This window comes from Tauraco erythrolophus, chromosome 5 (assembly GCF_009769465.1).
Source record: "Tauraco erythrolophus isolate bTauEry1 chromosome 5, bTauEry1.pri, whole genome shotgun sequence".
Lineage (NCBI taxonomy): Eukaryota > Metazoa > Chordata > Aves > Musophagiformes > Musophagidae > Tauraco > Tauraco erythrolophus.
The window spans coordinates 20,621,342-20,739,717 of NC_141469.1; the positions used below are offsets into that span (position 1 = coordinate 20,621,342).

Consider the following 118,376-nt stretch of genomic DNA (forward strand, 5'->3'; position numbering starts at 1 on the left):
CTGGGGGGGTCCAGTGTCTGGACATGGGCCCCTCCTGCACCCCCCCATCCCCATTCCTCAGCCATGTGCCAGCTCCTGGGCCCAGAGCGGGTGGCAGGTGCTGGGGTGCAGGGTCACACTGGGGGCCAGCCTCACGTTGGGAAGGGCAGGGGCCCACGCTGCACACCACCACCCCCCTCCGCATCCAGTCCAGGGCCACGCTACTCACCCCAGCCCCCGGGAAAAAGTCAAAATGCTCCTTCCCACAGCCTCCTACGCTGCCCCTCACCCCACTGTTCCTTGAGGTCCCCCCCACACTCCTCCCAGCTCAGACCCCCACCAGTGCCAAAGCCATGTGCCATGTGCCACCGGGCCACGGTGCTGCCTGAAACCCAAACCCAGTGCCCTGTCCCCCATCCTGGTCCCCCCCCAGCCCAGACACAGACCTCCGTCCCGTCTGTCTGCCCAGGGTGGGGTCTCCAGCCCAGCAGGGGCTTTCTGACAGCGAACAGCCCAGGAATGTGCAGGGCGGCTACAGCCTGGGCGGCCGTCCAGGCCTGTCGCCCATTGTCCCCAGCCCCATTCTTTCCTTTCAGAGGGGAAAAGAAAGGAGGAGAGGGTGGCCGATGGGGGAGACACCCTCCCCAGCTGGAGCAGGGGCAGGGGAGGGGGCAGCGCTCATAGATTCATAGATTCATAGATTTCTAGGTTGGAAAAGACCTTAGAGATCATCGAGTCCAACCATCCCTAATCCCCATTAAACCATATCCTCAAGTAGATCATCCACCCTATTCTTAAACACATCCAGGGATGGGGACTCAACCACCTCCCTGGGCAGCTCCCGACTGTCCCCACTGGCTCCTAAGACACCCCCGTAGTGGCCAGATCTTGCTGTCCCAGAGCCCATGCAAGGCGTTAGGCATTAGGTTTAGGGTTAGGGTTAGGGGTGTTAGGTTTAGGGTTAGGGGCCTTTAGGGTTAGGGTTAGGTTTAGGGGTTAGATTTATTGTTAGAGTATTAGTGTAGGGTAAGAGTTAGGCTTAGGCTTAGGCTTAGGGGCTGTCAGGTTTAGGATTAGGGTTAGGGGTCGTTAGGGTTAGGGTTAGGTTTAGTGTTAGGGTATTAGGGAAGGGTAAGGGTTAGGGTATTAGGGTTAGGAATAGGATTCGGGTATTAGGGTTTGTGGGTTAGGGTTAGGGTTGGCGGTAGGAGTTAAGGTTAGGGTTCTGGAAATTAGGGTTAGGGTTAGGGTTTGGGGTACTTAGGGACAGGGTTAGTGGTCGGGTTAGTTTTTGGGTCAGCCTTAGAATTATGATATTAGGGACAGAGTTAGGGTTAGGGCATTAGGGTTATGGTTTGTTTATTAGGTTTAGGGTTAGGTTTAGTGTGCAGGGTTTGTATCTCCCCCTGCCACAAATACCTTTTCTACATGTCACTGCTGTGCGTATTCATAACTCCGAAAAATATGTAAACAAGATTTGTCCGTTCTCTGGGATGTTTTCTTCAAGGAAAGTTCTGGATAACGCATCTCCCTTGTAATCTCTTTCGGCGGCTTCCAGGTTGCTCATCTCGTTATGTTTCTGAGTTACGTGTAAATCGCCTGCTAAATCCTTTATGAAATTCCTACACTAAAAATTTTACCTCCTTCCTAGTAGCCTGACAATTCTTCCCTTTACTTTGTCCTTGTGAATTCTTTCGCAAAAGTCCATATTGTTCAGATTTAAGAACTGTTGGTTGCACCCCAACGCTTCTAGTCAATTTGGTTAATTTTTACCAGAAGATAAGGTTTACAATTTTTAATACTTTTACTGCCACCAGTACTACAAGCAAAGTATATATTAATAAAGTTCAACACTTCAGTTGCCAATGATGAGTAATCTACACAAATATCCCACCAATGGTGTTCTCCTTCTTTCTTCAGTCTTTCCAGGATGCGGTGTATTTCTTCAGCGTCGTGATGGACAGTTATCAGAGTTTTTTGTCCATTTTCTCAGGCTTGCTTCAGCAATCGTCTTAAGTCTTCGTGTTGTACCAGTCTTTTCAGCAACGGTAAGTTCATTCCAGTAGGGGTAGGCAGCAGGTCATGATACAACGTATAGTTAGATTTTAGAAGTTGATACGACGTGATAAGAGCTAAATAAGTAAAATCACATCCTGTGATAGTTACAAAATTACAGATACAAAGGTTAGAGTGGTCATTCGTATTTCTGATAACTTCCCGTAATTCCATTTTAGTAGATAATGTTCTTATGCAAACACATCCATTACCTAGATATACAAGTACAGGTTTAGAGTTTTTGTCAGGATGTATCTCAAAATGACAAACGTTCTGTTCAGTGTCAAGACAAATGTTTTGAGCTCTGCTGGTGTTACTTTCACAAATGAATCCTTGTTGCCCTTGCACAACACGTGTGCTAGTGTCAATAGTTTGCCATTTATTCTCACTCTTTCGTGCCCACACTCTATGTTCTAGCAGGTATAGTATGGTTCCGTTGTGACTCAATCTTAAGGCAATGATTGGGTGAATAGTATAAGCACCAAAGCATTGTTTGTAGTTAACACAAAGGCTGTAACGTTATCATTTTTGGTGTCATAAGTAAAATTAACTAGCCACCAGCAAGACTGGAATTTTTTCCTTGTCCCAAATCACTTTCCAAATTTCGTTGGGTGAGGTGCATTCTTCACCTTCCTTTATAATCATGGTTGTTGAGGACTGGATCCACAATTGAGCTTGGATGCAACAGAGAGCTAAAGAGACATTCTTTTGGGCTGCACCAAGTACGTCTACAATGAATTGAAGCCACGTTTTTCTCAGTTTGAAATAAACTTTGGGCTATTATTTGCTTAGAGAGAGAATTGTGTAAAGCTTCTGTTTCCCAATGAGTTTTGCCATGCTCAACTCTTATGATAAATGTCCATAGTATTCTAAAGGGAATTTTTACTCGATTGTCCCCTACTGTTGCCCATCTTGGATTAACCATAGCTTTTAAAACTTCGATAAGCTTTTTATCTTTTTCATCATATTCTACTATTTCAGGTAGCAATAAAGATTTTTCAGGGATCCAACTTCATACCTCACCTTGTTCCGCTGCTTGCCTCGCCTTATAATCAGCCAATTCGTTACCCGCCTCCTTGTCAGTGTCACCTTTTTGATGTCCCCTACAATGCATGATGGCCACAGCTACCGGAAGTCGAACTGCTTCTAAAAATCGCAATATCATCTCTGCATGTTTAATACCTTTTCCTTGTGTGGTTAAAAGTCCTCATTTTTTCCACATCGCTCCGTGAGCATGTACTACACCAAAGGCATACTTGAATCTGTCCATAGATTTATTTGCCGTCCTTCAGTAAGTGCTCCAGTGCTCTCACCAATGCCATTATCTCCACCCTCTGTGCCGATGTACCTTTTGGGAGGGATTTTGACTGTTGTCAAGTGTACCTCATCTGTTGTTGTCACCGCGTACCTGGCCTTTCGGACTCCATTCTTCACAAAGCTGCTCCCATCCCTATACCAGGTATGGTCTGTTCCCTCTAAAGGTGAAAGGAAGCATCTTGTTCTGTCAGAACTCCTTCATACTTTAGGAATCTCGATGGGGAAAGCCAGTGTCCTCCTTTTTGTTCTGAAACAAAGGTTACAGTATGAGAAGTGTGCACGGTTATCTTTTGAATTTTCATGCTTCTTAGATGCCTTAGCAGCCACTGCCCAAAAGCATCCTGGCCATCCTTTGCTTAGTCCATCCAATGGCTTGGAGAAGTATGCCACAGCTTCTGACCCAGGGACCCAGGTTCTGAGCCAAAATTCCTAAAGCCACCCCTTGTCTCATAGGAGAACAGCCAAAAGGATTTTGTTACATCAGGCAGACCCAAAGCTGGTGCCCTCATCAGTTCCAGTTTCAGTTCTTGGAATGGCCTTTTGGCCTTACCAGTCCAAGTTATTTGTGTCTGACTAATTTTCAATAGTTCATGTAGAGGTTTAACTAAGAGTCCATAATTATAACTCCATAGACGACACCGACCTGTCATTCCCAAGAAGGTTCGACGTTATTTTACCGTAGTCGGCTCTGGAGTCCTGCAAATGGCTTTTCGGTCATTCCTGAGTTGTCTATCTTTTGGAAATCGTGAATCCTGGGTAGATCACTTCTTTTTTTCAGGATCTGGGCTTTGTGTAACTAAACTCAATAACCAGTTAGTCCTAGGAAATTTAGTGAACTCACAGTCCAATTTTTGCATTCTTCTTCTCTTTCTGCGGCTATCAAAATATCATCTACATATTGCAGAAGAGTTCCATTTCCTGTAGGTCCCTCCCAGGTCTCTAGCTCCTTAGCTAATTGTTTTCCAAAGGTAGTAGGACTATTCTTAAATCCTTGGGGTAACACTGTCCAAGTTCCTTGGGTTTTCCATCCTGAATCAGGGTTTTCCCATTCAAAAGCAAGTAACTTGTGGCTTTCAGGGGCCAAGGTGAGGCAAAAGAATGCATTTTTCAGATCTAATACTTGAAGACATTCATAGGTTTCTTTTAAACTAGTCAATAAAGTGTAGGGGTTTGCCACTATCGGATACAAATCCTCAGCTATCTGATTTTTCGTCCTGTACTCATCAATAGGTTTTGTCATTGGGCTTTCTGACAGGCAAAATATTCTGAGGAGCACTCAATCAGTAATCCAAATTTCATAAATTCTTCTACAATGTTTTCACTTCTTGCCTGTCTTCCAATTTCAAAGGACATTATTTATCCTAACGGGCCTCGCTCCTTCTTTAAGTTTAGCAGCTCCCAGTTCTGCATTTTTAGCCCTTCCAGCGATTCATCCTGATGGCTCTGGTTGCTCTTCTTTGTCTGGTTGTTCTGATGGCCTTGCTTGCTGTTCGTCACCTGGTTGCTTTGATGGCCCTGGCTCTCCGTCATCATCGTCTTCTCCATGTTTTAACTTTTTTATACATCTTCTTTTCCTTACGGGGGCAACTGATACTGTTGTAGTCTGAGTAGCTGTAGTGCTTGTCATGGCCGAGATGGCAAGCAAAACAACACGAGAAATAAATTGGTATACACCCCTAAATGGTCGATTGACTTTGAATATAAATATAATTAAACACGTATTCAGGAGACCTTGCAGCAAAATCAAACCGGTTAAATTATTCCAATGATGTTCAGCATTATCAAAATCGACATAAGATTTTGTAAATGAAAAGTCACCGGTATAGTTGTCAATGATATCCACCAGATGATGCTCAAAAATTAATAAACGAGCTCCACATCACCATCCCCCTCTGCATCACCGAACGCAGAGAAGGAGCCGGTCCCAGAACCGATGATCTTATCAGCGTTAACAGTGCAGTATAGCAAAACCCTTAATTACCGATAACATACTTTTCATGCCGGTCCAAGACCCAGAGCCAGAAAACCGCATAAACATTCCACCTGATAGCATATAAGGCAATAAATTATAAATGTCTGGTAATATGTATGAAAGCATAACAAACAATATTACGGCCAGCAACATGTGGGAAAAGCACAATGGCGAATCACAGCAATTTACTTTCGTTATCTCAACCCCTTTGAGTCCCACATTGGACGCCAATTAAGACTGTCGTGGGTTAGGCCACTCCGGCGACCAAACCCTACACAGTCACTCACTCACCCTCCCTCAGTCCTAGGGATGAGGGAGAGAATTAAAGGAGAAACGGGAAAACGCGCGGGTTGAGATAAAAACAATTTAATACAGATGATTTAATACACAGTGTAGATGCTCACCACCCCCTCTTATGCAAAGCCCGTCTCATCCCGGAGCTGCAATCCCAGACGAATGCGAGGCCCCGAAATAGAGAGGGGAGGAGAGAGAGAGATAGTACTCCGAGAGCGGGAGTACTGGAAGAGAGAGGGGGAAAAAACGGCAATAGAGCAATGTGTGATACTGTTATTGGTGTCTATTACAGACCACCAGATCAGGATAAGGAAGTTGATGAGGCCTTCTACAGGCAGCTGACAGCAGTCTCCCAAATGCACATGCTGGTTGTCATGGGGGACTTCAACTTTCCTGATACAGAATCATAGAATCATAGAATCATAGAATGGTTAGAGTTGGAAGGGACCTCAAAGATCACCTAGTTCCAACCCCCCTGCCATGTGCAGGGAAACTCTCCACTACACCAGGTTGCCCAAAGCCTCACCCAACCTGGCCTTGAACACTTCCAGGGATGGGGCATCCACAACTTCTCTGGGCAACCTGTTCCAGGGCCTCACTACCCTCTGAGTGAAAAATTTCTTCCTTATATCTAATCAAAATCTCCCCTCTTTCAGTTTAAATCCATTACCCCTTGTCCTATCACTACACGCCCTTGTAAAAAGTCCCTCTCCAGCTTTCCTGTAGGCCCTGCTGCTGGAAGGCCTACTCAGCCAGCCATCCACAGTCCAGGAGGTTCCTTCAGTGCATTGATGATAACTTCCTGATGCAAATGGTGGATGAGCCTACTAGGAGAGGAGTGCTGCTGGATCTTATTCTCACTAAGAAGGAGGGTCTGGTTGAAGCGCTGAAGGTCGAGGGTAGCCTTGGTTGTAGTGACCATGAAATGGTGGAGTTCAGGATCTCATGTGGCAGGAAGAGAATACCTAGCAGAACTAGAACCCTGGACTTCAGTAGGGCCAACTTTGATCTTTTCAAACAATTGCTAGGAGAAATCCCATGGGGCAGAGTACTAGAAGGTAAACGGGCCCAAGATAGTTGGTTAGCCTTCAAGGACCTCCTCTTCCGAGCTCAAGACCGGGGCATCCCAACAGGTAGGAAGTCAAGAAAGGGTACCAAGAGACCTGCATGGTTAAATGGGGAACTGTTGGGCAAACTCAAGTGGAAAAAGAGAGTGTACAGATCGTGGAAGGAGGGGCAGGCCACTTGGGAGGAATATAGGTCTGCTGACAGAAGATGTAGGGAGGAAACGAAGAAAGCTAAGACCTCCTTGGAATTAAACCTTGCAAGAAAGGTCAAAGACAACAGAAAGGGCTTCTTCAAATACACTGCAGATAAAACTAACACTAGAGGCAATGTAGGCCCACTGGTGAATGAGGAGGGTGCCCTGGTGACACAGGATAAGAAGAAGGCAGAGTTACTGAATGCCTTCTTTGCCTCAGTCTGTACTGCTGGAGGCTATCCTGATGAGCCCCGGAACCCTGAGGCTCCTGAGGAAGTCAGAATAGAGGAGTCGTCTACCCTGGTTGATGAGGTCTTGGTTAGGGACCAGTTAAGCAACCTGGCCACCCATAAATCCATGGGTCCTGATGGGATGCACCCACAGGTGCTGAGGGAGCTGGTGGATGTCATTGCCAGGCCACTCGTCATCATGTTTGCTAAATTGTGGGGAACGGGAGAGGTGCCTGAGGACTGGAGGAAAGCAAATGTCACGCCGGTCTTCAAAAAGGGCAAGAAGGAAGACCCAGGTAACTGTAGACCGGTCAGTCTCACCTCCATCCCTGGAAAGACAATGGAACAACTTATCCTTGGTGCTGTCTCTAGGCATATCAAGGATAAGAGGGTCATTAGGGGCAGTCGACATGGCTTCACTAAGGGGAAGTCGTGCTTGACAAACCTGATAGCCTTTTATGAGGACGTCACCCAGTGGGTGGATGATGGTAGAGCAGTGGATGTGGTCTATCTTGCCTTCAGTAAATCATTTGACACAGTCTCCCACGGCATCCTCGCAGCTAAACTGAGGAGGTGTGGTCTGGATGATCGGGTAGTGAGGTGGATTGTGAACTGGCCGAAGGATAGAAGCCAGAGAGTAGTGGTCAATGGGACAGAGTCCAGTTGGAGGCCTGTATCCAGTGGAGTCCCTCAGGGGTCAGTACTGGGACCAGTATTGTTCAACATATTCATCAATGACTTGGCTGAGGGAATAGAGTGCATGGTCAGCAAGTTTGCTGATGACACTAAACTGGAAGGAGTGGCTGACACACCTAAAGGCTGTGCTGCCAGTCAGAGAGACCTGGACAGGCTGGAGAGTTGGGCGGGGAGAAATTTAATGAAATACAACAAGGGCAAGCGTGGAGTCTTGCATCTGGGTAAGAACAACCCCATGTACCAGTACAAGTTGGGGACTGAACTGTTGGGGAACAGCACAGGGGAAAGGGACCTGGGGGTCCTGGTGGACAGCAGGATGACCCATGAGCCAGCAATGTGCCCTTGTGGCCAAGAAGGCCAATGGCGTCCTGGGGTGTATTAGAAGGGGTGTGGTTAGTAGGTCGAGAGAGGTTCTCCTTCCCCTCTGCTCTGCCCTGGTGAGGCCGCATCTGGAATATTGTGTCCAGTACTGGGCCCCTCAGTTCAAGAAGGACAAGGAACTGCTTGAGAGAGTCCAGCGCAGGGCCACAAAGATGATGAAGGGTGTGGAGCATCTCCCTTATGAGGAAAGGCTGAGGGAGCTGGGTCTCTTTAGCTTGGAGAAGAGGAGACTGAGGGGGGACCTCATTAATGTTTATAAATATGTAAAGGGTGATTGTCATGAGGATGGAGCCAGGCTCTTCTCAGTGGCATCCAATGATAGGACAAGGGGAAATGGATATAAGCCGGAACATAGGAGGTTCCGCTTAAACATGAGGAAGAACTTCTTCCCAGTAAGGGTAAAAGAACACTGGAACAGGCTGCCCAGAGAGGTTGTGGAGTCTCCTTCTCTGGAGATGTTTAAAACCCGCCTGGACACGTACTTGTGTGATCTGATCTAGGTGATCCTGCTCCAGCAGGCGGACTGGACTAGATGATCCTTTGAGGTCCCTTCCAATCCCTGACATTCTGTGATTCTGTGAATTCGGAGTCGGGATTTTGCGAGAATGAGAAAGTGAATGTTTCTTTAGATGACTAAGGAAAAAGCATAGGCCAGAGCCCCAGTTCTCTTGGTGCATTCACTAGATGGCAAAGGGCCAGTGAGAACCAGCCAAGATTTTCCCTCCTGGCACCTCTGGTGTGGAAGGAATCACTGGACGTTTAAGAATTCAGAGCCGAGCTCTTGCGCCAATGAGAAAGCGAATGTTGCTTTAGGTGACTAAGGAAAGGGCAGAGGCCAGAGTTCCAATTCTCTTGGTTCATTCACTATATGGCAAAGGGCTAGTGAGAACCAGCCAAGATTTTCCCTCCTAGCACCTTTGGTTTGGGAGGAATCACTGCATGTTTCAGAATTCAGAGCAGGGCCTTTACATGAATGAGAAAGTGAATGTTGCTTTAGATGACTAAGGAAAGGGCAGAGCCCAGAGTCCCCGTTTTCTTGCGTGTTCACTAGAGGGCCAAGGGCTAGTGAGAACTGTCCCCCCAGGGTGTCTTGCAGCGATAGCGGTTCGTCCTGGAGCTGGTGTAGTTTGGGGGAGGACGGGTGCCCCAAGGACGACTGAAGCAGCAGTCACTTGGATGCCACTCGCCTGGGAGAGAAAGGGGGGGGGACCCTCACGTTAAGACTTGTGGGGGGGACAGGGCTCGGCGGGACTCCTGGGGCCGTGGTCCTGCCGAGCCCTGTCCCCCAGCTCTGGGGGTCGCACGGAGCCCAGAGACCCCGCAGGAAAGGAGAAACCCACAGACAGGGAGTGTCAGCGCCCTCGGGGTCATGCAAAGCTCAGGACCCCCCGCCCCGCCCCCGAAACGGGGGTCTCATGTCTGTAGGGATCCCAGGGAGAAAGGAGGGGGCGCCACAACCCTGGGTGTCGTGGGGAGGGGGAGGGACTCACGGTCCTGGGGTCCCACCGGGCCCCAGTATCCCCAGGAAGGGGGCCCGTAGGGGGAGAGTTCCTGGCCACGGCCAGAAGCTGCTCTTTGCGGCAGAGGCACTGCCGGGCGGACCCCTCGGGGGCTGCGGGGTCCCGAACGTGCGCGCGTACAGCACGCAGCAGGGGGTGGCGTCCGGCGGTAAAAGGCGCGCGCCATGGCACCACCTCCGCGACCCCGGCCCGCCGCCCTGTCACATGGGGGGCGCGGGGGCGGAGTCGGCCCGCCCCTCCGCCGGTTGCCATTGGTCAGCAGAGCATGTCGAAGGCAGCGGCTGGTTGATGTGGAAAAGAGCGGTGGCGGGGATTGGTGAGCAACAGGAGAGGGCGGGGAGCTTGGCGCCCACCCACTGCGCTTGAGAGTACCGGGTCGTGATTGGTCAAAGCTACGTAGGCGGAGCACTGATTGGCGGACAGGGCTGGTAGGCGGGGCCCAGGAAGGAAGTGCGGGCTGGGAGGGGTAGCAGGGGGGATGTGGTGGCACAGGAAACAGAGCCTGGGGGGCGCAGGATCGCCCCGGGGGGTGGGGTAGAGGGCCCGGGGACGCAGGAGCACCCTGAGGCACCCCTCCAGCCCCATACCTCCTCCTGCCCTGTGTATGACCCCAGGGGTCCCAGCCATAACCCCCAGCCCCCTGTGTCCCCCCCCGGCCCTGCGGGCACCACCATGGCTGTGGGGTGGCCTTGCAGGAGTGGGGCAGCGCTGTCCCCCTCCCCACCATGCTGCCTGCTCAGGGTCCAGACCAGCCCCTGTCCCAGCTGGAGCCATTCTGCTGCCATCCCGCTGCACAGGGACAGCCTTAAACAGGTCAGCATTTGCCCCCAGCCAACCACCCTTCCCCAGGGGCAGCCTCCAGCCCCACCATCCCCTCTCCCCTGGAAGCAGCTGTTCCCCTCTCCCCAAGCCACCGCACCCCTCCAGCCCAGCCAGATCCAGTGCTATGCCAGGCAGGGGGGGCAGTGGCAGGTGGAGATCAGAGGGCACCCACCCCCCACAGCCCCCTTTGCTGTGCAGCGCAGTCACAGGCGAGGGCTACAGGTTTGTTCTCCCTCCTGAAGGGTTTATTAACCAGGAACATAGAAAAGACACAAAAACAAACAAGACACATACAGCCCGATAGCAGCAGCTCCCACCCAGGAACTGCTTCCCACCCTTCCCAGCTCACAGTGCTTTACCCATGGGCACCACAGCCCAACTCCTGACCAGCTCCAGGGTGGGAGTGAAACCCCTCCTGCCCCCTGAAGTTAACCACAGCTGGCTTAGAAGAAGATAATAAACTACCTTAAATAAGACGGGGGGGGGGGGGGCAAAAGACAAACCAACAACAAAAACCCCAACAAACCCAGGCAGTCAGTGACTATTACAACAAAGGGCACCCACAAGATGCCCACCCCCAGCCCAGGCACCTACCCCTCTCTGCCCCTGCCAGCAGAGAAGGACCAGGGCTGGGGTCAAGTAGCACCTGCCAGCTGCAAAGAAGGTTTAAGTGCTTTTCTGCAATAGTTCTGCCATTAAGCCCCACTGGGGGCTTGCAGCCCTACTGGGGGACTCCCAGCCCCAAAGAGGGCCTGGTCTGCCCAGCGAGGTGACTCCCCAGGGATTGGCAGGGGAAGTGCTGCAGGCCCATGGCTTTCCCAGGGCTGGCACAACCTCCCCTGGCCCAGGGTGCAAGGGGAAGGGGCTGGAGCAGTGGCCTGGGGGTCTGCCCCACACCCCCTGAGCCCCAGTCCCAGCAGGGGAGGGGAGAACTGGGGGTAGCAGCTGGCACCCACCACAGTTCTGCCCTCCTCACCCCTCCACCCCAGAGGAAGGTTGAACCTGGCAGTGACTTATGGGCCTGGTCTGAATGAAGAGGTCCCAGACATACCCTCCCCTGCTCCCACTTCGTTCCAACCCCCCACCCCCGCTAGAGCCCCCAGCCAGCATTTGGGGCAAAACCCTAAAAGCCTTGGGGGCAAAACCACAACCATTGTCCCCCACCCTGCTGCTGGGGTCAGCGATGCCATGCAGGGCACCCAGCAGAGGAGGGGGCTGGGGACGGCCAGGTTTTGGGCTGGGAGATATTGCCTGATGGCAGCCCCAGGAGGGGTGGACAGGGGGACTGCAGGGGTCCCCCAGAGCCATCAGAAGTCCTTGAGGCGGCTGTAGAGCTCTCTCTTGCTACGCTCGCCCGCCCAGGTGCGGCTCTTCAGGCGGAACTTGCGCAGGTCCTCCTTGAAGTCCTCATGGTGCATGGGGCGATAGTCCTGGGGCTCACAGTGTGTCTGGGCACCCACGGCCCCATCAGCACCCGCAGTGCAGCCCCCAGCCCCCCCACGGCCAAAGCCGGCAACCTCAGGATGCCATAGCATGGTCCCCTGCCCCTCCAGGTGCCATCCTCATGGAGGATGCTCAGAGCTAGACCCCTCCTTGCCCCCTGCGGGCAGTTTGGGGAGGGAAGACTGTGTTTCGCCCCCTATCCCCAACCCTTGCTCTCTTGCCAGGGACTCCCTGCCCACACAGAGGGCAAAGGCGGGGGCTCACCTGGTACTGAGGGAAGAACTCCCGGTACCCCCCCTTCAAAATGTAGAGCTCGGGGTAGTGGAGGTGGGGGTACTCATTACAGGCTCGGTCCTTCTCCCTGACGAACCGGCACCTGTGGGACAGAAGGTGATGAGAAGGGGCTGTCACAGGGATTGTCACCAAGCCAGTATCTGGCCATGCCCAGGGGTCCGGTGAACCCCAGTGCCCACCCACACCCCTCCACTCACATCCTGGGCCCTCTCTCAGAGGAGAACTCGCAGTGGAAGATGACAATCACCCTCTTGCTGGCATCGAAAGGTACGATGGGCTTCTTCAGCAGGTACTCCTCCACATCCTGCTCCATCGGCAGGTTGATGGCACCCTGGGAAGGAAGAGGAGGCACGTTCATCCCCCGCTGCCTCCCATTTAATCTGGGGGTCCTCAGTAGGCTGTCCCCAGCCTCCCCCACCAGCATCAACCCATCTACTGGGGCACCATCACCCTTCCTCCTTCCAGTGGGGCTCAGCACCTTTGGAGGGGCTCAGCCCCTCTGAGGTTTGATGGGTTTGAGTTTCCCCCACCATGCAGGAGGTCCCCACCCTGTCCCCAAGCCCCAAGGGGCACAGCAACAGTGCTCACCTTGATGTGGCCTCCCTCGTACTCATAGGGGTACCTGCAGTCCACAATCACGCAGCTCTCGATGAGGCTGCTGAACTGCCCCGTCAGCACTGCCACCATCTGTGGGGGGAGCCCGTCACCGAGGAGTGGGATGTGGTAGGTGGGGGGGGCAGGCAGGCAGCCCCATGGCAGGGTTCGAGGAGAGGCTGCTGCTCCCTTACCATTTCCGGGGAAATGTACTTCAGGTCCTGGTGCTTGCCCTGTACCGTCTGCAGGAGGTAAGCCTGGAGGAGAGGTGGGTACTGGGTCAGGATCCATCCCAGGGCCATCTCCCAGGGCAGGGGCTGTCACCCACTCCCCCCGACCCCAAGGGCTGCTCCCCCAAGGAAGCCATGGCCGTGGCACGGCACTGGCAGCAGAGGGGCACTGATCAGACTCTACATGTGCCACGAGGTCTGCAGGCTGGACAGTCCTGCCCCCAAGCCCTCTCACCCTCCCAAGCCCCTTCCCCCCCTCCCCCCAAGCCTGGGCCGCCAGCAGGGTTTGGGCTTCTGCCCTGGCACAGCACACCCAGGCCTCCAGCACCACCGTGGCCCCACCTTGGAGAAGTCCCCGATGAGGTCCTGGTCATCATTGTCCAGCAGGTTCTCGATGTCCTCGTGGCAGAAGGACTTGGAGCGCTGCAGACGCACTTTCTGTGGAGACAAACCAGAAGCACCTCCAAGGTGTTAGCGGCAGTCCCAGCAGAGCCAGGGCGGGGATGAGCTGGACCACAGCAAGGACACCTCACCCTGAAGACTTCCCCACCACTCACCGGCTCCGCCACCACCTCCTCGCCAGGGGTACCAGCCCCGCTCCTCCGCCGCTTGGTTTTGACAGGGGTGTCCTGGTCCAGGGGCCGGTCTATCCGCTTCAGGATGGGCCTGACGACGCTGCTGGGCATCGAGGGCGAGCGGAAGAGCTGCCGGCACTTGCTGCGCTTGGCGGCACACTGTGTGGCGGAGAGCCCGTGTTGTTGCCCAGGGGTCTGGCATCCCCCACCACCACGAGGGGACAAGGGTCCCGGTCTGGTGGCTGCACAATGCCCAGGGGCTGGGGCTGCTCACCAACCAGCCCCTTCACCAGGGACCCTCAACCCCAGACCCCCCCGGAGACCCCAGGGAGGAGCCTGGGGCTCCATCCACCCCCTAAGGCTCCGACGTACCAGCTCTGCCTCCTTCTTCCTCACCAGCGGCGCAGTCAGCAGGTTCTCCATCCCCTGCGGCATGTTGGTATCGCTCTGCTGCAACAGCAGCGGGAGGGAGATGGGGGAGAGGCAGAGGAGAGTGTGAAGGAGATAAGTCCCATTGGCTGCTTCCCACCCCCCTGGGCAGGGATGGGTCCACCCAACCCCGCAGGTGGAGGAACCATCCCTACCTTCATCTCCTCCTCATCCAGGATCTCCATAAAGCCATCATCCTCCTCCTCATACTGCACCAGTGCTCCTTGTTTGACAGGGCTCTCGCCCTCGGGGACATTTTCCTTCTCAGGGGTGTCAAACTGGGGAGGACATGGCCCACGGCTCAGCAGTGGAGCCAGCCTCAGGCCAGCCCCCTTCAGAGACAGAGTGTCCCCACACCCCCCCAGTTCCCACATCCACGGGTCTCCAGGGCAAACGCGGAATATAGAGCAGCAGGTCCCCGCCCAACAGCAGCAGCCGCCACCGCCCCCACCTCCAGTGCTCCCCCAGAGCTCCCCAGCCCCTCTCACCAGCAGGGCAGGCACAGAGCTGAGTCTCCGGGTGAAGGGCTCCCTCCGTGCAGCCCCATTGCCGGTGGGCAGCTGGCTGCGCTGGTCTGGCCTCTGCGGCTTCTTGAAGACAAACCCCTCCTGCCGTGATGGGGGCACAGCGTCAGCATCCCCCTGCCCCTTCCCCAGCTCCCCCGCAGCCTCACTGCCCCCCTCACCTTGTCCTTGGTCTCCCTGCAGCCATTGAACTCCCAGGAGTGGGAGATGCTCTTCAGGACCGGGCTGGCACCCAGGGTCTGCAGGGCAGGCCATGAAGTGAGCGGTGCTGCACAGCCCCTGCCCTCCTGACCTCCATCCTCCTCCTCCCAGCTCAGCAGGATGCAGCCTCCCTCCACTCAGCCCTGCGGAGCCCCTGGGACTTACCGACAGCGAGTGGATCCTCTGGGCAAGGAGCTTATTGCTGCAAGAAGCAGGGAAAGGATTGAATGAGAGAGGCTGCCCCTGGCCCAATGGCATCCCATGGGGGCTGGCACAGCCCCCCCAGTCCCCTCACACTGGGGTGAGACCTCCCTGGAGCTGTCGCAGCCCCCAAAGGACCCTGGGGAAGCAGCTCCTCCAGGCACAAAGCAACACTGATGGCCTGATCTGGACTGTGGGAGGGGCGCAGGGACAGAAGCCCGTTCACTTACTCTTTGGGAGCTCTCCCAGACTCCAGGATCACTTTCTCGAAGCTGCAGAGAGAGGTGAGCCAGGGTTAGGGGCGATCGAGCCCTGCACCCCAGCCCTGGCTGCCCAGGAGCCCTGGGTATGGGCAGCCCCAGCCCTTACAGTGCCCCCACCCCACGCAGGGGCCAGCAGCCCCCTGAGGTAGGAGCACCGAAGCAACCAGGGCTTTGAGCCCCACAACGGGTTCAAGCCCCATCTGGACACTGCTGGTTTTAGGCTGGGGACCCCAGTCCAGGGCTGGGGGGTGGGCAGCACACCGGGGTGGTCTGGGGCACCCGGCTGACCTCACTCTGCACCCAGACAAAGCCAGCAACAGCATCACCCGCTCTCCGCCTGTATGTAAATCTGCCCACGGCGGGGGTGCTGGGACTGCTGGCCAGCAGCCATATGGCCACACCGGCAGCACGCCATGGCGGGACGGGGACTGGCACATTCCACGCACATCTGGCTGCCCCAGCCCCACCATCTGCCCCCAGTTACTCATTCACCCAGCACATCTGGTGGGGCCAGGCTCAGCCAATGGCCAGGGCTGGGTATGGGGGTGGGCAACGCCACTGACACGGCACCAGCATAGTGGGGGCTCGGGTGCCATAATCCAGTGGCAGGGGGGCAGGCAGAGCCCCTCACCTCTGCACAGGGCCACGCTGCAGAGCTTTGCTCTCAGCTGAACCCTGCACCCTCCTCCATGGGCTGCTGCAACAGCACCCCAAGGCTCCCCAGGGAGGCAGGGGGTGCTCAGCACCGTTGCCCCACTGCATGGCAAGGCAGCGAGCCGGCAGCCAGTCAGCCCCGCCAGCGCAGCCCGGAAGAGGATTTGGCCCAACCGTGGCGCAGCAGCACCGTGCGGGCTTCCTGCCTGCACCCCGCTGCCAGACCCCCCCGCCCTCACGGGGACCATGCCAAGCACCAGCACCAACATCCCCACTTCTCCCCAGTGCAGGGTGGTTTCTCACCCCTCCCCAAAAATTAAATTGCGGGGGCCACAGCTGGAAGCACAAGCTGAGAGGGGGCACTGCAGGCAGTCCCCCACTGCCCATGGGAGGGTGAGGGGGGGACCCCCCAGGGGGAATACAGGGTACTCACACTTCCTCCAGCGCCGCAGGGTCCTCCTGCGTGGGGGATTCCAGCCCCACTCCTGCAGCAACAAGGGGCAGGAGTAGCACCGGGAGGGGGAAATCAGACCCCATTGGGGTCCAAGCCATGTCCTGCCAGCATTGCTCCCGCGGGGTGCTTTGCAGGATGGGGCCAGGCAGAGAAGCCCCCCGTGTCCCAGCTGTGCTTCCCCACTGCTCCAGGCAGCGCAGGGGAGGGGGCCACCGCCAGCAGTACCCACTGTGTGCTCATGGGGGGCCCTCATCCAGCCCCTCAACATGGCATGGGGGATAGCACTGACCCTGGCAGCACCCATCCCGGCCAGGATGCCCCATGTCACCCTGAGCCAGGAACCTGCTGGGGTGGTCCACAGCCAAGCCCCCTGGGGAGTGGGGCTGGGGGCTCTTGCCCATTGTCCCCCATAGGGAAGAGGCCGCAGTCAGAAGCACTGGGAAGAAAGTCCCAGTTTGAAGCAGGCATGGGCTGAGCACCCAGCAGGAGTGACTCAGAGCGGGGCCCAGCTCCCATGTGCACCCCACAAAGCCCCCAGCCCCCTCTCCGCCTCTCCAGCCACTCGCCCAGGCCCCCTCCCCAGATACCCTCCACCCGACTGCCATGAGAACCCCCTCCCCGCAATGTCACAGCTCCCTCCGCACGTCCCACTGGAGGCGGGGGGCAGGCACAGCAGCACCCATCACTCACCCACATCCGAGGATTCGGAGGAGACAGAGTCCCGGGAGGAGTCCGAGGCCACTGACTCTTGGGACAGCCGAGACCACTGGCTCTGGAAGGAGAGCCCAGCGACCCGCCGCTTCGGGGTGTCCCAGTGGCTGCAGGCAGGGCAAGGTGGGGAGTCAGCCCCAGGGGACCCCCCGGCACCCGGGATGCCATTCACCCCCTTCCTGAAGGAGGAAGGCAGGAGCAGCTGCAGGGGGGTCCCAAAACGTCTTAATCCCTCCATGGCAGAGTGCCACCACCGGGCTTAGTACTGGCTGCTCGGAGCCCCACATGGGGCTACCAGTGTGCCCCGTGCCCGGCAGCAAGAGCCATGCGCGGGACAGCCTCCAAACCCCCCCACCAGTCCTGCTCACCTGCCCAGCCCCGCCAGGTTGTCCATGTCCAGCGCCAGCGTGGTGACCGGGGACATCCCCCCCCACCCCGCCGCCAGCCCGGGCAGCCCCCGGCGGCCGAGGCCGCTCCGCACCGCCATGCGGGTGCGGCAAATCAGCTTAAAGACCAGCTAAAACCAATAAAATACAGAGCTGTCCGGATCTCTACGCGCGTTCCCTCCCCGAGCGGAGCGGCGCTGTGTCCGCCACCGGGGCCGCTCCGGTGTGCGGTTGGACGATCGCGCCCGGGCGCGCGCCTCCCACCGGCCCTATTTATATTCGAAAATAACAGGGGAGCGGCGCGGCGGGAGCCAATGGGGTGGCCCGGACCGGCCCGCGGGGCGGGGCCACCGGCCACGCGCGGCGGTGGGTGGGGCATGGCCGGGGGCGCGGCAGGGGGCGGGGGCGGGGCCGTGGCGGCGGCGTACGGCCCCCGAGTGGGGGGGCAAGGGGGGAGGCACGTCCGTGGGGGGGACATACAGGGGGAGGTGTGGCCGGGGGTGGGGGGGGACCTGGGGGAGAGACACATCTGGGAGGGGTCTTGGCTGGGCGGCACAGCCCAAAGTGGGGGCAAAGCACGGGGCGGGGGTGCACAGCTGGGGGGACAACATACGGAGTGAGGCATGGCCGGGGGGGTGGACGTGGAGGGAGACAGGTCCAAGTGCGGGGACATGGCTGGGGGTCACAGCCCAAAGTGGGGGCAAGGCACGGGGGGGAGGGGCACAGCCAGAGGGAGATGCACAGCCAGGTGGGGGCACATTACTCAAATTAGGTGAGGGGCATGAGCCGGAGTGTTAAATGTGGGGGGGGTGAGTGGCTGGGGGCATGGAGTGGACATGGCTGGGGGACGTGGAGAGGTGCATGGCCGGGGGGCACGAGAGTGGGGGTATGGCTGGAGGTGGGGAGCACAGAAGGGTGCCCGGCTGGGGGACATGGAGCGGTGCATGGCTGGGGGTGCACGTGGCTGGGAGGCTGCATGGTGGAGTGCACATCTAGGGAGGGTGCACGGTGAGTGTGCAAGGGCGGACATGGGTGTGTGGGTGACAGTGCGGCCCTGGGGGGGTCCCAGTGTCTGGACATGGGCCCCTCCTGCACCCCCCCATCCCCATTCCTCAGCCATGTGCCAGCTCCTGGGCCCAGAGCGGGTGGCAGGTGCTGGGGGTGCAGGGTCACACTGGGGGCCAGCCTCACGTTGGGAAGGGCAGGGGCCCACGCTGCACACCACCACCCCCTCCGCATCCAGTCCAGGGCCACGCTACTCACCCCAGCCCCCGGGAAAAAGTCAAAATGCTCCTTCCCACAGCCTCCTACGCTGCCCCTCACCCCACTGTTCCTTGAGGTCCCCCCCACACTCCTCCCAGCTCAGACCCCCACCAGTGCCAAAGCCATGTGCCATGTGCCACCGGGCCACGGTGCTGCCTGAAACCCAAACCCAGTGCCCTGTCCCCCATCCTGGTCCCCCCCCAGCCCAGACACAGACCTCCGTCCCGTCTGTCTGCCCAGGGTGGGGGTCTCCAGCCCAGCAGGGGCTTTCTGACAGCGAACAGCCCAGGAATGTGCAGGGCGGCTACAGCCTGGGCGGCCGTCCAGGCCTGTCGCCCATTGTCCCCAGCCCCATTCTTTCCTTTCAGAGGGGAAAAGAAAGGAGGAGAGGGTGGCCGATGGGGGAGACACCCTCCCCAGCTGGAGCAGGGGCAGGAGAGGGGGCAGCGCTCCCGACTGTCCCCACCGGCTCCTAAGACACCCCCATAGTGGCCAGATCCTGCTGTCCCAGAGCCCACGCAAGCCGTGGGGATCTTGTGTCCTCTCCCGGGAACGCCAGGCAGGTCCCAGTACACCCCAGCACAGCGGGGCTGGGTGCTGCTGTGGGTTGGGGGTCCCCGGGGAGTGGGGAGCAGGGCGGCAGCACCCTGGGTGCTCCAGGGAGGAGGACAGGCGGCCCTGGGGGGGGCTCCCCAGCCTCCGCAGCACTCCTGGGCAGCTGCAGGACACTCTCTGTGGCCACCAAGGGCGATAATTGCTTCCAGCCACACGAGGCTGGGCTGGCGGTCAGGGGCCAGGGGACGGCCCAGCTTCAGTGGCTGCCCTGAGCCCGTGCTGGGGGTCTTGAGGAGGGAAGGGGGCCAGCCCAGCTGCAACTGCACACGAGGAGGCTCATGGGGCCCTGCAGATTTGCTATCGCGGAAGGGGTCACACGCTCAGATTCCCTCCGCCCCAGCCCCCAAACAGGGGACTTTGGGGAGGGGCTGCAAACAGGAGAGGGGAATGGAGGCTCCTGGGGGGGCAGAGCCCCTGGCCCGCAGCAGGACCCACACAAGCCCCATCCACTCCTCTCCATGGTGGGATGCAGGGGAGGGCCCCCCCTGAGCTCCCCGCAGCCCCATGGCGTCCCACCCCACTGGGCAGCTGTGCGTGTCCCACTGCCTCCCCGAGCCCCTTGCCCAGCCCGGGCTGCCCCAGTGTGGGACCCCCATGTGGGGGGCGTGCCCCCCTCCCCCCTTCAGGAAATAACTCCACATATCCCCTTTCCCTCTGGCTTCCCTCCCAGCCGGCTGTCCTGGGCAGGAATTTGCACCAAAATCACCAACATCATCCATGGAAGCTTTTGCCCGGCCACAGAAATCGGTTTTCTTCCCCAAGAGTCTTTCCCGGCAGAGCACACCCAGACAGCGTGGTTTTTCCAAATTCCTTATAGTCGTGGCTGGTTACTCGTGGCGGGGCCACGCTGCCGTGCACGCAGCAGCCGCGGCAGGACCCCTCTGCTGGCACCAGCAATGGGATGGTGCAGGGAAGCGGGAAGCAGGAGCCTTGTGTCGGTGCTGGCTCCTCAGCACTGGCCCCAGGGGATTGGTGGGGCAGGGTTGGCCTCGGCCCCACGAGTGGCATGGCGTGGCGTGGCGCAGTGCGGCGTGACATGATGGCAGGGGATGTACGAGGAGGGTACCAGCGTCTGGCTCCCTCCCCAACGGTGCACTGTGCTTGAGGGATGGAGCGTCCTGGGGTCCGGCGCAGCAGCTGTGGGCAGTCCACACACTGACGTGGCTAGTGCTACCGCGGGCGTGGCGAAGCCACTGGCCACAGCTCAGAAATGTGGTGGGAACTGCAGCTGAACAACAGTGCTAGCGGCGATGAGGGGTCGCCCACCTCCTAGGCTACGGGGCGTGTGGGGTCTCCGGGGCACCTTAGTGCCAAAATATGAGATTTGAGAGATTTTCAAGGTTTTCGAGACTTCAGACATCGGTGAACTGGAGGAGCACGAGGGGAGGAGGAGGAGGATGGTGGCAGTGGTGGTGGCATGGGACGTGGCTCTGCCAGCACAGCTGGGCCCCGTGGCAGAGGCTTTGGGTGAGGCTGCAGTTTCGGAAGGGGCTCCTGGAGGGAACACCCCCACCCTGAAGCATCCTCGGTGGCAGCGGTGGGCGGAAGCTGCGGGGGGGCAAAGGGGCGTCTCCGTTCCCCCCTTCCTGTTTTGCTGCTTTCTGGGAGGCTGCGGCTGCCACCCGCTCCTGCAGCTCGGGGCCCAGGGACACCAGCTGCTGCCATGAACCCTGCCTCGTCCTGCTTCAACACACTGAATTTGGTCCTGGTTTGGTCAAAAATAAACCCTTTCAGAATGCTTTTATCTGCAGCAAGAAGCAAACTGGGAGTGAAACCCCATCGGCTGTGCCTTTCACAGCTGCTGTGGCCAGAAGAGGGACGGGGTGGGGAAACTGAGGAACGCATGCTACAGGGCTGCTGGCAGCAGAGCCATGGCTCCCGGGTCCGGCCCTGCTGTGGCAAGGGAGCAGCAGAGACCAAGCAGGCGGCAGGGGCAGATAAACCACCCCATCGGTGGGAGCCATCCCCACGCTGTCTCCATCCCATCTCACTGGGGACCGAGCCACGGACGGGGCTTATCAGTGTCCCCAGCAACTCGCTCAGCCCCAGTATCGCTGTCTGCAGCACTGTAATCTGCCCGTTCCCATGTGCCCAGGCAGTGGAGCAGCCCCGTGGGATGCTCGAGCCGCAGCACCAGCGCTGCACTTCCCGGCTGGGTTCGTGCCGTGCTTTCAGTCACCTCCTCTGCTCAGCTTCGCCCGGTGGGAGGCTGCAGCCCGGCTGCCTGGAAGGGAGCCAGGCTCATGGGTTACTGCCAGGGTGACCACAGAGCCAGCATCTCAGGGAGCCCTCGCCACACACCCACAAATGTGGCTGGTTCCCCTGGTACCCCTGTGCCAGGGAGAGATGGCTCTGCCAATGGAATTTGGGAGAAGTGTCTGTCCCAGCTAAGATGTCCATCCCAGCTGAGATGTCCATCTCAGCTATGGTGTCCATCCCAGATAAAATGTCAGTCCCAGCTGTGATGTCCATCCCAGCTAAGGTGTTAGTAAAAGGTCCTTCACCAAGCAGGTGGTTGGTCGTTGGAACGGGCTCCCCAGGGAAGTGCCTTGCTCCCACGGCACCGTCTGTCAGCGTTCAAGGAGTGTCCGGACAATGCTCTTAGTCATATGATTTAGTTTTAGTCATTAGTTTAGTTTTAGGTGGTCCTGCGAGGAGCGGGAGGTCAGACTTGATCTTTATGGGTCCCTCCCAACTCGAGATGTTCTGTGACTCTATGGTTCTATGTCCGTCCTAGCTAAGATGTCTGTCCCAGCTATGGTGTCCCCCCCTGGGAAGTGCCCCCCCAGCAGCTGCCCTCAGGAGGGAATGGCAGCCCTTGGGCACAGGCTCAGGGCGCCCATTGCCAACTGCAGAACCTTAAGCTGAGTCCAGGAGGACCCGGAGCTGGAGCTGCCCGCCACAGTGGGGTCCACCATGGGACCATCTTGGGACCCTCCTCACTGCACTTTCTGGAGCAGGGACCCCTGCCCTGCTCAGGGTCCTCCTTGACCTGGTCCTGCCCCCCAGAGCCACTTCCCTTGATCAGCGACCCCCTTTCTGCGATCTCAGCACCCCCAGGGCCTCCCCATTGCTCAGGACTCCCTTCACCGTGGTCCTGAGCCCCCCCACTGCCTGCAGGCTCCTCCACCCTGGTCTTCCACTCCCTAGACCCCGCCATGTTGCTCAGAACCCCCCAGATACTCCTTGCCCAGGACCCTAGCCCTTGTTCAGATCCCCTCCAGGTCCCCCCTGCTCAGGCCACCCAGACCCTCCCTCACCCAGGTCCTCCAGGTCCTCCTTCCCCAGGACTCCCCAGACCCTTAAGTTTATTCAGAGCCCCCCCAGCCCCCCATTGCCCAGGACCCCAGCCCTTGTTCAGAGCCCACCCAGGCCCTCATTCCTCAGGTCCTCCAGACCCCCGTCCCTCACCCAGGCCCTCCAGGTCCTCCTTCCCCAGGACCCCCCAGACCCCCCACCTTATTCAGAGCCCCCAGATCCCCACTGCTCAGGCCCCCCAGACCCCCCTCCCTCGCTCAGAGCCCCCATTCCCCTCCTTGACCCCCGCCGCCCGTTGCCAGACGCCGGCCCGGCGCACGCTCCCAGCATGCCCCGCGGTGGCGTTGCCATGGCGGCGGGACGCGGCGCGGCCCGGGGGAGGCTGCATGGCGGGCGGCGGGGCAGTGGTGGAGCTGCGGGCTCTTTACCACTGGCTGGACGCCGTGCCGCTTTCCCGGCCGCGCAGGAACGTCGCCCGAGACTTCAGCGATGGAGGTGGGCCGGGGGGCCCTGGCAGGCCGGGCTGGGGAGGGGGGACAGGCCCGGGGCCGGGCCTCGGGGGCCCAGGGTGGGGGGCCTGGAGTGCTCGCTGCCCCCAGCCCCTCTCCGCCTCTCCTCCTGCAGTGCTGGCGGCCGAGGTGGTGAAGTTCTTCTTCCCCGCCATGGTGCAGCTGCACAGCTATGTGCCTGCCAGCTCCACGCCACAGAAACTCGCCAACTGGGGCCATCTCAACAGGTAACAGGGTGGGCAACCCCCTCCTGCTCCCACTCGCTGGGAGCACTGCCCCACAGCATGTCCCTGCTCGGCCTGGCTGGGGACCGGGCCAGCTGGGACACAGCTAAGGGTGCACCCCTCCCCCCTGCCTCCCTGCCCTCCTGGGTGCTCATTTGGCTGCTCTTTTAGGAAGGTGCTGAGTAAGCTGGAATTCTCCATCCCAGACGACGTGATCCTGCAGGTCGTGCGGTGCCAGCCGGGCGCCGTGGAGCAGGTGCTGCTCCTGCTGCAGCAAAAGATCAAGGAGAAGCAGAAGCAGAGCAAGGTGGTGCCTGGCCCAGGCCAGGTCAGAGGGGCCTGGGGGAATGGGGGGCACCCGGTGCACTGGGTCCTGCTTGTGGGTGCCATGGCTAAGGGGCTGGAGGGCGGAGAAGGCGAGTAGCCACCCCATGGAGAGGTCAGCATCATCAGAACAGGACCAGGGGGCCCAGGCTGAGCTCCAGACATCCTTGTGGGCATCGCTGTCCCCCTGTGCACCTCTGGCTCCTCATTGTGAGGGTCCCACTGCCGTCTCCCCATCTGCAGCTCCATGGGGAAGTGCAGGGGTGTGCTTGGAGGCAGGGGAGCCCCCCATGTGGGCAGAGGGGCACCCCACTGGGGAGCCATGCAGGCGGTGGGGCAGCCTCGCTCGGCAGCTGCAGATGGCAGCTGTGCATCGTCACGGGAAGCACCACAGCCCTGCTTGCTCCGCAGCCCTGACTTGGCCCAGGCAGCCCTTGAGTAGCCGCTGTGAGCCAGGGAGGAGAGGGGATGCCATCTCCATTACCATCCTTCCCCACCACCCATTGCTGTATCTCCTGCTCATGTGACACCCCTGAAGAGGAGCAGGGAGGGTGTCGGGGCTGCATTGGGCTTGGCAGGGTGCGCTGAGCGCTCAGCTCCAGGACGGGGCTGGCAGCAGCAGCTGCCTCCTCTCCTGCCCTCAGCAAACCCTCAGCCTGACTGTCCCAGAGGATAAGGAAGGTGCGGGGCCAGGGCAGGCTGGGCTGTCTCTGCCAGTGATGCTGGTGCTCAGGTCAGAGTTGGAATTTGCTGTGGGAAGGGCTGGGGCCATGGAGCAGGCAGGAATTCAAGCAGATGGATCCCAGCCCTGCCTTTGGCTGGAGCAAACCCCCCACCCCAATGCTCCCCAGGTCCTCGAGCCCCAGCACCGCTCAGAGAGGGCGGGCACGAGCAGCCGGGTGGGCTGGGTACCCTCAGCCCCTTCTCTTGGCACTGGGGCCCAGCCAGGTGCCCTCCCTGCCACAGGGGCTGCTTATGGACTCACCCACAGGGCAACACACGTCTCGTGGCCAGGCATGACAGGTGTTTTCCTGCCTCTCCATGCAGGAGCCGGGTGAACAAGCAGTGCTGGAAGATGTCAGCTACCTGGAGACAGGTAGGGCCGGTGCACAGCGTGTCGGGAAGGAGGGTCCCATCCTGGCCATGCTATGGGCTCCCAGGTCCAAACCCTGAACCATGACCTTTCCGGTCCCTGGGGGGGGGGCATGCACAGTCCTGCCTTGTGCTGCGGCACCCCAATAACGAGCCTGTCCAGAGGGTGTCCCCGTGGGGCGGGGGGAAGAGCAGGTGGGGCAGGTCAGGCACTAATTGCTGTGTTTTCCAGGCTACTCAAACACAAGGAGTGGTGCTGGAGAAGGCTGTGCCCAGAGGTCTCCCAGGGCTGCCAAGTAAGGGCTGCTGATTGTGCCTGCGGGGGACATGCCCTTCCTGGGGGCTTCTCGAGGGATGGGGCTGTGGGGGTCCCTGCAGGGGTCAGGGGAGCCCTGTGCCGCAGGGTCAGTGGTGTGCGGAGCAGGACGCGGAGGAGCTGTGTGTGTGTGTGTGTGTGTGTGCGCGTGCCCCGTGGGCTGTGAGCAACACTGCAGGGGGGGTCAGTTATTGTCCCAGTGTCTCCTCTTCTGATCCAGGGTGATGAAAAGCCACCATGGCGGTGCCCAGCCTCCCCTGGGCGACGCCGCCATCCGCCAGCAGCTGGCAGAGAGGGAGGAGGCCCTGCTTCTGGCACAGGAGACCATCCAGGTGAGCCCACCCTGTCCCCGTGGCAGCACTGAGACAGGGACAGGCTCCCTCTTGCCTCCCCAACCCTCCTGCCACAGTGGTGTACACAACAGCCCTAACAGTGCCATCAACCTCCTGGGCTGCCCCTGTCTCTGTACCTGGCTCTGGTGGCACCCTCGGGCACGGGGCAGCCCGGCGGTGGCTTTGCCATGGTCCAGCTGGCTGACGTCTGGCTCGGGCGCTCCTCTGGCTGCTCCCAGGCAGTGCTGTGCTCCAAAAAGGTCTAGTCAGACCAGGCTAGAAATGTGGCCCAGAAATGCAGTTCGGCCCCCGCAGCCATCATCCCCTTCTGCAGAAGAAGGGGTTTTGCTGCCATTTATCTGGTAAAAGCCATTGTAAAGCCTCTGCCTGCAGATCCCCCCGGGATGAAGAGCTTTCTCTTCCAATCCTTCCCCCCTGGCCCTGCCCTCCATCTCTGCGGCACACACCCACGTCAGGCACATCAATCCATGACTCCCAAATGTTCCCGAATCCCGTTCTTTCTGGTCAGTCTTCCAGTAACAAGGGTGATGCAAAAGGGGCATCGCAGCTGCACAGACCCTCCGCATGTGGCCGGCCGTGGCCTTGGGACTGTCTCAGAGCTGCAGACCAGGCTCCAGCCATCCCTTCCAGCGTTTTCTGCTGGAAAACATTTCCCTTTGAAAGAAGGGAAGGAATGCTGTGGGGCATCTCAGATGGGAAGAGTTGTCTCCGTGTCCTGGCACAGAGCTGGGAATCCCAGGCCATGTTTTGGGGGAGTGTTTTCTTGATGTGGGTTGTGGGAGCAGGAATCAGGACCCCAAATCCGGCGCTGGTGCTCACCAGCCTGGCTGATGCTGCTCAGCGACTCCAGCAGCCACATCAGCCTGGCCCTGAGTTCCCCGTCCCCCCATGCCCCCCATCCTCACCGCTGGCTGTCAGGCTGGTCCCAGCCCCCCACGGAGACTGGGGTGGACGGATGTGCCTCCCACTCCCCAAAACCGAGCTGAGGGGCTGTGGGGGACTCTGCTCAGATCCTGCAGCTGAAGATGGGGAGGCTGGAGCAGCTGGTGCACCTCAAGAACGTGCGGATAGATGACCTCAGCCGGCGCCTGCAGGATGCCCAGCGCCAACAGCGGTGAGCGGACCCTCGCCTGGCATTGCTCCCCACCACCTGCTCCACCTATTCCGCCCATGGGAGCTTCTGCTGAGCTGGAAGAGCTGTCCCAGCACCTCTCAGTTGCCCCAATTCCCAGGGTGGACTCTCAAGGACAAAAGCCAGGAGCGGAAAACGCAGATGCAGAAGCAGGGACCCCACGTCCACCTCAGGGACCACCCCAGTGCTCACTGGCGGGCAGCGCAGCAGCAGCAGTGCCATGGCACGGGCTCCGTGCAGACCTCCAGCCAGTGCCCGCCAACAGCACCCATCCTTCCTTTGCCTCGCACATCGGTAATTAAAAAGGCGGCTCATCAATTCGACACCTCCCTGTGAGGCTGCAGGGGTCCCACCTGCCCCGGCCTGGGGACTGCGTTGGAGGGTGGTTGGCAGCATGGGGACACCATGGGCTTCCCCAGGCCGAGGAGCCATGTGCTGGCAGAGGCTGGTATTTAATCCCTTACCCAAAGCTGTTTGGTTTTGTAATCTTGGAGAAAATCTGTGTCTTGAAACACAGACCTGCTGGTGGGGAGCCCCCGGCCTGGCACTGCCATGCACTGTTACCGCCATGCACTGTCACCCTGGGAATGTCGCCAGCAATGGGGAGATGCCTCGGGGGTGGCCCTGGGTATGACCTTCCCTGCACCAGGGTCACCTGCAGCCTTTTTAGAGAATAAATCCGTTTTTTCCAACGCCTGGGTGCAGTATGTCTTGGCGGAGGGATGAGCTGGGCTCCACGTGTCCCTTCCCATGGGGCTGAGCCGTGTGCGGTGTCACACGTGCAGGGGGTGAGGACACAGCTGGGGCTCCGGCAGCTCCCTGGGAATGAAGTGCCGGTGTTTGAAGCGTTCCAGCATCTGGAGGCCGTGGTTGAAGTTGGGGCTGCCGGGGGGGGTCAGCTTAGCCCCCAGGCTGTGCCGTGTCCCCTGTCCCTGCCTGCTCCCCATGCCACATGCCCGGCAGGGCTGAGTGAGCCCTGAGCCTGCTCCCCCACGGGGATGGCTCGTCCCTGTGCAGGGGGGCCGCTGCCTTTACCCTCCTCATTCCCAGGCAGGCGGACATGCTCTTTGGAAGGGAACCAGCGGCGTTTTCCTGGCAGGGGCGTGTCCCAGCTGTCTTTCCCACTCTCAGTGCCCCTGACAGCCAGCTCCATCCATCCCTGTGGTGCTTTGCTGTCCCCTCGGCGAGACATGGCCCTTCCCTGTGTTCTGTCCCACTGGCCAAGGGACACTCAGGCTCGGATGGGGACAACCAGAGCCTGGGAAATCCACCGGGTCAGGTGTGATGGGCACTGGCTGTCCGGAGCCTCGGGGTTGTCTCCGGGAGATGGGGTGGAATGGGGTTGGGTGGGATGAGGTGAGCCAGCCCTGCCCAGCCACCATGCCTGGGCCCCAGCTCAGTGCCCAGCTGCGCTTCAGCTTTCCTCATGGCCCAGGATAACCAGGAATCTGCTGGGGGAGATGTTGGCAACACCAAGCCAGTGCCATGGAGGAGACTGAGCTCTGGGCAGAGTCCGGCCCCGGCACGCCAAGGCATCGCTGCTGCCGTGGCCAGCATGGGCATAGCCACGGCCCCGCTCCCAGGGGCCTGCCCTGCCCAAACCCCTTTTGGCCATAATTTTGGCTGGATTGTTGTGTTTTTTTAATAACCTGAACACGAGGTTTTTGTCACCGGGGGTTTCCCAGCTGTTCCCCCACTTTTCTGCCTCTCGACGCCAGCGGAGGCTCCAGCCCGGCCTGAGGTGCCATCGCGCTGTCACGACTCCGAGACCGGGGTCCGAGCAGCAAAAATGGTCAGGAAATCACAGGTTGCTATGGCAACCGCTTCGCCCGAGGCTGCGGGGGATCGGGAGGGTGCCCGCCCCCCCCCTCCGCGGCGCTGCGCACCCCGCCGCCCGCACGCAACGCTCCCCAGCTGTGCGCGCCCGTCCCTTATTGGCTGCTCCAGCCCTTCGCCACGCCCCCCAGCGACAGTCCCGCCCCTTGGAGACGACACTACCCCGCTGGGCCGCTCGGGAGCCGCAGCTGATGGGCGTGATGAGAAGGCGTGGTTGCCGGAGGGAAGGACCAATGGGAAGGGCGGAGGGTGTGTCGGGCCAATAGCAGGGAGGAGGGCGTGTCCCGGTAGTGGGAAGAGGGGAGCGCGCCGGCGTCCGGGAGGTACCGGACGGGGGTGAGCGAGGGAGCGACGGGGACAGCGGGGACGGGGAGGGTCCCCCCCAGGCTTCCTCCTCCCCGGGGCGGTGGGGCCCCCTCCCTGCATTGCCCCGTCCTGGCACAGCCGCCCAGGTGGGGTCCCCGGTCTGCCGGTACCGGCGGGCTGGGGCAGGATGCTCGCCCGGGCCGGTCGTTGGCCCGTTGCGCAGAGAGGAGCACGGAGGCTACGGGCGCGTCCCCGCATCCCCTCTTGCAGCACCGGGATTGAGCCGGCGGAGGGGGGTGGATGATACCCACACCCACGCGTGACAGGCACCGGGGCCACGCGGGTGATGGCGGAGGCAGATTGGGGCCGCCCGGCGGGGCGGCATGCGGCAGCGCTGCCGCCTCCTCACTGCTGCGCACCCCCGGGAAGGGGCTCAGTGTGGAGATCCACCGCCTGGGATGCTGGCGTGGGGCTGTCGGTGGGGTCGCGGGGCTGCAGCTGCGCGGTCTTGACCCCCTCAAGGGCACAGGGAGCCCGTGGGCCCCGCGTTGGCCCCCACTGCGAGCCCAGTGTGGTGCCCACCCTGGTCCCCGAGCCCCCCGCCACCAGCCCCCTGCTTTGCTGCTGCTCCGGGGCAGCTTGTCCCTGCCCCAACCCCCAAAAAGCACCTCCCGTGGAGCCATGTCCCGTCCCGGGTTCTCCTCCCACCCTGCACTGCCTGTGGAAACGTTTCCGTGTCCCTCGCACATCTCTCGAGACATCCCCAAATCCTTGGCTTTTCGCTCCTGGATTTTCTCCGGATGGATCATCCTGTCTTCAGGCAGCAGCACTGTGGGGGGCCGTGGTGAGGGTCTGTCCCCCCTGGCCCCTTTGGCCGCCGGAGAGGCTCCCTGCCCTTTCAGCTCTGCTTTTTTTTAATCGTATTTTTCTCCAACGCTGGCGCGATTGATGCTTTTTCCATGAATTTCCCTGCCCTCGGCAGGCCGAGTTGCTGACGGGGCTGCTTCGGCACCTGCCTCCTGCTGCTGGATTCCTGGGGTGCTGGCAGTGGGACCAGATGCCCGGCAGTGGGACCAACCATGTTTGGGCTCCCAAGAGGCAGCAGAGCTGTTGAAGCCCCCCAGGGTGGGTAGATTTGAGCCTCAGCTTCCATCAAAGCAGTCTTTGAGGTGTCTGATCTGGAATCCCCAGGCAGGAGGTGGGGGCTGCAAGCCCTGTCACCCCCAGCCCGGCTCCAGTGGTTGCCCCTGCCTTGGTGGGGGGGTCAACGGCCACCCTGGGGCTAGGGGTGCTGGCGGGGGCCCCCCATTATCCTTCAGGGTGGCACTGTGGAGGCAGCGTCAGCCAGGCTGGAGAGCAGCTTTTCCCATGGGAGCCATGCTGGCAGCACCTGGGGAAAGGGGTCTGGGGGGGTCCAGGTTTGGAGTCCACGCTGTTGCTGGCAGCCTGTGAGGCTTCCCCAGCTCAGGGCTCAGTGTGGCGGCTGCTGGAGCCTTCGCGGGGGTGGGAAATGGGGTTACTGAGGCACAGGGCACTCGCTGCTCAGCACTGATAGCTGGGAGACGTGGTGGTCGTGTCCTGGGTGCGAATCCTTCGTATCCCGGACAGGTGCTGGCTGCGTCCCAGAGGGCTGGTGGAGCCGGGGCCGGCCGGCAGCCATCCTGCCGCTGCTCCCACCTGTGACGCCTTGGCATAGAGCTGGATGCAGGCCCTGGCACGCTGCCTGCCACTGCCGAAAGCCGGGCTGCCTGACACCTCTGAGCTAAAGGCAGGCTCCTCCCCGGCCAGTCTGTGCCAGAGCAGCTCCAGAGTCACAGCCGTACGGTGCTGTTGCATCCCCGGTGCTCATCTGGCCTCAGGACCCTCTGCAGCTCTGCCTGACCCTGCCTGTTCCTTCTGCAGCTCCGGTGGTCCCACAGGATGCCCACCCGCCTGTGCCTCTGAAGTTTCACCCAAGGACGACAACTGCTGTGGGGACACATGGCTACGGCTGGCAAGGGTGAGTCCTCGGGGTCCCCTCTTGCCTGCACCTCATGCCCTCCTGGGCTGCCTGCCCTGATCTGGGGCCACTCTCCAAGTTTGATGCTCCTTCCCAGCAAAGCTCCTCTGCCCGTGGCTGTGCCAGGGGTCCCTCTGCCCGCGGCCGGTGATGCCAGGGCTGCCTGGAGCTGCCTGCTCCGTGCCTGGGGAGCAGCTAAGCAGGTTGGAGGCTGCGGGGGACGAGAGGTGATGTTGCTGGTGTTTTTCTGCCGGGGGGGGCTCTGGTGGGGCGCTACGAACAGCCACGGTCCCTCCTCTGGTGATCAGCACAACCGGCGGCACCCCCTGCCCCACGCGAGGCTGCGGTGGGAGGCAATAGGTGTTGGGTGTTCTTGGGTGCTCCCGGACCCCGGCTGCCTCCCCGAAAGGCTCTGGCAGTGCTGGGCTCGGGGAGCCGGGCGTTTGCTGATGCCGAGAGGGGACCCCGAAAGGTCCATGGTGCGAGCGCCTGGCTCTCCGCCGCACCAAGACAAAGACCGAAGAGGCTCTTTGTGCTGCTGCTGGGCGTGATTTCATCTCCCTTTGTGCTCCCTGTCGCGGCTCCAGCCTCTGCGGCTCCTTCCCCGCTGCAGGTGAGTGGGGCTGTGGGATGACTCTGTGCCGGGGGCTTTCCTCCTGCCAGCGGTGAAGCCTCCTCCGGCTTCCCGATGGGATGAGAGCCAGGCGAGCGGTCCAGCGGTGGCAATGCCAAAGGACGGGCAGTTGCCTGTTTTGGGTTGCCTTGTTCCCAGCAGTGGTGGGGGACAGGGGCTGCAGGGTCCTTGGGGTGGGGGAGCTGTGTTCCAGGGGATCCCAGACCCCCCTATGCTTCCTTGCTTCCAGCCCTGCCTCCCTGGGGATGCTGGGACCCAGACACCCTCATTTTGGGGGGACACACATGGTGACTCTGAAGGTGGCATCTGCTTCCAAGGCTTCCCCTGCCATTGCCTGCCCTCCCACCTCCCTCCCCACAGCAGCGCCAACATGCCGACAGTGTGGCATGTCCCGGTGACCCTCCGGCCGTGGCTGTGGTGGGATGTGTGGGGACTTGAGATAAAACATGCCAGCTCTGGGTGATTTTTCTGCCCGCACCTGTCCTCACTGCCAGCTGTGTGCCAGACACAAAATTGCATTTTGCCCCTAATGAGATTTCCACACTGGCTGACTCAGGCAGGTCCTGCTTGGGCGGATGGGTGCCCCTGCCCCTTCCACCCTGCCTCACGCACCCGGGGCTGTAGAGGTGCCACTGTCACTCATCCGGGCTCTGCCCAGGCTTCTCCCCTCCTGCCAGGGCGGCGACCATCCCTGTTGGCACATCCTGAGCTGGGACCGGGGCACTGTGCCATGCAGCCTCTCAAGGTCACCAGGATGCGTACCAATGTGTTTTCTGGTCCCCAGGACAGCCGCCTGCAGTGCCCGGCTGCCACCTTTGCCTTCCTCTGGCCTTCCTCTCTCCCAAGGGTCTTCCCTGGCTGCCCAGGTGGATGGTGGCTCGGTGCCCTGCAGAGACGCTCATCTCTGGGCTCTGTGCCGGGCATCGGCTGTGCTGCCTCCAAGCACCATGGGATGAAGATGCGTATTTGGGATTTTCCCTGCCAATGTCTCGACAGCCGTCATGGCTCAGCTCCTCCGAGCCCGGCACTGGCACCAGGATGCCCGGTGGCAACCGTGGGCTGAGACCTTGCCTGTTGCCACAGCTCCCGGCCGGCGTACGGGATCCATGCGGGTCCCTGGGCTCGTCCTGCCCCGTGGCACCCGTAAAGGCTGGGAGGGGCTGGGGGCTGCTGGCGTTTCAGCGGGGAGGGTCCCCGTCTGCATCCTCTTCCTCACTGCAGCCACGTGTGGCCGAGTCGCTTGTTTTCCCCTGCGTGCAGGGAAGGGATTTCTGCCGAACTGTTCCAGCTGAACAATGCCGAGTTATTAAATCTCTGGCATTTTGAGCTGACCACCACACAAAGAGCCTTTTCCTTAAGGAGGCGGCAATCTGCTCCCGGCTGCTGCCAGATGGATGCGATCGGTGGCTGGACCAGGGGTTTCTTGATGTTCTGGGGGGGAGGAGGAGGAGGAAGAGGGAGAGGAGAGGCTGTTTTTTCTTGGAACCTCGCAGAGAACGTATCGCAAAGATGCGAGCGAAAAGGCACTGAGTGTTTGTGCCTCTGTGGGGGCTCCAGCTGGGAGCCCTGGTGTCCTTGGGCACATGCCTGGCCTTGCAGGGCCGTCACCTTTTGGGGTTCCCTCAGGCTTTGCTCCCCAACACGCAGCCCTGTGGAGCCCTGCCCGGTGCCTAGGATGTGTGGGAGCCCTTCCCTGGGGAAGCTGTCCTCCCTTCTCCCTTGTCCTTGTCTCCCCCATGCCCCCTTCCTGGCACAACCTGTGCCCCTGCTTGTCCCACTCCTCTGCGCTGAGAGAATCATAGGATCAAGCAAAAATGCTGCTGAGTACGGAGGAGGGATGCAACCCTCGCAGCCCCTCAGTGTGGGCTGGTGGCAGGTCCGTGCACTCCCCCCTGCCTGAAGGGTGGGCTCGCTGTGGCTGCCCGTCACCGGTGCCAACGTGCCCCCTCCCCAGCCTGTGGCACAGGGCATTTCTGAAATGAGAGGGAGGAAAGTGGGGAAGCCCCTCTGTGTCCGACAATGCTCCGGCCTCAGTCCATCCCAGGAGGGCTGCAGGGGGACATGTTGTTGGGGACGGAGAGGCTGGGGGTGACGCTCGGCTCTGTTCCCCCCTCCCCATGCAGGCAACAAGGCGAAGGGAGGGGGCGTGCGCTTTGCCCCCAGCCAGCCCGCCGAAGGGGCCCACGGCCATGTCCACTTCGACGAGAAGCTCCACGACTCGGCGGTGATGGTGACGCAGGAGAAGGACGGCAGCTTCCTCGTCAAGGTGGGAACCGGGAACTAGTGGGATACCGGTGCCCCCCTGGCCTGTCTCTGTGCCCGGCAGCGGGGCTGGATCTGTCCGGGGGGCCCTGTGGGGCGGGGGGACCCCCCAGTGCTGCCTGTTGCAATCCCCTGAGCTGCGGGGCTCCTGCCGCCTACAGCTCTGCCTGCTCCACGGAGGTTTCTGTCACTGCGTCTTCATTATGGATCCCAGATTTTGGGGTGTTTCTGGCCCCACCAGCTCCCTGGTGTACCCGGGAGCACCCCGAGAACTGGGTCCTTCCCCACAGCCGCTGTGATGGTGCAGGTGTGAACGTGGCACTTTTGCTCTGGATTCGCTCATTTATCACCCGACTCCCGCAGCTGCATCCAGGTGGGATGCAGGGACCCTCTGGAAATCAGGGTCCGGTGAGTTCACACGAGCAGCGGAACCCAGTCCTGGCGGGGGAGCTGGGGGATGCGCTGACCCTGCTGCGTCCCAGGTAGGGAGACACACGTGGCACTGCCTCTGCCCCCATTTTGGGGGGAACGTGGGACGATGTTACCATGGGTTCAGGCTTGACAGCAGCTCCCAAATTGGGGAGCCGGTGCTGGCGGCGGGGACAATGACCTGTCTTTAATGACACCTCGGATTTCATTTGGCAGGTTTGCAGACCCGAGTGTGGGCTCCTCATCCCATCCCACAGCTCCCCGTCCCACGGCTCCTTGCCCCACGGCATGGTTGAGCGCCGGCAGCACAGGCTTTGGTGCTGGCGCCCCATGGGCTTCAAGTGGCAGCAGGGTCTGGATGTGAGATGGGCACATTGGCAGTGATTCGGAGGTGCAGGTCACTGGTCCTCTGCCTAGAGCTGCTTCACCTGGCATGAAGCTGGTCCCCATCCCAACCTCCCCTTTGGAGACCCTTTTCTCCCAAGAACCCCCTGCCCTGGTGAGCGGCCCCGCTCTGGCACAGCGTGCTGCAGAGCAAGCCAAAACTCCCATTCAGCTCTGAGTCAGTTATTTGTCTCGGATGGATGACGGGTTATTGCCCTAAAAACGGCACTGAATCACTTAGCAATTGCCAGTCTGTGGGTGGTGGTTGTTAATTTTCCCACCCGTGCTGTGCAGCATGCTGCTGGCGCCCCGGCACTGCATGTGCCTCTCCGGGAACAGGGATGGGGAGGCGGCAGCTGCTGGCACAGCGGAACCAGCCCGGCACTACCAGCGGCTGGCGCCCAGCTCGGCGTGCTGGTGCCGCGCTGCTGCCTTCCCAAAGTGGCTTTTTCTGTGCGGGATGGAGCCGGGCCGTGCGCTGGAGGCAGCTGGCTCCAAAAGGGCTCTGGTTTTCATCACCACGGTGGATAAATGAGGTTTGAAGGTGCGTTCCTGGAAGCGTCGCGGTGTTTAGAGACCAGAAGCAGCAGCCAGAGGTGCCCGACGTGCTGGGAACATTGGCCTCTGCCCCTGCAGCGCCACAGTTTGCCCGGAACTGGTTATTTTTGCCATTTGCTTTGTGCAGCCAAAATAGACGCGTTTGTTACATTTTCCCAATTATTTAGTGTCGTGGTTTTTGGACTGAGGGTCGAGACAAGAACCGAGAGAGAGCATCCACCAACCATGGTCCCAGGCAAAACATGACTCAGGCTTTCTTCTTAAAACAAAACAATTTATTAACAGTTACTTAACGAGAGACACAAGGGAAGGAAACTGGTTACTTGAGAGGAGAAAGAGAAAACAAGGTCAGATCTTAAAACAACACATCCCCACCCCTATTTCCTTTCGTTCCTGGCTCTACCTCCTCACTGGCGGCGCAGGGGGACAGGGAATGGGGGAGTGCAGGTCAGTTCATCCATGTTGTTCACTGCCGCTCCTTTCTTAAAGGAGGAGGAGTCTTTACACCATTTTTCCCTTGCTTCAGTGGATCCCCTACTCACGAGGAAAAATATCCCCAAACTTTTCCACCGTAAGTCCTGCCCACAGGATTGCAATTCTTCCCCATGGATTGCACCAGTTTGAGCTTTACCAGTCTTGGCCTCTTAGGGAGCTGCTGCCACTCGCGTCGGCGTGGGTCGTCCCACGGATTCCAGATGCCTCCACGACCTCGTCGTGCATTCCATGCCCCATTATCAACAGTACCTCATCGTGCATCCCCTGCTCCACGACCTCTCCTGGGCTCAGGCATCTCTTCCCCGACGTGGGTTTCTCCACGGGCTGCGAGTGGGTCTCTGCTCTGCCGAGTACACCCTGGCTGCAGGGGGGCCGCCTGCCATCTCACACCGATTTGCAAGGGAAACCTCAGCTCCAGTACACCTCCTCCTGCTCCATCTGGACTGACCTGGTCGTTGTGGTTGTCTTCTCTTAGCTCTTAATCCTCTCTGAGGGAGCTCGGCCTGGCGGGCACCTCGGGAGCGAGGCGCTTCCCGAGTCCCCCATGCAGCTCCCCCGGCGCCATCTTGAGCACGTGGCGCCGGCCCGGGCCCGAGCGGCCGCCCGGCTGGGAGCGAGGGCAGTGCCCTCTTCCCCTCTCCTCACTCCTGAGCAAAAAGACCTTTTCCCGTCCCTTTGTCTCAACTTAAATAGGGCAATTCGCAGAGGCGCCGATTTGGCTCAACGCCCCCCCCCCCCCCCCCCCCCCCAGGGGCATGGGACTCAGATCTGGTGGCACAGGGAGCAAATCCCCTCCCCTGCCACCAGAACACCCCCTCCCCCATCAAACTATCACATTTAGGAAACAGCCCCCCACAGCTGCTGCCCCCCACCTGCGCGGATGCCCAATGCATGGTGGATCCCTGTCCCCGGGGTGGGACGTGGAGCAGGGATGGGATGGGACAGTGGTGGTGCGGGACCGGTGCCCACCAGAGTCACGGTGTGACCCCCCCCTGTGTCTCCCCACCCCCCCTCTTGCAGGTGGGATTCCTGAAGATCCTCCACAAGTATGAGATCATGTTCCTCCTGCCCCCGGTGCAGAGGCTGGGGGAGGACATCTGTGCTGTGCCCCTCCCCAGCCTCAACCTCCGAGTCATCAGCATCACCCCCCTGCCAGAAGGTAAGGCTCCCCTGTTGTTCCCCCGTGTCCCTCCCCGTTATCCTCCTGCAGCTGCTGTGCTTGGTCCCAGATCCTGGGAAGCAAAGGCTGAGCAGTGAGGGGGGCACTGCCTGGTCCAGGGGTGCTGCCAGCCCCTGACATACCCCAAGCGCCTGTGGGGGTGGCAGGGAGGGTGTCTGGCTCCCGTGGGGAGCACAACCCAGGTGCTGCCATGGGGCAGGAGGCAGCTGGCAGCCCCCCGGCCCCGGGTGTAACCCTCTGGCCGTCCAGGTTGAGCCCTTGCTGGTTCCAGGGGACGATTCCTAAAGCTTGGGGTGCCCAGAGCCCTCCAAGGAGCCCGCGGGGATGGTTTTTATTGCCGGGTTGTTTGTTGGATTTGGCCCTGGCAGTGGTGGGGTGGCTGGATCAGGCTGTGTCCCAGTGCCCATCCCTGCGGTGCTGCGTCGGAGGGCTTCACGTCATGGAGAAGGAATCCGTGTTTCCACCATGGCTCCCAGGAGACACCCGATCCCAACCCGTGCACTCAGAGAGTGGCATTTGTGGCATTTTAATCCAGGAACCTGCTGAACGGACTCCAGACGTGCTGGTGTTTGTAGCACTTGCTCCGTCCGCCCTTTGCCTGCGCCAAGGGTCTTCCTGGAGGGGAGGCTGGAGCCCGGGAGGTCACCTCTCTGCCTGTTCCCGTCTTCTTTCCTGATTCTCCAGTCGTAGAGGGAAGGAGAATAGTGTCCTGAAATGTGACAGCTGTGCTGTGTCTGCAGCAGCTCAGCACCATCTGAGCCTGCGCCGAGGACCAGGCGCGTGGCAGCCCCTGGCATCAGAGCCATGGATCCTGCTCAGTCCATCCCATCCCCACGGGTTTGGTTGCAGCCCACACCGTCGCTCCGTCCCTTACAGACCCGTGGCTCCATGGTTTATCCTGTGCTATCAGGAGGTTACGGACTCTTCTTGCCCAGAGAAGCTGTGGCTGTCCCATCCCTGGAAGTGTTCAAGGCCAAGTTGGATGAGGCTTGGAGCAACCTGGTGTAGTGGAGGGTGTCCCTGCCTATGGCAGGGGTGTTGGAACCAGATGATCTTTGAGGTCCCTTCCAACCCAAACCATTCCATGATTCTATCCCAAGGGAGTGTCCGTTGGCTGCCATTTCTTATGGGTTCAGACCAGGCTGGGAGGCGATGAGCAGCCAAGGGTTTGCAGAGCAGATCCCATGGGCCGGTGGGGATGGGGACAAGATAGGGACAGAGTTTGCTCCAGGAGGCACCAGGGTTGTGCACCAGTCCAGCTGTGCTCTGGGGTTGGTTTGCCACCGGCACATCCATGGGAGGAGGGAGCAGGAATGTGCGTGGCGGCTTAGGCGTGGCAGCCGGGACAGCCGAGCATCACCCTGGGCTCAATGGCAGCCGTCTTGGGGACACGGCACCCACTCTGAGGGCACAGCGGGCTGCCTAGCGCCTTGGGGCACCTGGGCTGGTCCCGTGCCAGCAGCTCCAGTTGACAAGCAGCTGGTGGATGCTCCTTCCCGCATCCCCATCCCCTCCGGCTCCCTGAGGCTGCGGCTCACCACCTCTCCCCGTGCCACCTCCCAGCAGCTGAGGGTGCTGGAGCGGGACTGTGGCTCTTCCTGCGCTGGCACTGGCCCAGCAAAGCACTTAAGCTTTGTTTGCTTGAAGCTCCCACGTCGGGCTGGCATGCCTGGCACGGGCTCCCAGGCTTTGGGGAAAGGAGTCCTTCAGGGACGCCAAGCGGCTCCGGTGGCACCTGGAGTAGCCTGGTGCCTCGCGGTGGTTCAGTGGTGTCTGTCCCCAAGGTCCTGGTGACAGCTGGGGCTCCCCTCAATGCTCTGCTTCCTGCATCCTTGGTTGTGGGCAGGAATGGAGGGAGCTTGTTGAGTTTGCCTGGCCATGGGCCAAATCCAGTCCCGGGGCCACTGAGCCCGAGCAGAGCACAGTGCCTGGCTCCCAGCTGTGGTGACGGCTGCGGCGGTGCCCGGCTCCTGGCTGCGGTGTGGCACAGACACAGGGGCAAAGTGGCCCTGGGTGAGTGTGGGCTGGAGAGAAGGGGCTCCCAGCACTTTGCTCCCTGCACACAGCCGGTGTTTCTGAGGCCCTGGAGCTGAGTGTTGTGGAGTCGACGGCTGCGTCCGTGCTGGAGCCCGGGTCATGCTCAGTGTGTTTTTATTTGTTTTCTCGGTGCTGGCGCAGCATCGCACTGCGCCAGGCATGGCAGGTGCCTCCCGTGAGCTCTGCGGGGGCTGCCCGGCCATGTGCTCGTGCCCCCTGCGCCGGGGTTTGACTGATGCCTTTCTGCGGCACTTTTAATTTTCTGCCTCTTTTTATTTTTACATTGCACTTTTTTTCCTCCAGGTCAAACCCAATGGCCTGTCTCTGTGCTGGGGGGTTCCAGCCTCGCCCCCTCTGAGCTGGGGGGCTCCAAGGAGGGTTTCCATGTCCCCTCTGCTCTGCGAGGAGGAAGACGCGGTGATTTTGGCACAGGAGTGCCCAGCTCATGGGGAGTGGTGGTGTTTCCCCATCCGGGGCACCGAGGTGCACGCAGCACCGTTTGGTGCAGTGGGACCATGTGAAGGGCTGGAGGGTCCAGGATGAGTGGCTCAGGGCATTGGGGGGTGCTCAGCACCATCCTGGCACTGGGATGAGCAGCGTCCTGCATCCCTCCAGAGCTTTACGTGCTTCGCCATGGCTCAGCGTCCTTGTCGCTGCCTTACAGGTGGGGAAACTGAGGCACGGGGCACCCGCTGCCAGGGTCTCTCTCTGTCCCCAGGTTACAGCATGAAGTGTGAGTACACGGCGCACAGGGAGGGGGTCCAGAAGGAGGAGATGGTCCTGACCAGCGAGGCCGGCGAAGGTGCCTGCGTCAAGGTGGTGGTCCAGGCCCGTGTCATGGGTAAGGGTCTGCCAGTGCGGGGGGGTCTCACACTGTTCCTCCCCTACACGGCTGGTAATGGGGAGTGCTGGCGGGCCTGACTGGAGACACTGCTTTGTGTGGTCCCCCCCACATCCCCCTGCCCCAGCTCCATCCCTCAGTTCAGCCGCCGCAGACATTCCCCACCTGGTGGGCACATATGAGAAATTGTCTAAACGGGATGACTTTCACCCCAAAACCTCCCAGCCCAGCGGGATGGGGCTGTGGGGCCTCCCCAGCAAAGGGGCATGGAGCGAGGCTGTGGTGGGGGGGCTAGGGGCACCCCCTGCCCCCCTCTCCTCCAGCCGGGGCTCATTTTCAGGCAGCACAACCGGCTTCTAATTACATTTTCCCCCCTCTCTCCCCTTGCTGCCTAATTGGGCTTTGTTAGTTAGAGCACCAGCTGCACCCCAAGGGCAGCGGTGACCGGGGGATGGGGTGCAGCATCCCTGCGTCTCCCAGCCCCCTGGGAGGCAGGATGAGCACCCCTAAGCCCCAAAATGCCCCAAAAGGGCTCTCAGAAAGGTGAAGCAATGCCCCCACCCCCGGGCCACCCGTGGCTGTACCCCATCCCCACTGTCCCCCCATGTCCCGCAGACCGGCACCATGGCACGCCGATGCTCCTGGATGGGGTGCGCTGTGTCGGTGCCGAGCTGGAGTACGACTCAGAGCAGAGTGACTGGCACGGCTTCGACTAGCCCCCCACCCCGACCCATCCTTGCCCCGTGTGGCTCCTGAGGACGAAGTTTAAATTTAAAATCAGAAGAAACCGAGCTGTCCCCCACACACCCACCCCGGGGCTCCACGGCCACCGTGAAGCTAGGGAGCAGCAACTGCCTCTCCCTCCCCAGCTGCCACACATGGGGTGCACCTGCTCTGGCGTGGGGTGCCCCAGGCGCAGGGGAGATGGGGTGTCCAAAATGCTGGAGCCCAGGCAGGGACCACACTCGCTGCTGCCTCTTTCCCTTTGCTTTGCTCCCCCCTCGTCCCCCAGAGTGGTGGCGTTTAGGGGTGGCTGAGCACCTCCCCCTTCCCCCCACCGGGGGGGAAATTTTTGCAAAAGTTTTTGGAGCTGAGCTGGGCCCTGGGCAGCGGAAGGGAGGCTGGGGCCGGGTCCCCGGTGGCTATGCCCATCCCTATGCCCGTCCACCTCCTCATGTTGCAGCATTGCCTTAGTATCCTGCTTTTCCTTTTTTTTTTTTTTTTTTTTTCCTTTTTTCCCCCGGTATGGCCTGTGGTACCAGGACCGGGAGAAGTGGCTCGGTTCCAAAAGCAGCCATAGGCTCGATGTGCCTATATATATATAAAAATATATATAGAGAGATATATACACATGCCTGTGTGTATGTGGGGGGGTTTGTAAGTACAAAAATCTATAGAAGTAAGTAATAAATGTCAGCTGAGGGGGGGGCTGGAGCTCAGATCCCCACTGTTAAACCCCCCAGGAGCATTGGAGCTGGTGGCTGTAACCTGATTAAAACCCACAGAGGACAATGGGGGGGAACCAGACCTCCTGGGGGGCACAGGGGACACCCCGAGGGGTACAAGACCAGCCCTCCCCTGCAGCCCTGTGCTATTCCAGGGGCTCCCAGGGCTGGCATGGGGGGGGGAGGGTGTGTCTTGTCCATTTATTTGTGCCCCTCCCCAGGGTGCAGGGGGGCTGCGCGAGGTCGTCCCTGCAGGCACGGATAAACCCGGTCAGGCCCTTTGGGGTGAAGGGCCACGAATGGGGTGGGGGGCTTCGTGCTGCAAACTGCCCCGACCACCAGTTAGAAGGGGGTCTGGGAGAGGGTGGGGGGGGCTGCTGCCCCCCTCCTCCTGCGCCACAGGCCCTGTTCGGCTGTGTCGTGCGTGGGACACCAGCTGCGATGGTGACGTGGGATAGATGTGAAAAACAGAAATGTGGGGTGCAGAAGGTGTCTGCGGTGGTCTTCTGGGGGGCTGGGGACTGTAGGGGTGGTCCTCACCCCTGCCTGAGCCCCCAGCCCCCTCAGTCATGCTGAGAGGGGGGTCGTTCTCCCTCTCTTACCGTCAGACCCCGACCCCTTTCCCTGGGAGGTGCAGCACACTGGCCCCACGTTTGGGGTGTCCCATGAGGGAGAGGGCCACCAGTGTGATTGCAGTGGAGTCTGGTGGCAGCCGTGAGCCGCCAGTTGCCTCCAGCCAGCACAAAGCAGGTGCCGGTGGGGGTCCCGGTGTCCATCCCTGCCAGCCCAGGAGTCAGTTGGAGAGGAAGTCGATGGTGGCTCGGACTGTCTTGGCGGTGCAGACATCCACGGCAGTGACCTTGATCTCCGTGTCCCCGAACTGCATGCTGGCGCGGATCTCGCGGCAGGCGCAGGCCGAGCTGCTGGCATCGCCGCTGGCATCGCCCGACGCCTCCAGCTCCAGGCTGATGGTGCCGCATTTGCGCACGCCGGGGTCAGTGATGTAGACCACATCGTCGGTGGCGCAGCAGTAGATGTTGATGATGGTCTTGCGTTGGCCGGGGCGGGCCGGGCAGTAGCTGCGCTGGACCACCTCCCCCAGCGCCACGGACTGGTCCACGGAGACGAATTTCTCGAAGATGTCAGTGCACCAGTTCTTGCCCTCCTTCACCAGCAGCTTCTCCTGTGGGTGCTTCCCCTCCACGAACTTGTTGAGCACCCCTACACCATAGGTCAGAGGGGAGCGGCGGACACGGACGATGGTGGGGTCGAGGCCGAAGAGCACAGCGCCTTTGAGGATGGTCAGTCCCACGTCTTGGGGGACAATGACGCGGCAAGTGGGGCTGAAGGCCACCTGGACGGCACGCTGCAGCATGGGCGACTCGGCAAAGCCCCCCACCAGGAAGAGGAACTTGATGCCGTGGACCTCTGGCTTCTTCAGGAGGTCATCTGGGGAGGGCACAGGGGGCACAGGGCACGTTGGGCAAGGCTGGGGGCTGCCCATGATCCCCTACCCCTGCTCTGGCAAGGGCAGGCTCCGGGCATGGCTGGGGGTGCCACTGCGGGGTGCTGAGACCCTCCCACCCCCTCGCAGGGGAATACGGGGGCTCCGGGGGCCAAGCTGCCCTCGCCCCGGGACCTACCAATGTGTCGGATTATCTGGCTAATGGTGGGCTGGAAGAGCTCACTCATGGCCTCCGCCGACATCCGCAGCATCCCTTGGGACGACCACTTCACAAAGTTCACACTAGGGGGGGCAAAGAAGGGTCAGGGGCTGCCCTCCCCAAAGGCTCCCCCAGGGGGGCTCCCCCAGCCCCAGGAGCAGAGCATCCCACCTACCTGTGCCCCCACCCCTAATTTAGGTCCCTCCGGGGCCACGTGCTCCCCGGGGTTCCCCCAGACCCTGTCGCCCCCCACACACACACTGGGGTCTCACTTGCTCTTCTTGAGGGCCGTCTCCACATTCTGGCCCCGCTGCTTGCGGTAGAAGTCGATGAAGGAGAAGGGCAGGGAGATGTTGAGGGGGCCGGGGCGGGAGGGGGCTGCCGCCCGCTTGCGCGCCTCAAAGGCGATGGTGAGGTCCACCCAGGCTGCCGGGCGCTTTGCCTTGAACGTGGTGATGAAATCCTCCCCGAAAATGTGGCACAGCAGCTTCTCAAAGGCCAGGTCTACCCCCACTGCCCCGTAGGGACCCCCTGGGGGTGGGGGGGCCGTGTCAGCATCCCCATGGCACACACAGCCATGTGTGTGCCATCCCCATGTGTCCCCCATCCCCAGACCCCTCCACACACACCCAGCAAAGTCTGTGCCCCACCGCGGCTCTTCTGCATGGGGATGAGGGTGGGGGGACGTGGTGGGGAGATCCCCATTCAGGGCTGGACCCGGGGACAGGGACAGGTCCCACACTGGCAGGGGAGCATGGAAACATCCCCCCAGAGCAGGGGGAGGGCAGGCAGCGGGGCCACGGCGACAGCAGTCCCCTCCAAAAAGGGAATTCTGTCGGTCCCTGGGTGATGCTCGGGGGCTCGGTGCCCTGCCGCGGCGTGGCTCTGCCAGGCAGTGCCAAGGCTTCTCAGCCTTGTGCCCAGCTCCGCAGGGAGGCCCGTGGCTGGCGGCCGTCACTCACAGGTCACTATTTGGGGGTGCACAACCACCACAGTGCCAAAAATCTCAGCCCTGGGACGGGCTGAGGCCAGGGGCTCCGCGTGCCCCCCCCAAGCTGAGTGAGAAGCCGGTGGGCACGGGCCAGGACACATCCCACTGCCCAGGACCCGTTGCAACCCTGAGTCACCCTGTGCCTTCCCTGGGTGACACTGGGTGCCGCAATCCGCAGCACCTGGGGACAGTGAGGGGATTTTGCGTCCCACACCAGAGTGCCCTGGGCTTCAGCCTCTGCTCCTGCCCCACCCCAGCCACCCCGGTACCCCTGTCCCACCCTGCATCCCCCACATCCCTGCCCAGCTGGCACCCACCGACCCAGCACCCCTGTCCCACCAGACCCCCCCTCCCAGCCCAGCACCCCTGTCCCACTTGAGCCCCCTCCAGCCCAAAACTTGTGTCCCACTGGCACCCCTGTCCCACCTTGCCCCCCCCAGCCCAGCACCCCTCTCCTGGTGACACCAGGGGACAGGGAGGGGACTCCGGCCTGGTGCGGAGGGGGCAGGCTGGGTCGGGGGTGGCCACCTGAGGCTTTGTACAGCTCCTTCAGCGTCCCCTGCGGCTTCTCGATCTGGTGCACGGTGAGGTCCACCGTGCCACCACCGCAGTCCGCCACCACGTACCGGTCACCTGTGGGTGAGGGCAGCAGCCAAGTCGGGGGCCTGGGTCCCCCCTGGCCACTGTGGGCTGTCCCCCAGCCCCCCCCGCCCAGGGCTGACCCCTGGGACACCATCCCCGTGGACTTGGAGCAGCCCCTCAGGGGAAAAAACCACACTTTTAGCCAAAATATTGGGTTGGGGTTTTTTTTCCCCCAAAAAACCAAACAGCTGAAGGAGGTTTGGAGGGTGGGGGGGACATAGCAGTGTTTGGGACAGGACGGGACGGTGGTGGATGGACTCTCACTGGCATTGTCGGGGGGATCACGGCCAAGTGACAGACCAGAGCCATGTCACCACCATGGCGGGGCCAGGCTGGGGCTCCTGGGGAGGCTCTGCCATGGAGGGGGGGTCCAGCCCCCACTCCCCTTGCCCAGGGTGACGCCAGGGGCCAGGCAGCACCCACTGGGGCTCCTGCTCACCCCCCCTGCATTGAATCCTCCCCAAGGGGCTGGGGTCTGCTGGGGTGGGGTGTGGGGGGGACACACTGCCCGTCCCCCTCCCCCAATCCTACCTGCCTGCATTTCCGACCAGAGCTCCCCCACTCCTGACTCCACCAGGAACGTGCGGCTGTGGCGGGACCGTCGGAGCTGCTCTCGGGCTGCAGGACAGGGCGGAGGGGCCAGCATCAGGCTGGGGGGGCCCAGGACCACCAGCATCCCTGGGATCCCCCCCAGCAGGTGGGGAACGCTGTGGGAGGGGTCTGCTGGGGAGCACTGGGTGCCCGTTCCCTTCCAACTGGGACACCGAGATGGGATACCAGTAAGACACCAACTCTGCGTCCGGAGCGAAGTGGATGCTCCCCCCATGGATGGGAGCATCCCCCTCCAAGTGGAGGGATCCTCTCCCTGTCCCGGCATTATGGTTACAGCATCGACCGGGGATGGAGGGAGCAAAATTATAGGGAAGGGGATGGGAAAAGCGGAGAACAGCCGGGAGCAAAGGCCAGGGAAGGGGTCAGCCCCCCAGCAAGGGCCTGAGGTGCCGGTGGTGGACCCATGAGGAGGGCACAGGGGTCTCTGGGGAAAAGCACCCACACCGGGGAGCCCCAGGGGGTCTGCCAGTGTACCCCAGCCCCCCACTCCAGGGTCACCCACCGCAATGCCTCAAACCCCTTGCCCAATCATGGCTGCTGACAGACCCTCGAGACCCGGTTTGCAGGACTGAACCCCCACCTGCTCCACCTCCTGCTCCAGCAGCCCCCTCCCCATCTTGCCAGCACCCATGGCTCACCCTGCCGAAAGCTGGAGTCGATGGCGTGGTCAGGCACCCACCCGTGTGCCGGGGGTCTGCAGCTCAGCTCCAGCAGCTGGTGCAGCCGAAGTTTCCTGCAGTAAATGGAAGCGGCTTCGGGCTCCAGTGCGATCAGCAGCTGCTCTGGGTTCTCTGGGGACACCAGACCGGCCTGCCAGGAGGATGGGGTGTCAGGGCAGAGATGGTGCCGGTGCACCAGGGGCCCTCATTCTGCCCATATAGGCACTATGTGTTGCATGGAAACCCTACACATCACCGCCGTGCGCCCGGCATCACCAGTGCTGCAGAGGTGAGTTTGCTCCTGCCCATCCCACAGACACAGCGGCAGCACCCAAAGGACACCCCCCACCCCTGGACACATCCTCATCCTCAGTTCCCCCCCACCTTTGCCGTACACCCCGCTCTGAACCTCCCCACCCCAAGTTTCAAAGCCTGTGCCCAACAACAAGAGGTGTCCCCCTTTTCCTAGATAGCACAGCCTCCTGCGGGGGTCACCGCGTGGCACGGCCCCCCCAGGGGTCCCGTCACCTTGTAGGCAGCCTCCCGCATGAACTGCTTGGCTGGTTGCTTCCAGATGGCGGGCACAGTGATGACCCAGCGGATGGCATCGTGCTCGGGCAGGGACGGGCACTGGTCCTGCAGCTCCTGCCAGGTGAGACATGGCAGGTGACACCTCCCCTCACCAACCACCCCCAACCCCAGCTGGAGCATCATGGCCTGCAGTGAAGGGTGAGGAAGCGGTGAGGATGAGGGGCAGGACCTGTTCTCCATTTGGGGAGGAAGAGGATGGTCACGCTCACATGACAGCACGGGCAGAGCTGGCACAGGCATGGGGTGCGCTACCTGCACGGCATGCTGCTTAAAGAAGTGGAGTGCATGGGCGAACACCTGCAATGCTGCCATCTTCTTCCCGTTGATGGCTTCTAGCTCCGTTTTCATGGTGAGATCCTGCCGGGAAGAGCAGCGACAGCGAACGGATCATGCAGGGTGCTGGGATGTGGCCGGTGTCCCACCTGGCCCTGTTGGCGAGACTTGGGCAGGGCGCTCGTGTCCCCCCATGCCACCTGGGCATGGGTGCTCTCAGCACCACACTGCAGCCACATCCACCTGCCCTGAAGCAGCTCAGATGGAGGGAACCAAAAAACGCACCCCCCGTGCAAAGGACGAAAGCGTCACTATGTGCCAAGCATGCGGAAAGCAAACGGGGAGCCAGAGGTGCTGGTGGTCAGAGGTTGTGCTGGTAGCCCCTCACCAGCCCTCCCAGGTCCTCACCAGCCATCCTGGTTGCTTTCTGTGGAGAGGGGGGTACATCCCTGGCGCTGGTGCAGGTGACGTGCAGCCCAGCCGGGGTCCCCCCAGGGAGGTCAGGGCAGGGGGAGCAGGGACTTACGCTGGTGCTGTGAATCTTCATCTTAAACTTCTCAAAGTAGAGCCAGTCACGGGCTTCCTCGGGGTCCAGGTCATGGTAGTAGTCCCTGGCCGTGTAGCCAAAGCTGTGGAAGGCTCCCTCCGGAGTCAGCAGGAGGCTGGTGGGGGTCTTCTGGTTGGCCACCCCTGGGTCCCCCCCTTCCCATTTCCTGCAAACAGGAGCCGGCAGCGGCCCATGAAGTTCCAGGCTGGAGAATGGGTCATAGAATCATAGAACCATCGAATGGTTTGGGTTGGAAGGGACCTCAAAGATCATCTGGTTCCAACACCCCTGCCATAGGCAGGGCCACCCTCCACTACACCAGGTTGCTCCAAGCCCCATCCAACCTGGCCTTGAACACTTCCAGGGATGGGGGTCCTGTCCTGTTTCCTTTAGTTACACAGACACAACCTTAAGCAGCTTAAAAGGGGGACAAAGAAGGGATTGAGGTCCCAGGAAGGCCACACACCAAGGATGCTCTGCTCCCTGCAGGTTGTCAACACAAGTGAGTGCTAATGAAGGGACGCTCCCACCTCACCCGCCATGGCCAGGTGGCAGCCCTCGCCCACGACGGTGCACAGCCCAGATCTGTCCCTGCTCCCAGCATGCCGAATTCTGGCCGCTTTGGGCAAAAAGTCCTTCAAGAGCCCCGGCAGCAGCTCTGGGGCCGCCGGCTGCTCCTCACCTCATCATATGGATGGCCTCGGGGTCGCTGGAGAAGCTGAAGGCATAGCCACTGGATGTGGTGCCGAAGTCGATGGCCACTACCACAGCAAAGGAGGCAGTTTGGTGGGAGCGAGCCTCAGTCCTCTGAAACGCAAGGGCAGCCGTGAGGAATGGGCTCTGTCCTGGGGGTGAGCACCAAAACAGGGCCGGCTGCTTCCAGAAAAGGAGTGAAATAAAAAAAAAGCACCCATGAAGGGGTTAATTTTTCCTGCATCAGGCCCTCAGGCTCTGTCATTTCTGCCCAGGAAGGGCCACGGTGATGCCGACAATGTGGGGCAATTCTCCCACAGCTCCAAATCACTGAGAAGAGGGTTTGCCCACACCAAGGGTCTCTGCAGTGGTCCCAAAGACGGGCTCGGGGGCCAGGGGAATTTGGGCAACCCCAGACACCTGCAGCCACTGCCCACGGCGGTGGTGCTGAGCCCTCTGTGCTTGAACCCTGGCAAATTTCAGCTGAGATTCCCCCCAAACCTGCCCTGCTCTCCATCTCAGCCCAAGGAACCCCGTCCCAGGTGTCCCCACGGGGCACCCAACCAAAAATCTTCCCAGCCCCGGTGCCGAAGAGGGTTCCTGCTGCTGCCTCCTACGGCTGGTGCTTTTCCAGTCCTGCCTCTGGGTCCTCATCCCAGTGATGGCAGATGGAGCGGCGGTGCTGAGGGAGCTGCAAAGCCACGGTGAGGCCCGTGCTGGTGTCATGGAAAGCTAAAAGCCCTTGTTAACTTTTATCGTACTTGGGTTTGGTAAGAGCAGACGTCAAGTATCCACGAGAAAAGCCAGAAATGTACATGTTCATGGAGCTGGAAGGACCAGGGAGGAACCAGCTCCGGCACGCTCCTGTCTGCGTCCTTCCCCACCAGGCAGCCCCCCAACTTATGCTGGTGTTTCCTCCAGCTCCTGCGCCAGAAAAACCCCTCGGTCCCCTAAATCCCACAGCTAAGGGGGTGTTTGGGTCCCAGCGACAGACCGACCCATCCTTCGGCTGATACCAGGGAGTGAGGTGGGGATGGTGACAAAACCGGGAGGGGAGGCAGTGGGCAAGTGACTATCGACCAGGGAAGGACGGGAGGGAGCCCCAAAACAGCCTTACCGGTGACTGGGAGGGCGTCAGCGGGGCGATGCTGCAGCTGTCGCAGGGCATCCCGGGGGAGGTGGGAGGGGATGGCGTGGGGCACCGCTGGCTGCTGGCACCTGGAGACACAGCAGGGGGATGCTGGGATGGCGACAGGCCCCAGCATCTCCTGAGGACCATTCCCCGAGGTGGGGGCAACATGTGACGCCCTAACAACGGAGCCACTGCGGGTTTGGCAGCGGAGGGGTCAAAGCTGCTGCAGGGGCTGTTCCCGGTGGGCTGCACACAGGGTGACTCTGGGCTTGGGAGGCTTCCCACGCTTGTTTCAACCATGTGTAAGGGAGAATCTCAGCAGTGATTAAATTAGCAAATGAGGGGCCCCTTGGAGGTGTTGGGAGGAGGTGCAGGAAGTGGCTGCACCTGGTGCCAGCACTGGTGGGCTTGCAGGGACCCTTCCTTCCGGGTATGGGGCTTATGGAGAGAAAGTGGATGGTGGTCAGAGAAGAGCTACAGGACTGGGTGACCTTCTCCCCCGGGGCTGGGGGATGGCAGCTCTTGCTTGGTCATGGTGCTGCAGGGAGGAGTTCAGCTCTCCGGTGTGGGCAGGTTGCGGCAATGGGACATGGGCTCCTGTGATAGTTTGATGTGTGGGGGGGTGTTCTGGTGGCAGGAGAGGGGATTTGCTCCCTGTGCCACCAGATCTGAGTCCCATCCCCCCTCAGGGGGTTGAGCCAAATTGGCGCCTCTGCGAATAACCCTATTTAAGTTGAGACAAAGGGGCGGGAAAGGGTCTTTTTGCTCAGGAGCGAGGAGAGAGCAGGAGGGCGCTGCCCTTGCTCCCGGCTCCCGGGCCGGGCGGCTGCTCGGGCCCGGGCCGGCGCCACGTGCTCAAGATGGCGCCGGGGGGAGCCACATAGGGGACTCGGGAAGCACCTTGCTCCCGAGGTGCCCGCCGGGCCGAGCTTCCCCTGAGAGGATTAAGATCTAAGAGAAAACAACCACAACGACCGGGTCAGTTAAGGATGGAGCAGGAGGAGGTGTGCTGGAGCTGAGGTTTCCCTTGCAAATCGGTGTGAGATGGCAGGCGGCCCCCCTGCAGCCAGGGTGTACTCGGCGGAGCAGAGACCCACTCGTGGCCTGTGGAGAAGCCCACATCGGGGAAGAGATGCCTGAGCCCAGGAGAGGTCATGGAGCAGGGGATGCATGACGAGGTCGTGGAGGCATCTGGAGTCCGTGGGACGACCCACGCCGACGCGAGTGGCAGCAGCTCCCTAAGAGGCCGAGACTGGTAAAGCCCGAACTGGTGCAATCCATGGGGAAGGATTGCAATCCTGCGGGCAGGACTTACGGTGGAAAAGTTTGGGGACTTTTTTCCTCGTGAGTAGGGGATCCACTGAAGCAAGGGAAAAATGGGGTAAAGACTCCTCCTCCTTTAAGGAGGCAGTTAACAACATGGATGAACTGACCTGCACCCCCATTCCCTGTCCCCCTGCGCCGCCGGGGGGGGGGTTGAGCCAGGAACGAAAGGAAATAGGGGGTGGGGAGGTGTTGTTTTAAGATCTGGCCTTGTTTTCTCTTTCTCCTCTCAAGTAACCGGTTTCGTTCCCTTATGTCTCCTGTTAAGTAACTGTTAATAAATTGTTTTGTTTTATGAAGAAAGACTGAGTCATGTTTTGCCCGGGACCATAGTTGGTGGGTGCTCCCTTTCGGTTCTTGTCTCGACCCTCAGTCCAAAAACCACGACAGCTCCGTGTCCTCTCCATCACCGGAGAGGAACTGGCACGTGGAGATACTGGTGAACCTGGGAGCCCAGTTTCTCCCTGTTGACTCCACAGAGACCCGTGGGGGTGGCTGCAGATGGAGATGCTTCTCCTAGAGATGAGCGATCCGAGGTGGGATGGATCCTGCCCTGTACATCTGCAGGGGACCGCAGGAGCGGAGGCGCAGTGGTCTTTGGCCAGCAAAGGAGCAGCTGCATCTAATTCCTTGTAGCCAGCGACAGAAGAGCCAGGACTAAAAGCTTGTGCCGTGTTTGTAGCGGAAAGGGACACGGTGGCTCTCCAGAGCTGCCTATTTTAAATCAAGGCAGTCGTCGTCACGTAAATACATGCTTGGCAACGCCCAGCAGGGTTGGCTGCGAAGGTGCCAGAGCGGAAACACTCATATTCAGCAGGAATGGGGGGGGGAAAATCTTGGGAGAGTGATGCCATTGAGCTGCCGAGGTAGAGCAAGTGTCCGCAGCACGAGGCCATGGAGAGCCAGCGCCATGGTCCATGCAGAGGGGAGATGTGCCCAGGTCTGACCGCAGCCGTGCCACAGAACAACCCCTTTGGCAGAGCCAGTCACTCCTGCGTGAGCCTGCAACAACTCGGTCCCCTTGTCCTGGGGATTCTGGCTGATCCCACTGTGCCAGCCTGGCTGGGGGCTGCTCCGGAGGCCCCGGTGGGACGCTCAGCCCAACCAGTGCCGGGGCCGTGGGCTGCCCATGCTCCTCCTGCCACATGGCTCCAATTAGCGAGGGGATTAATCATCGGTCCTGCGAACGCATGAGCTGCTGGACGGGCTCCAGTTATCGGCAGGGAGCAGCCGGGAGGGGGTTGGCGCAGCAGGGACTGTCCACCCCATGGGCTCTGCTGGGACACGTGCTCTGGCCTTGCCGGGCAGTTCCATGCCAGGATCTGGAGCACAGGAGCAGGGATGAGCAGCACCAACTCCCAGCTGGACACTGGGAGGTTTGGAGCTGGAGGAGGCTCCTTGGTCTTTCCTCATGGAAGCATAAAACTCTGGCTCTCCCTCTGCCAGAGGGTGCTGGCAGCCGGCGTCTGTGTCCAGGCAGATCCATGCCAGCTGCTAGATGCCAAGGGGCAGCTCCCTAAATCCCTCTGGCAGCTCGGGAGCCCCAGAGCCTGGAGCAGGGGTGCCCTGGGACACCCCGACAGCAGCAGCCGTGGGCATCCCCCATCCCAGCAGCGGGGGTCCCAGCTGATCCCCCCCAGCTGCTTTGTGTCCTCGGCTGGCCCAGAGCCAAGCCTCTGGCACATTGCTCACCCCGAATTTGGTGCTGCGGTGTCAGGGCTGGCGCCTTGCTGCATGCCCCACGGGAGCTGTGCCAGTGGGCTTGGCCGCTCCCTGCCACGACTCGGCTCCCAGCCCTGCACAACTGCTCCCTAAGTGCGTTTTGCTGTATCCTGTGTCTGTGCCATGAATATTTGATCCCCAACAAATGGGAACGTCTCTCCAGGCACCTCCACATGCTGGCAGAGCCGCGCAGTGAGGGGAGGCCGGTGCCCCCTGCCCAAGGGGGAATGTGTTGCCCACGCTGGGCAGCTTGGTCAGGCTTCGAGCCGGAGGCTCTGGAGCCCCAGTGCAGGGCTGAGCACATAGAGCATCTTTCCTGCAGGTCCAGAGCTGGAGCTGGCACCCACCAGCATGTGGGCATTGGGGTCGCAGCAATCTGGAGGTGCTGGGGGGACCCCCAGGGGGTTAACTCTTGCATTCACTGGGGCTGCTCCGCAGTTGGCGTTGGCAGGGCTGGGTTCCATTGCCACAGCTGGTTCTGGTTACCCTGGCATGGGAGTGGCGTGGGGGGCTCCACCGCCAGATGATGATTGCGGAGGGGACAGACAGCCACTGACGGGGGGTGCTGCGGGGTGGGGGGATGCCCAGAAGTGGGGGGTGGGAGAGGAGCAGTGAGCATCACACTTTTAGGGAGCTTGTCCTTGCAGATGGGGGGACAGGGATGGGGACAGGGACCCCCCGGCCCACTGTCATCCTCGCTGGGCCCCCTCCCTGGAGATCAGCCTTACCCAGCCGGAGGCTCTGCATCCCAGGCTTCAGCAGCATCGCCATGGTGGCCTCGCTTCCCGGCTGTGCAAGACGGAGAAGGGACAGTGGGAAGAGTGTCCATGTGCCCAGAGGTGCTGAGCTTCATCAAAAAAGGAAACTGAGGATGGGTCATTCTTTACAGTTATTTTCCGAACCGAAGTGGTCACTGCCCAGGACCTAGATCCCCATGGCACAGTGACCATGTTAGCAGGAGCGGGACCAGGCAAAGGTGTCCCTGCCCGTCCTAGGGGCTGTGATCCAGCCCTTACCACCTCCGAAACCGCTTCCCCAGCTAATAAACCACATCCCCAGCTAATAAATCGCTCCTGGCTCTCTGCCTGATGCAAGAGCATCCCATCGCCTCTGCAGCCACCTGCTCCTGGCTTAAAAATGGCAGGTGATGAGGGGCTGAGCGAGGAGGGGCCGCAGCCGACGAAGGCTGTGGGTCAAAGCGCAGCGAGGATGGCGGTGCTGGTGGTGCCGGGACTGTGCAGGGAGGGGAGGTATGGGCAGGCCGGGGCTGTCAGAGGGGTTTCTCCATCAAAACGGCTTTCCATGGGGTTACACGGGTGCTCAGGGGATCGCCCCTCTCGCACTGGGAATTCTGCTTCAGGACCCGGGGGAGGGGAACCCCGGCTGTGTCACCCCACAGCCCAGTTGGGCAGGACTGTCAGGGACATCCTTTGGGTCCCCATCCCCAGGGTCTGAGTCCCCCCCACGTGGCCACCCACATCGCAATGATACCCGGAGCAGTCAGCCTGAACAAGATGGAGCAGCGAGGCCCCGGGCTCCAGGAACTCAACAGCTCCATTCCCTGCCCTGCCGTGGCCGTGGGACGGTGCAGGCGGGTGGTCCGGAGCCTGTGCAGACCCCCAGGGTCCGGGTGGCTGAAATCCTCCTTCTCAGCAAACCAAAGCAACTGCCGGTCTCGTCATGGTGGGGATTGTTGGCTGATGGTCGCCCCCGTCCCCGAGCGGCTGAGCCCCTGCCTGGCGTCCCGGTGAGGAAGGTGGGTCCCAGTGGCTCCTGGTGCTTGCTCCGGCAGCTCGTGCAAGAGCAGTGTTTTTGGAGGAGTTTCCACCATTTCCGCCTCCACAGGGGCTCACGGAAATGGGGAAAGGAAACAAGTTTGGGAGGGCTGTGAGGCGGGCGGGCAGGACACCGGAGCCTCGCTGGTGGCGCAGGGACGCCAGCTCTGCTGGGCATGGTGTCGCCGTGGCTCGGGCTGCCCCAACGCGGGGATCCTCGGGGCAGCTGGGAGGCTGGGCTCCAGATGTGCAGGGAGTGGGAGGAGGCCACAAGCCCCCTGTGCCAGTGGCGAGCGCGTCTGCGGGGCTGGGGATCCCCCCAATATCCCGGGCAAAGCTGTCGGGTTTACATGGCCCTTTGTCGGAGCCCTCCCCTCCCACTGCCATCGCTCGGCCACGGCTGGGACATGGGAGCTGGTGCGATGTCCCTGGAACGGTTTGGCCCCAGCACAGGCCTCCCCAGCCCCTGCACGGCGCTGGCATGTCACAGCACTGTCCCCGTGGTTCGCAGTGGTACCCCCGGCAGTCTCAGCAGCATCCGCCAAGGATAGGGTGGATGGGGCCATGGAAGCCCAGGAGGGGCTCAATGCGGTGATCCCCACTCCCACCCTGCCCACACCCTCGCTGAGGAGAAGTCTCCGGAGTCCTGACACCCCTCCCGCCCTGATGCCAGTATGTCCGCTCACCGGTGCCCCCAAAATGGGGAGACACCCCAGATGTCCTGGCTGCAGAGGCGACACCCTTGCCCTGACCAAGGCAAGAGCCAGGTGACGCCAGGTCCCCGCCATCCCCGTGCCCCAGGGGGTGCCTCTGCTGGCCCCCAGCTTCCACGAGACCCCCCCGGCCACTTACCTCTTGGGAGGGGGGACACAGAAGTTGGGGGCCCCCGTGTCTAGCCACTGCCTTCTGGCTCCGGCTGCGCCGGCCGGGGTGCCAGCTCCCACCGCTCTGGCGATGCACTCCTGCTCGCAGCCACCGGCGATGGCCAGCAGCTCCAGCCCCGGCCCTGCTGCACAGCCCCCCGCGCTCTGGCTTCCTCTGGCTTCTCCCAGCGCCTTCCTCCCGTTCCTGCTCCCGGCCAGCGCCCAGCCCAGACAGCGCCTCAAATTGCAATTCCAGCTGCAGATGTGGGAGCGGGAGGAGGAGGAGGAGGAGGCAGGGCCAACGCCTCCCAGAATGAAACCTAAACTCCGAAACTCGTTGCTCAGCCCAGGGACTCGCCACGGCCTCTCCACGCTCGGGGCCCCCAGACTGTGGAGGGGAATGGATCCCCGAGGCGGGTTGAGGCTCCCGAAACAGCCCGGGATGGGGATTTTGAGGGCGGGAGGGAGACATTGACGATCCTCCACCTCTGCCAGCACCGTCACCCTGTTAATTTGTCTTTTCCCTGTCCTCGTGCACATTTCTCCCCCAGCTTTTGTCACTCTCTTCATCCCGGCTGACACGTGGGATATAGCCCCGCGTCTCTCCATTTCTCCCAGCCCTGCAGACCCCTCCAGGCCATGCTGCTCTCCAGATGGGGCTCCCGGCTCTGGCTGTGCCGGGGAAGTGGTGCCAGGGAAGCAGTGCTGGGGTGTCCCGAGAGCGGGAGGCAGATGAGGGCTCCGTCCTGCGGCTCCCAAAGGTCTGAGAGCCAAGAAAAATCAATTTGTGGAGGACTCAAAAACATAGGCAGATCATTGAGATTGTGGGGATCATCAGGGTCATTGGGATCATTGAGTTCATTGGGATCATTGAGTTCCTTGAGATCATCGGGATCACTGAGATCATTGAGATCCTTGAGATCACTGGGGTCTTTGAGATCATAGGGGTCATTGGGAACACGGGGATCATTAGGGTCATGCCTCAGATCGCTGCAGGCTGAAGAATTGGTCTTATTAAAAACCTGCACAGATATATAAAATTCAGGTATATAAAATTAACACGGTACACGCAAATTGTATCTCAAAGGGATCATTTAGTAGGTCCTAAACCGTCATGGGGAGCGGAGCAGGTGTCCAGATGTACTGGGGCCGTACCGCAGCTGTACCAGGGATGGCGGGGGTTGTGGTGACAGGCTGGGTGGCAGGAGCAGGGAGGTCTCAGCCTCCCGAGCCCTGCCCTGCATCGCTGCCAGGGACCGGGGAAGCTTCTGGAGGGAGCGGAGGAGGAGGGGAAGAGAGGGGTGGAGGGGGCTACGCCTCTGTTTGCTTCCCTGGCGCCTCGTCAAGAGCTGAGGTAGCGCTTTCCGGTAATTGAGGTGAGGCCCATGGCAATGCCGGTGAGACAGGAAGCCCGGGAGGAGAGAGAGCCAGAGCCGGGAAACGAGCACCGGTCCCCAACCAGGAGCAAAGCCTGCGCTCTGCTGGGGGGGAAAACAACCCAGGGGCCAGGCCAGGCTGGGGTGTCCCCCATGCCAGCATCGGTGCCCGCAAGCCAGTGCAGCCACCAGTGGGCACAGCCCTGCCCAGTTCACCCAGTTTGCACCCCAAAGGCAGACGGCACCTCCCGGCGTGAGCAGAGCAGAGAGCTGGTCCTGCCTGTGCCTGTGCATCATCACCATCACCATCATCATCATCTCCCATCACCAGGCACCCTGGCGTGAGGCAGAGGGGCAGGCAAACAGGGATGAAGGAAAGTGCCTCAAACAGACCGAGATCAACACTACCTTGTTGCCGAGGGGTTCCCATGGCGAAGTGGGTGCTGCTGCCCGTGGTCCCCCCAACTTGCCATGCTGGCACACTGGGAGCGGCTTCGACTGAGGGCAGAGCGGCCGGTGGTGCCGGCACCAGCGAAGACGACATACCAGCCAATTTAGGAATTTTCCTGTTCTTGGCCATCTCATCCAGGCCCGCTGTTCCTTGCAGAGCCACAGCCCTCTCAAGCTGTTTCGGGTCCCTCCGAGGTCCCATCTCACCATGCTGCGGTGGCCAGGCGCTGCCTCGGTTTGGCAGCCCCTGCTCCGACTTCCCACGGAAACCTCGGGGAGACGGAAAGCACCGGAGTGCAGGGGCCATCTGCGGTTGTTGTGCTTGTGGTTTGGGACCAGCTGTCAGCAAACAGCCTGTGCCTCAGTTTCCCCATCATCATCCTTGTGCTGGAGGCGTCGGGGAGGGCTACACTGATCAGGGGGGTGCCAAGACCTGGCTCTCATCAGCTGAACCCCGCAGAGACCAGACCCCCAGTGGGGACCCGGACGGACCCCCGGATCTTCGTCCCAGCACCAGGGTCCCTGCTGTGATGGAGGAGGAGGATGGTGTTGGCGCAGCAGGCACGATGGTTTCTTACAGACTGTACCAGCACCCAGCCCTCACTGGCTGGGGTCTGGAAAACACTAGCCAGGGTGGCGCGGCAGCCACTAACGAGGAGAGGCTGCAAGTCCCACTCGGGGTGGGGGACAGGCACACGGCGCTAGCCCAGCACCCCCACCCGTTGGCAGATATTTCCTGACCCAGGTCAGTGGGAGTTCTCCAGGAAAGAAAAACAAACCCAGCGAGAGAGGCCAAAAGGGGGGACGGGGCTGAAAAGGACCCTGTGCTGCAGCTCTGCCTTGGGAAACCCTGCGGCATCCCAGCAGGGGGGAGTGGGACTCTTGCTTTCTCTCCCAGTGCCCAGCTGTGCCCTTGCCTCTGCCTCCAGCACTATCCAGCGACAGTCCTCATCTGGATGGCCTTAGTTCTTCATGGATTGTGTGTTCCGTCCCCTGATATCTGTGCTGGGACCCCAGGGACCCCCATCCCACACCCCCTTTCCTCCTTGGGCACTGGGAGCTGGTGACACAGGCACATGGGGACGAAGGAGCAGGACGGCAGCCGGGCAGGGAGGCTGCAGCAGGGAGCTGCCATTTCCTTGGGATTTTTGCCACCCCTTGGGGCTCTGGGGGGGGTTAAACTCTGAAAAATATCATCATAGAGTGTGTGTACGGGAAACATTTCTCACTTCCCATCTCTGGCATCATGGCATCGCCCCACCACGGCATCACCCCCCGCCATGGGCATTGCCCCTCTGCAGCACCACCCCACCATGGCATCACTCCACCATGGGCATCACCCCAGCACGGCATCTCCCCACCAGGGCATCACTCCACCCTGGGCATTGTCCCACCATGGCATCACCCCACCATGGCATCACCCCACCATGGGCGTCACCCCACCAGGGCATCACTCCACCATGGCATCACCACTCCCTGGAAAGGAAAATGATGGATTCAAACCAAAAATGGGTCTTTCCACCCTCCCACGGCCAGGGGACCCCACAACCCTGCCCTGCTCGGCACAGCCCCGGCAGCCCTGGCAGCGCAGTGGGAAGGTGGGGCTGCCGCGCACCTCCAGTGCCCGCCAGTGATGTTTCAGGTCTTGATAACCATAAGCCATAAGAAGAGGATGAGCAAGATGCAAAGTGATGTAGCAAAGCAGGAACAAGGGAGCGGAGCAGCGTGGGGCGGATCTTTACCCCGTCCCCACCGTCTCAGCTGCCACGCAGGCGAGAGCCGTGTTGGGGACATCGTCCTGACAGTGGCTGTCCCTGAGGGCTCTTAAACAGGTCCTTCACTTCTCACTCAGCGGCCACCTCGTACCCCCTACCGCAGCTGAGCGTGGCCTCAACAGTTCGGCTTCAAGCGCCGGGGCTGGAGGGGGCTTTGGGGGGAGGGGAAAGGTGCCTGGGTGGGGGGTCCCCATCTGCCAGGCGGTGATGGCCATGGAGTGTCCTCAGTCAGCCCCCGGGTGCCCTAGGGATGGGGGCACCTGTCACGGGAATGTCGTGTGGTGGAAGGATGCCTTAAAAATTCCTCCAAACTCCCATCTCGAGCATTCGGATTTCCGAGCCAATGTTCCAGCAGTTTTGGCAGAAACTGCTTTTTCCCCCGCCAGGAAACCATTGAGAAACCCTGAATCTAAGTATTTCCACCCAAAAACTGCTGTCATCGTTCTTGGCAAAACCTCTCACGAATGGGAAAGCCATTTCTCACCCCGAGCTGCGCCGGCATCGCCAGCAGCTGGATTTCCCAGTACCAATGGGCTCATCCCGCGCAGTGTGTCCTCACAGCTGGCTCTGCCCTCAGCCACTCTCCATGACTTTTGTGGAGACACAGAGTTGGTTTGGCTCTACATCTGGGATGAGGAAAGCATCCCGGCTGGTTCTGGCCCAGCACCTCTGTGGCTTTGCACTGTCCTGGGGGATGCTGGAGCATCTGTGTGCTCCTGTCACATCATGCTGGAACATGGGCGTGGGGCTGCAGCGGGCCAACCCAGGTCACCGTCCTCCCCATGCAGCTGATGGATCATCCGAGTCAGGACAGGGCTGTCACAGCTTTGGACATGGGGGTCTGTGGTCGTTCAGGGGAAGGGGGACACACAGGCACTGCCTCCAGGAAAAGCAAACCCTGGGATCTAGGCTGAGCCAGGCTTTGTGTCCGGTCTCATCCGGACCACTCCGGTGGGCTGCAGCAGCGAGCGGGTGGGAGTGATGCCGCAGGTGACCACAGTCCCCAGGGCGCTCCTCACCTGGCCTTGAGGCTGCAGGGGCTGGTGGCCCATCAGGGTGGGCTCCACCACTGCCTGGCAGCAGCACAGGGACCAGGGATGGCCACGGGCGCAGGGCTCCGGCAGCACTGCCATGTCGTATCACATTGCATTGTACTTTATCGCTCTTTGTGTCACAGGAATAATTTAAGTGGCTTTTTCTCGGCTGGGGCTGTGGGAAGCCCTGTCGGGCTCTTGAGCTAATGGAGCATCTGGGATCAGTGACTCGGAATGCTTAAAACACTTTGGTCCAGCTTTTTCTAAATTCAAAAGTCAGGTTTGTGCATTTGAGATGGATTTTTCACTTGGAAGCTCACAGTGCTTCTACATATGTGGATGTTACAATCTCCCAGAGATGTTGAATCCAACCAGGATGTTTCCTTCAAGTCAAGTAGCAACTCAGCCTGAAACTTCTCTCACGAGCACAGGAACCAGTGGAGCCTTCCAGGGCCATGCCCAGCCGATCCCTGTGCCCAGCTAGGCTTCCCTGGGGCCATCCAGGCAGGTGCTGCTCTGTCATAGGCACAAGCAAAGGTTTGTGCATCCTCTCGCCTCAGCAGGTCTCTCCTGCCCTTCCGGCACTGCCCTTCCAACTGCTGCCCCCCACCTCTGCCTGAGCCCCACAGTCCCTTATCCCCAGCTCTGCACCCTGCCAGCAGCCTCCATCCCATCCCACCCCATCTCATCTCATCCCATCTCATCTCATCTCATCTCATCTCATCTCATCTCATCTCATCTCATCTCATCTCATCTCATCTCATCTCATCTCATCTCACCCTAAACCAACCCATGCCATGTCATGCCAGGCCAGGCCAGGACATCTCATCCCATTCCATCTCAACTCAACACATCTCATCCTATCCCGTCTCATCTCATCCTATCCCATCTCATCCCATCCTATCCTATCTCATCCTATCTCAACCCATTCCATCTCAACCCATCCCATCACCTTCCATCCCATCCCATCCCATCCCATCCCATCCCATCCCATCCCATCCCATCCCATCCCATCCCATCCATCTCAACCCACCTCATGTCGTCTCGTCTCGTCTCGTCTCATCTCATCTCATCCCATCCTATCTCATTCCATTTCACCCCATCTCAACACACTCCATCCTATCCCACCTCACTCTATCCCTTCTAATCTTATCTCAATCCATCCCATCCCATGCCATTCCACTGCACCCATCCCAGGAGCCCCTGACCCATCCCTGGGTGAGGACTCCCGCCCCGCTGTGCTCCCTCCTCTCTTCTCACGCTTTTGGCGTGAGGACCAGCCACTCCAGATCCAGGGGGGACAGACACCAGTGGGGCTGGGGCAACCATAACACGGGACAGGCTGCCATAATACTGACCCTCTCACTGGCCCACACCCCCTCTCAGCCCCCACCACCACCCCAGCTCTGCAGAGCTCGAAGGGGGCCTGGGGGCCTCTCACCGACCCCACTGCCAAAGACAACATTTTCCCGGTGCTGGAGCCAGCTGGGCTGGGTTCCCAGGGCTGGAGGGCCCTCGGTGACTGCTGGCGTTGGGGACTTCAGGGGGGGACGGCGTGCAGCCGGTTCTCACCATGAGCCTGAACCGGCTCCATGGGGCCAGAGGGGGAGAGTTAAATACGTGCCACCCCCCGCGCATTCCAGGCAGAGGGGATCCATATGTGCCTGACTCTGGGATCTGCCTGCGCTCCATGCGACGTGGGGGGGCTGAGAGGGGTGGGGGGGTGGGAGAGGTGCAGGGGATGCGCCCAGACCACCGTGCTGGGGGTCCCCAACGTCCGTCTGACTCCCAGCCCCCGGAGCAGCCCCCCAGGATTCCTTCCTGGCCGGGACAGTGCTGCGCTGCCCCACCTCCCCCTTCCCAGCCTCCCTCCCAAAGAAAAATAATCTGTGTTGACTCAGGTGCCAGCGCTGAGTGCGGTGACACCACAGTTTTACGGCCTGTCCGCCAGCAGGGCAGTTATTTATTTTATTTGTTCTTCTTTTTCAGCCTTTTCCCCCAGGAATGTTCAGGTGAGGCTTTTGGGGGGGCGCTACAGGAAGATCCAACCCCCCCTCCAGCACCACCCTCCCACCTGCTCCCAGCGACGTCCGCTGCCAGAAACCCAAAAGACACATTTTTTTGCCAGTTTTGCCCCAGTTCTCATGGTGGTGCTGCCTTTGGAGTCCCCCCACCCAGCCAGACTGCCACGAATGGCGGTGGGAGGTCCCTGGGATGGGGCGCCTGGCACATCCATGCCAGCTGGGATGGGCCACCTGGTTTGGACTCAGCTCTTCCCATGGATGTTTTCCCTCCTCTCTCTCCCTGGGCACAGGGCGTGGGTGACGTCGGCACATCACACACTTTCACCGGTTTCCCTGATCTTTGGCTTCTCCAGAAGGTTCCCCTTCTCGGATGGCCACCACCCCATGGGAATGTGGCTCCATACCTGGAAAGAGGAATCTGTTGGGGCTGTGCACCGGCTGCTGCCCACCGCCCACCCACCGGCCAGAGACCGGAGAGGTTGCCCTCCTCCTCCGCGTGCCCAGCATGCCACAGGCGCCTGATGCGGCATGGACAGAACCTCCGCTGCCGCTCGCATCACCGACCTGGGGGAGTCCGGGGGTCCCGGCAGCTCAGCTGGCTGTGGGGCAGGGGGGTGCAAGCTGTCAGCCGGGGAGAGGGAGGTGACGCCAAGTGGGAACCCCTAGCTGACGCCTCACTCCAGTCGTGGCTGCCAGGCTCTGGCGAGGCTTGAGGAGCCAGGGGCCAGTCGACCACAGGGTGGGATGAGGGTCCGTGGGGTGGGATGAGGGTCTGCCAGGGCCAACCCAGTCTGGTTGTCACATCCAGCCCCATGCAGCACCCAAAGCACATGTGGGGATGGCAGCACCCAGTGTCATACCACACAAGGAGACAGCATCAGCAGCGTCTACTCCGGCACAAGCAGTGCAGGGGGATCAAAAGGGAAGCGGAGGCTCAGGAAGCTGCTGCAGAACAAGGGCTGGATCTGGGTCGAGCTGCCTCAGGCTTTCCTGCCCCAGGGCCAGATGGCCACACTGGCCCCTTGCCAAAGCCCCGGCACCAGCCGGCCTGAGCCCAGTTGCCATATGGCCGCGTTTGCCTAAGTCAGAGTTTCTTCTCTCGGTGCTGTGTCAGGAAACGCAGCTCAGCTCTGTCCCAAACTGAGCCAGCACCGCGTGGTGCCCGCGCCGTGGTGGGTGCCAGACTTGACACAGCCTCCCCGCACTGGCAGCCGGGGATCACCGGTGGTATGTGGGACCGCTTCTCCATTGGCGCTGCTCGGTGGCGGGCAGCACAGCCTGATGGGCTCGCCAGGGCCGTGGGCAGCTGCTGGTGCTGGCTCAGCACTTGGACCCACTGAGTCAGGCGTGGCAGGGGCACAGAGTGGCTGAGGGGGGATGATGGGCGCTGGAGGAGGCACGAGGTCCTGGAGAGCAGTTTCCCATGCTCCTGGTCCTCTTACACAAGGCCGAGCATTGGCCCTGAGCCATCAAACTGGGACATCGGCTTGACCCGGCGCAGACGGGGTCTGTGTCCCTTTGCTGCAGGTACAGGCACCTGCAGCAGAGACTGGATACAGATCCTGTCCCAACCCAGCCCCCACTGCAGGTCCCGGTGCAGCGCTGGGCTCAGGGCAGCCATGCTACTGGGATGATTTTGCTCCTGCTCACCCCTCGTGCAGGTTCCCCAGGCCCTTCTGGAGCCTCATCCTAAATTCTTGAGCAGACGGTGCCCTGGCGTCAGTGCCAACCTCTCAGGCTCAGCCTCGGCAGCCACTGCATTGCCTAGTGCCGTCTCAGCCGCAGTGCCAAGCTGGGACCCACTCTGGGGAGGGCTGGCAGAGTCCTCACCTCGCTCTGGCCACGCTGCACCAAAACCCCATGAATTAACAGCAAAAATAAAGTCTCCGGGTGACCGATCGCCCCAGGGAGGACCCAGGCAGATGGCACACCAGCTGTAGTGGCATCACCATCCCCGCAGGCACCTGCCCCAGCACTGTGGGCTCTGGCCACTGCGGGCTCAGCAGCCCTAGGAGAGGGGATCCCAGCAGGACCCCAAACCCCTGGTTGTGCGGGGTGTGTGTGGGGGGGGTGCCCCTGGAGTTGGGGTATCACCCTGCCCTGGCTCTGGCCCAGCTGGGAGCCAAGGATGCCCAAGGGGCTTTGGGCGTGCCGAGGGAGCGACAGTGCAAAGAAAATATGTGTCCCTCATAACCACGGTGCTGCAAAACCTCCTGTGAGGACCACCACGGCCCCTGCCCCAAACCAGCCCTGGACCAGTAAAAGGCAAGAAATAGCTGACGATGGCACCCACTTCCCAAAAGCAGCAGCAGGGACGAGCCCCCAAATGGGGAAGTGATGCGCTCTTGGACTCCTCACCCCTCTGCGCCAGATAAATAGCTCTCCCTGCGTGGCGAGGGGCCCATGCAGCTGCGGACGCTGTGGCTCAGGACCTGCTCTCAGGTAATGCTGCTGCTCTACGAGGAGGTGCTGGGATGGGGAACACCCAGCGTGGAGCCTGGTCTTGGGATTCACAAGGTGTCGGTGTGATGCTTGGCAAGGTGGCACGGGCTGCTCGCGGGCGGGCGCGGAGATGAAGGCAGCTGGTGGTGAGAGCATCCCCATGGGATTGAGCCTCGTCCGCCTTCTGCTGGGGCCAGGAGAGTCACTCAGACCCCTCTTGGCACTGGGTCCGGGCTCGGGGCTGGGTTCGGATGCCCTTGGCTGTCCTGGCCCCTGGCACCAGGCAGGATGGGTGTTGGAGTGGGTGCAGAGTGGGCAGCGGCAGAGCCAGGGTCCCCAACACTGCCACTCTCTGCGGTGGGACATGGTGGAGACCCAAGGGACCAGCGCCAGATGTTTCCCCTCTCCATGCTCAGCCCCAGCTGCTGCGTTTCCACGCCGACAGGTGATTTTTTTACCAAAACCTGCAAAAGTGACACTTGTCCCCAGCGTGCAAGGGAGCCATGGCAGTGAGTTTGCCTGCTGCCCTGCGGATGGGCTGCTGGCAACTCAGACTGAGCCTGCTGGCAATGCAGAGGAGAAGAGGGAATCACTACGGAATTGCCTTTTTTCTCCCCATTTTCCAGTGCCTGACACCTAGATATCCTCACTGAGGCGGTATTAGGTGATAACACACGTCGCACTACGCTCCAGCGCGTGCCACGTTGCTGGCCCAGGCGCCCGCACAGGTCGTTACAGGTGGTTTTGACAAGAAATCTTTACAAACAGTTCTAATATCATCGAGCTCAGGAGCAGCAGGGCACCCCCCGGCCGCAGCACGGGGCGGGTGGGTGGCAAGGAGGGGTCCCCATCCTGCACCCAGAAACTGAAACCAGGAAAAACACGGCAGAAGAAACGAAACTGCGTGACCCTGGTGCTGCGCCCGTGCTTCCTTCCTCTTTCACCCCACAGATCCCACAGCTATTTCTGGCCCCTGGCTTCCCCCCGGCCCCTGGGCAGCCCCTGAACCCCACAGTGCCAGAGGGGCCGGGGTGATGGGACCCCCTCACCAGGTGCTGCTGGGGCCGTTTCAGTCACTCTTGGTGCTTCCAGGTTGGCCAGAAAAATTCCTGGGGAAAGGTAAAAGGTCTCACAAGTGTTTGGGAGTCTAAAATATCTCCCTAAACCGAATTAGCAGTAAGGAAATCTAAGTGTGTGTTGGAAAAAAAGGTGTTGGCAAAACAGGAATTCGTGGAATGAGAAAAGGCTGGTTCAGGGAGCAAATTGCTGCCTCGTTCCATATAGAGACACTGCTGAGTTCTTTGATAAAGGACCAAACTGAAACAAACCAATTAACTGCATTTTATGACAATCAAAAAAATTTCAGAAAAAAAAATCTGGTTTATCATAGAATCGTTTTTCTAAATTTGAAAATAAGTTCACTGGTTTGCTTAGTTCTAGATCAGCAAAAAGCTGTTAAACCCACCAGAAATTGATAAATCCCCAGTTAAAACCGTCCTGCCTGAATGTCTGACATCAAAATGCAGCAGCCAAGCCCAGAGCGTTCTCCGGCTGCGCCAGGCTCAGCTGGGCGTGCTGAAACCAAAACTGCCGTATCTGAAAATCTGCGTCCTTTGGTCCCGCTCCCCAGACCCGATCCTCAGCCTTCAGCTGCTCCTGTGGTTTGGCAGCCAGGACGTGGTGTGCCTGGTGGGGCGGCGATCCTGGCGTGGCTTTACCATGAACCCGACGTGAGGAGAGGCCGGCACTGCTGCAAGCCGAATCTATCCCGCGTGGCTCAATGACGTGTCCACATGCGATGTATTTCCAGACCTTTGGCCACCAAGAGTGGCCCCCTCACATCCCCGCGGTGTCAAGCCTGCTGTGCCTCTGCCCCCCAGGATCCCCGGCAGCACCCGTGGTGCTGCCATGCGCCCACCCTGGTGGCTCATCCTCCTGGCCAACCTCATTCCGGCAGGTACGGTGCCACTGAGAGATCCGCTGTCTCCTGCCCCGACAGCATGGTCCGGTCCCCGGTGGGGGCTGGTCACCTGGATTCACAGTGGGATGGGTGGGAGTGGGAGAACTGATGCCCTGGTCCTGCCAGGAGCCATGTACGGTGCCCGAGGGAGAGGAGGGACAGGGTCTGGAAACCCCGCGGCTGGTCCTGGCAATCCAGAAGGCCGCGGTATGGCAGATTCTCCAGGGAGATTTGCCGCCATGTGCCGCGTGGTGCCACGCTCCTGGGACGGGCATGGGCTGGATTCTGGATGGGGTGGGCATGGAATCAGCCAGGACAGGAGGGAAAGGGCAAGGGGGGCGAGGAAAAAAGATTTTGGGAGAGCCAGGAGGGCAAATTTTTCTTTTTTCTAGTTATTTAAGCATTTGCTTTTCCAACCCGGCTGGTGCCATGTGCTGTCCAGAAGCACTGCCCGCAGATTTGGCTTTTCCCCACCGTCTCCCTCTTTTCCTCCTCAAAATTTTCTCCCCACCTCCCCTCTGCCGCAGCCCTCAGCTCGTGGGGGGTCTCCTACCCCGTGTCCGTGCGGGGTCTCAGAGGCTCCTGCGTGGTAGTCCCCTGCACCCTGAGCTATCCCACCACCGTGGCGGCTGACGACGGCATCGTGGCCATCTGGTACAAGGACTACGAGGAGCAGAAGACGCTGGTGTACCATTCAGCAGCCCGGGAGGTGGAGGTGGACCCCCGCTTCAGGGGCCGTGCCCAGCTCCTGGGGGACTCTGGCACCCACAACTGTACCCTGCTGCTGCGAGGGGTGACAGCAGGTGACAGTGGGCCCTACAGGTTCCGCTTTGAGATCGTCAACGGCGACCGCTGATCAGCGACGCGGGACGTGGTGCTGAGCGTTTCAGGTGAGTATGGCCATGAGACCACCCCTCAGCCCAGCTCCCCACCTGTCCCGCCCTGTGCGGACATCCCACACTCTGCTCTCTCTCCCCAGATGACCTCGAGCGTCCGAGCACCACTGCCAGCGAGGAGTACACCGAGGGGCAAACATCCACCTTGGAGTGCTCCACACCCTATGCCTGCCCACCTGGTGCCGTGGCCCTGCGCTGGGAGGGCTATGACCCCCGTGTCTCCACGGTGTCCAGGCAGGTGCAGCTGGACACGAGCGGGGTCGGCCACCGCTTGACCCTCACCACCTCCTTCTCCTGGAAGGACCACTCCAAAAAGCTGCTCTGCCAACTTTCCTATGGCTCCAGGACAGCGACCATGGAGGTTGTCCTGCGCGTGAGACGTACGTGGGGCGGCTCCGTGGGGGAGGGCTGGCTGAGCAGGGCAGGAAGGGGGGATGGGGTTGACTCTGCCCAGGTCCCACTCCTGTCACCCCCTCCGTGCCACTCCCTGGTGTCTTTTGCAATAACCCGGAGCAGTTTCCTCCTGCTTCCTCCTCCCGTTCCTCCACGGCCAAGGCCAGCGGCGGTCCAATAAACGCCCCTTGAGTACCAGCTCTGGCTCCGTGGCACATCCCAGCACGCACCGCACCAGACCCTTACGTATCAACAGCAGAATGGGCTACGTCAGCGCCCCGCAAGTCCTGCCCGACCTCACTGCAGCCGTCTGTCCTCCTCACAGATGCCCCGAAGGACACTCGAGTGTTGGTCGGCCCCTCGGCGCGCAACATCCGGGTGGGCGACACAGCATCCCTCACCTGCGAGGTGGGCAGCAGCTACCCCCAGGTCTCGGCGTACCGCTGGTACAAGGATGGGGTGGCGGTGGGCAGCAAGCGGGTCCTGACCCTCCAGAACGTTCACCACAAGGACCATGGGCAGTACCGCTGCGAAGCCGAGAACGCCGTTGGCATTGGTGCAGCACCTGCCGTGACGCTCTACATCTTCTGTAAGTGCCAGGAGGCAGGGCAGGCATTGCCGGAAAGAAAACTGGGACACGGGAGTGGGAGGGAGATCATCCAGCAAGTCCAGAGTGTGGCAGACAGCAGCTGGCACTGGGGTGGCCGACACTGGATGGAGGTCCAGTGGCTGGGGGAGGTCTGTGGGGGCAGCTGTGATGCTGCCATTCCTGCATTCTTCATCCATGGGGCTGTGGTGATTCCCACAGCCAGGGCAGGAGGGTGTTTCCAGGGAGCTGGAGCTGGGGGTTTTGGAGCCAGGGTGGTCAGTGGGGAGGGGAATTTTGGAGCCAGGGTGGTTGGTGGGGAGGGGGATTTTGGAGCCAGGGTGGTCAGTAGGGAGGGGAATTTTGGAGCCAGGGTGGTTGGTGGGGAGGGGGAGCCGGGATCCCCTGTCGGATCCTGCAGCAGAGGGTCACCCGGGAGCCTGCCCATGCTGGAGCGCCCCAGCCTGGAGCACATGGGACCAACCTGCTTCCCCCAGACCCCCGTGCCATGACTGCGGGGGCTGCCACGCCCACCACCGGTTTTTCCCCGCGGGCTTTGCATTAAAGGTGGAAGTTGATGCCCGGCTGGCCACGTGCTGGTGGCAGGGGATAAATCCCAATCCGCCTCCATCGTCATCCTCGGGGTGCCTGTCCCCGTGCTCCATCCCACACTGCAGGGCTGGAGGTCTCCATGGCAGTGGGAGGGGGCTGCTCTTCTGCCTCCAAGCCTGTGCTGAACGTGCTCCCACCTCCTGCAGCAGCAGAGATCTCAGTGAGTCCCGCAGCTGAGGTGCGGGAGGGGACGACCACCACCTTGTCCTGCGATGTCCCAGGCAGGGAGGGTCAGGACCTCAACTACACGTGGGCCAAGAACGGCGCATGGCTGCAGGAGGGTCCAGTGCACACCCTGCTCTTCCAACACATCGCCGCCACCGACGCTGGCTTTTACTCCTGCAAGGTGACCAGCGAGCGGGGCAGTGTCACAGCCCCTGCCGTCAGCCTCAGCGTGACATGTGAGTGCCCACCACCACTGCTGGGGCACGGGGATGGGGCGGGCAGGGGTCCCTTGGCGCCAGGGGGCTGGGCAAACCCCCACACATTAAACAAAGCATCTGCTCCAAACACCTTGAGAGCCTCTGAAATGGGGGGATCAGCCCTCCTGGGTAGAAGCCACTATACATACAATGGTTTCTGGTCACGAGCCGTGTTTGAAGGTGCCGTTAAGTGGCATTTGCCATCCGTGGCATCCCGTTAATCCGTTACTCACCCACAACTGCTGGGAGGTTCCACACGGAGGAGCCAGCTCTGATAAAACAGCTTTAGCAAGTTGAGAAAAATAAAATAAACCAGCCCTGAGCTTGGCTTCGACATTTCTGTGGGTAAATTCGCCTCTTAGGTAGGGGGGAGGCAGCTTGGGGGAGCAGCGGTGCAGGTCGGGGTGGGGGACGTGCCCCCACGCAGGCGACGGCCATGCCACCGAGACCTCCACAGCTGCAGTGTCCTCTCCTGTCCCGCAGACCCCCCCCGGTCCCTCACCATCACGCTCTTCCAGGAGACACAGGGCGGCAGGTTGGCCATCGTCCGCTGTGCCGTGGACAGCCGCCCGCTGGCCACCATGGCCCTGTACCGCAATGGCACCTTGTTGGCCACCAGTGGGTCGCCGGTGGCTCCGCACCCACGGTTCAGCATCACTGCCTCCCGCAACACCCTGCAGCTGGAGATCCGCAGTGCGGGGCCACAGGACAGCGGGGAGTACTGCTGCACCGCCGACAATGCCTACAGCAACGCCAGCGCCACCAAGGTCTTTGTGGCCCACAGTGAGTCATGGTGCCAGGGGGCTGCCCAGCTCAGGCACTGGTGATGCCCGCGGGGCTGTCAGGATTGATTCTGCAGCTCTGGGGTGGGTCACACAGCCTGGAGAGCTGGAGGGGTCCACGTGGCACCGGTGGACACTAGTGTCTGCGGTGGTGGTGCCCTCCCTGCAGCCCTCCCCCAGTTTGGGGGATCAGAGGTGCCAGCAGAGCTGGAGATGCTCCTCAGCATTGTTTTCCAAAATTCAGAAAAATCTATAGCAAAGTTTTTCCCAAGTGTTTGTCCGTGCACGTGGCATCTGGGCACACAGTGGGAACCCACTCCGGCTTCCCCCAGACCCCACTGCATCCTGCAGCGCCCCCAGCCTGGGTGGTTTGGGGTGACAGAGGCAGCAGCCACAGAAAAAGAGAAGGAGAGGAAAGCCCCCCAAACCCTGTCTGAGAGGAGCCTGCCTTAGGACACCAAAAGAAACCAAAAGTGTCCAATCCCAGAGAAAATAAACCCAAATTCTGGTGCGGAGGTGATTTGCTGGGGGCGGACAAGGCACCTCCAGCCCAGGTCAGCCAGCAGCGGGCAGAGGGGACTGAGCTTGTCCTGGGGGCACTGCACCCACTGAGTACGGGGACTTGGAGAGGGCTGGTGAAGGCTCAGGAATGACACCACTCGGCTGAGCTGGGGCCAACAGCACGGGGGCGGATGCCCCAGTGTCCCCAGGGAACAGCACCCACGGAGGATGCACCCACGGGCTCCTGCGAGGGAGGGGGCTGCCTTAGGGGGAGGCTGAGGGGTGGCTTTGGTCGGACAGAGGAAGAGAAAGGATGAAGGTCGGCAGCAGAGGTTTCCCCTCTGTCCTTGACATCCCTCTCCCGTCCCTCCTCCAGCCGCAGAGGTCCTGATCCAGCCTTCGGCGGAGGTGCAGGAAGGGGCGGCTGTAACCCTGAGCTGCCTGGGGGCTGGGGGGTCGCCGGAAGGGACCCTCTATGCCTGGTACCAGAACGGCCAGCAGCTGCAGGAGAGCTTGGCCCCCACTCTGCTCTTCCCTGCCATCCGCCCCGAGGATGCGGGAGCCTTCCAGTGCCGGGTCCGGAGCGGCAACAGCAGTGACATGTCGGCGGCCGTCCCGCTCCGCGTGCTCTGTGAGTGCTGCCAGGGCATCTGCCCTCTGCTAACGCCTGGGCCAGTGAGGGGCGTCCTGGGACTGGGGTGCTTGGAAGCTCCTCTGCCACTTCCACCCTGAGGGAGCTAGTGGGCGGAAATGCAGAGAGGGCAGAAAATTCCCTTTTGCAGGTAAATCCGTGGATTTGAGGGAGGAGAAATTCAGAAAATCCCCAAACTCCCAAGGACCAAAGAGTTTTCAAATGTCCCGTGAAATTAAATTCGATTTCTCAGGACAATAAATGATCCCTGTGAAAAATTATATTCCAGTTGGATTTTGCCTTCCAAATGCTTTCTGTGCTGGGAAATAAAAATCTTCCCTGACACCAGACCAGAAAATACACCATTAGGAAGTGCCAGTGCTGACAAAATGGCATTTTTCCATGGTTGCAGTCGGAACTGCAGATCACAACTGGCCCCCAGATTCCTGGGACACTGGGGTCTGTACACATCTGCCCCGGGATTCGGTGCAGATCCTGCACCTGGACCTGGAGCTCAAGGCAGGTGCCATCGGAGGTGGTGGGATGCCCAGGAGCTGTGCCAGTGGCACTGGGAAGCAGCAATCCCCAGGCTCCTTGGGCTTCTCCCATCAGGAATGTTTCCACCCCACAGACCCACCAAGGCGGCCAGTGATGAGCTCCTTCCTGGAGACCCAGGGTGGGCACCTGGGCATCATCCAGTGCACAGTGGAGAGCGATCCCGAGGCCGAGCTGACCCTCTGGAGAGGAGGAGGAGGAGAAGCGATTGCCTGCACACGGGGCTGCCCTGTGGCCGCCCCCTCCAGGCTCCGGGCCACTGCCTCCTACAACAGCCTCAAGGTGGAGATCCGGGACGTGGTGCTGGAGGACGAGGGCACCTATGTGTGCCAGGCTGGCAACACGCAGGGCAACGCCAGTGCAGCCGTGGCCTTCTGGGCTGACAGTGAGTGTGATGCTGTGGGGGGCAATGGCATCCTGCGACATCCGGGGAAATCCTGGGAGAGGGGAGGGAAATGCAGCTCAGGAGAGTGGGGAGGATGGCAGCAGAAGGGCAGAATGAGCAGAACAGAATAGCCGCAAAGTCACTCACCAGCTGGCTGGTCTTGGTACGGGTCATTCACCGTAACGCGGCTGCCGTGGCCGAGGCTGTGCCGCAGCCCGTTCACCTCCCACCTCTACCCCTGCCTGCAGCTGCCAGCATCACCATGGCTCCGTCCTCCCGCGTGCTGGAAGGTGACGCCGTCAACCTGACCTGTCAGCTCCGCAGTGACTCCCCAGCTCTGCCCAATGTCACCTGGTACCGGAACGAGCAGCCGCTCGCCGAGGGTTCCGCCACCTCCTTAGTCTTTCGGCGAGTGGCCAGTACGGACGCGGGTTTATACCGCTGCAGAGCTGCCGTGGCAGGCAGCAGCCGGAGCTCCCCCGCGGTCTCCCTGGAGGTGCTGTGTACGTACGGGCTGCTGGGGGATGTTGAGATGATTCTCCTGATGAGGTTCGGAGCCCGTGTCCGTGCACACGTGCCCACCTCTGCTCACGCACATGTAGCTGCACCTGGGGTCTGGGCAGAGCTGATGGGGGCACACGGGTGGACCTTTTGGTACATACAGAGGTCCTGGGGTTTCCTCCCATGGGTGTCCGACCCTCCATGCCACTGTCAGCAGTGTTTTTAGTTTCCTATTGAGCAATCACGTACTTAATGTGTCTTTTCCCTTCTCTTGCCATGCCTTGCCATGTCATGTCTTGCCATGCCTTGCCTTGCCTTCCCTTCTCTTCCCTTTGGGAAGGCCGTACAGCTTTTCCCTCTCTTCCTGGCATTCCAGGTCATTACCTGGGAGGCTGCTTCTTCCCCAGAGCTCTCGTGCTGGGAAACAACAGTCGCCCAACTGTCACTCTCTGCCCTGCACAGACCCCCCCCAGGAACCCCAGCTCACAGCGTTCCTGGAGATGGAGCGAGGCCACCTGGCTGTCTTCCAGTGCTTGGTGGCTAGCAACCCTCCAGCCTGGCTAGCCCTGCGCCGGGGCGAGGAGCTGGTGGCCACTGGTGATGGAGGGACCAGTCCACGGGTCAGTGCCTCGGCCGCCCCCAACATCCTCAGGGTGGAGATGCGGGAGGTGACGGCGGCAGATGAAGGCACCTACCGCTGCACTGCCACCAACATGCACGGCACCGCCGCCACCCGGCTCTACTTCCGTGTGCCAGGTGAGTCCTGCATGCCGGCCGGCTCACGCCCATGCCACGCTCTGGCAAGGGGTGTCAAGTGGGGAAACGAAACGTGCCATTTTCCACACGGTTCCTGCCCACGGGGACAGCGGGGCTGAGAGATGCCGTCGAGCGTCTCGGGCTACAGCTGGAGCACCCAAAGCGACTGCGCTGCACCCGGACCCTGGAGTGCGGCAGCACCTGAGTTCCCAGCGGGATCAGCAGGAATCGAACAAAATCCATTTTTTGGGGTGGGATCTGGCCCTTGGATAGATCCAAACGTGGCTCTGTGAAGGTGTCCACATGGGAGCCGGTGTCTGCGCTCTCACCCAGTGCCGCTGGATCCCCCCCAGGCTCTGGCTGCTGCTCTGTAGGCACCAGCTTGCGCCCCTCACGCTATGCCGAGCTCAGCCCCAGGCACCCCAAGTGATGGAGTGGGGGCTGCCACAGCAACATCTCTTGGAAATAACCACCCAGTGTGAGGGTCCGCGGCCTCCCCAGTGACAATCAGAGCACCATGACACATGCTACGGACGTGACGAGGGCCATGTTCCTGTCCCACGCCATGTCGGGGCTGCTCATGCACTAGCAGTGCTGAGCTTTTGGCCGCGGCGCTCTCTGAGTCGGTGTCAGAGTGTCTCCACGCTCCAGCTGCCCAGGTCCTGGTCTCGCCATCGGCAGAGGTGCGGGAAGGGGACGACGTCTCCCTGACATGCCAAGTGGCCAGGGAGCCACGGGATGACACCGTCTACTCCTGGTACAAGAACAGCCAATGGCTCCAGGATGGCCCCGACCACCTCCTGGCACTGCCCCATGTCACCAGTGCTGCCGCCGGCTCCTACCACTGCCGAGCCCGCGGCCCCGAGGGGATCAGCGTCTCCCCGGCTGTCACCCTGCACGTCTCCTGTGAGTGGAACCCCCGCGGGAATTGAGGTGGGGAGGAGCAGGGTGCTGGGGGTGGGATGGGGATGGAGATGGGATGGTGCTGGGGATGGGATAGTGCCAGGGGTGGGCTGGGCTGGGGCTTCAGAAAGGATGATGCTGGAGAAGGGATGGTGCTGGAGATAGGATGGTGCCAGGAGTGGGATGGGCTGGGGTGGGATGGTGATGGGAGGGGAATGATGCAGGGGAAAGGATGGTGGCGGGAATGAGATGGTGCCAGAGAAAGAATGGTGATGGAGAAGGGATGGTGCTGGGGTGGGGTGGGATGGTGCCGGAGAAGGGATGGTGCCAGGGATGGGATGCTGAGCAAGGCTGCTCTGTGGCGCAGGGCTATGGCTTGCACATAGTGAGCACCTTGCACAGCTCTCGCTGCTAGCACTGTCCTCAAACGCTGTGCCCCCGCGCACCGGGCTGGAACTGGAGCCCTGCAGCCTCTGTGACTAAACATCCTCCGCCCTTAGAAATTGCCAAAGTGTTGAAAGTGGACAGTTTGTAGGAGCATTACTCCTCAAGAAACCCCTGGTTGGAACAAAACCCACCCAGGTCAATCTCATCCCCTTCCAAGCAGAACTTTCTGATGAGAAGCGGCGCAGGCTGCTGTGTCCCATCAAAAGGGGGGGAAAATGCAATAGCAAATATTTTGGGTCTCTTAAAACAACGTATTTTGATCAACCTGAAACCACTCAAGTTTTTCAAGACTTTCAAATAAGGAGAAACTTTCTTTGTGTGGGATGGAGGGGAAAATCCTGGGAAGAGAAAGTCCGGCTTCGGCTTTGTTGCAAGCGCAGGCTGCTGCCACCCCGGTGCTGACTCAGCGGTGCCGAGAGCTGCCAGTGGCACCGCAGGGTGCCTGAGGAGCCTGGGGAGGATGATACCATGGGGGAACATGGGAACTGGGGGCAGGGGGCTCCAGACTCAGTGTCCGCTCACCCTCCGTATAACGTCTGGCCTGGGCAGACCCTCCACGGACACCAGTGCTGAGCTCCTTTGTGGAGATTCCCGCGGGGCAGCAGGGGGTCCTGCAGTGCACGGTGGACAGCAGCCCGCAGGCGCAGCTGGCTCTCCTCAAGGACGGGGTGCTGGTGGCCTCCACGGTGCTGCCACAGGCCCCCGTCCCACCACGGCTCACCGTCACCTCGGCCCTCAACACGCTGCGGCTCAGCATCCGCCCCGTGCTGCTGCAGGATGAGGGGCCATACATCTGCTGGGCCGGCAATGCTTATGGCAATGCCAGCACCACTGCCAACCTCACAATGAGTGGTGAGTGCAGGACCTAGCCCACGGGGAATAGGGCAGGGAACCGGGAATGGGAACTGGAGGTGGGAACCAGGGATGGGATGGAAGTGGGCAAGCAGCAGTGGGAACGATGGAGGAGGGGTGTTATGTCAAAGGGGGGGAAGACAAGTGCTGCTGGAGTTTGCTGGTGGGGAAGAGACGGGCTGGAATAGGGTGGGCAGCACAGGAACAGAAAAGAAACACAGGGAGACGCGTGTTTTTGGGGAGCTGCACATATTCCCCCGCACATGGTGGAGAACCGCAGCTCCTCTCTGGGGCGATGCAAAGGGTTTTGCTGTATCCATCCATGATACCGTCCCAGCCCAGGGTGTCCCATGGACACCACAGGGACAGAAGGGGAGGGGGCTGCAGCATCTCCCTCACTTCTTGCCTGGAACAATGGGAAAAGAGCCCCAAGCTCAAGTCCCCTTCCACTGCAGCTGCTAGGGTCTGGATCTCGCCCTCGCCGGACGTCCAGGAAGGTGATGCCGTTAACCTGACCTGTGTGGTGGAGAGCAGCGGTGAGGAAGCACTGAGCTACACCTGGTACAAGAACAAGGTCTGGTTCCACAGCGGCTCGGCCCCAGCCCTTGTCTTCCCCAGTGTCGCCACCACCGATGCGGCCTCCTACCACTGCACCGTGCAGACCCCGGCACAGACCCGCAGCTCGGCACCCACCACACTCAACGTCCTCTGTGAGTCCTCACCCAGGGTAGGGACCCAGCCATGGTGTAGGGAGGTCTCTTGGGTGTCACCTGGCCCTTGGCCAGTCCCCTTGGCCAGGAACGCTCCTGGGGAGAAGGTCTGGAGCGGGTGGGGGTAGCAGGACCTGTCTTAATTTTGGAGTCTCAAAAGAAGATCAGCTTTTCTCCCACTAAGCTGAGCTTTAGACCCCAGCCCCATAGCCAGCCCTGGCATGCAGACCTGCCCAAACAGCTCCACGGCGACTGCGGGGGATTTCAGTGAAGCTTCTCCAAGCACCCCAAATTTGTCCTTATGCTTTGTACCAAACTGAAACAGAAAAATCTTTGGCTTTCAGGTAACATTGCAGGATTTTTTCTTTTCCTGATCCAGAGAATGAAAACCAGACTTTGTTTGAAAAAAAGGACGACATGGCGAAAAAAATGTAGTTGCAAGTCAGAACGCAAGATTTTTTATTAGAAAAAGACAACTTTAACTTATAAATCTGCTGTGAGGAGTGAGTGGGAGGAGAACTCCTGGAAAAGTCCTCCAGGGAGCCTGAGAGCCTGGCAACAAATCCATGCCCCAATCCCTCCGCCTGGTTTCAGATGGAGAATGCTGGAGGGATGCTGCTAAAATGCTGCCTTTGCACGAGCCTCATTGCCAGGCTTTACCGTGCAAAGGGGATTTTTTTTCTGAGTTTGGGGTGCGAGTGGAGCATCGAACTGGGCCGGCCACATGCCGAGCCACGCACCAGGCCACACGCCAGCACCTTGCTGGCACAGCTGGAGCTGTGAGGCAGGAATGAGCTCAGGGAAAGGCCCTATGCTCTGTTTTTGGTGATGGTTCTATTCCAGGAGCCTGCGGATGCTGAGAAAAGAGGCAGCACTGCTGGAGCCAGTGCAGATGCTCCGACTCGCCAAGATGCTGCTCATCCTACAGTTCCCTCCTGCCCCCTCCCCTTTCCTTCCCGCAGACCCCCCCAGGAACCTGCAGATGAAGGACTTTGTGGAGAGCAGCCAGGGGTCCGCAGTCATCCTCCTCTGCACCGTGGAGAGCAACCCCCCTGCCGAGATCACCCTGCGCAAGGGGGGTGAGCTGGTAGCCTCCAGCCCCCCCGCAGGAGGTGACTACCCCAGGCAGAGGGTCCACGTCTCCCCCGCTCCCAACGCACTGAGGCTGGAGATCCGCGAGGCCTCTGAAGAAGACGAGGGCGAGTATGAGTGCTGGGCTTGGAGCTCCCTTGGCAGCACCCACGCGTCCTTGCCCCTCCGTGTGTGGGGTGAGTCCAGCTGGCGGGGACAAGGGCTTGGGGACCCCCAAGTGGGTCGGTGCAGTGCTGAGGGGTATGGCCCAAATAAGCATTGTCATTAGGCGGCAAAGCATCAGGGGGTCAGGATCAGTGACGGGCTGGTGGTAGGGCAGGGGTTGCCACTGCCCAGTTGGGTGGGCACCCATGCACCCCATTGAAGGGGGACGGGGGTTTGGGAGGCGGGAAGGGCTTTTCCCAGCTCTGCCGTCCACAGGTGTCAGGGTGGTCGTGCAACCCTCTGCCGAGGTGCCCGAGGGGACCAGGGTGACCTTGACCTGCCGGGACACGGGTGCCCACCCGGGCACCGTCTACACCTGGTACAAGGACGGGCGGTGGGTGGCGGAGGGCCCCGCCGCCTCCCTCCCCCTCCCCGCCGCCCACCGCACGGACGCGGGGGTCTACGGCTGCGAGGCGCGGGGGAGAGGAAGCGCCCGCCGGGCCCCCCCCGCCGCCCTACGGGTGCTCTGTGAGTGAGGGGCAGCTGTATTGGAGGGGGGGGGGGGGAGCATATGACATCCCCCACACCCGCCCCGGGTCCTGCGGTAAAGGGGCTCAGGGATGTCGAGGGGGGGGATGTCGGAGTTGCAGCGCAGCGGTGGGGAGCACGGTCTATGTCGCCACCTGGTGACATCCCGCGACAGGCCCGCGATAGCCCAAGGCCGGGCGGGCAGCCCAGCCCCGGAGGGGGCGGGGGGTGAGGGGGGTTGTCCCAAATGCTTCCGGGCTCGGCATCGCGCCCCTTCCGCATCAGCGAACGTGTCATCCCCCGACCTCGTCGGCTGGTCCCCTGTCCCCAGAGCTGGGGGCGGGTGGGGTGGGAAATGCTGTCCCTGTCCTTGCAGATGCACCCCAGGAGCCATCGTTCGTCGCGCTGGTGGAGCCCCGGGGCGGGAGACATGCCATCCTGCTCTGCACCGTTGACAGCTTCCCGCCCTCTGACATCACCCTGCACCGGGGGTCCAGCCACCCACCCCTGGCCTCCACACGGAGCCTGGCCAAACCACGATTCACCATCCAGGCGACCCCCAACTCACTGCGGGTGGGGATGGAGGGGCTGGAGCCGCGAGACGCAGGGCTCTACGTCTGCTCGGCCAACAACAGCTACGGCACTGCGGCCTCGTCCCTGCGCCTCGACGTCGGAGGTGAGGTAGGCCCCAGGCCACAGTCACGGTGAGCCCCTGTGGTGGTGTCCCGGTGGGAGCCTTTCGCGGGGGTCATGGGGGTGGTGGTGTCCTGGGCAAGGTGCTCGCCCCCATGGCTCCCCTGGCTTCCCTCCTCCCCCTCAGGGGTCACGGTCACGGTTGAGCCCTCGCCAGAAGTCCCTGAGGGCACCACAGCCACCATCACCTGCTCAGCCATCCCATGGGTGGGCACAGAGGCCAACTATACCTGGTACAAGAATGGCCGGTGGCTGCAGAACGGACCGGCCGCCTCCATCGTCCTCACCCGTGTCTCCAGTGCCGACACCGGCTCCTACCACTGCCGGGCAAGCGGAACACGGGGCAGTGCCGCCTCGGCCCCGCTCAGCCTCAGCGTGCTCTGTGAGTGTCCCCAGGGACAGGCCACCGGGCAGAGCCCCCAGCTCACTGGTGCATCCAGCCCAGCATCACATGCATCCCATCGGTGTGGTCTTGCGGCAGTTTGGGGACCATCCTCCTCTTTTTCCTCCTCTCCAAGCCTTGTTCCTCTCCCTTTGGACCCAGGGAAGAGGGTGGTGGGGTTTTTATTTCTAGATTTGGAGCGGATGTGGCTAGGAGCTGGGGGGATGCTCCAGCAAAGCAGGGGAAAGGGTGCGGAACTGCCAGCTGGGTGGGCTGCAACCCCTCTAGCCTGGAGGAGGGCTGTGTTATGCACCCCTCAGCAAGCATCCCAGCTCACATGGGAGGGGGTCCTGTGCCACGGCCCACCGCCAGCCCCATCTCCCCCACGCAGACCGCCCCCGGGATGTGTCCATCAGCACCTTCCTGGAGAATCGCAGCGGGCGGGTGGGCATTGTGCTGTGCATGGCCGACAGCCACCCCGTGGCCACCATTGCCCTATACCGCCATGGCAACCTCCTGGCCTCCAGCCTGGCCCCAGCCACCACCCCGGGGGTCCACGCCTCCCCCTCCCACAACACACTCCGGGTGGAACTCGAGGTCATGGGGCCAGAGGACTCCGGGGAATACACCTGCGTGGCTGGGAACCCCCTGGGCAACGCCACAGCCGGAGCCTACTTCGACGTGCGCAGTGAGTAGGGCTGTGTCCCCTCCCTGGGGTGCTGTGCTGGGAGTGGCGGGGGGAGGGGGGGCCTGTGGGCAGTGGTCTCCTTCACCCCCAAGTCCTGAGGGTCCGACAAACGCTGACCCCACACCAGGGCTGTGCTGTGGCTGCAGCCATGGGGAAAAGGGCCAGGGGAGACCACCCCCCTGCAGGGCTCCCTGAACCCCCTCCAGTCTTGCCGAGCTGGCAGCCCCGGTGCCGGTGGGGGTCTGCCCAGGTTCCCCTCTGCCCACAGCTCTCACCCACCTCCTGGCCTTCACCATCGTGGCCGGGCTGCTCGCGGCCACCATCTGCATGGCCGCCCTGGCCCTCCTGGCTGTGAAGCTGTGGCCCAGGTAATGTCCCGGGCTGGGACAGGGAGGGGGGACAGGGACCCCAGGCTGAGCCAGGGGTGACAGCTCCCTCTGCTCCCTTCCAGGATGAGGAACTTTTGGCACTGGTCGGGTGCTGAGGACAGCTTTGAGCTGAGGAGCGAACGGGAGCAGGCACAGGTGGGACCATCAATGGGACCATCTTTGGGGACCCCCCCACCCTGAGCTCCTGGGGGATCTGGGGAGCTCACACCAGCCAGGATCTGGCCTAGGCAGGCTGTTCTGTGGTGCCACTGCAGCCTTGGTTCTCATTGCTGGAGCTGATGAAAGGGCAGGAGGGGTAGAACCTCAGGAGAGACAGAATTGCCCTCATAGGCGCATCCGTCCCACGTGAGAACAGGCTGCCCAGGGTCATGGTGGAGTCACCATCCCTGGAGGGATGTGAAAGACACGTAGTTGTGATGCTGAGGGACATGGTTTGGTGTGGACTTGTCAGCGCTGGGTTGACGGTTGGACTCGATGGTCTTCAAGGTCTCTTCCAACCTCAGTGCTTCTATGATTCTATCCCAGAGGGGCTTCGCAACACACATGGGTGCTGACCCCTCTGGGCGATGTTCTGGGTGCTCCTCCAGCCCCACAGGCTCTGCGGTGGGGCAGAGTTTCCCCAACCAGTCCCTGACCTTTTCCAGGTGGATGGAGCTTCCTAAGCCATCAGCTCTTCGGCTCAGGAGCAGGTGGAGCAGTTGGCGCTGGAAGCGCACAGCTCTGGCCTGGCTGGATCCACGGGACAACCCAGCCCCGTCCCCATCCCTTCCAGTCCCCTCTGCCCCTCTCCTGTCCCACCGTGCCCCTTGGCTCTCCCCACCGGGGATGTTGTTCTCACACCGCTGGGCATGGTCTGTGCTCACCACCGCACCTGGTGCACCATGCATGCCAGGCACCAGCGAGCCGTGACAGCTCAAAGCTGCTCTCTGGCAGCAAAAACTCAGGAAAAAGAAAAACAAACAAAAAACACCCACACAATTTCCCGGTGGTGTTGCAAGCCTGGGGACAGTGTCTTCGTCACCATTGTCCTCCTGTCCCCCCCCAAAGCCACCACCCCAGGGTGCTACACCACGGTGTCCCCATGTGCTGATCCTGTTTGGAAATAAAACCCGGAGCAACGCGCAGCCAGTGTCTGTTGGGATGAGTTGGGGAGAGTTTCATGTGGAGAGCCTGAGGGAACGGGGCGGCCACGGGGCCGGGAGGGGCTGGTTCACCCAGCGATTCCGTCATTTGGTGGGTGATTCCTTCCCCGCTTCCTTCTCCGTGTCATCCCCTAAAGCCGGTCTGCGGCCGCCGCGATGGCGTGGGGCTGCAGGGTGGGGGGGACATCGGGGATGTGATGCTCGGGGGCAGCCCATGGTCACAGCACCCCACAGTCCTGGTGTCTGCCTGTGGGACCAAACGTGCCCCCTCGGTGCCCGGGAAGAGGAGGGGGACAAGGACAGGCCATGTCCTGCCGAAGGGGAGCTGCAGCTGGGGGCCGGGGGGGGGCTCCCTGGCAGAAGTCGCGGCCCCCCGCGCTGAGGGCGGCTGCCAGGCCGTGCCCCCTCTGGACCCGCTGCCGTTAGATGTCACTCTGCGGCCGCCGGCGGACACGGGCTCGGCCGGGAGTGTGCGGTCGGACGCTGCTTCGGAGCACAAAGCTGGAGCTTCCCGAGCACGCTCGGGGGCCTCGGGGGTGATGCCCCCTACCCACCCGCCCGGTTTGCAGGTTTGCGATGTCTCTATTCGTGCACCGGCGCGGCACGCTGCTGTTGCTGCGGGCTGGGGGGGACAGCCGGCCCCCGCACCCCAACGTCCTCCTGCATTTGCCGGTGTCCCCCACCCCCCAGCTGCCTGCGCTCAGACTGATCTACCAGCCATATTTATCGCTAATCTCCCTCTTGCCCAGCTCGCAGGCTCACACAGATCCTCATCCTCCTCGGGTTCCCCCTCCTGGGGCCACGTCTCACGGTGGGTGCAGTCTCATCCCCTGCGTGAGCAGGGCTGGCCAGGCAGGATGGTCCCAGGGGTGGGGGGCTGAGGGGGACAGCACAGGAGGAGATGTGCAATGTCCCCCTGTGCCTGTGCCCAGAGCAAGAGCAGGGCCCCACCGAGTTGGTAGGGGGGTTGTAGGTGGAGAGGATGTCCCTGTCCCCATCCCTGTCCCCATCCCCATCCCTATTGCTGTCCCCATCCTCTTCCTCATCTCTGTCCCTATTCCTGTCCCCAACCCTGTCCCCATCCTTGTCCCTATCCCCATCCCTGTCCCCGTCCCCATCCCCATCCCTCCCAAAGTCCCCAGGCGGGGCAGCAGGGCCAGGGCTGGTGGCAGCCAGACATGGTGCAGCGGGGAGGGGGTCAGGGACCCCCCCAGCATCTCACCAGTTTGGGGGGGAAGGAAGAGGCCAGATGCCCCATACCATGCTTCTCCCTGCCCCACACTGGGGCCAGCCCCACGGATCCCTGTCTCAGTGGGTGCTCCCAGCCCTTGAGAGCCGCCCCCAAAGTGGGGCAAGGTGGCAGAGGGGCTGGGAGAGGGGGGCTGAGCAGCCATGGGATATCCCAAACCTGATAAGGCCCTGAGCAAGCGGTTTGTCCTCAGAGCGGAGGGTGGGAGCCAAGACCTTGGCAGGCCCCCAGCCCACCGCAAGACCAGCTGATTTGGGTGGGGAAACACCAATGGTGGGGGGAGCGGGACTGGGGGCCTCAGACATGGTGTGGGAAAGGGGTAACTCCAGCAGAGCTGCTCCTGCTCGCAGCACTGGGATGGTGCTGAGGGACCGGTGCTGGCTGGGAACCCCGCTGCGGGTGCAGGGAGTGATGCTGGGGATCCAGCCGGTCCCCAGCTTTGGAGCAGCCATTTGGACTTACTGTGGAAGCATTTAGCCCAAGTTTTCCAAAAGTAATTCCTGACCGCAGGTACCTGCTCCCCAATTTACACCGGTCAGGGGCTCATGCAGCCAATTTCCTGCACTGGGAGATGGAGACACGAGTCTGGGGGGGGTACATCAGGATAGCCCCACAGAGTGACCCCTGGGTGCACTCCCCTGAGCACTCCGCAAGGCCCTGCCCTCTGAGCAAGGGGCTGGCTTTGCTCCCGGCTTGTGTCGTGGTGCTCAGGGATGGGGTGGGATGGGATGAGACCGGTGCTGAGCTCACGGATGGGGGACAAGGTGACAGGCAGGATGGTGGGCAGGATGGTGGGCAGGGAGGCAGCAGGTATCCCCCTCCCCAGCTGGTTGCAGGAGTCACTACCTCCTCACTGACATCCCTCAGAGCATCTGGCAGCAGTGAGGTCAAACCTCCACCATCTGCCAAACCGCGAGCACAGACAGCTGAGTTCAGATGGAGCCGCGGTGACCCGGGCAGGTCCATCCCTCCGGCTGGAAATCACCTTTTCAAGGTACCTCCATGGCAAAGCCTTCCAACCCTGCTGCCCACGAACCCGCCTCCTCCTCCACCACCTGCACCCACGCTGCTCGCTGCCGAGCCCCCAGGCTTCACAGGGGGTCCCGGTACACATCTGTCCCCTCTCTCCCTCGTCTTCCCGGCCTGAAGTTCATTAGTTCTCACCCCAATCCCCCCAGGTGGCCGGGCTGCTCCAGCTGACACCTCCTGCCCGCCATGCCCAGCCGCTCACTGCGAAGGCCGGGGCAGATGTTGCCAGCTGTCATGCACACGTCAGGCCCCGTGAGCTGCCGCCGGCTGGCTGTGCCAGATGCCTTCTCTTCCTGATGTCACAACTGGTGCAGCCTGGTTCTGGGGACGCAGAGATGAGGGCACAGGGAAGGTCCTGACAGTTACAGCACCTCCATCCAAGTCGGAGCCAGGGCAGCACAGAGGCTGGCTGCAGGCAGGACCAGGATGGCACTGGGCAGCAAGGAAGGTGGGAGAGCCGAGGGATTGCTCCCGAAACGCTAAACCTATGCAAACTGCCTGCCTGGAACTCCATGGAGGAACACGGGGATGTGGGGTGCCACAAACAGCAGGGCCTGGGGAGGGGAGCAGGTTGGGCACCCGCCGTAATCTAGCCCCACGGCTGCAGGAACAGCCCCATGCCATGGGCAGGGAGCCAGTAATTACCTCCCAGCCCTCTGAGCTCCTTCTCCTCCTTTCCTTCTGGAACGACACACGTTAAGCCAAATCCTCCCGTCACATGGTTTAAAGGCAGAGCTGGCGAGTAAGGGCAGGTCGAAAGGTGAACTGGAGGCCACGGATTTGCCGTGGGGCAGAGGACCCAGCAGAAACGTGCCAGGCATTTCTCCGTGGATAAATTAGTGCTCGCTTTGATTTGCTGCTTGCAGTAATCCCGATGATGGCTGAAACACGCCGGTGCTGGTGGAGAGGGCGATCCTGGGGCACGTGCAGGGCCGGGCTCACTGCCTTCCCTTGAGCAGTGCTGCTGGCTCTTGCCATGGTGATCGCTGCCCTGCCAGGCAGGCAGGGCCCCGTCTGGACAGGAAACGAGCCCACACGCTCCATGCGAGCCCTGGTGGCATGTCCCCATGCAGATGTGACCCTCATCCCCACCCTGGGCCATGGTCCCTGTCGGCTCCATGATGGGATCAGCTCTGTGGCAGGATGGGCTCCAAGCAACACCAGCCCAGTGGGGCGGAACGAGGGGCTGCCACTGCTATTTCCAGACAAGAGGTGGGGGATGACACCATGCCACCCACCTGCCCAATTTTCCAGGATTTACCCCAACCCCAAACCATTAGCAGCCAAACCCCCACACACTCCGAGGGTGTCCCCAGCCAGGGCCACCTCTCCTCCATCCCAGCACTGACATTCCTCACGTCCTCCCTCCACGAGGTTTAGTGCTCTCTGTGGCATCTGTTAACTCCATCCCACTTCTTCCTTGCCATCGTGATCATTGATTATGTGTATGTCACCACCAGCTGCGGACGGGGTGACAGCAAGGCTTGATCGCTGCAGTGAGACACCTCACCCACCCCAGCCCCACAATGTCCCACGGACCCTCTGCGGTTCCCCTGACCCACACCAACAGCCACGTGCTGTGGAAACCAGGAGGAAGGGCCAGTGGCCACGAGGGTCAGCCAGGTCCTGCCCAGCCCCCCAAGACCCCCCCATTTTTCTTCTCCACATCGCCCCAGGGGATGTGTGTGTCCCATGGGGGCTGTGGGACCATTCCCAGCCCCAGTGCAGAGCCCCAGCACCACCTGCACACTGCCGGGACCCTGCTGCTCCTCCGGACAGCAGCGGAGGTTTACCGGGGTCCCTGGGGTCCCCCTTGTCTGCTAGGATCGTTGGCTCAGCCAGGGCCTCTGCGGGAACCCACACCCCCAGGAGCACCTGGGGCTCCACGGATAAGGCACGGCAAGGCCCTCAACTATTTTAATTTGATGCTCATTAACTGAAATTGCCTGTGTGCGGTGGCGATGTGTGTCTGGGGGATGAAACGTGGATTGGAGCCAATTCCCCACTCCCGGGAAGCAGCCAGACATGATAGCTATTGGAGCTGAGAGCAGCCCTGTACCGCTGGAGAGAGCTGTGGGCACTGGGACTCACAGGAGTGTCCTGGGGGACCCACGGTGAGTGTCCTGAGGGACTGTGGGGGTCTGGAGGGAGAGAGGTTTCCAGCAGAGCCGGAGCTGGGGAAACTGGGAAGGTCAAGGTTATCAAAATGTGGTAGCAGGTCCCCAGGGCTGTGATCACACCCTCTGCGCAGCTGGTGGCACATGGCATGCCAACAGCACTGATACCTTGTCACCCACGTGTCCCCACAGCCTTGCTTGCCCTTGCTGTGTGCCAGCCTTGGCCGGGCTGGGAGCAGCCAGAGGACAGCAAGCAATGGGCACAGGGGCACACGGCCCAGAAACTGCAATGTGGCACTGAGCAGCTGGGCAGAACAGTGCAGAATAACCTGCGGCTGCACTTTGGAGACACCAAGCCCCGGGCTCTGTTCATCCTCCTCCTCCTCACCTCCCCTTGCGGGTGCCGTCCCAGCACCCCACGGCCTCTCCACACCTTGTGGCTCTGTGCCCCTTGTTGCTCCGGGCTCCGCTGTGAATGTTTCCAGTGAAGACACTGATCTGTTGGCACCCATGTGCCTCCAGCCTTGGCTGTGGCACTGGCACCAGCTGTGCCAGGGTCCCCAGCAGCAGGACACAGCTAGAACTAGGGGTGTGTGGCCACCTGCTGCCATGCCACCTTCCCCACGAGTCCTGTGCTCACCTGGAGAAGGTAAACTGAAGCATCGATAACGCAGCTTCTGCATGTGGTGGAGCTGGGGGTGCTGGGGGACACAACCAAGGCATCACACCCCGTCCCCTAAGCCATGGTCCAGGAGTCCACCCTGCCTCGTGGGGGCCTGGGGACCGTAGGGACGTGGGCTGGGGGGCTGTGCTAACACTATTTTTTTCATCTCCCCACTCTGCCCCGTGTCCCTCTGAGCTCTTCACTTTGCCCCCACCCCTCCATGATTAGTTTTTTAAATTATCTGGAGCTGGCAGGATGCTGGGGGCTGGGGCTGGGCTGGGGGGCTCTCCGGGGCCAGAACCACCGCACTGCCGTGCCAAGGCAGCGGGAGCAGGGCTGGCCGGAGCAGGGATCCTGGGGCAGTGTCCCTGGAGCAGAGATCCCCGCAGTGGGCACCTCAGGAGATGGGATGGCAGAGATGAGGGGGACAGGGGGTCCCAGAAATGAGGCTGCTGGGGGAGAGGATGCCAGGAGCGGGGTCCCAGGAGCGGGGAAGGATCTGGGGTCCCCGGACCCCGCCGCTCCACGTGCCGAGGTGGCCCCGCCACCGTGGACTCGTTTTGGAGGGGGAGCCCCGGGGCAGGAGGTGGCCCTGGTCGGGCAGGGGCTCTGCGGGACGACCCTGCGGGCTCGGCCGCTGGCGGGATGTCGGAGAAGCCGTAGCGGGGGGGCTGCGCTATCGGTCGCCCTGATTTCGTTTGATTTGTTTCGATTTCGTTTTATCCGAGCGGGCGCGGCGGGGCCGGGCGGGCCGGGCCCGGGGGAGCGCACTTACCCGCGGGGGGAGCCCGGCAGGGCGTGGGGGCTGTCGCGGCCCGCGGAGGGGTGTCCCCCACCCGAGAGGGGTGTCCCTCACACGGGAGGAGTGTCCCCCGCCCGCCCGCTCCCGGGGCTGCCCTGGGCTCCCCGGGAAAACCGGCTCCGCTAACGAAATCAGCGCTACCGGGGGACCGGGGGTGACCACGCCGGGACTGGGCCCTCCTCAAAGGTCTCTGAAACGGGGGAGGCCACGACTGGACCCCCGGCTTGCCTCCTCCTCCTCTACTCTCGGCGGGATCCCCGCAGCAGCGGCTGGACCTCGGGACGAGTGGGGCCGCCGAGGTCGCCCTGGCCCCGCCTGTCCCGGTGAACAGCCCCGATGCCCGGCCCGGGTGGACGGGGGTAGCCCCAGAGGGGGTCCCGGGGGTGGCCCCAGGGCAGCGACCCACGCCTGGCCGTGGCAAACTGCACGGCTATTTGCTGGCGGTGACACCGCAGCCGTGCACACCCACGCGTATCCGTGCTTGGCTACTTTGTACCCATCCCCGCGTGCACCCTGCGTGGCGACAATATGCCCGTGTCCTTCCTCCCACCCCTCCAACTGTGCCCGTGCACCCCGACTCGTGTCTGTGCATGGTTGGGCTGCAGCCCTGCCCATGGCTGGGCACAGTTGCGTGGCACCCGTGGGCACACGCACCAGCAGTGAATAAATAAACCTGTGCACGGGTACGGTGCATCCCTGCACACCCACCCGCAATCTGTGCATGAGTACAACGAGCACGGTCACGCTCACCCGTGTCTGTGCACGGTTATCATGCGCCCACGCACACTCGCCGTGTCTGTGCACCGTTACCGCGTGTCTGCGCACACTCACCATGTCTGTGCACAGTTGCAATGAGTCCACGCACGCTCACCCGTGTCTGTGCACCGTTCCGGTGTGCCCATGCACGCTCACCCGTGTCTGTGCGCAGCTGTATCGGATGATTGGATACAGCCACCCTGATTGCTCTAAAAACAAACAAACAAACAAACAAACAAACAAACAACCCCCCACCCCACACGAGCACGGAGATCGGTACCCTGTGCCCACGCACGGCTGCCCCGTGTCCGTGCACAGTCATGCCGAGCCGCTGCAGCTCCCCGAGTCCCTGCTGTACCCCCGAGTCCCTGTGCAGCCGGGCACACTCATACTGTGTCCAGGCACACTCACACCGGGGCCGGGCACACCGACACTGTATCCACGCGCATGCACAGTGTACATGCACAGTTACTGTCTCCGTGCGTGGTTCCCCCGTGTCCGTGCACCATTCCCTCGTGTCCGTGCACAGTTCCCCCGTGTCTATCCACGTTTCCCCGTGTCCTTGCACGGTTCCCCCGTGTCCCTGCACGGTTTCCCCGTGTCCCTGCACACTTATCCGTGTCCGTGCACGGCTCCCTCACGTCCGTGGATGTTTACTCCATGTGTGTGCACAGTCCCCCCCGTGTTTTCTCTGTTCCCCCGTGTCCGTGCACAGTCCGCCCGTCTCTTCGCACGGTTCCCCCGTGAACTTACCGTGCTCCGCCACGCTGTCCCGGCCTGGGCCCGGTTCCCCCCGGGGAACCCTCGGCGGTGCCCGAGGCTTCCCGCAGCCCCCGGTTGAGACCGCCGGGATGGGGCCGGGGTTCTTCCCGGAAAAGACCGGGCCAGTAAAGCCGTGCTTGGCGTGAGCCCGGCGGGCCAGGACTACCCGGGGGCGGTGGATTTGGTGCCCGAGGAAGCCCCGGCTCCGCTGCCGGCAGACACTCCCCGCCTGCAGCCCGGGCCCGGGGCCCGCAGGCCGCCAGTGTGAGCCGTGGGCCCGGGGAAACAGGGCTGCACCGAGCCATGCCCAGCCGAGCCGAACTGAACCGAACTGGGCGGGCCTTGCGTTACCTTCGTGTCCAGCGAGCCGGGCGTGCCGTGCCCGGGGAGCTCTGGGCGGCAGATCGGGCTCCTTCGCCGATGTCTAAACCGGGAAAACGAAGGACTATTGGGGATTTTCGCCCCTTCACCGCCCCCGGCGCGGTGGAAGGGGAGCGGGGCGGCGGCTCGGGAAGGCGCCGAGGGGGTCGGCGGGGCTGGCAGCGGGCGAGCGTCGGTGTCGGGAACCAGCGAGGGGCCGCTAGAAACGGAGCTGGTCCCGGCGAGCGAGGCCCACCCCAGGGTAGGGTTTCCCAGGGTAGGGCTTCCCAATGCTGGTTTCTGCTCCGAACGGCCCGAGCGAGAGAGAAAAAATACTACTACTACTAACTTATAATAATAACAAAAACAACAACGGTAAAACAAAATCAACAGCAATATTAATGATATCATCAAAATAAGCATTATTATTATTATTATTATTATTATTATTGTTATTGTTATCATTATTACTATTATTATTACTATGATTATTTACGGTGACAAGACCGGCCAGACCGAGGCAGCCGCGGCTCTGCTCCACCCTGCGCAGCCCGCGGAGGAGCGCGGATCCTCCGGCCTCCGCTTCTCGGGAGCGGCGGAGCGGCGACGGCTCGGACCCGGGTATTTCCCTTTCTCTGCTCCCTCGTAAGCTCAGAGCCACTCGGAGCAGATCTCTTATCGCTGTTATTAACGATAGTAATAGCGATAACGAGAAAAAGAGCAGTTAGAGAGCAGGAGCGGGCGGGACGCGGCGGGGTCTGGGGGCTGACCGGGCTCCGGGGCCGCTTCTCGCCCGGTTGTACCGTGGCCCGGGGCTGGGGCTCGGTGGAGAGAGGGTATTTCGTTAAGCAGCTCCCGGGCAGCGGCTGCCGTCCGCCTTCCCCACTGGAGAGCAGCCCGAAGCCCTTCCCCATGGTGGACCGTGGGCGGAAAGTGGTTTTGGATCGTGGTTGTTTTTCCTGGTTTTCATTATAAATCGTTCGCCAATGTCACGATATAAACTACCCTCCATCCAGGCCCGGCGGCGGCGGAGAGCGGAGACCGGCTGCCCGGCCTCGGCCTTGCCGCAGCTCCGGGAGCTGGGAGAAGGGGAACCGGGAGCGGGAAACCGGTTGTCGCCGCCAGCGCCCACCCCGGACCAGCAGCTCCATCCCTCCGCCGCGCCCCGCTCGCCCCTCCCTGCCCCGCAGAGCCGAAGGTGCGGGCCGGAGGTACCGGCCCTCCGCGGAGCCTGCTCGGCCCTCGCTCTGCACCCGCCTGGCTGCGTCCCGGCTCCCCGCTCTCCGTTTTTCGTTTGCTTTATTTTCTTTTTTTTTTTATTATTATTTTTAATTTTATTTTATTTTTCTCCTTTTGTTTGTCTCCTTTTATTTTATTTCTTTCCTTAATCTATATTTATTTGCTCCGCGCTGTCTCGGTTATTCGAGGGACGGGCACAAGCTGCCGCAGACACGGACACTCGGGGCCCACCCCAGCCCAAGGGCAAGTTTGGAGGCCTTGCACTCCGGGTTCCTGGCAAAACTCCGTGCCGGGCTCCTCGTGCCTCGGCCGGGCTCTCCCTCCGGGAAACCGGGCCGGCCCGAGACCCCTCTGGGACACCCGAGCTCCGGCCGAGCCCGCCGCAGCACCGGATGGAGCTCGGCATCTGGCTGCGGGAGCGGCGGAGCCCGGGGCCGGTGTCGGGGGTTTGGAGCCCCTGCGTGTCCTTCGCCAGGTCCCGGTCGCTGGGGATTGAGCTCTCGGGGGTGCTGGGCTTTCGGCAATTGGATTAACAGCTAATTTATTTAATCCACCCTCATTACAACCGCTTCGATTTGAGGGGATTCAGCGCGAGACGAAGAGGGATGTCGCTCCCCCCCGCCCTCTCCCCCGAGCTGGAGCATCGCCGTCGCTTTTCCGCCGGGTTTCGTCCCGTTGCAGAGAGCGGCGGAACGGAGCCTACCGGGGTGGGGGGAGCTGCCCGGCACCCCCGGCTTGGGAGGCCGCCTGGGGACCCGTCGGTCCCGCTGCCGGTCCGCAGGAGCCGCGGCTGCTGGGAGCGGCTGTGCCGGTGCAGGCGGGTTTCGGGGCTCCCCCACTGTCCGATCTCGGCAGCAGCGGAGACCCTCGGACTACCGGTCTGCGGGGCACCGTGGGGAAGCGGGGTCGGAGCCCCCGCGACCCCCCGGAGGGGCACGGGCAGCCGGGGAGAGACGGGCAGAGCCGGCCCGGGGCCAGGTTATTTCTTTATTCGTTTCCATCTCGGCTGGCCCTTCTCTGCCGAGGCGGGGATCCTCGCAGGGGAGCCCCTAAAAAGAGGGCACTCCCGCCGCGCGAGCAGGAGCCGGCTTCGCCGGCCCCGGCCCTGCCGCTGCGCTGCCCGCACTCCCGGGACCGGGCAGCGGCCGCCGAGGGACTCTTTGTTTACCAATCGGTGTCATGGACCGGGAGAGCAGGAAATTGCGTCTGTGCCGAGCTGTTAATTTAAAATCGGCTCCTTTCCTCCCCACCGCCTCCCCCCGAGCCGTTCCCCGCCGCGGCGGGGGCTCGGCCGCCCGCTCCCGGCTCCGGCAGCGGCCGGGGGATGCGCAGAGGAACGCGGCGGCGCAGGGGAGGGCCGGGCCGGAGGAATAAGGGCTCCGTCTTCTTCCCCGGTCCCACCCCCGGCCGCTTCCTCCGCAGCTCCCTCCCCTCGGCCTCCCCTTCCCCTTCGCCCTCCCCGCTCTAAAATCACCCCCCCACCACCCCCCCCCCGCCCCCTTCTCCCCATCTCCCGGTATTGATTTCCCCGCACGCGAATCCCAGCGCAGCGCGGCGAGACCGGGCACCGGCAGCTCCCTCGCCCGCTCCCGCGCCGCCCTGCCACCGCCGCCCGCCTTCCCGCCGGGACCGGGACCGGCGCTCCATGGAAGGGCAGTGGCTGCCGTCGGAGCGCCTGAAGTTTGCCCGGAGCGAGGTGCCGCGGGAGGTGGAGCTGGGGAGGGCGAGGGGGGTGTGTGTGGGGGGTGGTTCAGCCGCCTGTCAAAGTTTTAAACTCCTTTTTACTCCCCCCCCCCGCACGCTCTCGGGACGCCCCGACGGGTGCCCCCCCACCCTCGGCACCACCCCGGCCGGTGGAGCGGGAGGGGTGGAGGTGAGGGTGTGCGCTTTAAATGCCACCCCCCCGGGTGGGAGAGGGCCGGCTGCGCCGCGGAGAGGCGGGAGGGCGACGGCCCCCGGCGGTCTCCGGCCATGGGGGTGAGCTGGGGCGCGGTGCCCCCGGCTCTGCCAGGGCGCTGAGCCCCGGGGGGGGGGGCCGGGAAGGGGCGGGGAGGGAAGGGGTCTGGGGAAGGTGGGGGGGCTGCTCCCCCCCCCGCCTAGTCTTGCCTCCTCTCTTCCTCTCTCTCTCTGTCTCCCTCCTGATGTTTGATCCCGCCGCGGCGCCCGCAGGGATGAGCGATGGAGGGGCCGAGGCTGGCAGGAGCCCCGTGCTGTCGGCGGAGCCCGCAGCCACCGGGCGGGCCCGGGAGAAGGCGCCGACCCGGGCGGAGCTGGAGAGCGCTCTGCGCGGCGGAGGAGGCGGCGGCTTCAAGGACATCCCGGGAACGTCGGCGGTCAGCCCCGGCTCCTCCAAGGAGTGCGCCCCGGACAGCGAGAGCCCGTCGGGAGCCGGCGAAGCGGACTACTGCCGCCGCATCCTGGTGCGAGGTACGGGCAGTGATCCCGCCCCCGCTCTCCGCTTCCCTCACCGGGGCACTTCGCGGCTGCCCTCGCCCCCGCCGGCCGGGTCCCCGCTCCTTGCCCCGGGGCCGGGAAGCAGCGGAATGGGGCACGCTTCCCACCCCCGGCACCGCTTCCAGCGCATCCCCGGGCGCTCCCGGGCGCTGGCCGGCTACGAGCTCCGGTTTCCCGGCCCCGCCGCCGCGGCGGCTGCCTCCGGCTCCGCTCCGTACGGCAGGGACCGGGCCCGCTCCCCCAGCCCCGCTCTGCCGTGCGGCTCCCGGGAGCGGGGCCGGGAGCGCAGCCGGGCTCGCCGTGCGTGCCCGCCTCGGTCTGCGGCCAAAGGGCCGGGCTCGGCCGGGCTCAGCGGGCCGAATGGGCGTCCGGGAGAGCAGCCGCGGGGCCATGCAGCCCCCGGGCCGGCAGAGCCCCGCCGGGGGGACGCGCAGGCGGCTGGAGAGGGGTGAAAACATCAGCTTTGCATTTAAAGCGTTGTCGCAGGAGAAAAGCGTCACGGAGCGGCGGCGAGTTAGGGGCTATTTTTTTTTTCCTCTCTTTATAATATCACTCGCGCGGTCGGGGCTGGGGGAAAGCGGCGGGCTCGGCCCAGGATCGGGGCACGGCGGGACCCGGGGCGGGCGCATCCCGCCTCGCCGCTCGCGCTCAACCCACCGCCGGCCCGGGGCTCACCGGGACCAGCCTGCTTTGTGGCGAACCCCGAAAGTCTGGGGCGCCTCGGTGGGGATGCGGCAGGCAGGCAGGTGCCGAGCGCTCCCCGGCTCCCGGGGCGGCAGCGCGGCTGCGTCCCGGGGCCGCGCTGGGGATGCTCAGCGTCCCCGTCCTTCTGCCCTCCATCCCTCAAACCGGAGCCCGGAGAAGCTCCGCGGCCGCTCGGTGAGCAGGGCCGAGGCCTCCCGGCCTTTGCCCCAGCTCCAAGCCCAGCGCTCGGGCAGGGCGACGGGAACCGGAGCCGCGGCTCTGCCGTGTCCTCGCTCCCTCCCTCCTGCCGCCCCGGGGGTGGCGAGGCCTGAGCCGGGTCCCTGCTCGTTCGCCATAAGCGAGGCCTGGCACGGCACGGCACGGCTCGATTCGGGCATCCCGGCCCGCCTGGAGGCTGCGGAGCAGTTGGCGGCCGGGTTGCAAACAGCCTCGCCGCCCAACGAAGCCTCTTTCCCGGCTGTCGCGATAGGTGCCTGTCGCCGACAGCCTGGCTGTCGCAGTCCCAGCCTTCCCCCGGCCGCTTCAGGGACCTGGGCAGGGAAGCAGGCAGTGCGCCTTAGCCGGTACCGGGGTCTCGCCAGAGGTGTTCCCCGGTCCTCGGTGGTCGCCGAGGCCAAGCTCGGCTGCCACAGCCCGGGCCGGGGTCAGGCCAGGGTCAGGCCTCTCCTCCACCCGGTCTCGGCCCTACCGGGGACTCCTCGATGGGCCGGGGGCTGGGAGCGGGCGGGGGGTTGGTGCCCAACCCCGGGCAGGGTCCCTGCTTCTCCTGGCCCCGGGTCTCACCATCTTGCTGCAGCCGCCATGGCACGGACAAAATGGTGGCGGGGAGCAACAGCGCGATGGAACGGGAGCGGAGCTGGAATGAAAGCAGGGGGACGTGGCGGGGAGCCCTGGACTGAGGGGCCACGGGCCTGGCTGCCAGGGAAGAGGTCAGTGCCAGGCATCGGCCAGTGCCAGTGCCAGGGAAGCCCTTCCAAGCTGATTTTTCCACAAGGGGTGTGTTTGTGGGTGGTTTAATATTTTTATTTTTTAAAATGTATTTTAAAATATTTTTAATTTTCCCCCAGGCCCGGGGTGAGCCGGCAGCGGGTGCTGCAGGGACCCCACCTTGCTGCCCACTCCAACTCGTGTCCCCAGGCCCGAGTGGGTATTTCCAGCCGTGCTCCAGCATCTTCGGCCGCTCTCCGCAGCGGGGCCGAGAGGGGCTGTGCCGGCCCGGGGGCGGGGGCCGCATCTCCCGGCTGCCCTCTCCAGCCGCGGCTCCGCCACAGCGCTGCCCGGTGCGGAGCGGCTGCCCCAGGGCTGCCCTCCCGCTCCGGCCCGTCCCCCGCTTTGGTGCGGACAGGGCTCTCGGAGGAGCCTTCTCCGTCGGCGGGAGCCGGTTGGGAAGCGGCGGGGTCCCCTGTGCACTGGGACGGCCGGGAGCGGAGGGGTGGTTCCCGGACTCGGCGCTCTCCCGGGAGCTCGGTCCGCTCACCGGTGCGGCACAGTACCGGGGACCGGCCGTGCGGGACGGAGCCTGCAGCCGCCGTGACGGGACGGCTTTGCCGGCGGAGGCGGCCTTGACCGCCCGGCCATCCCCGTCGTCTCGGGAGGGCAGGGCTGGCGGGTGCCGCTGGCCGCGGGCATGGCCGGGGGGTGCAGGCCGGGGGGTGCAGGCCGGCGGCGGGTCTGTCCTCGGTGGGGATTAACGGGACAAGGACTCGGCGGTGGCGGCCGAAGGAGCCGGGCTGCTCCGGGGCCAGTCGCACTGGCAGTGTGGGGGGCTGCAGCCCCAAGGGCGGCTGGAAGGGGAGGGGGGGGACACCCGGGGTGCCCACTTCCCTCCTCCCAGTCACCTACTGGGGGCTGCCCCAGCGCTGTCCCTGGGACGTAAAGGTGGGACATGGGGACCCCAGTGCTGTTTGGGGTGCACTGAGAAGGGCCACGGGCTCCTGTGCCCCCCAAATGGCTCCATGGCCACACCAGCCCCGGCACGGGGAGTGGTGGGTGTACATGTTCGGGGCTGGCAGGGTGGGTGTGTGCCCTAGAAATGTCCCAGCAGCCGTGTCGGTGCAAAAACTCCCTGCACACGAGGGTGTGCAGTGTGACCCTGTGCCAGGGAGGGGCTGTCTCTCGTGTACACGGGGGTGCATGGTGTGTCCCTGTGCCAGGGACGGGGTGTCTCTTATGCACATGGGCGTGCGTGGTGTGTCCCCAGGTGTACAGAGGCATCTCCACATGCCTGACTCCGCTGCGGGTGTTGGTGTGCAGGATGCGTCCCGGCTGTGTCGTGCTGCAGAGGGTGCCTGGGCTGGGAAATGACTGTTTACCATCTCAGGGAGGGGTCAGTGCCCCAAAGCTGCTCCCCAGCCTCGTCCCCCCATCCTGCCCTGTCGTATTTAGCTGCTCAGGCAGAGGAGAGATCCATCCCCTTGGCACCAGGCATCTTTTGGGGGATTTCAGCCCCAGACCTTGTCCTGGATGTGGTGCCATCGGGTGTAGCCGGGTCCCCAAGGGCAGAACGTGTCACCACGGCCCCACCGCTGAGGCCGAAGGCTGCTGGAAAACACTGGCCAGCCATGGCAGGACCTGGTGGGTGGGTGTTGGGGGTCTGGGATCCAGCGGCTGATGGGGGAAGGCTCTCGGGAGGGTGTCATGCCCTTCCCGGCATGGGGTGGTGGCTCTGAGCCCCCCAAAACCTGCATGGACAGGCAGCAGGGAAGTCTGTGGAGTGCGATGGGACTGCGGCCGGGGTCTGTGGGGGGCTTGAGCGAGGGGCTTTGCCTCTCCTGTGCTGAGCTGGTACCATGGGCTGTGCCTCCTTCTCTGCAGCTGTGCCCAGGCTGCTCTCCCTACTCTGTGCCCTAGCTGCCGGGTGGGAAATAACAATAAATAATACCCGCAATAATGCCGGCAGCACCGTACGGAGCGGTGAGGGCAGGGGGGCAGATGCTCGCAGCTAGCGAGTGGCTAGCACGAGTGGCTCTGTTAGCTGTTGTAGCGGGGGGCTGTGGCGTGGACGTGGGCACGCGGACGTGGTCTGAGCATCATCTCTGCAAATGCTCTTCCTCTTGCAAAATGGTTCCTAGGCTGGCGTCCCGATCCCATCGGAGATCCCTCCGATCTACCTCCAACGCTTTGCCTTTCCCACCGCCCCGTGCCTACCAGTGGAGTGTGGGGCTGCACATCAGACCCCATGCTCCCGGGCTCCCCAGACCCTCTCCCACCCTGGCCATCCCCAGGCCCTCTGCAGTGCCACGGTCCAGCCATGTACGGCAACACAGCAGTGGGAAACCGGCTTCGGGACTGGGGTCTCTCTCCCAAGTCAGTGCTTGCTCCCCACTCCTGCCATCCCTGCACCAGCTCCGCCATCCCTGTGCCAGCTCCATCACCGCTTCCCAGGCCGCTCCTCACTATTTTCCTCCTTCCTGCCCCAGCAATTTTAGGATTCTTTCGTGCCTGGGTCAGCCAGAAAGAGAGAAAGGAACTGACCTCCAGCTAGGGCTGGGGAGGCCTTGGGACCCCCCAGGCTCAGGGCCGCTTGCCTGGTGTGGCTTCTGTGGCTGGTTTCGAAGCTGGGGGAAAGCCACTGGACAGAAACAGGGAACTCACCAGATCTGGGCTCTCTGCTGGCGTTGCTGGTGCTTAAGGAAAGGCAGCACAAGGACCAAGGAGCACCGGGGGTTTGAGGTCTGGCAGGACCCCAGAGGGTGATTTCCCAGGCTCGTTTTTAATACCTGGTGCCACATATGGCACACAGAGCCTGTTGCTCCGTGTCCCAGCCGATGGAGCTGGGAAAGGCTTCCTGGCACCTCGGGGCTCCGTGGGTTTTTCTGGGAGAGCTCATGCTTTGTCAGTGGCAAGTAAAGTCGTAGCTCCTTCAGAGGAGCCTCCTGCGGCCTCCTGCTCCCGGTTCCCCTCATCCAGCCGTGGGCAGTGATGGTCCCGGCCTCCTGCAATCCGCTGCTGTGAGCCGCTCGGGGTGTGCGGTGCTGCCGAAACTTGTCCTTTCCTAGAGAACTGCCCCGAAGTAGGAGCTGCTGCTTTCTGGGAGAATATTCCTTCGGTGAGAATAATTCTGGAAAGGAGGGAGTTGTGATAGACGTAATGTTTTCCGGGTATTCCCAAGGAAGGAAAGAAACAAAAAAAATTATAATTTTTAGTTAAAAATCTATTTAATTTGAACTCGGTATAGAACTGTTTTATAGGGCTTTCAGGCACTGTTATTTTGGTGATTAAACACTATGGTTTTGGATTTCTAAAAATCCCTATTTTTACGAAGGCTTTTTCCTGTTTCCGGAAGGTTTATAAACTTGCGGCGTTTGGGGCCAGAGGGAACAACCGAACTATGGGATGTTGCCTCTTTTAGCCATGTCTCGGGGGGGTTTTCACACTTGCTCCGATGGGGAGCCCCGTCACTCACCCCCCAGGCTGATGGTGCAGCCGGTGTTTAATTCAGCTTTTCCTCCCCTAGTAACAGCTATTTTGGACCAGTTCGCCCAATTCCTTTCCTCCTCTGCCCAGTTTTTGTGGGTTTTTTTTTGTTTTTTTCTTTCCTGAAGACTTTTTTTTTTTTCCTGACGGCCCTTCTCCCCGCTCCCCTCCCAGATGCCAAAGGGACGATCCGGGAGATTGTGCTCCCCAAGGGCCTGGACCTGGACCGACCCAAGCGGACGCGGACGTCCTTCACGGCGGAGCAGCTCTATCGCCTGGAGCTGGAGTTCCAGCGCTGCCAGTACGTGGTGGGCCGGGAGAGGACGGAGCTAGCGCGGCAGCTCAACCTCTCCGAAACCCAGGTAAAGGTCGTGGTGGCTCCTCCGTGGCCGGCATATCCCAGTGGGGTGTCCACACACCCCCAGCGCGATGAGGGAAGCAGGGGCAGGCAGAAAGCAGGGCTGTGGTGGGCGAGAGCTGTCCTGGGGGGCAGCTGGGGCTGAGCTGAGCCCGCGGTCCCAAAGCAGGGTGTAGGGGCTTAGTGTGTGCCAGGGCTCGGGGCACTGCTTGGTGTTTTGGTGGGAGCCAGCGGGGCGGAAGCGTGTGTGATGCTACGGGCAATTGTCCTGCACCTCGTTCCTTGGAGCCAGAAGAGCGGTTGGTTTAGGGTTGGGGGCGAGGGCAGTGCTCAGCGGGGTTCACAGGGATTCCCCTCCGGCCAGTGGGCAGCATCCCCCGCTCCCCTGGGAGTATCTGGCAAATTGGGGAAGAGAAAAGAGCAGGAGGGCGTCAGTACAGTGGGGAGCCCAAGTCCCCATGGCAGCAGCCGCAGCGTGGGTGGGCGAGGGGGGTCGTGGGTGCCACCGGCATCGGGCGCTCGGCTGCGTGCACGATCCTGCGCGGATCCTGCACCCTGGCTCCGTGGCTTCACTCTCCTGCTCCCAACAAGGTGGGGACACCACTGGGGACTGTCCCTGTGGACCGGGGGACCCCCGAGCTGCGGCATGGCCTCAGCCGTCTCTTCTCCATCACCCGCCGCATGCCCAGCCCCGTGGAGCTTCGCTGGTGGGGAGGGATTTTCCCGGTTCTGCTGCGCTGAGCTTTGCCAGGCGTGGAGGGAGCTGGGCCGAGTGGCACAGCCCGGGCGAGCTGGGGGTGGAGAGGGTGCGCTGGGCTCTGGAATTGATGGCTGCTACCCAAAATGTGCTGGAGTCGCCATGGTTTTGGCTTGAAAATTAATACAGAAACAGTTATAATAGTAAGAATATTATTATTATTAATAATAATGATGATAATAATAATGATAATGATAATAATGATGATGATAATATTACTGAAGCTGCAGTGCAGAACAGCACAGCTGGGAGCTACAGAAAACGCCTGTCAGCCCAGTCCGCCCCTTCTCAGCGGAGCTCGTTGCTATGTGGTTTCATCGGTTCCAACGGGAAATAATTTCAATTTTTCCAAACCTGTTGCTGGACAAGCCTGTCCCAGCTGTCAGCAGCCAGGCGCCAGGCTCCCAACTCCCCCCGCGTGCACAGGGATGGTCTGATTTTTGGGGAGACCCTGTTGCTCTGTGGTGTTTCGATGTTCACTGGGCGGCCGCTGCCAGGTCCTGCAAGGGGGAGCAGAGCCTCAGTGCCCCCAAAACGGTACCAATCGGCTCTTTCGGTGGCAGAGAGGGTGGTTTTTTGGTAAGGAGCAGGTTTCTGTGCCGGTGATATGTACAGAGAGGCGCTGATGGCTGGCACGGCCGTGCCGCGGTGAGGACCACGGTGAGCTGGGTGCTGCGCGGAGGTCCCTCGTGCCAGGGTCTTGGTCCCAGTGTCACCTCCATGGAGCTGGGAGGGACATAGGTGGACTCGGTCGGCCAGGCTGGAGGAAGAGCTTCGGCTCTTGGGATGGGCGTCCAGTGCGGCCGGTGGCGGCGCGGGGCAGAGGGCTGTGCTGAGCAGGGTGCCAGCTGCTGTCGCCTGGGGCCAACTGGGCACGGCCTCTCTGTAGGGACTAACGCTGGCTCGTTACTGGCGCCTCATTGCCACCTTCATCACTTGGTGAGAAAACTCACACCCTGTAGGCCATGGCTGTCTCTTCTCCTCTCCTCCCCTCCTTCCCCCATCTTCTTTTTCCCATCCCTCTCCTTCACCTCTGTCTTTTTTAATCCCTTTCTGTGCTTTTCACAGTGTTTCCTTCTCTGCAGCAAACTCCCAGTCGTACCTTCCCAGCTCCCCCCTGCGCTGCCTTTCCCCCCCAGCCACCCCCGTGCCCAGGGACAGCCGTGCCAAGCTCCATGCCCGCCTTCCTCCTCTTGTTAGCGGGGTGTGGGCCCCCTTGGGACATTTTTTCAGGCTCTCCGCACACTCAGGCACCACCCCCCTGCCCTGGCTCCCCGACGTTTGTGGCTACAAGGTTTCCCCAGTTGTTGCAAGGGCTGGGTGACTGCAGGGTTCTACAGGACCCCTTGGGTTGGGGGGGTGTTCCATGTGCTGATTCCATCTAGATGTGACCTGGAGTTGAGATGGTCGCCTCCGGCCACTCCTGTCCCATGGGGATCCTCTGTGTCTGTCAGCTCAGCCAGGGACAAATCCAACGTTTGCAACAATCAGAGCGTTTTGGGTACTTTCGGTGGTTTTCCTCCCAATCCAAGAGCAGCTCCCAGGACTTGGGGCAGTTGATGGTCTGACTGCTCCATCTCATGTTCTCTTGGTGGGTTCCCAGCCAGCAGCGTCTCGTGGCTCCTTCTTGGTTGACGTTTGCATGGTGCTGGTGGTTGGGACAGTGGGACGAATCCTTTCCATCCCCTTATTCAATGCTGTCCTGGTTTCAGGATTAGGAAACCTCCCACCCACCCTGAGCTGGTTCTGGCTTTGCTGTCTGCAATGGGACCCCACCACAGGACAGGGCATGGAGGAAGAGGCCACGGAGGAGGGGGTTTTGTGCCTGTGAATGTTCAAGGCAGGGGAAGAATGATTCATCTCCGCTCCTCTATGAGACGAGAGTGGTGCAAACGGCGTGATGAGATAGGAAGAGACACGATGTCATCGCAGCTGGAGAGCTGCAGCCGAGCGTCCCTGTAAATGGGTCTGCAGATCAGGCTGCGCCCCTGAGAAACCCTGCTGGAGAGCCAAAAAAAAAAAAACCCAAGACCTCTTTTGGGCTCTTATTCCACTTCCCTGGCATCTGATCCTGCCGGGATACAGGGTGGGGTCACTCAGGGGAGGGGTGTTTGTGCTTTTGCTAATTAACCCATGAACATAGTGTGAAGCAAGTTTAGTTACCCAGTAGAATATTGTCACCAACTTGCCAAGCAGCAGCTTGGAGATGCGGATGTGCCAGCTTCTCCATCCCAGGTGAGCTGCCACATCCCCGTCCACGGTGCAGAGCTGTGGAGGGGCTCCTGCCCAGCACAACCCCCCCCGAATCTGGCTCCGTGTCCCGGGCAGGGACCATCCTGTACCCGCGCGCAAGATGTTCTCCAGGCAACGCATCCCATTCTCGCATCCCAACGCATCCGTTCTCGGTGTCGTTACAAGATGGAAAATGCGAGGCAGAGGAGGGTGCAAGGCAAAAGGCCCACAGCGGAGGGAGAATAATTCCCACAAATCCCCCAGCCAGAGGAGAGGTTGGGTGGGCTGACCGAGGGGATTTGCCTGGACCCGGAGGCTTTGCTTTCTGGGTCAGGAGTTCAATGCCAGGCTCAGGTTGGAGTCACCCGGCGTGTGTGCTGGCTCTGCCTGCCCTTGCTGGAGCAAGGATGGAGAGGTGGCGCTCCCCTCCGTGGGTGAAGAACAGGCACCCAGCAGGTCAGGACAGGGCTGGTTGTATCCGATGCTCTCCGCGCATCTCCCAGCCTTGTCCCTCCACCGAGAGGTAGCTCACCCCCTCCCAAGGGCAGGGGCTTTAGGGGACGGGGGTGTCCTCAGGCGAGGAGGCTATGCCCCAGAGCCTGTGTACCTCCGGGAACATGCTAGTGAGCTGGTGGGTCCCTCAGCTCCTTGTATATGGCTTTAAACTGAAAGAAGAGAGATTTTGATTAGATCTAAGGAATTCTTCCCTCTGAGGATGGTGAGGCACTGGCACAGGTTGCCCAGAGAAGCTGTGGCTGCCCCATCCCTGGAAATGTTCAAGGCCAGGTTGGATGAGGCTTTGGGCAACCTGGTGTAGTGGAAGGTGTCCCTGCCCATGGCAGGGGGGTTGGAACTGAATGATCTTGAAGGTCCCTTCCAACCTTAACCATTCCATGATTCTGTGATTGTAGCATCTGAAGACCCTTTGCAGAGGGATGGTGGGGTACAGAGTGGAGAGAGGTCTTAGCATCGTGCTCCTCACCTGCCCATCTGCCAGAAGGTCCATGGGACCCCGGTGGATCCCTTGGTGTTCCCTGGCCTGCGGTGGGCTCTGTCACAGCCACTCCGACAGCCCCTTGTTGGGACAAACTCCTGAGCACCCTTGGCAGAGGCTGAGCTCCTACGGCTCATCGCTGCCCATGTCCCGCTCCCCCCGGGCATCCTCCGCAGCGTGGGGAGGGTACAGGCAGCACAGGGCTTTGGGGGCCGCGATCCCCCTGTTGTGGAGAGGAACAGATGTGAGGAAGCAGCTGAGCCAGAGGAGGGGTGGGAAGGTCTATTTATAGCCCAGCAATTAAGATGATGCTGTGAAAAATTAATCACACCTCGAGTCATTAACAACTATCAGTTCCTGCGGCGAGAGGACAATGAAGCAATGGCTGGTGCTGGCACAAGTTGTCCTCTTGTGGGGAGAACTGCGGGAGAGCTCTGGTCTGGAGCGGGGAGAGTCACCAGAGCTTGGCCACAGGGACCGTGGGTCGTGGTGGCCCCGGGGCACGAAGGTGAATGGGACTATGTCACCCATCCGCTTGCTGCGACACGTGGGCGCACTGTGTCCTGGATCTTTTGCAGCCCTCGGGGTGCGGGCAGCTGGGTTCCCAAAGCTTTGCTGGGAATGTCTTTTCCAGACCATGTGGAAAGTGTAGAAAATACAGCCAAGTATGTTCTTGTCTGAGGAGACATCCTCCTTCCATGCCTCCATCCTTCCATGCCTCCATCCTTCCATGCCTCCATCCTTCCATGCCTCCATCCCTTTATCCATCCCTCCCTCCATCCCCACCCAGTTTGTGGTTTGCATTCCCCCCACCTAACTGCTTTTGGGCCATGGCTGTTGGGTGCTGTGGGTGCTCTCTCTGACCACTCTCCCATGCGTTGTTGCCCATTGGGGAACGTTTCCTCGTCTCTGCCCAGGGCAGAGGTCAGGGTGCCCCATCCTGCTGCAGCCTGAAGGTACCCATCACTCACCAGCCTAGAAGGGAGGGGAATCCTGGGTCCTGTTGTGGGAGGTGGCCACTGGTGACCCTGGGTATCTCTGGTAGCTTCTGGGTGCCCATTCCACGTGGTGGCCTGTGTTGGAGCACATGCATGGAGTAAACCCGCTCCTGTGGATGGGCTGATCCTGTCCCTTCCCCACGGTGGGGGCTGGTGGGGTGTCTGTCTTCTAACCAGGTCCCTCTCGGCGGCAGGACCAGGCTGACACAGCCTGGCCCCAGCCCCTCAGCTGGTCCAAAAATTCACCACCTTGGCATTCGGTTTAATCAGGAATGTGGGGGAGCGGGTTTGGCTTCTTCAGGGATGGTTGGACAACGTTTGAAAGGAGCAGCAATGCTCGGGGGGGGACGAGGGGACCCTTGGGAATAGGGCTCTTGTGCAGGATGGTGGCTGCTGGGATGAATTTGGGAATAACCCAAAATATCTGGGTGCCCCTAGAGTTCCCCAGGCTCAGCTGGCGCTGGGGGAATGGCTAATGTGAGGAAACGTAAAATAATTAAGTGAGGATTTTTTTTTACTGTTAAGCATTTTTGATTGAAAATGGTCCCGCGGTGACAAAGAATTTCAGAACTTGTGATGGAAAATTTTGATTCTAAATAAAGGGCCGGGCATTTCCGGAGCCATCTCTGAGGCTTTCTTGGTGTGCTCCGAGCAGGTGTCACTTAAGGGAAATCGTTTCCTAAAAATGGCAGTTTCCAATGGAAATTGCTTTTGGTGACAGTTCTGGATTCAGCTCTGGTGCCGGGGCAGGAACCCCAAAGGTGACAGAGGACGGGCTCCTGGCCAAGGGCACGGCTGGATCCCAGTGGGATGGGGACAGTCCCCACCTCAGAGCTGGGTTTGTCTGGAAGCATGTCCCCATGCCGCTGCTGCGGGCTCCAGCAGAGGGTTTGGGGTGGGCAGTGCAGCCGCAGCGGCCCCGGGTGCTGTCATGGCACAGTGGGTCTGGAGGAGAAGCCGAGGGATGAATCCATCCTTCCCGCTGTGGCCGGGGTGATGCAGCCGGAGCACGTGGCTGCCGCGCCGTTACGAAACCTCTCGCTGAGGCGGCTTTGGGCAGCAAGCCCACCAGCTTATGCAACACTGGGGACCCGTGCTCACGCCGAGCCGTTGCCTGCCCTGGCCTCCATGGCTCCGCCAGCCCACGACCCCGTTCGGCATGGAGGGAGGAGGAGGAGGAAGTGTGGCCGGGGTGCCATGGGGAGCTGGCGGCGCGGCAAGCCGGTCCCACCATCCCCGTGCCGTGGTGGGTGTCGGCTTATGGCAGCGGGGAGCTAATCCTGGTGAGGAAAATGGCCTTGGCCGGTGGCTATGAATAGTGCCGGATGGCCGGTGTGCCAGTGGCGTGCGGCGCGGGGCGCGTGACGGCACCAGGGTCAGCCCTGGGGCAGGGCTGCCAAATCATCAACACCATTAAAAAGCAGTAATGCGTCCCCCAACCCTGCCCACACGCCTGCCGGGGTCCACGGTGATGGCCATGGGCCGTGCTGGGGGGAGGACGAGGACCACATCGCTCAGCTGCCGAGTGCAGCGAGGCTGAGGGGCTCCAGCATTTTGGGCGGCGGTGGGGGATGCTGGTGCATGGGAGCATGTACACCAGCGTGAGCGCAGTTTCATGACGCAGGCATGCTGTGCTGTGTCATGCCATGCCCGCCGCCTGGGCCTTCGGGCTCCCTCCAGCAAACCAAACCGCAGTGGCTTGAAAGCGACGTCCCACCACTGCTCAGCCAAAAACTGGCAAAATACGTCGGTTTGTCGCTGGATGATATGAAAAATTAACTGAATGGACGGGACAGTGCTGCCTGGACCCTGTCTGGCCAGCGTGGCTGCGTCTTGCTCTGCAGGGACGGGAGCGGGACAGGGAGTGCTTCGGGCAGCTGCCAGGATGGATGAGAGGAGGGAGGCCAGCGCGAGGCGGTTGCTGATCCATCGCCAGAGTGCATGGCGAGCTTGGCTGCCGGCGCGGGTCTCCTTCGGGATCAACCGCTTGGAAATAATCTGTTTTGGAGCTCGGAGGTGCTGGATGGAGGGAGGGTGGGGATGGAAGCGGTGTGCCGGCTCCCTGCGTCCGCCGCGCAGGTGCTGGTGGAGGCAAAGGCTTCGCGACACCCCAAGGACCAAACCCCTCCTCTGCTCCGTTGTGGTGCTACTGCGCTGCCAGTAGCCATGGAAAAGCCGCGCTGGCAGTGCACACTCTGATTTAGGGGGATCTGTGTACAGGTGGGGTGCTCCGGTGCAGGCACACACGGTGGGGCACGTGTGGGCACACGCGTGTGCACAGGAGCGGGTGCAGGCGGGCGGGCGGCTTTGCCATTGCATTGTGGCTGAGGTTGCGGGGTGGGGGTCTCGGGGGGCGAAAGGGTGGCTCAGCCCTCTGCGTGTCTGGCTGGTGTGGGGCAGGTGGATGCACAGATGGACAGCTCCTCAAGGGAGGGGGACTGGGTACAGGGAGGACCCCACGGATGGAGAAGCTAGTGGGTGCGTCGCTGCAGCCCTCGGCAGCTCAGCCAGTCGTGTGGTGGGGGCTGCTGGGGGGGGTGTGGAAAATAGAAAAGAGAGTAGAATATGAAAGTGAAAAAAGTAAAATCAAGTAATAAGATAGAACAAAATAGAATAAAATAAAATAAAATAAAATAAAATAAAATAAAATAAAATAAAATAAAATAAAATAAAATAAAATAAAATAAAATAAAATAAAATAGATTGAAATGGAATAAAATAAAAAAGATTGAAACGAAATAGACTAAAATAGACTAAAATAGACTAAAATAGACTAAAATGGAATGGACTAGACCAAAATAAAATAAAGTAAAATGAAATTAAATAAATTAAAATAAAATAAAGTGAAAAAAAGTAAAATGAAATAAAGTGAAATAAAGTAAAATGAAAAAGAGTAAAATTTAAAATAAACCAAAGTGATATAGATAAGCCCCTGGCTGCCTGAGTCAGCCAGACATGGGCCCCGGAGATGGCACGGCTGAGGGGATAAAGGGTCCCCTGCCAGGCTCTCCGAGAGCTCCGCTTCACGCTCCCAGGTGCATGGTTTCCGCAGTGGCCGGTGGCCCTGTGGACACTCTCGCTGTGGTAGAAGCCACTTGGGAGTGGAGGGAATTGTGGTGGAGCTTTTTCAGCAGCCGTTGGCACTGCTTCCGCCTTTTCCTCGCCCTTCTGGGGTTCTCTGCAGAGGGCTGGCTCCATGCCCAGCACCATTGACTTTGGGACTGCGCTTGTGTGAGTGGGGTGGGGACGGGCCAGGGGAGAGCTTCTGGGGGGAAAAAAGAAAAATATAAATATTTATGTAATAATATATAAATATATTACGTATTTTTAATATGCATACATATATAAAGGTAAATTCACCCTTTCCGTCCCTGCCTGGCACGGTGGCGTGGTGCTGCCGGCTCCCCTGCCACCCTTCTCCTGGTGGTTTGGGATTTGTCTGTGGCGGTTCCTTTTTCCTTGACTTCCAGTAAGCGGGAGGGCAATGGGAGTGGGCAGCTGCAGCGTCTGCTGCCATGGTGTCGTGGTTTTAGGTCAATCCGGCAACTAAACTCCACACAGCCACTCTAATAAAAGAACTGAGGGTCAAGACAAGAACAGAGGGAACACACACCAACCATGGTCCTGGGCAAAACAGACTCAGCTTTCTTAAAGTAAAACAATTTATTAACAGTTACTTAAAAGAATAAAGACAAGCAAAACCAGTTACTTAAGAGGATAAAAAGAAAACAAGACCAGATCTTAAAAACAACACCTCTCCACCTCCCTTTCCTTTTCTTCCCGGCTCTACCTTCTCCCCCCAGTGGCGCAGGGGGACAGGGAATGGGAGAGTGCAGATCAGTTCATCCCATGCTGTTACTGCCACTCCTTTCTTAAAAGAGAAGGAGTCCTTACACCATTTTCTCTTGCTCCAGTGGATCCCCTACTCACGAGGAAAATCCACAAACTTCTCCAGCGTGAGTCCTACCCGCAGGATGCAATCCTTCCCCATAGGATTGCTCCGGTGCGGGCTTTACCACAGTCTCGGATTCTCAGGGAGTTGTTGCCACTCACTCCGGTGTGGGTCATCATATAGACTTTAAATGTGTCTCCATACAGACTCTAAATGCATAAATGTGTCTCTACCTGTGCCCATGCTTCACAACTGTCCTCAGGCTCAGGCATCTCCTCTAAACAAAACACCTCCCCACTGATGGGGGTCGTCCCACGGACTCTAGATGTGTACTGTCCTCAGACTCTGGCATCTCTTCTCGACGTGGGTTCTCCACGGGCTGCGAGTGGGTCTCTGCTCCACCGAGTCCATCCTGGCTGCAGGGGGGCCGCCTGCTGTCTCGCCACCGGTTGCAGGGGAAACTCAGCTCTGGCACACCTCATCCCGTTCCATCTTCACTGACCTGGTGTCGGTGTGGCCGTTTCTCTCAGATCTCAGTCCTCTCTCGGTGAACTCGGCCCAGTGGGCACCCCGGGAGCGGGGCTCTCCCCGAGTTGCCCAAGCAGCTCCGCCGTGGCCATCCTCAGTGGGTGGCACCGGCCCGGCACGGGCAGCTGCCTGGCCAGGCCCCTCTCCTCACTCCTGGGCAAAGGCACACACCCTTCCGGTTCCTTTGTCCAAACGTAAATAGGGCAATTCATGGAGGTGCTGATTGGCTCAAGCCCTGAGTGGGATGGGAGTCCGATCTGGTGGGCAGCTTCTGCCACCAGAAACATGACACATGGGAAAGGAATCTCACACGGGGTGGGGGTGGGATAGGAAAGGGGAATCTGAGAGCTGCGGTGATGATGTGTAGGACAGAGAGGGAGTGGTGCGTTGTGTGCGTGGAATCACAGAAGGATTAGGGTGGGAAGGGACCTGAAAGATTTCATTTCATAGATTTCTAGGTTGGAAAAGACCTTAGAGATCATCCAGTCCAACCGTCCCTAATCCCCATTAAACCATATCCCTAAGTAGTTCATCCACCCTATTCTTAAACACATCCAGGGATGGGGACTCAACCACCTCCCTGGGCAGCCTATTCCAGTGGCTGACAACCCTTTCAGAGAAGAAATTCTTTCTAACATCCAACCTGAATCTCCCCTGACTAAGCTTATACCCATTTCCTCTTGTTCTATCACCCATCACTAATGTAAAGAGCCCTTCCCCCACTTCCCCACCATCCCTTCTCAAGTATTTGTAGGCTGTAATCAGGTCTCCCCTCAGCCTCCTCTTCTCCAGGCTAAACAGCCCCAACTCCCTCAGCCGCTCCCCATAAGTTTTATTTTCCTGCCCCTTGACCAGTTTAGTCACCCTTCTTTGGACCTGCTCCAGGAGCTCAATATCTCTCTTAAAGCGAGGGGCCCAAAACTGGACACAATATTCCAGGTGTGGCCTCACCAGTGCCGAGTACAGGGGCAGGATCACTTCCCTGTTCCTGCTGGTCACACTATTCTTGATACACGCCAGTATCCCATTGGCCTTTTTGGCCACCTGGGCACACTGCTGGCTCATATCAAGCCGGTAGTCAACCAACACCCCCAGGTCCTTCTCCGCCAGGCAGCTCTCCAGCCACTCTTCCCCGAGCCTATAGCGATGCTTGGGGTTTTTATACCCCAAGTGAAGGACTCTGCACTTGGCCTTATTAAAGCTCATGCCATTGGCCTCAGCCCAACGATCCAGTCTGTTCAAATCCCTCTGAAGGGCCTCCCTACCCTCGAGCAGATCGACACAGCCTCCCAGCTTGGTGTCGTCTGCAAACTTACTGAGGGTACATTCAATCCCCTCATCCAGGTCATTGATAAAGATGTTAAACAGAACCGGACCCAACACTGAGCCCTGGGGAACCCCACTGGTAACCGGCCTCCAGCCGGATTTAGCCCCTTTTACCACACATTTACCACTGGCATTTACCCAGCCATCCAGCCAGTTTTTAACCCAAAGGAGGGTGTGCCTATCCAGGCCAGCAGTTATCAGTTTCTCAAGCAGAACACTATGAGAAACTGTATCAAAGGCTTTACTGAGGTCCAGGAAAACTACATCCACAGCCCTTCCCTCGTCAACCAGGCGGGTCACCCTGTCATAGAAGGTGATCAGGTTTGATTGGCAAGACCTGCCTTTCATAAACCCATGTTGACTGGGCCTGATCACCCAGTTAACCTGTATGTGCTCATTAATAGCACTCAAGATAACCTGTTCCATGACTTTGCCCGTCACCGAGGTCAGACTGACAGGCCTGTAGCTCCCCGGATCCTCCTTAAGCCCTTTTTTGTAAATGGGGGTAACATCCGCCAGCCTCCAGTCCAGCGGAACTTCCCCAGTGAGCCAAGACTGCCCAAAGATAATGGACAGGGGTTTGGCAATGACATCCGCCAGCTCTCTCAAGACTCTCGGGTGGATACCATCAGGCGCCATAAACTTGTGGGCATCCAGCCGATGTAGCAGATCCTTGACCCGTTCCTCTTGGATCACAGGAGCTTCGATTTGCTCTCCCTCCCTGCTCTCAGACACCATAGGCCGGCTCACCTGGGAACTACTAACCTTATTATTAAAGACTGAGGCAAAGAAGGCATTAAGGACCTCAGCCTTGTCCTCATCCCTAGTGACTAACGTACCCCCTGAGTCCAGTAGGGGCTGGAGGTGATCTTTAGCCCTCCTTTTGTTATTAATGTATTTATAGAAGGACTTTTTGTTGTCCTTTACGGAGCAGGCTAGTCTAAGTTCCAATTGGGCTTTTGCCCCCCTGATTATCTCCCTACATGTCCTAACTTCCTCCCTGTATTGATTCCTGGATGCCTGCCCATTCTTCCAAGACTTATAGACTTCCCTTTTTCTTTTGAGGTGTTCCCAAATCTCCTTTGTCATCCAAACTGTTTTTTCACTCCGGCGACTGATTTCCGGCACACAGGGACAGCTCACTCCTGTGCCTCCAGAATTTCCTTTTTGAGTAGTAACCAGCCCTCCTGCGCCCCTTTACCCTTGAGAGCTGTCTCCCATTGGACTTTATTAACCAGACTTCTAAACAGTCCAAAGTCAGCTCTCCCAAAGTCCAGCTTGGCCGTTTTAGTGCTCCCCCTCCTAACTTCCCCTAGAATTGAGAATTCTATTATCTCATGGTCACTATGCCCCAGGCATCCTCCAACCATCACATGTCTCACAAGACCTTCTCTGTTCACAAACAGCAGGTCTAGGGGAGCACCTTCTCTAGTCGGTTCACTGACCAGTTGTGATAGGAAGTTGTCCTCCACACACTGCAGGAATCACCTAGACTGTTTCCTGACTGCCGTGTTATACTTCCAACAGACATCAGGTAGGTTAAAGTCACCCACAAGGACAAGGGCTAGTGAGCGCGAGACTTCCCCCAGTTGTTTAAAGAATAGTTCATCACTCTCACCATCCTGATAGGGTGACCTGTAGCAGATTCCCACTACAATATCCGCCTTCATAGGCTCCCCTTTGATTTTCACCCACAGACACTCCACCAAGTCATCCCCAACATTTAACTCTAAGCAGTTTAGACCTTCCCTTACATACAGGGCAACCCCACCACCCCTCCTACCTCTCCTATCCCTCCTGAAGAGCTTATAGCCATCCATGGTAGCGCTCCAATTGTACGAGTCATCCCACCATGTTTCAGTGATGGCAACTATGTCATAGTTTCCCCGGATAACAAGGGCTTCCAGTTCCTCTTGTTTATTGCCCATACTGCATGTGTTCGTGTAGAAGCACGTAAGTTGGGCTCTCGACCCCATTGCACCCCTAGGGGGGGTAGCTTTATTTCCTGAGCCGTTATTTTGGGGATTTTCTTTTACCTCAAGGCAACTTGTGTGTTGCCCCTTACTACACATATCACCCCCTACTATCACGGAGGTGGCAGGCCGAAGGTACCTGCCTACACTCCTCTCGTCAGACACTGGAGGGCCGTCCTCGGCTGTTATTCCTCCAACTCTGGTAATGCCCCCCACCCCCTTCACATCTAGTTTAAAGCCCTATTGACGATCCCAGCTAGTTCTGTAGCAAGAAGCCTTTTCCCCCCTGGAGACAAATCCGCCCCATCCCTGGATAGAAGGTCTGGCCTTGAGAAGGTCAGCCCGTGGTTAAAGAACCCTAGGTTGTGTTCCTCACACCACTTATGTAGCCAATTATTTAAATCCTCGATCTTTGTTTTCCATCCCGTGTCATGTCCCGAAGTCGGTATGATAGAAGAGAATATCACTTGGGCCCCCGATTCCTTCACCGTTCTTCCCAAAACCCTGAGATCCAGATCATCCAGTTCCAACACCCTTGCCATGAGCAGGAACATCCTCCGCTATACCAGCTGCTCAAAGCCCCATCCAATCTGGCCTTGAACACTTCCAGGGATGGGGCAGCCACAGCTTCTCTGGGCAACCTGTGTCAGTGCCTTACCACCCTCAGAGGGAAGAATTTCTTCCTTAGATCCAATGTAAATCTCCTCTTTCAGTTTAAAGCCATTGCCCCTTGTCCTGTCACTACATGCCTGTGTCCAAAGCTCCTCTCCAGCTTTCTTATAGCCCCTCTAGGTACTGGAAGGCTGCAATAAGATCACCCCGGAGCCTTCTCTTCTCCAGGCTGAACAGTCCCAACTCTCTCAGCCTGTCTCCATAGCAGAGGTGCTCCAACCCTCAGATCATTTTCTTGGCCTCCTCTGGACCCGCATCAACAGCTCCATGTCCTTCTTGTGTTGGGTACTCCAGAGCTAAATGCAGTATTCCAGGTGGGGTCTCACAAGAGCAGAGCAGAGGGGCAGAATCACCTCCCTTGACTTGCTGGCCACGCTGCTTTGGATGCAGACCAGGACACAGTTGACTTTCTGGGCTGCCAGCACACATTGCCAGCTCGTGTTGAGCTTCTCATCCACCAGCACCCCCAAGTCCTTTTCCTCAGGGCTACTCTCAATCCATTCTCCGCCCAGCCTGTACTTGTGCTTGGGATTGCCCCGACCCACGTGCAGGACCTTGCACTTGGCCTTGTTGAAGTTCATGAGGTTCTTACAGGCCCATCTCTCCAGCCTGTCCAGGTCCCTCTGGATGGCATCCCTTCCCTCCAGCGTGTCCACCACACCACACAGTTGGTGTTGTCAGCAAATGTGCTGGGGATGTACTCGATCCCACTGTCTGTGTCACCGACAAAGATGTTCAACAGCATCGGACCCAATACCAACCCCTGAGGAGCATTACTCCAACCAGTCACTTAACGTTATGGAATGGTGGACACTAGACCTGATCACAGTAATTGAATATCCAGTGCCAGGACTCCTTCTCCAAACACCCGTATGGGTTTATAAATCTCCAGATCATCCTTATCCACCTACCGTCAGCATCACACTGTGTGATGCTTCCTGCACGCCGTGTCTCCCAGGGCTTTCAGAGACATCTCCTCTGATCGCCTTGCCTCCTCCCTGTCCTCCGAGAGTCACCGTCCTTTCCTGGTGAACGTGTGACCACTCATGTCCTGCTTTTCAGCCACATCCAAACGCACGCTGCCGGCTGGCTGTCTGCATCCCAACTTGACCTGGCCACCCTCTCACGTGTGGTCCTGGATCCCATAGCCCCAGACACGGGACTTGCAGCTGCCAGAAGCCATAGGCTATTCCAGGGACTCCTCTGAAGCAGGGAGAAGCGTGGTCCTCCCTGCCCTTCCTCCACGTTGGACTGGGAAGGACATCATCGCTACATCACGGGCACGCACCAGTTCACTGGAGCTTGGACGAGGAAGAAAACTGCTCTTTTAGAGATGGAGATGAAGCCAAAGTCATCAAAGTAGACCTTGGCAGAGCCCTGGCTGTGGTGGCTGGTGGGGAGCTGTGAATGAAACCAGAGCAAAAGATGGGTAAAGAAGATGCAGTGTGGAGGAGAAACTGTCATCGAGGGGAGGTGGCAGAGGGTGTTGCTGAAAGCCGAAGGATCGAGGCTGGAGGGAAATTACTCATGGATTCATTGAGGGCTATGTCTGGCCAAGCTTATTATTTACATCTCCAGTGGTAGGAACTTGGGGCTTGATTATAACGGAGGGTGAAAAGGACATGGATCTACTAATTAATGATGAGCTGTGTATGGACTTCAGCAGTGAAGGCAAATGTGACCCTGCTCATCCGATGTGTCAGTGGTGCAGATGGGGAAGAGCTCCTGCCTGTCTACACAGCGTGAGGGAACCATGTTCAGCATCGCGTGTTTGGCTTGGTCGTGACGTTGGAGGGTGGGGGGGGTGGAGGAGAACTGCAGTGATGGGTCGAGGAAGGGAGAACCTCCTGCAAGAGGATGAGATGTAGAAGGAAGGCATGGAGGGTTACAGAAGGTGTTTGTCTATACCTGTAAATGGAGGTGCGATCGTCACTGGTGGCATCAGCCAGCGCTAGGGGAGGAGGGGGAGTAGAAGACGTCGGGGCTGGGAGCAAGGAGGTGCTGGGACGGTCTCCTGGCAGGAGCACTGTGAAGGAGGAACCCAACAGCTCCTCTTCCCCCAAGGACCATATGGCCACACTTTCCCCAGCTGAACCCCATGTCGAGACGTTGGAGACCGGTGTCGCCTCAATCCGTTCTCCCTCCTGTCCTTTAGTGTTTCCCCTCATGTCCCCGGTGGTGTGGAACTGGGTTTGAGCACCAGAAATTCACACACATTGATACCTGCTTCGATTGATGTCCATCTGTTTGTGGGACTCACCCATCTATATTGCCACTGATTGTTGGTATTGAGGGTCATACCCCAACAGATGACTGCTGCCCCCACGAATTTCCTCCCCAGCTGACCAAGAGCTCCTGGGAGAAGCAGCAGCACACACCAAAACCCAAAACACCCAGGAAAAATGAGCTCCCATGGGAAGCTGGAGGTGGAGGGGGCATGGCTTTAAACTGAAAAAGCGGAGATTTAGATGAGATCTGAGGAAGAAATTCTTCCCCCTGAGGGTGGTGAGGCACTGACACAGGTTGCCCAGAGAAGCTGTGGCTGCCCCATCCCTGGAAGTGTTCAAGGCCAGGTTGGATGAGGCTTTGAGCAACCTGGTGTAGTGGAAGGTGTCCCTGCCCATGGCAGGGGGGGTTGAAAGTGGATGATCTTTCAGGTCCCTTCCAACCCAAACCCTTCTATGGTTCTGTGATTCTGTGTCCTGTGGCCACCTCCTGCTGTGCTCGGAGCTGCGGTTCAGAGTGCTGGGCAATGCAGGGAGCTTTGCACCATGTCTGTGCCTCAGTTTCCCTTTGAACTGAAATCCGTGTGCAGCTGGGGAGGGTCTCTGAAAACCATCAGCATCTCAAGGTACTTGAAGGCGATGCACTCAAACTGGGAGGGTGCAGACACTGGGGGGAGTTGCGGGGAAGCTGATGGGGGGTTCCCGGCCCTGGACCCTCAGCAGTGTGCTCAGACAGGCACCAGGCTGAAGGGTTTTGGTTTGGGCTCATGGCAGCAGGAGCACCTCAGTTTGAGGTCCAGGGATGGAGGTGGTCCTCAGCCAAGAAAATGGTCTCCAACACATCCCTCCATTTCCATCCTGCTGGCACAGTGAGGAGAGGCTGGGATGGGGCTGCTGCCCCCAGGAAAGGCCATCAGCCCCGGAGACCCAGCAGGGCTGTGACGTGGGGCCAGTGGTCCTGGTGACAATGAGGGGTTCAGGGTCCCTGTGCGGGGCCCAGGAGCTTCCCAGTGGGCAGGACTTGGGCTGGCAGTGGCCACAGTCCCAGGAGCTTTTGGCCGTGGGCTCTTAGCCCCATGGTCATGGTGTCCCCCCGTGGCATCTCCCACCACTCCTCCTCCAGCATCTCCAGCCCACAGCCAGCTTCGCCCCGGCTCCGCTGTTACATCCCTGGAAAGGGGCTGGGGGCTGAGACCCCTCTCACCCCCCCCCCACTCCATTAGCTCCATCCTGGGGTTCTGTTGTGCCGGGGGCTGTGCCAGGGCCATGCCAGGGCCTCACCAGTGAGTGACCCTCCTGCCCCAAGGGGCTTCCCGTGACTCGGGTGAGTTCAGGACCCACTGGCCTCAGATGCGGGACAAAGTTATTCCCGACATGCTGGGGTTCACTCCCGGGGTCCTGGCCAGCACCTGACTCGTCCACTCGCGGCCAGCCACACTCTAATCTGAGTGTCTTCCCATCCATCTCCTTCCCTCACCTCCATCTGCATCTGTCCGTCTGTCCCTCACACCTCTCTCTGTCTCTCTCTCTGCTTCTCCTACCCCTCTGCTCTGCCAGGCAGGGACGGAAGCAGGGAGCTGCCCTCCCAGGGGAAGGGTGAGGGGGCGTGGGAGCCGCGGGCTGGGGGCCGGGGACCACGTCCCACCCTGGTGAGTCAGGTGCAGTTTTGGGGCAGGGGGTCCTGCAGGGGCTCAGCCCGGACTCGCTCCTGGCTTTGGCCAGAGGCAGGTTGGGGTGGGGATGTCCCCAGCTGGGTTGGTGTGCAGGAGCAGGTCCATGCCCAGAGGTCCACGGCCACCAGAGATCCACGGCCACCAGAGACCATCCTGTCCCCCAGCGCGTTCCCCTGCGCCGCAGTAGGGCCAGGGACCCCTCACCCTGCCCTGTGTCCTGGCCCAGCAAGGGAAGGGCTGGAGGGGGGGGACACGAGCGCAGAGAATCCAGCTCAGCGTCACAGAATACATAGCTCAGCGTCCCAGGAGACCCAGCGCAGGGCACAGCCGAGCAGTGGAGGGGTGGCTCAGCCACGGGCTTCCATCCTGGGATCCCATCCTGGAGTCCCGTCCCAGGGTCTCATTCCAAAGTCTTGTCCCGGGTCTCGTCCTGAGGTCCCATCCTGGGATCCAGTCCCAGGCTCCTGTCCTGGGGTCCCATCCTAGGCTCTTGTCTTGGGGTGCCATCTTGGAGTCCCATCCTGGAGTCCCATCCCAGAGTCCCATCCTGGTCTCCTGTCCCAGGGTCTTGTCCCAGGCCCCCATTCCAGGGTCCCGTCCCACTCCCTCCTGGCTCCTGCAGGACTTTGCCATTTCCCTGAAAGCGTCAGATGGGAGCGGCTTCTATGACTTGTCTGGTCCCTGCGGTGGGGCTGGCTCTCGCTTGGCCGTTTATTTTAATATGTCTCTCTCTCTCGTATCTCTCACTCTCTCCTGGTTCTCACCTCTCTTTCCCCGGCCTCCCCACGCTGTCTCTTTCTGGCCGTGCCTCTCTGTCCCCCCCACCCCGCTCCCCTTCCCCTAACCCCCCCAGGTCAAGGTCTGGTTCCAGAACCGCCGCACCAAGCAGAAGAAGGACCAGAGCAAGGACTCTGAGAAACGTCCCACTGCCACCTCCGAGTCCTTTGCCACCTGCAACATCCTCCGGCTGCTGGAGCAAGGTCGGCTCCTCTCCATCCCGGCCCCCCCCAGCCTCCTCTCTCCCACCTCCCACTCCATGGGCGCTCCAACGGGCGACAGATCTGGCTTGTCCACCCCAGGAACCACCTCCCCGGGGCTCGGAGGTGGGAGCAGCCCCCCAGGGCCAGGAGCCTTCAACCTACAGGTCCCTTCTCTTGCTGCTTCTTCTTCCTCCTCCTCTTCCTCTCCCCAGCTGCCAGCCGCCCCGCTGTGTTTCGGGGGGCCACTCCTGGGCAACCTGCACGACCTGCCAGGCACGTATGGACTGGGCACTTCTGCATTCGAGCCTTACACGCGGCTGGAGCGGAAAGACAGTTCTATACCCAGCAAGAAGCCGAGCCCTTAAATCATGATGAGTGTCAAAAGGTGTCCCCCCCTCCACTGCCACCCCCATTCCCACAGCCCCCACGCACCCTGCGCCAGGGTTTCGTTTGGTGAGCAGGGTGTGGAAAGGCCATTTAGCGCCTGGCGGGGTGTGCGTGCGAGTGTGCACATGTGAGCGTGTGACCGTGCATGCCTGCCCCCCAACTCCCATTCCCTGGACACGCCAATACGGCTGTGGATGATGCCCTGCAGCTCCACGCCCCAGGGCTGATGCCAAACCCAGATACGCCTGGGTGGGGTTCCCTGGGCACCCTGTGTCACCCCATCCCTCGCCGACGCCACTGGATCTGCCATGTGTCATCCCCCCGCCCCGATATCACCCTGGAAGGCAACGCTGTGGTCTGTGCGGTGTGGGCTGGGAGAGTAGCATCTGGGGAGGGGGGATTTTAGGGGATCGGTGATGCTCTGTGGGCTTTCGGTGCCTGTTACAGGTGGGATCGCAGAGCCCTGGTCCCCTCCAGACTGTCCTGGTCCCTCTGGACTGTCATCCCAGGGCCCACGGGGTTGGGGTCACTGCCGAAGTCCTGGGGAGCAGGAGGGCACCCCAAAAGGGAGATCCCGGCCATGGTGTCCTTGGGTGAGCATCGGGCCTCAGTTTCCCCACCTGCAGAGGGCTTTGTGTCCTGCCTGAGGTTGTCTCGGAGCATCCCGGTGGCTGTGAGTTCCAGGACCCCCGTGCCCATGGGGTGCTCATCCTCCTGGACCCCCGTGGATGCCCTGATCCCCCCTCCCAGTGCCCAGGAGCTGCCATGGGGCTTTTCACCCCCCCACCCCTGCACACCTCCAAACCCAGGGTCAAAAACCAAAAAAAAAAAGAGGAAAAACAGAAGCTGGAAGTCTCACATTCTGTTGTGTTTTTTTTATTTATTTTATTTTTCAGCAGAAATAGAGTGTTTTGGGCAAGACAGAAAGAAATTCAATAAAATGCATGAAATCTCGCCAGTAAAGGCTCAGTTCACCCCCCTCCTTCCCTGGGGCAAAGCAAAACTTGTGCACGGGGTGGTGGTGCTTCAGGTGGCCGCGGGCTCCTGCGTCCCACTGCCGTTTCATGGATAGTAATGATATTAATGTATAATAACGATAATTACCACGGAGCAACCACCCAGCCTGGCCCGGGCTGAGCACTGCTATGGACCCCCCCACCCCAGCTGCTGCTCCGTAGGGCCCGGTCCTGGTGGGGGCCGCGGCCACCAGCCCACACGGGGTCCCAAGAGTTTGCAGGGAAATATTTAAAATAAAGGATTTTATGAAAAGGTTTCAGTACTTTTTAATTTTTCCTTTAAATCGAGCATCTCTATGGAATAGTATTGATCGATTGCCTTGTGTCGGGAGCACTTTTTGGGAGCGAGCCCTGGGGTCTCATGCTGCTCTGCGGAGCTCAGGAGGGGTCGGCACTGCCCTCCCCCCGGCTGCAGGTGGGGAAACTGAGGCAGGACGTGGAGTTTTCCCCAGGGATGCGGAAATCAGGGACAGAGTTTGGTTGGTGATGATGAGCTCCCGTCTCCCAGCCTCACTCAGACCACGACTCACTGCCAAACCCTACATCCCTTGCCCTAAATGCGGTATTTGCTGGATGCTCCTGGTGCCCCGGGGGTGCTGGAAACCCAACACCGTCTCTGAGGTTTTGGATTTTCACGGGACAACGACCTTCTTCCTTCCCCTCGTCACTTAACTCATATCGCCGTTCTTCATCCTTCCCCACTCTGCAAACATATTTAAAGACAGTGGGGTGGGCAGAGCGGATGGGAGAAGATGCCGAGCCGGAGGGTCCCACTGCAAACCACCCCCGGGTCTTGTTTTGCTTCATTTTTCCCTTTTTTTCCATGGGATCAGCTGAACTGTGGGAATTTCCCAAGGTTTTCAGACCCTGGTTCCTCCCCCTGGGAGGAACTTTGGTCCAGTTTGATGAAGAACTGACAATCCCCCCTCCTCACCTGACGCCTTCATGGGTGGAGGAGGTTTTGGGGTGTTTCAGTTCTCTTTTGGAAGGACTCCCCAAAGCCCAGCCGGCCCTTTCGGAAGATTTAAACCCAAACACTCCTTCTTCCAAGGCCCCAAAACGGACCCAAAGCTGCTGCTTCTCCAAAGTGTCTTCTCCCAAAGCAAACTTCCCCAGCGAAGCCAGCCTGGGGGCATCAGAAGGTCCCTCCTGGATCACGCCTCCCTAGCCCCCCTCCTGACTTGTACAACTGGGGAGAAAAACAACAACAACAAAAAGGTTTTTTTTTTAAAAAAAAAGTACGGGATGTAAGACTTTAACGAATAATGTGTTTTCTTATGGTTCTAATTGTTAATA

The 118,376-nt window shown here is 60.7% G+C and overlaps 7 protein-coding genes across 8 annotated transcripts in view; 4 read left to right on the forward strand and 3 right to left on the reverse strand.

Annotated features, from left to right (window-relative positions):
* Positions 1-4,881, reverse strand: part of LOC104384070 (M-phase inducer phosphatase 2) — an 11,588-nt gene extending 6,707 nt beyond the window's left edge. Inside the window, 2 exon segments of the mRNA XM_086612010.1 lie at positions 3,058-3,137; positions 4,722-4,881. Of these exon segments, the coding sequence (XP_086468136.1) occupies positions 3,058-3,137; positions 4,722-4,881 (240 nt within the window).
* Positions 4,882-11,637: 6,756 nt separating this feature from the next.
* LOC147528691 (M-phase inducer phosphatase 2-like) lies at positions 11,638-17,587 on the reverse strand. Its single transcript, XM_086612012.1, has 16 exons — positions 17,469-17,587; positions 17,080-17,324; positions 16,369-16,420; positions 15,249-15,290; positions 14,983-15,019; positions 14,778-14,855; positions 14,581-14,700; positions 14,248-14,370; positions 14,036-14,113; positions 13,646-13,822; positions 13,431-13,526; positions 13,053-13,115; positions 12,853-12,951; positions 12,462-12,595; positions 12,235-12,346; positions 11,638-11,975 (listed from the first exon to the last, which is right to left on the reverse strand). Exons 1-16 carry the CDS (start codon positions 17,585-17,587, stop codon positions 11,835-11,837), a joined length of 1,716 nt encoding a protein of 571 aa, XP_086468138.1. The 3' UTR covers positions 11,638-11,834.
* Positions 17,588-23,008: 5,421 nt separating this feature from the next.
* SPEF1 (sperm flagellar and cilia associated 1) lies at positions 23,009-26,743 on the forward strand. The gene is made up of 7 exons (XM_086612194.1): positions 23,009-23,117; positions 23,247-23,358; positions 23,527-23,683; positions 24,727-24,784; positions 25,034-25,067; positions 25,308-25,419; positions 26,451-26,743. Exons 1-7 carry the CDS (start codon positions 23,009-23,011, stop codon positions 26,556-26,558), a joined length of 690 nt encoding a protein of 229 aa, XP_086468320.1. The 3' UTR covers positions 26,559-26,743.
* Positions 26,744-28,715: 1,972 nt separating this feature from the next.
* Positions 28,716-40,249, forward strand: ADISSP (adipose secreted signaling protein). Its single transcript, XM_086612195.1, has 6 exons — positions 28,716-28,744; positions 30,617-30,713; positions 33,471-33,613; positions 36,496-36,634; positions 39,411-39,533; positions 40,149-40,249. The coding sequence occupies exons 2-6, from the start codon at positions 30,695-30,697 to the stop codon at positions 40,247-40,249; spliced, it is 525 nt and encodes a 174-aa protein (XP_086468321.1). The 5' UTR covers positions 28,716-28,744; positions 30,617-30,694.
* A 1,522-nt stretch (positions 40,250-41,771) lies between these two features.
* On the reverse strand, positions 41,772-52,598 carry HSPA12B (heat shock protein family A (Hsp70) member 12B). Its single transcript, XM_086611956.1, has 12 exons — positions 52,556-52,598; positions 48,768-48,868; positions 47,640-47,764; positions 46,937-47,123; positions 46,390-46,494; positions 46,075-46,191; positions 45,526-45,697; positions 44,807-44,893; positions 44,162-44,266; positions 42,915-43,173; positions 42,622-42,725; positions 41,772-42,427 (listed from the first exon to the last, which is right to left on the reverse strand). The coding sequence occupies exons 1-12, from the start codon at positions 52,596-52,598 to the stop codon at positions 41,772-41,774; spliced, it is 2,061 nt and encodes a 686-aa protein (XP_086468082.1).
* A 9,054-nt stretch (positions 52,599-61,652) lies between these two features.
* SIGLEC1 (sialic acid binding Ig like lectin 1) lies at positions 61,653-90,027 on the forward strand. Its single transcript, XM_086612017.1, is given in 24 exon segments — positions 61,653-61,776; positions 65,053-65,296; positions 65,447-65,523; positions 66,054-66,416; positions 66,506-66,802; positions 67,141-67,404; positions 68,160-68,414; positions 68,919-69,218; positions 70,095-70,349; positions 70,981-71,289; positions 71,538-71,792; positions 72,253-72,546; positions 73,198-73,452; positions 74,446-74,748; positions 75,204-75,458; positions 76,421-76,726; positions 76,971-77,222; positions 77,599-77,898; positions 78,043-78,297; positions 78,689-78,985; positions 79,254-79,353; positions 79,437-79,509; positions 89,272-89,466; positions 89,731-90,027. Coding segments are annotated over 24 exon segments (5,925 nt in total).
* A 1,608-nt stretch (positions 90,028-91,635) lies between these two features.
* Positions 91,636-116,042, forward strand: VAX2 (ventral anterior homeobox 2). Of its 2 annotated transcripts, XM_086612316.1 has the most exons (4): positions 91,636-91,921; positions 97,244-97,431; positions 115,551-115,737; positions 115,801-116,042. In XM_086612316.1, exons 1-4 carry the CDS (start codon positions 91,636-91,638, stop codon positions 116,040-116,042), a joined length of 903 nt encoding a protein of 300 aa, XP_086468442.1. The 2 variants fall into 2 exon arrangements, with proteins under 2 accessions (XP_086468442.1, XP_086468441.1); XM_086612315.1 differs by having other exon boundaries at positions 115,551-116,042.
* Positions 116,043-118,376: the final 2,334 nt, after the last annotated feature.

What these genes read in the sequence shown, in the direction of transcription:
- LOC147528691 (XM_086612012.1), bottom strand. Translation starts at nt 17,587, where the DNA reads ATGGCGGTGCGGAGCGGCCTCGGCCGCCGGGGGCTGCCCGGGCTGGCG. An exon ending in CTCCGAATCCTCGGATGTGG is followed by an intron (nt 16,421 to 17,079) that starts GTGAGTGATGGG and finishes TTGTTGCTGCAG; the next exon opens with GAGTGGGGCTGGAATCCCCC. An exon ending in TCATCGGGGACTTCTCCAAG is followed by an intron (nt 13,116 to 13,430) that starts GTGGGGCCACGG and finishes CCTCTCCTCCAG; the next exon opens with GCTTACCTCCTGCAGACGGT.
- SPEF1 (XM_086612194.1), top strand. Translation starts at nt 23,009, where the DNA reads ATGGCGGGCGGCGGGGCAGTGGTGGAGCTGCGGGCTCTTTACCACTGG. An exon ending in CCGAGACTTCAGCGATGGAG is followed by an intron (nt 23,118 to 23,246) that starts GTGGGCCGGGGG and finishes CTCCTCCTGCAG; the next exon opens with TGCTGGCGGCCGAGGTGGTG. An exon ending in AACTGGGGCCATCTCAACAG is followed by an intron (nt 23,359 to 23,526) that starts GTAACAGGGTGG and finishes CTGCTCTTTTAG; the next exon opens with GAAGGTGCTGAGTAAGCTGG.
- ADISSP (XM_086612195.1), top strand. An exon ending in ACGGCAGCTTCCTCGTCAAG is followed by an intron (nt 33,614 to 36,495) that starts GTGGGAACCGGG and finishes CCCCTCTTGCAG; the next exon opens with GTGGGATTCCTGAAGATCCT. An exon ending in CATCACCCCCCTGCCAGAAG is followed by an intron (nt 36,635 to 39,410) that starts GTAAGGCTCCCC and finishes CTCTGTCCCCAG; the next exon opens with GTTACAGCATGAAGTGTGAG.
- HSPA12B (XM_086611956.1), bottom strand. Translation starts at nt 52,598, where the DNA reads ATGGCGATGCTGCTGAAGCCTGGGATGCAGAGCCTCCGGCTGG. An exon ending in GATGCAGAGCCTCCGGCTGG is followed by an intron (nt 48,869 to 52,555) that starts GTAAGGCTGATC and finishes CTGTGTCTCCAG; the next exon opens with GTGCCAGCAGCCAGCGGTGC. An exon ending in CTGGTCGGAAATGCAGGCAG is followed by an intron (nt 44,267 to 44,806) that starts GTAGGATTGGGG and finishes CCTCACCCACAG; the next exon opens with GTGACCGGTACGTGGTGGCG.
- VAX2 (XM_086612315.1), top strand. Translation starts at nt 91,636, where the DNA reads ATGTTTGATCCCGCCGCGGCGCCCGCAGGGATGAGCGATGGAGGGGCC. An exon ending in CCGCCGCATCCTGGTGCGAG is followed by an intron (nt 91,922 to 97,243) that starts GTACGGGCAGTG and finishes CTCCCCTCCCAG; the next exon opens with ATGCCAAAGGGACGATCCGG. An exon ending in TCAACCTCTCCGAAACCCAG is followed by an intron (nt 97,432 to 115,550) that starts GTAAAGGTCGTG and finishes TAACCCCCCCAG; the next exon opens with GTCAAGGTCTGGTTCCAGAA.